Source organism: Glycine soja, chromosome 20 (genome assembly GCF_004193775.1).
Source record: "Glycine soja cultivar W05 chromosome 20, ASM419377v2, whole genome shotgun sequence".
In the NCBI taxonomy this organism is placed as follows: domain Eukaryota; kingdom Viridiplantae; phylum Streptophyta; class Magnoliopsida; order Fabales; family Fabaceae; genus Glycine; species Glycine soja.
This window is the reverse complement of record NC_041021.1, coordinates 9,111,846-9,256,024: the sequence shown is the minus strand read 5'-3', so window position 1 is coordinate 9,256,024 and position 144,179 is coordinate 9,111,846. Positions and strand designations below refer to the sequence as shown.

General features: G+C 37.7%; 3 protein-coding genes, 1 long non-coding RNA gene and 1 other non-coding gene across 6 annotated transcripts; 4 read left to right on the top strand and 1 right to left on the bottom strand.

Moving 5' to 3' along the window:
• Positions 1-29,177: 29,177 nt before the first annotated feature.
• Positions 29,178-33,410, top strand: LOC114401207 (probable serine/threonine-protein kinase PBL2). The gene is made up of 6 exons (XM_028363671.1): positions 29,178-29,400; positions 30,048-30,358; positions 30,452-30,587; positions 31,171-31,307; positions 31,400-31,523; positions 32,790-33,410. Exons 1-6 carry the CDS (start codon positions 29,340-29,342, stop codon positions 33,167-33,169), a joined length of 1,149 nt encoding a protein of 382 aa, XP_028219472.1. The 5' UTR covers positions 29,178-29,339; the 3' UTR covers positions 33,170-33,410.
• A 4,068-nt stretch (positions 33,411-37,478) lies between these two features.
• LOC114401853 lies at positions 37,479-39,973 on the top strand. Its single transcript, XM_028364434.1, has 3 exons — positions 37,479-37,770; positions 38,552-39,000; positions 39,110-39,973. Exons 1-3 carry the CDS (start codon positions 37,479-37,481, stop codon positions 39,971-39,973), a joined length of 1,605 nt encoding a protein of 534 aa, XP_028220235.1.
• A 36,970-nt stretch (positions 39,974-76,943) lies between these two features.
• On the top strand, positions 76,944-79,154 carry LOC114403289. The gene is made up of 4 exons (XR_003664631.1): positions 76,944-77,196; positions 77,305-77,609; positions 77,739-78,743; positions 78,907-79,154. It is a non-coding gene; the product is annotated as an uncharacterized LOC114403289 (long non-coding RNA).
• Positions 79,155-79,576: 422 nt separating this feature from the next.
• On the bottom strand, positions 79,577-92,845 carry LOC114403287 (cyclin-dependent kinase C-2-like). Of its 2 annotated transcripts, XM_028366149.1 has the most exons (13): positions 92,471-92,592; positions 91,530-91,591; positions 90,530-90,611; positions 90,154-90,244; positions 90,039-90,068; positions 89,769-89,878; positions 89,616-89,688; positions 89,397-89,517; positions 89,170-89,287; positions 88,566-88,705; positions 88,357-88,414; positions 80,767-80,837; positions 79,577-80,570 (listed from the first exon to the last, which is right to left on the bottom strand). In XM_028366149.1, the coding sequence occupies exons 3-13, from the start codon at positions 90,599-90,601 to the stop codon at positions 80,012-80,014; spliced, it is 1,443 nt and encodes a 480-aa protein (XP_028221950.1). In that variant the 5' UTR covers positions 90,602-90,611; positions 91,530-91,591; positions 92,471-92,592; the 3' UTR covers positions 79,577-80,011. The 2 variants fall into 2 exon arrangements, with proteins under 2 accessions (XP_028221950.1, XP_028221949.1); XM_028366148.1 differs by lacking the exon at positions 91,530-91,591 and having other exon boundaries at positions 92,471-92,845.
• A 13,041-nt stretch (positions 92,846-105,886) lies between these two features.
• On the top strand, positions 105,887-105,993 carry LOC114403948. The gene has a single exon (XR_003664715.1). It is a non-coding gene; the product is annotated as a small nucleolar RNA R71 (small nucleolar RNA).
• Positions 105,994-144,179: the final 38,186 nt, after the last annotated feature.

Genomic DNA, 144,179 nt, shown 5'->3' with positions numbered 1-144,179 from the left:
CCCTCGTCCCTCAACACTTTAGGAAAACAATTGTTGCAGTTTAAGAACCCTTGTCTCTAGCATCATGGAGGCGACTTTTCCTTCCAATTGGAAGAACTTGACCATCGAGAAGTATGGTGGTACCATAGACCCGAACGAACACCTAGACGTGCTTATCACGCAGGTGAGCTTGTACACCACGGATGATGAAATCCTTTGTCAGGTGTTCGTGATGTCACTAAAGGGATAGACCCTTCATTGGTTCATGTGGCTACCCTCCAACTCAATGGATTTGTTCGACACCCTAGCAACTCATTTTGGCACACAGTTCGCTACTAGTCGGCCTCACCACCTAACCTTTGTGGCCCTCGTCAACATCCAACAGGAAAAGAGGGAACCATTATGGACCTTCATGGAACATTTCAGAAAGGTTGTGATGAATATCTGAAACATTGAACCAGTAGTGGATATGCACCATTTAATAACAACATTATGGCCAAAACCTTTTGTCAATAGCCAATACAAGAAACCAACATTTGACCTCAGCGAACTACAAATGAAAGCGACTAAGTATATGTAGATGGAGGAGTAGGCCGAGTACAAGAACCAGGTGCATGACTCTAACAAAGCTTGCAACGATGGTAGGAGGGATTGACCACCGCGAGAATAGTGTTATGCTTATTACACTCTCCTTACCACCAGTAGATCCCATATCATGGATCAGGCCTTGGCCGTAAACTTTCTAGCCATGCCAAAGAGAGCCAACACCCCACCAAAAGTCGACTACTCAAAATGTGGCCGATATCACCGCAATCATGGTCACTCGACGAAGGAATACACTACCTTAAAAGCCAAAATGGAAGAGCTCATCAAGCTTGGCCACCTAAAGAAGTTAGTCCACAAGCCATAGTCATACAGGCCTAAAGGAAGGATTGGACCGGAGTTTAGCCGAGGAAGGAACTAAGAACATACTAGCTGGTAAAAAAGGCAGAGGAACTGAAGTTTCTTGAGGGAGAGAGAGGAAAGACCCCTAAACCAATTGAGGCAGATCATAAACACCATCGTTGGAGGTTTCATGGGGGAAAGGTTACAACCTTTGCACGAATAAGGCACCTATGACAAGTCCAATTTGTCAATATAGTCTCTCGACACTAAGTACTCAACATGTCGACCATAACCTTCATGACAGATGACTTCAAGGCAATCGACCCAGTGCAGGATGATCCCATGGTTATTAGTGTTGAGATAACTAACTACATAGTTAAGAAGACCCTTGTAGACCAAGGAAGCTCGACTAACATCTTATTTTGGAACACTTTCAAATAGATGTATATATCTGAATCTAAAATCCTCCTACATGATGACCCACAGTTTAGTTTTGTTGGGGAACAAGTAGGGATGAAAAGTTGTATATGGATTTACACCAAGTTCGAGCATGAAGGCTCATTTCAGAAAAGACTAAAAATACGATATGTGATAATGCATGCTCACATGTCGTACAGTATACTCATCGTCCGCCCCTCACTCAATGCCATGGGCGCAATTGTTTCAACCCTTCACCTTGTGATGAAGTTCTCATCAAACATCGGGACCATCATAACTGTGCACACTAACTAAAGAATGACCACCGAATGCTACATGGCTAGCCTTAGGATTCATCCTTATGCAAGGGAGCAAGCCCCAGAAGTCCTCCATTTCATAGAGGCTAGGAAAAAAACTGAAGGGGTGAAGGAACTAGAACTCAATCTAAGAACTAATGACGACAACCGTGTGAAACCAGTAGAGGAGACGTCCATTTTCTAGCTTAGTCCTATGGAAGGACACGTCACTTAGTTGGGAAACCAACTACTTAATGGTGAAATTTTTTTTTCAAGCTATCCCTAATTATTGCATGAGAATTGTTCTTATATCTACAACTCTTAGTGACGAGATCCAAAGGATGATGGACTCATATTGGTGGGGGTTGAGTAGTAGGGAATCTAGAGGAATGAATTGGCTAGCTTGGGACAAATTATGTGTCTCAAAGGAGCTTGAGGGCTTAGGCTTTCAAAATATCTATGCTTTCAGCTTAACCATGTTAGGAAAACAAGAGTGGAGATTTATATCAAAACCCAATGCTTGTCAACAAGAGCATTCAAATCCAAATATTTCCTTAAAGGAGATTTTATGGGTGTTGACTTAGGTAATAACCCAACATATTCTTGGCAAAGCATATTGTTTTCAAAAAGTGACATTGAAGGAGGGTGTGAGGTGGAAGGTATAAAACAAGGAGAATGATAATGTTTGAGGTGAACCGTGGTTGAGCCACAAGGGTCATTCAATGATTCAAACACCACCTATAAATGAGTTAAAATCAATGTTAGAAAGTACCTTTATAACATTGGTTTTTCTCAAAACCAATGTCATGTAACTACTTTCTACATTGGTTTAAGCCAAAACCGATGTTGTAATATCGATACATGTACACATTTGATGAACTTTCTACATTTGTTTTTACCAAAACCAATGTAAAATCTGTTTTCCACATTGGTTTTAAAATTAATGTTGAAAGTGTTCCATTTTCAACATCACTCGATATAACTTCGATTCAAAATTGATTTTAAGACCCTTTTTTTAATCAATGTTAAAGACCTTTTTTTTTGTAGAAGTGTCTTCTTCTTTGTAGTGAAGATTTTGAAGAAGTACTCTTTTGTTATGTTTTTTTATATTGTAATTCCATGAGGGTAAATGTTCTCTAGCGTTGTACTGATGCGAACAGAAACAATGTCCATTGGTTTCAAGCTCATGAAGTTCGGGTTGGGTTTTAATTACATTTTTGCTAATGAAACTAGTTGGCAGAAAAAAAACAAACTTTTGGAAGTAATTATCGAAATGGTCCCCCACATTTGACACTTAATGTCAAAATGGTCCCAAAAAATATAATTAATGTTGGATCGAGTGGCCTCAGAATAATTAAGAAGGGGGGTTGAATTAATTATTCCTAAACCTTTACTAATTAAAAATTACTCTTTTAAGGCCTTTACTAAATTATTAAGAGAATGAGGAGTAGAAGAGAAACTTAACAGAAAGTAAAAGCGGAAATTAAATGCACAGCGGAAAGTAAAAGAGTAGGGAAGAAGGAAACAAGCACACAAGAGTTTTTATACTGGTTTGGCAACAACCTGTGCCTACATCCAGTCCCCAAGCGACCTGCGGTCCTTGAGATTTTTTCAACCTTGTAAAAATCCTTTTACAAGCAAAGATCCACAAGGGATGTACCCTCCCTTGTTCTCTTTGAACCTAGTGGATGTACCCTCCATTAGAACTGATCCACAAGAGATGTACCCTCTCTTGTTCTCAGTCAAACCCAAGTAGATGTACCCTCTACTTGTACCACAAAGGATGTACCCTCCAATGTGTTGAGACAAAGATCTCAGGCTGTTAAACCTTTGATACTTTGTGAATGGGGATACAAAAGAATTCTCAGGCGGTTAGTCCTTTGAACACTTTTGTATTAGGGAATGGGAGGAATCAAAAGAATTCTCAGACTGTGTCGTTTTGAATTCTTTGACAAGGGAGAAGGGAGACACAAAAGAATTCAGGCGGTTAGTCCTTTGTTCTTTTGAAAAAGTGAGAAGAGAGACACAAAAAGAATTCAGGCGGTTAGTCCTTGGCGAATTCTTTTTGGCAAAGGGAGAAGAGAATGAAAAGATGAATAGCACAAGTTTTCAAGGTTTAGAAAACCAGAAAACTTCAGAAAGCTTTTGGTACAAAGAAGAAGAAGAAGTTCAAAGAGATTCAAGGCTTACAAAGGATTGTATGAATATGTGTTCAAGATTATTGAAATGAAAAACAAAGCCTTGCTTTTATAGACTTTCCATGTCTGGTCAAGAAGACCATTCAAAAGAGTTATAACTTTTAGAAAAACTTAAAACCCATTTGAAAAAGTCAAAACCTTTTTTGAAGAGTTACATCATTTGATTTTTTCAGAAACAGTCACTGGTAATCGATTACCAAATTAGTGTAATCGATTACACAAAGCTTTTGAGTGAAAGGATGTGACTCTTCACATTTAAATTTGAATTTCAACGTTCAAGGGCACTGGTAATCGATTACCAAAACATTGTAATCGATTATAGCCTTTTGAAAATAATTGGAACGTTGTAAATTCAGTTTGAAAACTTTTTCAAACTCATTTTGCTACTGGTAATCAATTACACCAATATGGTAATCGATTACCAGAGAGTAAAAACTCTTTGGTAAAGGTTTTGTCAAAAACTCATGTGCTATTCATAGTTTTGAAAAAACTTTTTAATACTTATCTTGATTGAGTCTTTTCTTCATTCTTGAATCTTGAGTCTTGAATCTTGATCTTGATTCTAGACTTTCTTCTTGAGTCTTGAATTCTTCTTGATTCTTGAACTCTTGAATTGTTCTTGATTCACTTGAGTTGTTCTTTGATCTTTGAGCTTTTTGTTCATCACTTTTGTCATCATCTTTTGTTGTCATCATTGTTATCATCAAAACACCTTTTGAATCACATTCACCATGAAGCTTTGCTTCTACAATTAACTGGCCAAATAGTCCACAACATGATTAATAAATGTGTGCATTCAAGAGTCTCTTTGTCTTCAATGCCTTTCCTCTTCATACGATGACCAAAAAGGCACTACAACCGTCTGTCAACACATCGTTGTCATTTGCCATTCACAATGCAAAGTGCTAGAAGAAGGAACGACTAGGGCTTCTCGTACTTGCTAGGAATGGTATCAAATGGTTACAAAATTTCAATGAATGTGGAGATTAATAAGAGGTGAAAAGAAAAGATTTCAGTGACAAATTGGTCCTGGCCTGACTTAGTGCATGTAACTCAGGTTTGTGACATGGATTTGCCCCACTAGCAACAACGTGCCACATCACTAGCATTACTTAACATCTGGACTAATTTGTCACAACACTTACACATTTGTAGAATAAATTGGTGTTTTCAAAAAATGTAGGAATTAAATTGATAATGAATGGATCTTTTAAGGACTAAATCAATCATTTATTCAGTTTTTTCTTCCAAAATGGTATCAATGAATAAAAGTAACAAACATTAACGAGTTATGTTCCTCTCATTGTCATGACATTCTAGAATTAACTTTGATTAAAGATATTTTTATACAAAAATAACTAATATAAAGTACATTTTAAATTGAATCTTATGATAATGTAAGAAACATTTATAATTTGAATAGGAGAGGGTATAAATTATGTAAGAGTAAATTACATTTGCATCCTTTGAGTTTTTTTCAAATTACACCTGACACCTCTCCTTTTTTGAACCCTACAAAAATTTTCTTAATTGTTTAGCTCATATTACACCTAGACCTCATTCCTCCTAAACACTGTTTAATAATTTAACTGAAGGTAGGCACATGTTGGTTACATAATTTTTAATGAAAATTTATATCTATAATACCCTCATCTTTTTCCTTACACTCACACCCCTTGTGTTTTTTTTTCCAAATTACACCCGATGTCTCTCCTTTTTTGCACCCCACAAAAAAATCCCTTAATTGTTTAACTCAAATTACACTCAGACCACTCTCTCCTAAATACTATTTAATAATTTAACAGAAAGTAGACACATGCTGGTCACATGACTTTTAGTGAAAATTTATGTCTAGTTAGACATGAAAATATTGGTGTGTGTTGGTTACCATTTTCAACCTGAAAATATTTTAACACTCTTTCTTCTATTCCTTTTTTCTCTAATCAGATGTGAACTCAATTTTTTGTTGGACGTGAACCCACCTTGTTGGTACGCATGTGATAACACCCTTCTTTATTCTTCTTTTTTTTAGTTCAATTATTTTTGTGTGTTGAGTCATTTGCTTGCTGCATTTTTGTTGGACGTGTTCGCAAAAATGCTTATTGATTGAATATGATCATTTGCTTCAAATTTTAGTGTTTTGCTCTTGCATTTATGCTTTTAACTTTTTTAAAAATATTTATTTTTTATGGTTAGGTGTTTGATTTAATGTCTCTATCAAGAACTGAATCTTCTTCAAGTGTTAGCAACAATGAAGTAAGAGTCAAATATTAAAGGAAAAATTGTTATTACCTTAAGAAAGGTCCATTCACATGGTCAATTGTTAATTTTTTATTTAGTGTTTAACAAAGATGCTAGGATCATTTTGTTTGCTTACATATTTCAATTGACGTTAGTTAACAACGTTAACAGAAGGGGGGGGGGGGTAAAAGTAATATAAAAAAGGGAGGCGTATGAGGTACAATTTGAGAAAAACACTGGGGTGTAAGTGTAACAAAGATGTTAGGGCAATTTTGTCTGCTCATATTTCAATTAACGTTAGTTAATGACTGTCATACCCTAATTTCGTCCAAGGATTATTACTTGATTACATGCAACCTTTGATTGGCCGCTTCGAGATACTTGGCACCCTTTGTTGCACAATATGTCAAGTCCCGAGACACACCGAAAATCAAAAGAAAGCATGGTTACGCGATCCGTGAAGTTCCGTAATGTGGCGGAAACCAAAAGGAGGTGTTGTTACGCAATCCGTGAGTTTCTGTAACTTCTTCGAAAGCTAAAAAAGAGTAAATACATGATCCGTAAGGATTCGTAACCTTACGGAAAGAAAATAAGTATCGTTACAAAATTTGTAAAGTTTCGTAATGTTACGGAAAAAGAATCGCCAAAAAAAGTAAAGGAAGGGTGCATTTAGTAAAAAAAAAGGGTGTAAATAGTAATCAGGCCCACTTGGGCCTTTCAGTTTCTTCCTCCAGAAGGCGGTTGCTTCTGGAGGAAGCAACCTTGCTCGCCTGGGCGAGCTGGGTGGAAAGCTCCTCCCCTATTTTGCTATAAATAGGGGGAGGAGTGAACGGGAAAGGGGTTCAGCCTTCTTGACACTTCGTATTCTCTTGAAATTACTGAGGAAAATTGTTTCCGTGAAGAAAATCCAAGCCGAGGCGCTTCCGTAACGTTTCCGTGGGTAATTACGCGAAGATTTTCAACCGTTCTTCAACATTCATCGTTCGTTCTTCGTTTTCTTCGGTCTTCAACTAGTAAGTACCCCAAAACCGAGCTTTTCAATTCATTCTATGTACCCATGGTGGTCCCCATTTGTTTCATGTACTTTTATTCTCGTTTTCATTTACTTTTCGTACCCCCTTTTGACGTGCTTCAGTCATCTATTTAAGTCATTTCTCGCCTAATAAAAAAATAAAATAAATTTCCACCGATCATTTGATTTGTAATATCCGTTAATTTCTGTTAAAATGAATTCTGACCGTTCGGTCGTGCCGTAACCACGTTGGAAATAAAAAAAGAGGTAAAATAATAATATAATAATCAAAAAATACCTTTTAGTAAATGAAGCGAAAAAATTAATCGGACGTTTTCTCTTTGGGATTTCTCATTCTTAATCGAATTGACTAATAACTAAAGTGAAACTAAGGCTAAAATCAACTCGCCTAGTCAAGCTCGTCCACAAAAAGTCACTAAAAAAGGGTTTGAAAGTTTATCATCTCAGTTTTCCTTATCAAGTAAAATGGATCATTTTTAAGGTCCAACACCTTAAAATGATCACCTTTCAAGTAAAAAGAATCACTTGATTCACTCTTAAGAAAGAACTACGTAGGTCTGATTTCCTCTTCGATGGAGGGTACGTAGGAGCAAAATCCCCGCTTTTGTCGACCTCAAAAAATAAAAATAAATAAAGTTAAGGTAACACAATTTCCACAATTCTAAAAAATAGGCTGTTGTCTTTTGAGACAAACGTGAGAGGTGCTAATACCTTCCTCAAACGTAAATACAACTCCCGAACTTAGAATTTTCGTTTTGACCGATTTCCTTTGGTTTTTCCGACGTTTTCCACAAATAAACGTTGGTGGCGACTCCGCACATCTTTCCTCCTTTGGAAAGCGCACCCGTGAGCCTCGCCTCGCACGCCCGCCAAAGGGCATGTTGCGATAGTTGGCGACTCCACTGGGGAATTTTTGTGAGTTAGGCCTATTTTGAGGAATTGTGGAATTGTGAAACTTTGTGTGTGCACTTGTTGAACCGTGTAAAATGTAAATAACTGTTGTCTATTTCGCATTCTTTACACTGAATTCTAAGCACCCACGGGTTTGAGTAAAAAAGGGGCCCTATACCCGGGTTCATGGGAATCTAAGGAGTGGAGGTGAATCTATCATCATGCTAGGTCTCCGACTTGCTTGATAATAGTGAAACCCCGTCTAGAGCTTTCTCACTTTATAATATGTTGTCGCTGGTATTCCATACCGCCACAATATTATTATTTTGAGTGATGATACCTCAAGAAAACAGTCGTGCGAGTTATGAATTGTTGGAGGTAGTGATTAGAGACCCCTATATATTGTCCTATAGGTTCCCAATTATGGGCATAGAGCAAACACGCTCTGTGCCATTTGTTCTCATGCATTTCTCTGCAAATAGCATTAAATATAGTTTTGCTAGTAATATTTTGTTTCTTTAGTGTAATGCGTAACCTTTTAATACTTACGTTGAGGCGCCATGATGCCTAAAACGTAGCATTAAAAAGGTGGATCTTTGCGGTCTCGTATATGTAAATTACCCCTTTGTTTTGTTTTCTTTCCGTTTCATGCATACGCATTGCATCATTCATATCGGAGTCTTGATCCACCCCTTTTTTAGGTAAATGATGGGGACAAAACAAAACGGAAAAAGATTTTATCAAGTCAAGGTTAAGGGTCTAGATGTCACCAGCCTCAAGGAATTGGTACGATTGATGGGACCTCTCCAAAGGCAAGCCTTCCGCAAAGTGTACGGAAAGATTCTAGATTTGACCGCAGCGGAGGTATTTACGGAAGCTGTTGTATCCCTCGCCCAATACTATGACCAGCCGTTGAGATGCTTCACGTTTTGGGACTTCCAAATAGTACCGACTATTGAAGAGTTTGAGGAGATATTAGGATGCCCTCTTGGGGGAAGAAAACCGTACCTTTTCTCCGGGTTTCTTCCCTCCTTGAGTAAGATTGCAGTTGTGGTCGGAGATTCGGCAAAAGAGTTGGATCACATGAAGCAAACTCGGAACGGCGTAGTGGGCCTGCCGCGGAAATACTTGGAAGGCAAGGCAAGGGATATGGCAAGCCAAGAGAAGTGGGTCCCGTTTGCGGATATACTAGCTTTGCTGATTTTTGGGGTTGTCCTCTTTCCGAACGTGGACGGCTTGGTGGACTTAGCCGCGATCGATGCTTTCCTTGCCTATCTCCACAGCAAGGAGAGCCCAGTGGTGGCTATCTTGGCGGACTTATTTGATACCTTTCACCGAAGGTGCGAGAAAAACAGCGCACGGATTGTCTGTTGCTTGCCCGCTCTCTGTGTGTGGTTGGTTTCGCACCTATTCCAACAAGACATAAGACACCCGTGTCCGCTTCAAAGTTATAGCTCGTGCGTCGAAAAAAGAAGAGTCGATTGGGACCAACACTTGGCTGGGATAGGAGGCAACGCGATCAATTGGTTTCCTCGATGGAAGGAAGGAAAGGAGGGAGTTCTTTTCTCGTGTGGGGACTACCCTAATGTTCCGTTGATAGGGACGAGGGGTTGTATCAACTATAATCCCGCACTTGCCATAAGACAGCTAGGATACCCCATGAGGGGAGCGCCAACAGAAAAGAGTCTCTCGCCTTTCCTTGTGAGAGATTTTGGCGCGCAAAGTATCAAGGTTATACAAAGAGTCCACAAGGCATGGAGAAGTCCGTTGAGGAAAGACAAAGAGCTTAGGGGCATCCGTAATGGCGTCATCGGTGGTTATCATGGATGGCTAAGAGTTCATACGCGAGGGTTAGATTGGCTCCCCAAGTTGAAAGTTATCAATGAGGAGAACTTCGAAGCTCCGGAGGAAGATGAAGAAGTCCAAGCTCTAAAATTAGAGCTAGGGAAGGCAAGACTCGCCAAAGAAAAGTTCAAGTCAGCCGCTACCAACATCCGGAAAGAGTGCACCGAGTTACGAGAGGAAAACGCGACCACTGCAAGAGCCCTTGAACAAGAAACCAAAAGGGCCCGCAAGGAGGAACATGGCCGAGATAAATTCCGAGGAGCTTTGTGGGGTAGCAACAATGAGCTCAAGCTCTGGAGAGAGGAAAGAGACCAGTCATGGGTACATGGCATGATCTTAAAAGAAGAGTTAGCTGCTTGCGCAAGATCTAAGAGGAGTTTCACTCAACACTTGGAAGCCACGGAGCAAAGCATGCTAGCTATCATAGGGCAGTACAAGGAAGAGTTAAACCAGTCTGTGACCCATGAACAAAAGCTAGTAGAGGATTTCGCACAAGTGTACGCCGAAAAGGAAGCAAGAGGGAGGGTGATTGATGCATTGCATCAAGAAGCGACTATGTGGATGGATAGGTTCGCCTTGACCTTGAATGGAAGTCAAGACCTCCCGCGACTACTAGCCAAAGCAAAAGCCATCGCCGAAGTGTGTACAGCCCCCGAGGAAATTCATGGGCTAATCAATTACTATCAACACATGATAGATTTGATGGCCCATATAATTAGAAACCGTTAGGTTCTGTTGTAACACTTTTGTATAATCTTGGCTAGATGAAAGCTTTGTTCTTTTTATAAAACGAGAAGTTTTGAACTCATCACATTATCTAAAAAACCTTGAGGTGGATCCAAGTGCTCCTATCATTCATTGGCATATTCATGTTTTGGTGGCGTACTCACCGTTGTTTGTTTCTTTAGGGAATTCACCATAACTAAGAAAGCACAAAGGCACCCCTATAACACTCGATCTAGAAAAATGGACAATGAAGAGGGCGTGCAAGAACAGATGAAGGCCGACCTATCGGCCTTAAAAGATCAAATGGCTTCTATCACAGAGGCCATGCTAAAACTCCAGAAACTATAGAGGATAATGCCACGGCGACCGCCTCCAATGCAGTTAGGGAAGCGGAACCGGTGCTACAACCCGCAATAAACTTGGGCCGAGATAGAAACACAACGGTGTTTGGTCAGAGGTATAGTCCACAAGCTTACCCTTATGGCTTGCCTCCGGACTTGACTCCCCGTGCCGCTCCGGAAGAGTTGAGCCAAGCCCCTACCTTCGAGGGGCAACTTCCCCCTTATGTCGACTACCCCCTGTAAGAAGATGATGAAGGAGATGCCCATCTAGGCCCTCTGCTTCCCCTCAAGGATCCGCCCCCCCATGAATTACCCCAACCAAACATAGTCCACCATGTCCCGTCTTCACTCGCACCCGTAAAAGAATCTGTTCCCTTCGCAAAAGATAAGGGAAAGATTGATTCACTTGAAGAGAGGCTAAGAGCGGTAGAGGGCCTCGGCAATTACCCGTTCTCGGATTTAGCGGACCTATGTCTGGTACCTGACATCGTCATCCCTCCCAAGTTCAAAGCACCGTATTTTGATAAGTATAAAGGGACGATATGTCCAAAAGGGCATCTTCGGATGTATTGCCGAAAGATGGGGGCGTATTTTGCGGACGAAAAGCTGTTGGTGCATTTCTTTCAAGACAGCTTGGCCAGAGTGGCAGTGGCATGGTATACCAATCTGGAAGATTCTCAGATCCAGTCGTGGAAGGACTTGGCAACTGCCTTCATTAGGCAGTACCAATACAATACGGATATGGCTCCTGATCGGAACCAGCTTCAGAGTATGACCAAGCGAGAACATGAGTCCATCAAAGAATATGCCCAAAGGTGGAGAGATCTCGCAGCCCAAGTCGTCCCGCCCATGACGGAGAGGGAGATGATCACAATTATGGTAGATACGTTGCCTACGTTCTACTATGAAAAGCTGATAGGATACATGCCAGCTAACTTCGCGGATCTCGTCTTCGCTGGAGAAAGAATTGAATCCGGACTAAGAAAAGGCAAGTTCGAATATGCCTCCAACGTGGCCCCCAACAACAACAGAAGAGCCCCAGTGGTGGGCGCGAGGAAAAAGGAAGGAGATACCCACACGGTCACCACCGCCCCAACGTGGATGAAAGCACCCCAAAATATCCAAAGCTTATACCAGCCCAACCCCCCGAATTTTTCAATCCGAGCCGGGAGTTCCCTCCCAACTCAAGTGAAAGGACCACCCACAGCAGAAAGAACATCGGCCCAACACACAGCTCCAGCCACTCCCCGGCCAGTCAATAATACAGCTCCTGGCACGAGCTATAATAATGCACGGCGTCCACCCCCGAAAGATGATTTCTCTCCTATTCCCATGGCGTACTCCGAGTTGTGGCCTTCATTATTGGAGAATCATTTAATGGTGGCCATACCCGGGAAGGTCTTCCAGCCACCATACCCCAAGTGGTACAACCCGGATGCCAAGTGTGTGTACCATAGTGGAGCTCCCAGACACAACATTGACTCCTGCATCCCGTTTAAGTATAAGGTGCAACACTTAATTAATGTCGGCTGGCTATCATTCCAAGAGGAGGGCCCCAATGTTAAAACCAACCCACTAGCCAGTCATGGAGAGGCTAGCATAAATGCCATCAAAGAGGATGGGCCATCGCAGGCAAAGAGGTTAGAAGAGGTGGCTACTTCTAGACGCTTCATCTGCCAATCGCTGCAAGCGGCGTGCATGGTCTCCCGTGGCGGAGACGAAAGGGACGAATGTTTGTTTCACCTCGGGGAGTCACACGATATGGAAACCCGTCCCACGGTGGAAGAATTGCTTCAGCGGCTCATGGACTGGGGGCAGCTCGAAGTGTCCAAAGGAGGGAGGGAAGAACCACAGATTTGCATGCAGTCGGAAGAAAAGAAGGTTCCCCCAACCCCCAAAGCCCTAGTAATATGTTTCACTAGGAAAGGGACCGGCTCCATGCCCATATACCCCCGGACAGTGCCCAAGCCGACGCCGTTTGCATATCAAAGCAATAAGGCCGTTCCGTGGAAGTATACCCCTCCCGCATTTGGAGAAAAAGTTGCAACCGAAGTTGACCCCCTGTCATCCAAGGTGACCAACATCACCGGCCTCAGTGGCGTAACCCGCAGTGGTCGGTTGTTTGCTCCCCCTCACTCGGCGGAATTGCCCTCCAAGGGGAAAGCGCCCATAGACATAGCCACCCCCTCAAAAGAAGTGGATCCTCCAATGGCAAAAGGGGCTGAAAAGAAAGAAGGTCTTCAAGGAAAGACAGTGACTTTGGAAGAGGCTCATGAGTTCCTTCGCCTCATCCAACAAAGTGAGTTTAAGTTAGTCGAGCAACTGAATAAAACTCCAGCAAGGATCTCTTTGCTTGAACTACTCATAAACTCCGAGCCTCATCGTGCGCTGTTGATAAAGGTCCTCAACGATGCCCATGTAGCACATGATATCTCGGTGGAGGGTTTTGAAGGCATCGTTAATCATATAACCACCAATAATTATATCGCGTTTGCGGAAGAAGAGATTCCCGTTGAGGGGAGGGGACACAACAAGGCTCTACATGTGTCGGTGAGATGTATGGACCATGTCGTTGCGAAGGTACTTATCGACAATGGATCGAGTTTAAATGTGATGCCGAAGACCACCTTGGAAAAGCTTCCTTTTAGTGCGTCACGTTTAAAACCAAGTTCGATGGTGGTACGAGCCTTTGATGGTACTCGGTGGGAAGTGATAGGGGAAATCGACATTCCCATTCAGATAGGCCCCCACACTTGCAATGTGGTGTTTCAAGTGATGGACATAAATCCCGCCTATAGCTGTCTCTTGGGGAGACCTTGGATTCATGCGCTGGGAGTGGTCCCTTCGACACTTCACCAAAAATTGAAGTTCGCGGTGGGTGGACTTTTAGTGATAGTGTCGGGTGAAGAGGATATGTTGGTGAGCTGCCCCTCCTCCACACCATACGTAGAAGCGGCGGAAGAATCATTGGAAATGGCTTTCCAATCCTTCAAGGTGGTGAGCTGCACCTCTGTGGAACCAAGTTCGTTGCTACCTTCTCTCTCCAACGCGGCCATAATGGTGGCACGGGTAATGCTCAAGCATGGATATGAGCCCGGAATGGGTCTAGGCAAGGACGGTCTCGGGAATGCCGACGTAGTCGATATTAGGGGATATCCGTACAAGTATGGATTGGGGTATGAACCCGGCATGCCAGGAAGGAGGAATGCACCGTCAAGATTCCGGGCGGATAGGACATGGCCCGGCCGTGTTAGCCAATGTTTCACCAGTGCCGGAATCATGTTCGACGAGGAGGTGGCAGCAATCGGAGAGGAGTGCCCTCAAGACCCGCCAAGTTTCGTGCGGCCATGCCATCCCGATTCCCAAGTGGGGAACTGGCGCGTGATAAGCCAGTCAGAGGTCTATACCGCTGATTCAATGTAATTAGAGGCTATAGTTTCCTTTCTCTCTTGTTTTTTTGAAACCTACCTTATTAAATAAACAAAGAGATATTGTTTCATCTGCTCTTGCGGTCCCACCTTTTCTCATATCATTTTGCATGTTTTTGTTTCTTTTGTCTTGATTGGTATAGATGTGAGGGTCGACTCTTTGAGGATCCTAAAGACGAGGGTTTGACGATCGATTTCGACCGAGATGTAAGCCAAATGATGAACGAAGAAGAGGAAGAGGACGTCCTTTCACCAGAGTTGGAGAGGTTGATCGCTCAGGAAGAATGTGAAATGAAGCCTCACCAAGAAGAAACCGAACTGGTGAACTTAGAGACTGGAGAGGGAAAGAAAGAAGTAAAAGTAGGAACCAATATGACCGCACCTATCCGCCAAGGCTTGATAAACCTTCTTGAAGAGTATCAAGATGTCTTTGCGTGGTCATACCAAGACATGCCCGGTCTGGACTCCGACATTGTGCAGCATAAATTGCCATTGAATCCTGGGTCTTCCCCAGTTAAGCAAAAGTTACGAAGGATGAGGCCCGAGATGTCTTTAAAAATCAAAGAAGAAGTAAGAAAACAGTTCGATGCAGGTTTCTTGGCTGTAGCTCGATACCTGGAGTGGGTGGCCAACATTGTCCCGATCCCGAAAAAGGACGGCAAGGTGCGAATGTGTGTAGACTATCGGGACTTAAACCGAGCCAGTCCTAAAGACAATTTCCCTCTGCCACACATTGATATATTGGTAGATAATACAGCGAAGTTTGCCCTTTTCTTGTTTATGGACGGTTTCTCGGGGTATAATCAAATAAAGATGGCACCCGAAGATGTAGAGAAAACCACTTTTGTCACCCTATGGGGAACGTTCTGCTATAAAGTGATGGCCTTCGGGTTGAAAAATGCTGGGGCAACCTATCAGCGTGCCATGGTGGCGTTGTTCCACGACATGATGCATAAGGAAATAGAGGTCTATGTAGATGACATGATTGCCAAATCTCGGACTGAGGACGAACACCTCGTCAATCTGCGTAAGCTGTTTGGAAGGTTGCGGAAATACCAACTGAAGCTAAACCCAACCAAGTGTACCTTCGGGGTAAAGTCGGGGAAGTTGCTGGGATTTATCGTAAGTCAGAAAAGGATAGAGATAGATCCCGAGAAAGTGAAAGCCATTATTGAGATGCCGGAACCACGCACGGAGAAGCAGGTTCGAGGTTTCTTGGGCAGGTTGAATTATATCGCGAGATTTATCTCGCAACTCACCCCTACATGTGAGCCCATTTTCAAGCTTTTACGTAAGAACCAGGCAGTCCTGTGGAACAGCGACTGCCAAGAGGCCTTCGAGAAGATCAAACAGAGTCTCGCAAACCCCCCGGTGTTCATGCCACCTGTAACAGGAAGACCTCTTTTCCTGTACATGACCGCGTTGGACGAGTCTATGGGGTGCATGTTGGGTCAACACAACGATTCTGGGAAAAAGGAACAAGCCATTTACTATCTAAGCAAGAAGTTTACCGCATGTGAGATGAATTACTCAATGCTAGAAAGGACGTGTTGTGCTCTGGTATGGGCATCACATCGGCTTAGGTAGTACATGCTCAGCCATACCACGTGGCTTATTTCCAAAATGGATCCTGTGAAATACATCTTTGAGAAATCGGCCCTCACGGGACGAATCGCTAAGTGGCAGGTACTACTATCTGAATTCGATATCGAGTACGTCACCCAAAAGGCGGTAAAGGGAAGCGCCTTGGCAGATTATTTGGCCCAGCAACCCCTCCAGGATTATCGGCCGATGCACCCTGAGTTCCCAGATGAAGATATCATGGCCCTGTTCGAAGAGAAGCGGACGCACGAGGACATAGAAAAATGGATTGTTTGCTTTGATGGGGCATCTAATGCTTTGGGTCATGGAGTAGGGGCAATCCTTGTATCCCCGGATGATCAGTGTATTCCTTTCACGGCCAGGCTAGGTTTCGATTGTACCAACAATATGGCCGAATATGAAGCATGCGCTCTTGGGATTCAAGCGGCCATTGATTTTGATGTAAAGCTGCTCAAAGTGTACGGAGACTCGGCTTTGGTGATACGCCAGTTGAAAGGAGAATGGGAAACTAGGGATCCGAAGTTGATACCCTATCAAATTCACATCTTGAAGTTAGCCGAGTTCTTTGACGACATTTCTTTCCACCACGTACCTCGGGAAGAGAATCAAATGGCCGATGCATTAGCCACCCTGGCATCCATGTTTCAACTTGCCCCACATGGGGATCTGCCGTACATCGAATTCAGATCTCAGGGCAGGCCAACGTATTGTTGTGCGATAGAGGAAGAGCGGGATGGGAAACCGTGGTACTTCGATATCAAGCAATATGTTGAGAACAAAGAATATCCACCAGGGATCTCCGACAATGACAAAAGAACGTTAAGGAGATTGGCTACTGGTTTCTTTGTAAGTGGTACCATCCTGTACAAACGAAACCACGACATGACTCTCCTACGATGCGTAGACGCCAAAGAGGCGAACTTCATGATTGAGGAAATCCACGAGGGTTCATTTGGGACACATGCCAATGGGCATGCTATGGCCAGGAAGATCCTCAGGGCCGGTTATTACTGGCTCACTATGGAGAGTGATTGTTGCGCTCATGTAAGGAAATGTCATAAATGTCAGGCATACGCGGACAATGTCAATGTTCCGCCACATCCTCTGAATGTTATGTTCGCCCCTTTGCCCTTTTCCATGTGGGGAATAGATGTCATTGGGGCCACCGAACCGAAAGCGTCGAATGGTCACCGCTTCATTCTTATGGCGATAGATTACTTCACCAAATGGGTTGAAGCGGCTTCTTATACTAATGTCACGAGAAGTGTGGTGGTCAGATTCATAAAGAGGGAGCTGATTTGTCGATACGAACTCCCTAGGAAGATCATTACTGACAATGGCACCAATCTGAACAACAAAATGATGCAAGAAATGTGCGAGGATTTCAAGATCCAACATCATAATTCCACCCCTTATCGGCCAAAGATGAATGGGGCTGTAGAGGCCGCGAATAAGAATATTAAGAAGATTGTTCAGAAGATGACGGTGTCATACAAAGATTGGCATGAGATGTTGCCTTTTGCCCTACACGGATATAGAACCTCGGTACGAACTTCTACTGGGGCAACGCCGTATTCCTTGGTTTATGGGATGGAAGCGGTACTCCCATTTGAGGTAGAGGTTCCTTCTCAGAGGATAATAGCGGAATCAGGCCTAAAAGAGTCAGAATGGGCTCAAGCACGCTACGACCAACTCAACCTTATTGAAGGTAAGCGGTTGACAGCCATGAGCCATGGGCGCCTATATCAACAAAGGGTAAAGAACGCGTTCGATAAGAAGGTGCGCCCGCGCAAGTTCAACGAGGGGGACCTTGTGCTGAAGAAGATGTCCCACGCTGTTAAGGATAATCGAGGCAAGTGGGCCCCGAATTATGAAGGACCTTTTGTTGTGAGAAGGGCTTTTTCTGGGGGTGCTCTGATACTCACCAACATGGATGGCGAGGAGCTACCCTCGCCCGTGAACTCCGATGTCGTTAAGCAATATTACGCTTGAAGTCTGGGGCAATTGAGAGGACCGTTGCATGTTCTTTTACTTCTGAGTTTTTTGTTCTTCTTGGTTTCCTCCAGGGATTCCCTTTTATTGTATTTGTCTCGTTTCTTTAAAAATAAGAGAAGATGGGTGAGGCTTCAGTCCTCCCATTGATTTTAAACCTTGTGTTAATAACTTGAGCCCTCTTCGCTCGGTTCATGGGGTGCCCCAAGCGCTTAGATTAAAATTGAACCTAACCAGCCTTCACTAAGAAAATCATTGCATTAAAAAACATTCATGCATGCACGTACACATGCATATCTTGTGGTAACAGGGACAGAATCGTCTTAGGCCACGGTCAGAAGTCGAGACAAGTTGACGGCAGAAATCAACCAAGGTAAGACGATGACCCGGTCACGATTGGCCGCATATTGTTTGTTTCCTACTTGCAGGTACTTAGGAACAGATGCAAATGGAGGATAGGGTCACGACCGACCGATCGTCGTCCCTTCCCGGCGCTGGGCAAGCATAGAACGTCGCTGCAAGGCAGCCCAGTATCCTTTGAATTCACAGTATTTATTACTATTGTTTGTTTTAAATAAGTAATCGACGCCTGATTCTAACTTAAGTAGGTTCGAGTAGGTAGACGCTAACCCGTAAGGGGGGAGGCATGTTTAATGTTTCCCCTAAAAAATAAAGTACAGGTTAGCTTGCCTGGGCAAGTTGAGCTCGCCTGGGCGAGCAACCCCTGTACGAAAATATAAAGGAGTGGAGGGGGAACGTTTTCTTCACCTAAAACTCTTCCCCCTCACTTCAAAAACTCCCAAGCTCACGGGAACTACAAGAACAGCAGCCCCCAAGCTTCCATTGTTGAGTTTTTGCTTCCCTTTTCACGCTTTAATTCTCTCCCCACAATTAAGTGCAATTTCCCTTGGTTATTTGGCTCTCCATTGATGTGTTTTGGTGCTTTAGTTGCTCATTTTTCGCAATATTCGTGAAGCAATTCACATCTGAATCCATGCTTGTTTTGTTGAGTTGAGGGTTTGTGTGAGAAGGCCTTAGGCCTATGTTGTATTCTGAAGCAACGGGGCATGCCACATTGCCCCCCGTTCTCTTGCAATTTATGTCTAAACATGCGCCCACCGAGTGCTTGGTGAAATGCCCCAATGACATATGAATGTGATTTTGTAAAATTGGGATTGTGGGACTGTTTTATATATATGGGGACAGCATAGGGGATTCGAAATGGGTGCCCAAATGCAATTCCAAGCTTAGAAACCCAAGCTCTTAGCTTCAATGCAAGGCAACATACTTATGACTAAGAACCTAAATTTTGGTTTTGGAAGTAGGAAGGCATGAAAATTAGGACATGATTGTGAGAGTTTTTTTTACTCGAATTTGGTTGCCCCATGAGGAGTACTTTGCACCTAGGTAGCATGGAAAATATCTTTCAATGGTATGTAAATTGTGTGTAAATATAGGTAGCATGGAAAACACCTTTCAATGGTGTGTATATGTGTGAATATATGGCATAAAATTCCTTGCAAAGCGTGAATGAGTAGCAGAAAAATGTCTTTCAACATATGCGTATTTGAGGATAGGTAGCATTAGGAGCCTTTTAGAAAATATACCCATATCAAAAAGGGCCTAGGACGCTTCCTAAATGAATACATGATGGCCTGGAATTTCCTTTTCAAATACAAGTATGTGCGTGACGTAATTAGCTTTACAATGTGCATATAAATAAATATGAGTGAAACAACGAAATTGGTATGATAAATATTTCAAATATGTGTAGGTAGTTTGTGATAGCAAATGTTTAGGATGTGATTAGGTGTAAATTATGACGCAATACCTTGAGCATAAGAATGTGTGTTCTTTTCAAAATGCATATATATATGTATGGCAATTAGAATGTGTTGGATGTCCTTGTACGTTGACATAAATAGTAGGATATTCTACACATACGCATGTGCATAAATATTTTACATTAAAAGTGTGCATGAGTTCATTCTAAATCGGAGGGATTAGCATGTCATTTTTGTGTTAAGATAAGCATTATCTTGTAAAACTAACTTCCCAAAATGTTTGTCTTTTTAGGAAATGGTCCCAACGAAGCTTGCCTCAAAGAGATCCAGGAAAGACAAAGCGGCTGAAGGAACCAGTTTCGCTCCCGAATATGACAGCCATCGTTTTAGGAGCGCTGAGCACCAGCAGTGCTTCGAGGCCATCAAAGGATGGTCATTCCTCCGGGAGAGACACGTCCAGCTCAGAGACGATGAGTATACCGACTTCCAGGAAGAGATAGTTCGCCGGCGGTGGGCATCGCTGGTTACCCCCATGGCCAAGTTCGACCCAGACATAGTCCTCAAGTTTTATGCCAATGCTTGGCCTACAGAGGAGGGTGTGCGAGATATGCGATCTTGGGTGAGGGGTCAGTGGATCCCTTTCGATGCGGATGCCCTCAGCCAGTTCCTGGGATACCCTTTAGTGCTGGAGGAGGGCCAGGAGTGCGAGTATGGCCAGAGGAGGAACCAGGCCGATGGGTTTGATGAGGAGGCCATCGCCCAGTTGTTGTGTATACCGGGGCAGGATTTTGCCCGGACTGCTGCTGGGAGACGGGTGCGGATCATGCGCACCAACATGACCACCCTGACCCAGATATGGATGATGTTGCTGCTCAGCAACATCCAGCCCAACGATCATAATTTCGACCTCCCCCTGCCAAAGTGTCAACTGGTGTACGTCGTCCTGACACGGATGAGCATTCACGTGGCTCAGTTGATCGCTGATACCATTTATCTATTTGCAGGTATGGCGCCGACCAGGCACCCTTTGGACCCGGATAATTCCAATAAGGCCCTGGGATTTCCCGCATTGATCACAGGACTTTGTCAGTCGTTCGGAGTCCCCGTCGCACCTAGCAAGGTGATTCGGCCACCCATCACCCGGGCTTTTATTGAGAAGTATTGCATGCAAAGACCAGCCCAGGGTGATGCACCACAAGCCGCAGGTGCGCCGCCACTTCATCAGGCTGGCCCAGCTGGGTCATTTGATTCGGAGCAGTATTTACGACATGTGGTTCGCCAGCAGGCGGCCAACCACCGGGCGCACGTGCAGACCCATGACTGTCTTTACCAGCTGAGCCTCAGCCTGCAGAGCCAGGGTTTTACTTTTTTTCCATGCCCTACTCCGGATCAGTTTAGGGCAGAGGTCGCATGGCCCGGAGATTGGCCTGAGGCCCAGGCAAGGGAGGCACCCGCAGAGGCTCCCGGCGAGGCAGATGAGGCCCACGAGGACGAGGAGATGACCGATTTGCTTGATTTCTTGGGAGGGAGCGGAGCCACATGATTGGGAGATCCCTAGATCCGTATTCCTTTTTATGTTATGTTTATGTTTCCTCTTTTTCCTATTACCTATCATTTTATTTTTGTTTAACTAAGGGACTAACGTTTGTTTCGTTTTGATTGACTTTTGTTTTGTGCATACATGTCGTTTGAACTGTTACGTTAGTATTTATTTCGTTGTTGTCAATAGTGTTTGTTGAAGTTCCGAAATCGCGTAGAATTTTTCATTTAGGAACGTCGTCCAAAATCAAAAAATGAACCAAAATCATGATAAAAAGAAAGAAGCGTTGTGAATAAATGTCTACGTATATAAAGAAAAAGAAAAATGTTTCTCATATATGAATGTAGAAGGAAAATGTGTATAGAAGGATTTTTTGCATGTGTAAATTATGTGTGAAAAGAAATCCTTGTGTGTGTGAGCGACGAGTGTATATAAAGAAATTTTTGTATGAACCACAGGTGTGTGTTGAAAAAAAAAGGAAGGAAGAGAAAAATCTTTGAACATGAATAGGGTTCGTATATAGACCGTGTGACGTAAAGAGAAAGAGTTCTAATGCGTGTACAGAAAAAGTTCGTCATGTATAAGAATGTAGATATACAAAGAAAAGTTTTCCTCATAAAGGGCCATAGGTGTATAGTTTTGTGAATATAAAAATGAAACAAAAAGGAAAAAGAAAGGAAGACCTCGAAGGTCGACATGTTATAGTTAGGAAGCATAAATCATTCGTAGAGAGCAAACATATCTTCTGGAAACAAGGGACTGACGCTAAGAGTTTATTTTCCTGAATAACCGAGATAAGAATGGATGAATTCATTGAACTGATAAAAGAACATAATTTGGAAACGTTGGGTCTGTTTGTGTAAATTCCCAACCGTAGTATCACAATGCCATAAACAGGATGCTTGGGTGCCCACCTGGCTGTGGCCATGACTAATTTTGCACGTTGTTTCCAAATCATCATTGTCGCGCGTGCCTTGTGGAATAATATGGAAGTTCGGCCCGAGACCGACACCTTGACACCCGAATTTGTTTTGCCCCAGATATCAAGATTGGGCTTCCACGATAAAAGCCCCCGTTGAGACCCAACCTTAGACTATTTTGGACCTTGGCCTATCAAAAGAATCCTCATCCTTTCCCCCGAAGCAAAGGACAACGGAATCTCCTCAAGGGAAAGCAAATAGAATGCTAAAACCCGATATCCCAAAGAAAGGAAAGGAGGAAGTGAAAAGAAAAGGAAGAAATGAAAAGAAAGAAAAAGGAGGAAATGAAAAGAAAAGGAAAAAAATGAAAAGAAAGGAAAAAAAGGATTCCCGATCGAAGATCGAAAGGAAGTAAAAAGGAAAAATCGGAGGAAAACAGAGTAATTCCCGATTAATGCAAGAAAGAGAACAGAGAACCTTCAGACCAGATAAATTTTCAGCAAGGTAAGTGACTGCCAGCAAAGGAAAACCCATTTTTGGTGGTTCTTCCTTTCGGATTGCCATTCAAAGTCATTCTCGACTGGCGATATCCCACCCCACATAAACAAAGAGGAAAAGACCAAAACACCCAGCTTCCTCTCCAAAAACACTACCCTCGAGAAAATCCTATTGATCCGTGATCGTACGTGTGATCTTTGATTCGATAGGAAATCGTGTGCAAAATAAAGTCGTGGTGCAGTTATGGTTTGGGATTAGGGTAAAACACTTGCCTGTGTGAGTTTTTTATACACTATGAGTGATTTATTCCCAGTTTCAGCTTAACCCGATGTTTCCCCTGAATGTTCATTCAAAAGCTAAAAGTTGACATCCTGCCTTTTGTTTTCGGGTACAAGGAAGATTACCCTTGGCATAAGTATATTGTTTCTCTAAGATATGGTGCTCTCGCGAATGATTTATTTTTCTTTGCAAAAAGCATGCTTGCCTTTTTAGGTGGAAAAAACCCGGTGGACCATTCGGTCCTGCCAACTACTTTTCTTCGGAGCCCCATGAATTGATTGTCGTTCATGCATCCTCCACCCACGAGTTTGGAGCCATGCGTAGTAATTGCTTAGTGCAATTCTCTATTCTCTACTTTTTTTTCGGAGCCCCATGAATTGATTGTCGTTCATGCATCCTCCACCCATGAGTTTGGAGTATTGCGTAGTGATTGCTTAGTGCAATTCTCCATTCTCTACCTTTTTTCGGAGCCCCATGAATTGATTGTCGTTCATGCATCCTCCACCCACGAGTTTGGAGCCATGCGTAGTGATTGCTTAGTGCAATTCTCCATTCTCTACTTTTTTTTGGAGCCCCATGAATTGATTGTCGTTCATGCATCCTTCACCCACGAGTTTGGAGCCATGTGTAGTGATTGCTTAGTGCAATTCTCCATTCTCTACCCTTTTTCGGAGCCCCATGAATTGATTGTCGTTCATGCATCCTCCACCCACGAGTTTGGAGCCATGCGTAGTGATTGCTTAGTGCAATTCTCCATTCTTTACTTTTTTTTCGGAGCCCCATGAATTGATTGTCGTTCATGCATCCTCCACCCACAAGTTTGGAGCCATGCGTAGTGATTGCTTAGTGCAATTCTCCATTCTCTACCTTTTTTCGGAGCCCCATGAATTGATTGTCGTTCATGCATCCTCCACCCACGAGTTTGGAGCCATGCATAGTGATTGCTTAGTGCAATTCTCTATTCTCCACATTTTTCGAAGCCCCATGAATTGATTTGTCGTTCATGCATCCTCCACCAACGAGTTTGGAGCCACGCGTAGTGATTGCCTAGTGCAATTCTCCATTTCTCCAATGTGTTCTTCACCGTCAAGCGCGGAGCCTCCGGTGACTGGGAAATGTGATTTGTGTTGTTTTCCGGATCGGTTCTTTCGCCAAACATGTGCATATATGTATATTATGTTATTAGTGTTTGTTGTGGTTTGTGTTTGTTTTATGTTATGCAGAGAAAGAAGAAGGAGAGACGGAGATCGTCATGGACTAATTGCGGAAAGGGCGAAGGCGGACGAAATCAGCGTCTTATCTTTGCTTTCCTCTTATCTCCGATAAAAGGTAAGTAAAGAGGGGCAACTGTCATACCCTAATTTCGTTCGGGGATTATTACTTGATGACATGCAACCTTTGATTGGCCGCTTCGAGATACTTGGCACCCTTTGTTGCACAATATGTGAAGTCCCGAGACACACTGGAAATCAAAAGAAAGCATGGTTACGCGATCCGTGAAGTTTCGTAATGTGGCGGAAACCAAAAGGAGGTGTTGTTACGCAATCCGTGAGTTTTCGTAACTTCTTCGAAAGCTAAAAAAGAGTAAATACATGATCCGTAAGGATTCGTAACCTTACGGAAAGAAAATAAGTATCGTTACGAAATTCGTAAAGTTTCATAACATTACGAAAAAAGAATCGCCAAAAAAGTAAAGAGGGTGCATTTAGTAAAAAAGGGGGTGTAAATAGCAATCAGGCCCACTTGAGCCCTCCAGTTTCTTCCTCCAGAAGGCGGTTGCTTCTGGAGGAAGCAACCTTGCTCGCCTGGGCGAGCTTGGTGGCAAGCTCCTCCCCTATTTTGCTATAAATAGGGGGAGGAGTGAAGGGGAAAGGGGTTCAGCCTTCTTGGCACTTCGTATTCTCTGGAAATTGCTGAGGAAAATTGTTTTCGTGAAGAAAATCCAAGCCGAGGCGCTTCCATAATGTTTCCGTGGGTAATTATGCGAAGATTTTCAACCGTTCTTCAACATTCATCGTTCGTTCTTCGTTTTCTTCGGTCTTCAACTAGTAAGTACCCCAAAACCGAGCTTTTCAATTCATTCTATGTATCCGTGGTGGTCCCCATTTGTTTCATGTACTTTTATTCTCGTTTTCATTTACTTTCCGTACCCCCTTTTAACGTGCTTCAGTCATCTATTTAAGTCATTTCTCGCCTAATCAAAAAATAAAATAAATTTTCACCGATCATTTGATTTGTAATATCCGTTAATTTCTCTTAAAATGAATTCCGATCGTTCGGTCGTGCCGTAACCACGTTGGAAATAAAAAAAAAGAAGTAAAATAATAATATAATAATAAAAAATAACCTTTTAGTAAATGAAGCGAAAAAATCAATCGGACGTTTTCTCTTTGGGATTTCTCATTCTTAATCGAATTGACTAATAACTAAAGTGAAACTAAGGTTAAAATCAACTCGCCTAGTCAAGCTCGTCCACAAAAAGTCACTAAAAAAGGGTTTGAAAGTTTATCATCTCAGTTTTCCTTATCAAGTAAAATGGATCATTTTTAAGGTCCAACGCCTTAAAATGATCACCTTTTAAGTAAAAAGAATCGCTTGATGCACTCTTAAGAAATAACTACGTAGATCTAATTTCCTCTTCGATAGAGGGTACGTAGGAGCAAAAGCCCCGCTTTTGTCGACCTCAAAAAATAAAAAGAAATAAAGTTAAGGTAACACAATTTCCACAATTCTAAAAAATAGGTTGTTGTCTTTTGAGACAAACGTGAGATGTGCTAATACCTTCCTCAAACGTAAATACAACTTCCGAACTTAGAATTTTCGTTTTGACCGGTTTCCTTCGGTTTTTTCGACGTTTTCCACAAATAAACGTTGGTGGCGACTCCGTGCATCTTTCCTCCTTTGGAAAGCGCACCCGTGAGCCTCGCCTCGCACGCCCGCCAAAGGGCATGTTGCGACAATGACGTTCATAGAAAGGAGGTAAAAGTAATGTGAAAAAAGGGAGGCGTATCGGGTATAATTTGAGATAAAACACAGGGGGTTGCGAATGTAACAAAGATGTTAGGATAATTTCGTCTGCTCACATATTTCAATTGATATTAATTAACGACATTAAGAGAAGGATGATAAAAATGATATAAAAAAAAATAAAGATACCAGAAACACAACGAGGATAATTTAGTCATTATATAAACGTCCATACTATTCCTCTAATTAAATTCTCAAGTCCACCTTTTGCTTTAGAAAAAAAATGAATACACTAATTATTGTCTTTTATTTCTACTCGATCGGCAACTAGTATTAACAAGAACTTAGACTTGAGAGCATATTCAATGCAAGACTAGGGCACAGTTAGGACGATTGCATATCTATTCACTATTAAAGAGCAATTAATTATGGCACTCACTATGGTTGGGGGTTGCTTAGATTGCAGACGGTGGTGGACACGGTTGCACATGGGCATTAAATTTTAAATAGAAAAGTATTAATCTGGTGTAGGAGTAAAATTTGACCATGCATTTTTTTATTACAAATTTACAATTAACAAATATCACACTAATAGTTTAGTTGTGTGCAAATGGTTACCTGAATTCATTGTTTTATATTAATTGAAATCATTATTTAAAGATTGACATAAAAAATTATTATATTAAAATTAAGAAGAATAATAAAATATAAAACAACAATATAATAAATTTGTTGGTCAAAATATAATTATCTATATTTATGATTATCATTTCTCACAATAAAAGTACAGTATTCTCTTTTGATATGCTTCTTTCTTCAATAATTATATTAAATTTGACGATTTAACATACTCCTTTAATTATATATCATATGTTATTTAAAAAAAGAAACATAATTTATAAATAAAAAAATTAGATGAGAATTATAATTAAAACACATTGTCAATTTTAATATAATAATTATATATAATAAAATATTCTCGATCTTACAATATTTTCGAATTTTATTTTGATAAGTGAAATGAAATAATTTAGTTTTTGTTAATGTAGTGTTGGAAGAAAATATTTCTGCTAAATAACTTTTTTTTTCTGGTAAGAAATCTAGAAGACAAAATTGAGGATTTAGGAAAGGATAACCTTTGTGATGTGGACACATGGCTGACTATCGTAAACACATTACAGCAGTGCGAAACCGAGTTTCCGGTCAATGGAAAAGACATCGTTGAAATCTGCAACCGAAGAAAGAGAGTAGAAAATCACACTCTATGCTCAACATTAAATATTGTAGAATGACTTGATTATTTATTAAGGTTATATTAAGTAAAATAAGTTAAAAAATAATTGAAAGTTAAAAAATTAATTAAAAACTGAAAAATTAATTTAATAGGTGAAAGTTAGAAGTTGATCATCGGAAAATAAAAATTAGTTTACTAAATTGAAATAACTTGAAAAATATAAAATAATAGTTAAATAATAAAATTATAAATCATGATTTATTTAAAAGAAAATGAATGAATATATTAAAGATAAATTAAAAAAAAATATAAAAATCATGATTTATTTTAGAAAAATAGAAAAAAGGAAATGATTAAATATATTGAAAATAAAAAAATATATAAAATTTAGAAGTTAGAAACTAGTATTATAAAAAATATTAAAAACTACTAAAAAAACTTATTTATCAAATATTTAATTAAACTTTTCAACTATTAAAAAAAACTATAAACTATATGTTCGAGATATCTTACCGAATATAACCTAGCCTCTCACTTTATTTATTTAGTTTAATTCCATCTTACTATTAAAAAATATTTAATTTAATCTTTTCATTTTTTAAAAAATAATATAATTTAATCTCTTAATTTTTAAAAAATATATAATTTGATATTTTTTTCCCATCATAAATTCTAATGATGCTAGGTTCATTAGTAGGAAAATAATTAAATTATGTCATTTTAAAAAATTAAAAAGAATATTTTAAAAATTATGTGATCAAATAGAAATGCCTATTAGTAATAAGTCGAGAATTGAATAAAATAAGTAATAATGAGACCAGATAAATAATTAATTCTATTAGAATACAAGAGTATTACTATAAAGTATAATTAATCGTAAGATATAATGTTGAATATATTGATTTTCAATTGATAAAGAATACAAGAGTATATAGTATAAATTAATCCTAAGATATAATGTTGAATATATTAATTTTTAATTGATAAAATTTATATTCATAGTTTCTAATATATATATTTAGCCAATCCTAGTCGACGTAATTATTACGTTTGAAAGATTACTTTTATAGTCGGATTATTTTTAACTACTCATTTTAAATATAGATTTTTATTGTATGACGTGGATATAAATATATATATATATATATATATATATATATATATATATATATATATTTAAATTGTAATTATTTACATTAAATATAAGCACGCCGCCGCCGCCGCCTGCGACTAGCCGCCATAGTTTATTTTTTATTTGTGCTACTCGTGTTAATGTTATTATGGATTTGTTGCTTTACACTATTCATGGCCAAATACAGTGTCTGTTTATTTTAAAATCTTATATGATTTTTAAATTTAAAGAAAAATGATTATACATTTAATATAATAATTTTTTTATAGAATCATTTAATTATAATTTATATATAATAAATTTATTAATTTTTAAAATAATTATTTTAAATAATTTAAACAATGTTATGTAATTAAATGATAATATCAAATTTAATATACTATCAATACATAAATGATAAAAATTTATGATAATTTTTTCCGGTAACATTTTAAATTGTCTACTTGCATTAATTTATACTACAAATCTTATATTAAAAAAATGTAATATAATATGTGAAGTTAATTTTGTTTGTAAACCATAGTTAATCATAATTAATAAAGCAGTCTTTATCCAAGAGAGTGTATTTCCATCTTTCAATTTTTTCTCTTCACAAACTTTGATATGCATTGCCATGTCCATACGTAGTCAAAATCTGACCCCGGAAATGTTGAATGAGTGCTACGCTTGCATTTGTTTTATTTTTTTGATGGTATAAAGTAGTTTTGATGAAAGTGATGATTAATTTTTGGGGACTTTGAGTGTATTAAATATATTTTTGTGTTAACATCATTTATTCAATAATAAAAAACCAATCAAGATTTAAATTTTAAATTACTTAATTAAAAGACTTAAATTATTATCATCTGTATCAAATGTTGTGGGTGCAACTTGGTCAGCTCATCAAAGGCACTATTCTATTTTTAATTATTTTTTGGTTGAACATAAAATTGAGTAATTGACGACTCTGTCTCTTCTGCTAACTGTGGCATTGCCGTGGACATTTTCTTCTTAGCTAAATAAGATAAACACTTCCAATTTTGAGACTTTTCCTTCGCACCCTTTTGCATCTTTTAGTGTTTTTTCTTTATGAGTTTTGCTGGTTTTGGTCCAACAACATAGTGTTTTCATCATGGGAAACGCTTGTGCAAAAGGAAAACCAGTTGCTCATGTCTCTTCCTCCAATTTTTCTGGTTAGTTTCTCTTCATTTTAATCATCTTTATGGGGGGTCCTTTCTTTTATTTTTCTTTTTATTTTTTATTTTTCATGCCACTATGTGTGTTTCCCTTCAATTGTGCACTAATCATGCAACCTGGTTTAAGTTAGACTTTTTGCTGGCTATGTTATATGATGAGTGTTTTCACTTTTTCTCTTTAGTTTCTGAAGGTTATAACTGTTGCCCATGTATGTGTTGTTTAATCCTTTGTCTGAAAGATGAAGATTCTGAGGCTAATTTGCATTCAGGTTGCAAAGAACGTTGAACAATTTTGCATTTTTGGAGATACTTTTTACCTGGAAATAATTAAACTCACTTCCATTTGCTTTCTTGTCAAGAGTAAGGCATCATCAATGGATATCTGTTTATTAAATGTTTAGATGAAGTCAAGGGAAGTCAAACTTAAGACAAATTAGTGGAGCCATTTGTGTCAAACATTTCTGTGATATTGTTAAAGCTTGCAAATTATAAGCACTAGCATTGCCCCAGAACTTCTAATCATATTTGCCCAAGATTTCTTTGCTGATTTTAAAATTACCAAGTTTCCTAGCACAGTTATGTTACAGGATTTTAGAAAGTTAATCTCAATAGTGGCATTGAACTTGCTTTTCTTCTAATTTCAGGAGGTAAGAAGCATGCAAGTAGGCCAAAGCAGTATTCAAATTCTTCTGAACAACTATCTGCTCCAATAACTTCAGAATTAAATGTTCCCAAATCCTTCTCCAGTAACCTAAAATCCTTCAGCTTGAATGATCTTAAAGAGGCCACTAAGAACTTCCGGCAAGAAAATTTAATTGGAGAGGGAGGATTCGGGCGCGTCTTCAAAGGATGGATCGATGAGAACACATATGGTCCCACCAAACCAGGCACTGGAATTGTAGTGGCCATTAAAAACCTAAAGCCAGAAAGCTTCCAAGGCCACAAGGAATGGCTTGTATGTGTAACAAGAATCATGAGCCAAAGCTTTCAATTTTTGGTCTTGCTTTCTTGCTACTGATGACTGATTTTACTATCTTTTTGCTGGCAGCAAGAAGTGAATTATCTTGGACAGCTTCAGCATGAAAATTTGGTGAAACTTATTGGCTATTGCTTGGAAGGTAAAAACAGGCTTCTGGTTTATGAGTTCATGCAAAAAGGAAGTTTGGAGAATCATTTATTCAGGAGTAAGTACATTTCACTCTAAGCATATTTGTTCTCTCAGATTTGCTTCTTCCCTTCTCTATCAGTTTCTGATATTTGAGTAGTTTTTGTACGGAGGGAAAGAGTATAATAAAGACTTTTTTAATTAATTACATGATTGTGTGTACACATTTCAGGGATAACTGCAAATGTTCTTTATGCTTTTCAAAGGATGAATATTGTGATTATTTATTTGGTTATGTGATTTTTATTCCCAACATTGATTTTGTTTTAAATATTTTAGAAGGCTTAATGTCACTTTCGATCCATTATGTTTCGCAGTTGTTTCTCACTGGTACATTAAGTTTAAAAAGTGTCATTCTGGTCCTTCAAATTTTTACAATGCTGCATTTTAAAAATTTAAAGTACCAAAATGAGGCATTTTAAAAACTTAAAGGACCAGAGTGAACCATTTTAAACTTAATGTACCAGAGTGAAACAACTATGAAACATAATTAACCAAAAGTGACATTAAGCTATTTTAGAATACTAATTTGAACAGAACCATGATTGCTATTTATTCATCATATTCATACCTAAAGTTTTTTTTTTTTTCTGTTTCTGCAGAAGGTGTTCAACCTATGGCTTGGGTTACAAGGGTCAACATTGCAATTGGTGTAGCAAGAGGATTAACACTCTTACATTCCCTGGATCAAAATGTTATCTTTCGTGATTTAAAGGCTTCCAACATCCTACTTGATTCGGTATGTGACATTAAAAGTTTGGTTTGTCATTTTGTAACAACTAGTTCATGTGTGAATTTCCATTCTGAAAGAGTAGCCTAATGTATATGCAGGACTTCAATGCAAAGCTTTCAGATTTCGGCTTGGCAAGAGACGGTCCCACTGGAGATAATACTCACGTTTCAACTAGAGTTTTAGGAACTCAAGGGTATGCTGCACCAGAGTATGTTGCTACAGGTATAGTTCCTTTGTCTTGATCAAAGTGTTGAGATCTAAATTTAGCCCCAACTAGTTGTTTTTTAGTTAAAATTGTTTCCAATATATCTTTCTATTGTTTTGACTTATGTTTTTCTTCTAGATACTAATTCATAAAAAAAATTCCATAATTCACTTGGATGTCATTTATTTATTCTCCTTTTACTTCTAGTTGTTCTGTTCCAGGAAGAAAAAATAATACTAGTAATAAACTAGGTTGTTCCATGCTTCTTGTTAACATTATCACCTAGGTATGCTGGTAGCTTAAAACTGCCACAGAAATCATTTTCAGAATTGCTGGTTATGCAGTTTAACTGAAATATATAGGAACTGGAAGAGCATATTTGCTATACAATTCCAAAATATTCATGAACCAACTATGCTGAAAGCTTAAACTGTTCGGTTTCACACATGAATATTGTTACATATCTAACATGGCCCTTCATGTCCTTGGGCTTAAAATGTGTGTAGGATGTGTTAGAAATGCAAGGGGGTAAAACATCCGAGAGATCTCCATTAATAGGCATGAGTCAACCACATAAATGAATTTGACATTATATCTAACCCAATGCCTTAAAACATTAGGTATGAGTCCTTTGTATTTATATGTTGCTCAAAATGTGTTCATCTCTGTCTAATGTGAGACTTATTCCTCACACTTACATTCCAACAAATGCACAGCCCCACCCACCTTGTGCAGAAATTAAATCTTCTATTAAAAGAATGGCGACAGCAAGTATTGAATTGTTGACCACTTAGTCATAGAGACTTTGATATTATGCCATGAAACAACTACATCAAAAGCTTAACCTGTTAGGTGAAAGACACATGAAAGGTTTTATAGAATAACTCTAGCAAAATTGTTCTGGTATCCTTTTAGTAACTCTAATTGAACCTCTTATCAGTTCAATCACAAGTTTAGTTTCGACTTTTGTAATCCACCAGAGCAGGCAATAGTTTTTTTTATCCATAGGAATTGAACACAGTACCAAGAGGTTTACAACACTCACACACTGCTCAACTAGAATAGGCAATAGTTTTTTTTATCTGTAGGAATTGAACACAGTACCAGGAGGTTTACAACAATCACACAAACTGCTCAATCAGAACAGGCAATAGTAGTTCTATTACTTATAGATTTCCATTTGCAATTATGTCATGTGCATATATATATATATATAATATATTAATAAAAAAAAATTATCATCTATTTGCTTATCTCTAAGTTGGATTTCAAATGAACAACAGGTCATTTGACCCCAAGGAGTGATGTATACAGCTATGGTGTAGTCTTGTTAGAGTTACTAACTGGAAGGCGCGCGGTGGAAGACGATAGACCTGGATTTTCAGAGGAAACCCTGGTGGATTGGGCAAAGCCATTCTTGAGTGATAACAGAAGAGTTTTGAGAATAATGGATACAAAGTTGGGGGGTCAATACTCCAAGAAAGGAGCACAAGCTGCAGCTGCACTTGCATTGCAGTGCCTCAACATAGACCCAAAATTTAGACCACCTATGGTGGAAGTTCTAGCAGCATTGGAAGCACTTAATTCCTCAAATTCATTTACAAGGACACCAAAACATGAGAGTCATGCAACCAAACAATCTGGTGGCCCTTCACAAAAGTAAAATGGAAATGCAAAGTATATATGAGCTACTTACTTGGCTTGTTCTCATTCACTTTTTGGGTGAATACTTCTATATCCATCCATAAAGATAAGAACAAAAGAATACTATATATGTTATACCAACAAATGATTTGTTCTTTCATTTCTTTGCCTATGAAGAATTGCCATCTTTGCAGGTTACTGAATGTACAGTATTATTACATTGTGATAGCAGCTATAGACCCTTATTACATTGTATGATTTTTTTTAGCTTTTAGGATGGCTATTGTTACATATACAAATTTTGAAAAAAAATAATATTAAAAGTTAATAATGGATATGTTTAAGTGGGTATTTATCTTCTTAAGATATATCTGCTTTAGCTAGCTTTACGCTTCAAAGTTTGGACTAATTGTATATCAATCTTTAGGAATACTAATTATTGTGTATGGAAGAGTGACAACTAGCAACTCAAAATCACAACATAACGAGGTTTTTGTATCCATTGTAGTTATTTTAAAACTCTTAATTCAAATTATTTCATCATTTAATTTATTATTGAATATTTTTTTTCTTAAACGGTCTATATCTTGTATACTTTTCTTTTTTTTAGAGAATCTTGCATACTTTTCTTAAATGGTGTATATCTTACACTATTGAAGTATTGTTTACATTAAGCAGGAAATTGGACCTAAACTTAACGGGATTTAAAAAAAAAATCCACGATGGAAGGAGTATAACCCACCCACTATATTAATGAGTTTGGGTCCGAGTATTGACACGAGTGCAGAAGGAATACTTTAAATATCAAACCAGACTCAAACTTGCACATATTTAATATATTACTTTTAAAATAAAAAATTACCCACACACAGATCAAAGAAATTTTCCAAGGAATTAAACTCTTAACAAGTTTAAGTAACTAAACTATCTATCAACTATGTTAAATTGTATTAATAAAAGAAAATAATCTTATACTTATATTCCTACATCTTTACTGTCATAACTAACAAATTTCATTTTAATAACTTAATCTTTTTTTGTTCAAGCATTGACAAATTTCATTTTAATAACTTAATCTTTTGTTGTTCAAGCATTGACACATTTTCTACTTGTGTGTGCTTTTGGAGTGCGAGACACGTATGTTATCACGTTTCACTTGCTATATAATTTCTAATGATCCTTAAGCCATGTGTGGTTAGTGGTAACTACCCTTTCAAGTTATCCTCAACGTCATGCTTTTGTTGATATACAACTTCTGATGTTTGTACATTGACGCAAAAAATATGATTGTCTTTTTGGCTTCTGAATAACTCTCCTTTTAGTAGTCTTGCTTATGATAGTAGAAACTATGTCATAGAAAGCTTCCATTGTAGGCCTAATCTTTCACACATGTGCTATGAATTTGAATATGTCATGTAAGAACACTCCAAGCATCCATTAGTAACTAAGTTTAGTCACTTTGGTTTTGATTCATGGTGGTTTGTCATCATTAAAAGATTTAACTTCTAGAGGACTTTGTCTCAGCATAAATGATTGTAAGGTCATTTGTGTGTTGGTTTAGAGGAGGAGGAGGGATCACTCCATACACCTTTTGTTTTCTAGAGATAGATGGAAAAGAGGGATTCGTCATGGATGTGCATATGGATTGACACTGCCAATGGTGCTTGGTCCCACAACATTTATATGGAGCATGGCATTTTTGTGGGATGGGTTAGAGTTGGTTTCATGATGGTAGTGTATAGATTGTTTCCTCGCCCGATTTATCTTCAATTTTCCATGAATTTATATTAGGATGAGGCACCTAGTTACCATTGTGATATAGACACACCTCCTTCATCACCTAGGAGTTCTTTTGGGGATTATGAGATGATTGAAGCTGAATATGCAAACATATCATGTCCTTCGTATCTTCATCATCATCTGTTTGTTATGTTTGTGTGACACATTAGAGGATGAGGATACTAAAGAGGACCTAATACTGGAAGACTCTAAAGAAGATCCCGAGGAAGATCTAGAAGAAGATCTTAAGCACGACCCCGAGGAGGATCCTTCTAAGGGTTCCCCTTAGGATAACCTTAGGGTTTAGATGTACAATATTAGTCTATGACGTAAACTGTACTTGGATAGCTACTTTAACACTACTGAAAAAATGACATTTAAGATCTTTTAACGACAATAGACATGGGAACAAAACCCGTAGTTGTGGGTATCAACCCGAACCCAACTCGACTTTGATGGGGAATACCCGAGTTGACTGGATACGGGTTCAGGTTCGGGTTTTACTCGATAAACAAAAGCAGGAACGGGTACGGGTTTGGGATTACTGATATTTGCCTCTACCTCGACCCCAAACCCGATCAGCCACTTAAGAAATAACATAAAAAAAAGTAAAAACCCTACATATATATATTAGAAACATAATTCTTAAAACCTAAACCTTCCTCACTCTAAAATTTGCGGCATTGTGCTTCCTGAGGCTAAGCCTTCCTCACTCGTCTCTCTACCTCTCTCACTCTAAAATCGTTGTCCCTTCCATCACTGGTGCGTCAAAGGTCGAAGCCTCCCTTCTGTTCTCAGTCACCATCACGACGAAGTCCTCCTTTCTGTCACCGGTGCGACTGATATGTGCCAAATTTGAGTTGTTTTTGGGATTAAATTGTTAGCACTTATCCTTTGATTGTAATAGTTTTGTTCCAAACTACCATTGAATCTAGATGTTTATATATATTGTATAGTTACTAATATTGTTGCTTGAATATGAAAGATTCATCGATGATTCTATAGGTTTTTCATGGTTTTTTGATGAATCCAGAAACAAAGCTTTAAGGAAGGTCAAAACGGTCATTTCATGGAGATTTTTGGCCTTAAATTCGCCTAGGCTAGCATCTAGCTCGCCTGGGCTAAAGAGGAAACTTCACCTATAAGCGAGCCACTCGCCTGGGCGAACTGATTACTTCAGGCTTAAGTCACAAACTCGCCTGGGCGAGTTTCCCCTGCACTAGATGGATTTTCTTATAAATAGCCATGTAGGGGAAGAGAAATAATTCATTCAGCAACAACAAAATCAATAGAAAAATGTAGAAGAAGAGGAAAAGTGGAGCTGAGGCTGGAGAGTTGTGATCGTGGATCACTTCTTTCATCATTTCTCTTGTTAGGCTTGTGCTCTGGACAATGATCGGTTAGTTTTTCTTAACGATTAGATATAATCTTTATACCCTTATCTATCCCTTTTGATATTGTATATGTATTAATCTTTTCTACTCATTATTGGTAATTTCATTATACTTGTAATGTTTGATTCTATTTGATCACTAGTGTCATGAAATTGGATTCTAAGTGAGACTAGAAAGTAATCTTAGATTTTGAACTGAATGATTTTACTCTTTATGTTACGTTGCTAAGAATAGAGCATAACATTTTGATTCCAAAAACATGAGAATATAATTGTAATGTTGGGATATTTACTGCATATGCGAGGGATCAATATTTAGTAAATATTCTTAGGTTCTAAGTGCGATGAATCGATTTGGGATAACTATGTGTGCATTAGTAATGTTAGAAAGTGATTTATACATGTTAATCTTATTAGGCTACTAAGGGTATGAATGATGAAATCCAATCCTATGTTTTCTTGAATTAATTTAAATTGTTTTCGCAATTTCCATATTTTCGACGCACTAAATTTCGTATTCCGTATTTCCGTTATTTCCATAAATTCATTATTTTCACTATTCTTTTACTTTCAGTTATCTTTAGTTAGTTAAAACAAAACCAATTGACTTTCGATTGAATTTAGACATAACTATTAAACTGATAATCTTTATTTGAATGAATTAAGTAACTCAAGTCCCTGTGGAGATGAACTCTTTTATAAATGTGAAACCTACAACGACAATTGGTACGCTTGCCAAAAGTCTTAACAAGTTTCTGGCACCGTTGCTGGGGACCTGAGTCATCCATTTAGTTCTTTCGGATTTAAACGTTCAGTTTGATATGCTAATTTCCTTTGTAAATTTCTTTTGATTTTTGCATAAATTTCCTATCTTATTTTTTCTTTCCTTTGTACTTATTGCTTTCATTTTAAAAAACTTGAATAAATTTTCTCTTACTTTTATTTTTCACTAACCTTGGTGCTTACGGGTTATTGTAGTATGTTCTTTTTTCCTTTAGCGAGGTAAAGCGCCAGTGGATTCAACGATGTTTGATCTAGAAATTATCAAGACTGAAAGGAGAATAGGAAGAAAAAGAAACAAGCAACTCCTAAAACACTGGGTTTGTCTTTTTCTTCTGATTATCTTTCAACTGATAAGCCACTTGTAGAAAATAACATGGCTAAAAGAGGAGAAGGAAATATACCACCAAGGAGGACGTTGGGTGACTATGCTTATCAACAAGGACCAAAACATTACAATAGCATAGTCATTCCTTCTTTCAACAATAAGGTCATGGAATTAAAGCCAGCACTACTTAGTCTAATTGGCTTACATCCCTTTGGTGGAATGGATCATAAGGATCCATACACACATTTGTCTACCTTCATGGAACTATGCAGTACTATGGGAGCTTCTGATAAAGATGCTAAAGCTGCCTACCTCAGAGCGTTTCCATTTTCATTAGCAGGTAAGGTAAAAACATGGCTCCAATCACATCCAAATAAAAGCGTCAACACTTGGGAAGAGGTGGAGGAGAAATTCATAGCAATGTTCTTTCCTCCTTCAAGATTTATCAGTGCAAAATCCGCCATCGTGACTTTCTCCCAAGGATCTAATGAACCTTTCTATGAGACATGGGAAAGATTCAAAGCTTTGTTGCAAACGTGCCCAAACCATAACTTTAATGATGCTGCATAGCTGCATATCTTCTATAGTGATTTGAAACCTCAAACCAAGATGATCCTTGATGCCTCAGCTGGAGGCACTATGCTGTCCAAGAGTCCAGAGGAAGGCATAGTAATCATTGACTCCATAGCAGCCAATGATTATCAAAGTCATTCACGATGGAGCTCCGACTCAAAGAAAAGGTATAATGGAACTGGACACTCAAAATGCAATTCTAGCACAAAATAAACTCTTGACTCAACAATTAAGGCCTTAACAAAGCATATTGGCCAACTTCCTCAGCAATATTACCAAGGTGGACCACCGAAAACACAACAAACTCACCAAGTTCAACAAATTTTGAGATGTGATTTTTTGGAGGTAACCATCAAAATGGCCGTTGTTTAGCATCCGGTGATGGACAACAAGAAGAGGAGATCCATTATTTGTAGAACCAACCATACCTCAACAAAACTTTGAAGGAAGCTACCAAGGCTATAGGGATGGCTCTGGTTCAAATCAGCCTTATGGATGGAGACCACATAATAATGCATACTCTGGTCTAAATAACACTTCTTCTTCAGGTCCTTCTAACAACTCTTATGGAGGTTCTTCAAATAAGGTTCCACAACAACAACAAGCTCAACTAGACAGATTGTCCAAGATGGAAGATACCTTAAACCAATTTATGCAGGTATCCATCTCAAACCAAAAGAACATTGATGCTTCTATTAAAAATCTAGAGGTTCAGGTGGGACAACTGGAGAAACAAATGTATGAGCACGAAAGTGGATCCTTCTCAGCAACCATAGAGGTCAACCCAAGAGAACAGTGTAAGGCAGTTACAACTAGGAGGGGGACAGTGGTTGGTTTGAAGGAAAAAAATGAGTTTAGTGAGAACAAGACAAATGAAGGAGTTGAGAAAACAAGTGATGAAAAAGAAGTAGTTGAAAAAAAGCAAAAAAATGAATTATTAGCTAAAGAGAAGGAAGTAGAGAAGCAGGAATTGCCAGCATCTAACAAAGGAAAATTTGTACTTGATCATCTGCCAATTGAACATCTTCCTTATCCAAACACACCATCAAAAAAGGATAAGGAAAAGCAGTACTCACATTTTTTAGATATCTTTAAAAAAACTATAGATTAACATTCCCTTTTCAGAAGCATTAAAGCAAATGCCAACATATGCCAAATTCATGAAAGAATTGATTACAAAGAAAAGGAGAATCACAGATGATGAAACAATAGAGCTGGAAGCAGGATGCAGTGCAATCATCCAAAAATCTATTTCGGAAAAATCACGAGATCCCGGTAGTTTCACAATTCTTGTGACTATTGGGAAATTATCGGTGGGCAGGGTACTTATTGATTTAGGTGCAAGAATCAACCTCATGCTCTTATCCATGATCAAATGCATCAGAGAAGTTGAAATTAGACCCACAAGGATGGCATTGCAACTAGCTGACAGAACTATCAAGCATCCTTATGGTATTATTGAAGATGTGTTAGTAAAAGTCAACAAATTTCTCTTTCCAGCCGACTTCGTGGTGATGGACATGGATGAAGACAATGAATTTCCATTAATTCTTGGCAGACCTTTTATGAAGACTGTCAAAATAATGATTGATGTAGATGATGAAAAACTCACTGTTAGAGTCCAAAGTGAGGAAGTCCAATTTAATGTCTTCAAGGCCATGAAGCACCCAAAAGATAAAGGGGAGTGTTTTCGAATGGATGTCTTGGATGAGATAATTTTTTACTCTAAAAAGTATACTCAAAGAAAAGATGGGTTAGAAAAAACATTGACTGAAGCGTTTAAGGAGATAAGTGAAGTTGAAGCAAAGAAAAATTTAGAATGTCTCCAACATCTAGATGCCTTCAGAGAAAGTCCTTACAACCAATCTCTCTTTGAAGAAATAAAAGGAGAGAAGCCAAAGAAAGAATCAAAAGAATTGAAAGCCTTACCTCCACACTTGAAATATGTTTTTCTTGCAGATAATTCATAGAAACCAGTCATCCTCAATTCAAATCTCTCTGAAAAAGAAGGAGAAAGATTGGTGGAAATTTTGCAAGACAACATAGGAGCAATTGGCTGGACCTTATCATACCTCACATGTATTAGTCCTTCTTATTGTATGCATAGAATTTCTATGGAAGAGGATTATAAACCTGTAGCTTAGCCACAAAGACGCCTCAACCCAACAATGAAAGAAGTGGTAAGAAAAGAGGTAGTCAAACTATTAGAAGCAGGAATGATATATCCTATATTTGATAGCCAGTGGGTAAGTCCAGTACAAGTAGTTCCTAAAAAGAGGGGAATGACTGTTATAAAAATGAAAAAAAAATGAGCTGATACCAAACTCATACTATTACGAGTTGGAGAATGTGTACTGGTTACAGGAAGCTCAACAAAGCCACCAGAAAAGATCATTTTCCATTACCATTTATGGATTAGATGCTGGAGAAGCTAGCAGGGCAACAATATTATTGCTTTCTTGACAAATGTTCAGGATATAATCAAATCATTGTTGATCTTGAACATCAAGAAAAGACAACCTTTACCTGCCCCTTCGATGTTTTTGCTTACAGAAAGATGTCCTTCGGTCTGTGTAACGCTTTTGCAACATTCCAACGGTGCGTGCTTTCTATTTTTTCTGATCTCATAGAAAAAAGTATTAAAGTATTTATGGACGACTTTTCTATTTTTGGCTCTTCTTTTGATAAATGTCTGTCTAATCTTAACATTGTACTAAAGTGCTGTGTTGAAATAAACCTGGTAGTCAACTGGGAGAAATGTCACTTCATGGTGACTGAAGGCATTGTGCTAGGTCATAAAATCTCAGTGCATGGCATTAAGGTCAACAAAGCTAAAGTGGAAGTCATTGAAAAATTATCACCACCAACAAATGCCAAAGGCATCAGAAGTTTTCTGGGACAAGCCAGATTCTATAGGCGTTTTATCAAAGATTTTAAAAAATTGCCAAACCTTTGAGCAATCTTCTAAATAAAGAAGTTTTATTTCATTTTGATAAATCATGTCATGAAGTTTTTCATACTTTGAAACAGAAACTAACCTTTGCTCCCATAATCATTGCTCCAAATTGGGCACTAGATTTTGAAATAATGTGTGATGCAAGTGATTATGCAGTTGAAGTAGTTCTGGGTCAAAGAAAAAATAAATTTTTTCATGTCATACACTATGCAAGCAAGGTTTTAAATGAAGCTCAAATAAATTATGCCATAACTGAGAAAGAATTGCTTGCAATAGTATATGCTTTGGAAAAATTTAGATTTTATTTGATAGGATCTAAAATTATGGTTTTTACTGATCATGTTGCTATAAGATATCTATTAGTTAAAGCTGATTCTAAACCCTGACTTATCCGATGGATTCTATTGTTGTAGGAGTTTGACTTAGAGATCAAGGATAAAAAAGGAAGTCAAAATTATGTAGCTGATCATTTGTCTAGACTGACCATTGATGAGGTGACCACACAAGAATCGAAGATTCAAGAAGAGTTTCCTGACGAAAAGATATTCAACATTTCAATGAGGCCACGGTTTGCTGAGATGGCTAATTTTAAAGCAGTTGGTGCACTCCTTGATGATCTAACCTGGCACTAAAAGAAGAAGTTTTTTAGGGATGCTAAACATTTTGTGTGGGATGATCCTTATCTGTTTAAAGTTGAAGCGGGAAATCTCTTGCGAAGGTGTGTAACTTAGAAGGAGGTAAGAAACATACTGTGGCATTGCCATAGTTCACTTTATGGAGGCTATTATAATGGAGAGAGGACTGTTGTCAAGGTTCTCCAATCAGGTTTTTATTGGCCTACCTTGTGCAAAGATGCTCATAATTATGTCCAAAGGTGTGACAAATGTCAAATAATAGGTGGACTCTCTAGAAGGAATGAAATGCCACTACAAAGTATTCTAGAAGTCAAAGCTTTTGACTGTTGGGGGATAGATTTCATAGGTCCATTTCCTTCATCTTACTCATATGAATATATTTTATTGGTTGTGGACTATGTAATAAAATGGGTGGAAGCACTAGCGGTACAACATGCAGATGCAAAAACTATTATTCACTTCCTAAAAAATAATATCTTCTCAAGGTTTGGCACAACCAGGGTACTAATAAGTGACGGAGGATCTCATTTTTGTAATACACAACTAACAAAAGTCCTCCAACACTACAGTGTCAAACACAAGGTAGCCTCACCTTACCACCCTCAGACCAATGGGAAAGCTGAAGTTTCTAATAGGGAAGTTAAGAAAATTCTAGAAAAAATAGTTGCTCAATCAAGGAAGGATTGGTCCCTGAAACTAGATTAAGATTTGTGGCCATACAGAATAGCCTATAAAGCCCCCACAGGACTTATGTCTTTCCAGTTGGTCTATGGAAAATCTTGTCACCTACCTGTCGAGTTGGAACATAAAGCTTTTTGGGCATTAAAATTTCATAACTTCAACTCAGATACAACTGGTGAACATAGGAAGCTCCAACTCCATGAATTGGAGGAACTGAGGGTTCAAGCTTATGAGAATTCCAAGCTTTATAAGCAAAAAGTAAAAATTTATCATGACAAAAAGCTATCAAAAAGGAATTTTCCGCCTGGTCAATAGGTATTGTTATTTAATTCTCGATTAAGATTGTTTCCAGGTAAGATGAAATCCAAGTGGTTTGGACCATTCATCATCAAAGAATTTATGCCACATGAAGCAGTGATACTAGAGGATCCAACCACCAAAAGGACATGGACTATGAATGGTAGTAGGATCAAACACTACCTAGGTGGAGATTTTGAGAGGATAATCATTGTTGTCCATCTACAAGAGACTTGAACCACAACAAAGATGTTCAGCTAGAAAGACGTTAAAGAAGCGCTCCTAGGAGGCAACCTAGTATTTCTAAACCTTACTTTTTAATTTTCTTTTTGTTAAATTTCATATTTGTGTTATTTAAATATTTTTTGTTTAAAATTATGTCTAAATTTATTTTAGGATTACTTTTTCATAAAAGAAAACACTTATTAAAAAAAAATCAGACCCTTTAACTCGCCTGGGCGAGGGAACCACTCGCCTAGGCGAGTAAACATCTGTGAGAAACAATAAGAAGGGGGTGAAATCAGATTTCACCCCCCAATTCACAAGCTCACAACTTCTTCATTTTAAAAACATGAAACCTAACTCTTCAACAGCCAACAATTCATCTAAAGTGCCATCATTTCTTCAAATGTTTTTGCATTTCACTCTGTTTCACCCAAGTAAGAATCATCTCCTGTTTAAAATTTCGTAAATTCTTTTTGTGTGTTGATGATTTGTGCTTTCCTTTTTCAACAAAAATGAAATTTCAATGTTGGATGATTGGCTGATTAAATTGTTTAAAATTGTGTTGTTTTGAATCATAATAGACACACCCTTGTTGTTCTACTTGTTGCGTTTTTTTATTATGCTCAAACCTTCATTTAGACATGCCTCAACATGTGTATACCAAGTGTTTGATAAAATGCCACAATGGCTGGACTATGTTTTCTTTTAAAAATTTTGAATGTTAAACATGTTTAGTCATTAATTTAGGTGTGATATAAACTCAAATTGATAACTTAGATAGGGCTATGAATTGAATTGAGAAAAAAATTATCCTATGTCATTACATGAGTTGTTAGTGGGCAAATAAACTTGTTGGGTATAAATGACCACCATTTTCTTGATTAAAGTGGAGCATTTGGGTGAATTGAATTTGTGTTTAATGTTGTTTTGGATTGAACTAGTACACAAATTAACTTCTTGGTTGCTAACAGAAATTGACCAATGGCTAGCTATTCTTTGAAAAATAAAATTTTGCTAAAATTCTAGTTCAATTTGTGTCTTTGTCACAAATGGCCCCAAAGAAACTCCCTTCTAAGAGAGCTAGGAAGACCGCTACAGGAGAAGGATCTAGTACAGCTCCACCTGTAGAAATCGAATTTAATGGATGCCGCTTTCGAAGTGAGGAACACTAGTGCCACTTTGAAGTGATTAAAGATTGGTCTTTTCTCAAAGAAAGACGGGTCCAATTAGCTAAGGGTAAGTATATGTAATTTCAAACAAAAATTGCTAGGAGGCACTGGACATAACTGGCACGACCCATGACTAAATATGATCCTGAAATTGTCATGGAGTTTTATGAAAATGCCAGGCCTACTGAGGAAGGAATTATGGATAAGCGCTCCAAAGTGCGGGGCCAATGGATTCCTTATGAGGAAGGACAACAATGCGAATACACTGAGAGAAGAAGTCAATTTACAGGTTTGGATGAAGAGGCTATAGGTCAGCTACTTTGCTTCCTAGGACATGATTTTGTATGAAGCATAGCAAGGAAGCGGTTTCAAATCTTGCGCACGAACATGACAACTCTGACTCAAATCTAGATGACTCTTCTTCTCAGTAACATCCTTCCAAGTGACCACAACTCTGATCTTTCACTACCTAAATGTCAGCTGGTCTACAACATTATGACGCATATTAGTGTTTATGTGGCACAACTCATTTCAGTTTCTATCCATCAATTTGTTGGTATTGACCTCCTAGGCACCCAGTGGACCCAGAAAAGTCCAACTGGGCACTGGGATTTACAGCCTTAATCATAGGCCTCTACCAGTTCTACGGAGTAACAAGACATTTATTGAAAAATATTGCATGCCAAGACAGGTACAACAACCAGGACACGATCAGCAACATCAGCAAGCAGCAGATGCACCACCACCACCTCCGCACTAGCCACCATCCTTGGAGTCCATCTCAGCCCACTTGCAGAAGATGGAGCTCCAAATGCACACATACATGCGTCATTTGGCTAATCAGTAGGCAACAAATCATTGAGGCCAGATGCAGTTGAATGACAGTTTCTACCATTATACACTGCATTAGCATCGCCAGGATCCTAACCCTTACCCTTGGCCTACTTCTAAGTAGTTTAGAGCCACTATTGCATGGCCTGGAGACAGACCTAATTTTCAAGAGGAGGCAGGACCTGCAAATGCTCAAGGAGCTGCCCAAGGAGATGGAGGAAGAGCTGAGGATGATGAAGACATGGCAGACTTAGTTGATTATTTAATTGGAGGAGGAGACTGAGCGCCTCAGCCATGATTTTCAAAAACTCGTGAACTTGTCTTTATTTATTTATCATTTCGTATTAAAATTCTGCACTTTATTACCTTATTTTATTTACGCGAGTTATTTTGATTTATTTACGCGTACTTTGATATTCTTTTAGTATAGTTATAGATTATAAATTTTTGGGATTTAAATAGATAGTTTTTCTTGAATATAACATGCTTTGGAAAGAATCAACAACCGGTATTTTTGAAACTTATTTTTGGATCAAAACACAACAAATGAATTTCATTTGAAAGCATTTGAGAATGAAAAACAATGAAGGTCTTTCCCAAAAACCAAATGAACTCAGATATTTTTGCATAGACTTGATAAAAGAACAAATTTCGAAACACTGATTTGATTTGAATGTGGAAACATGCCTTAAGCTTTAGTGACTGTGTGCAACCACAGATTTTATATTGAGTGTCCTCATTGATATGTTCTATAATCAACTTTGCATGAATTTCTAATTGTCATAACATATGATTTATGAATATGATCTAGGCATTCTTTCTTTCTTTACATCTTAAGCCGCTGGCCAAGCAACTATCCCAATGTATATTATTTATCATTTGCAAGCCCTTTGAGCCAAACACTTGATATTTTGTTGGAACACTAACCTAAGATAAAAATTTCCTGCCTTACCTTAGGTTAGGAGAGCAGCGGTGTTTTGTTGGGGATTCTATCATTTGGTGGCTAATGTAATGTAAATACTCTGTTCTTAATATGGGTATTAAGGGAAAACAGAAAAGAAAAGAAAAATAGAAAAGAAAAGAAAAGAAGAATAAAAAGGAAAAGGAAAAGGAAAAACAAGTTTTGTATGAATAAATAAAAAGTCTGAACCATATACATTTTATCAGAGTTGTTGTAAATATTTGAATAAAAAGAAGTGATAACTTGGTTTAAATGAAAAAGAATAGGAACTGATCATTCATTTAAGTTACCAACTAGATTTCTATATCTGCCCTCCAATTCTCAAAGTGTGTTGAATATCTAGGAAAACCAAGATTCCTTTAAGGCCAGACTCAACCTTAAAAAGACCTATTGATCCATGATGATTATGCACATTATCTTTGATTTGATGGGAAATGACTTGCAAAAATTGATTTATGACATATCAGTGATTGGAATTGAGATGAAACGCTTGTCTATGTGAGAATTATACAACTTTGACGAGGTTTTCCTCTGTTTGAATGAATCTAGTGTTTCCTCTGATGCTCTGTAGAAAAAAAATGCAAAATTATATCTTAATCTCATTTTTGGTTTTGTGATTCCATCTTTGTGCTTTCCTTTCTCATTGTTGCATTTTGAAAAATATTGTTCTGATCAGTTTCTAGATTGATTCTTTACAATAATTTAATAAGCATACTTATACTATTTTTATTTACCATTGCTTGAGGACAAGCAAGATTCTAGGTTGGAGGGAGTTGATAAGTGCCAAATTTGAGATGTTTTTGGGATTAAATTGTTAGCACTTATCCTTTGATTGTAATAGTTTTCTTCCAAACTACCATTGAATCTAGATGTTTATATATATATATATATATATATATATATATATATATTATAGTTACTAATATTGTTGCTTAAATATGAAATATTCATCCATGATTTTGTAAGTTTTTTATGGTTGTTTGTTGAATCCAGAAACAAATCTTTAAGGAAGGGCAAAACAGTCATTTCAAGGAGATTTATTGCCTTAAGGGTATGAACAATGAAATTCAATCCTATGTTTTCTTGAATTAATTTAAATTGTTTTCATAATTTCCGTATTTTCGACACACTAAATTTCGTATTTCATATTTTCGTTATTTCTGTAAATTCGTTATTTTTACTATTCTTTTACTTTCAGTTATCTTTAGTTGGTTAAAACAAAACCAAATGACATTCGACTAAATTTGTACATAACTATTAAATTGATAACCTTTATCCAAATGAATTAAGTAACTCAAGTTCCTATAGAGACAGACTCTTTTATAAATGTGAAACCTACAACAACAATTTGAACGTTTGCCAAAAGTCTTAACAGGGACAATGTTCTCTCAGTCGAAGGTCATTCTCAAAGCTATTATGTTCCTTTCAAGTTTTCTTACTTTATTTTATTTTCTTCTCATATCTCAACCAATTACATTCATATAATATATCAGATTCTTCATTTTACTAAAAAAGGAAAATAAGAAGTATATAAATATGAATTTTTTTCCAAACAGGGATAACAGGGACAAGCAATAGTCACAAGTAAAAGAGTACTGCAAGTTGTAGATCAAGTTGCACAATGATTTAATGGGGGTAATAGATTCTTATGAAGAGTCACTAGTAAGGAATTTTTATTTGGGGGGTGGGGGGACAAAATCTTCACACCCTCTTTGCTTAACTTTGTTGCTTTCATTATTAATTGACAACAATAATAATAAGGATGACACTATTTTTATTGGAAATCAATGTAGAGTCTGGGAAATGGGGAATCAAATTTTCTCCTTTTTTATAAAGAAAAATACTCTTTATTAATTTTAGAAAGCAAGATAACATAAACAAGGTTGTGAAGTAAACATTTTACAATATAAAACTATACAAAAAGAAAAAGATCAAACTTTAAAACTTGAAACCAAGGGATTATTTGGATGATGTTCTAAAAGTCAGCGAGCATTTAAGGAAGATTAAGAAACATTTTAAAGAATATTAGTTGATTAGTTAAGTTTATTTGAGTATTGAAGCTACTAATTAAAATGTGCTGTGAGATGAAAAGTTGGTGAAATTTGAAGTATTAAGACTGTTAACTATTGACAAAGAATAGATAATATTGATGTTATCCCAAGATGCATCCGAGATACAATTTTTTTTTTTTGAACAAAACAAACTAAACCAATAAATATGTGTTTGTTCTATTTTATTATACTTCCCTAGCAACATTTGAACATAAATATACAACCAGTTGGAGAGAAAGAAATGTCCATGATCTGTTCAAATGCACAGATAAATATACAACCAACTTATTGATTATGTATCACACTATTATCATACATATATATTTTATTTCTTTATTCTAATATCATAACATGAATTAACATACTTTGTTTTTTAGAAACACATGGCATAAAATATGTAAACTAGAAAACCTAGTTCACACCAACCAACTCACACAGTCTTCATACCATCCTATTGCATAGTCTTCACATCAGTCAACTCCAGTAGAAAGTTCTACCGATATAGCTGAAGGTCCTAATAATGAACCTATGAAACAACCACCTAACATGGAGGCGGATGATCATGTTGCATCATCAACAAAAATTGGAGGAGGAAGGCTCAAAAGTATTGTGTGAAACCATTTTGAAAAGATTAAAACTATTGATGGGCAAGACAATGCCCAATGTAAATACTACAAAAAGCTTCTTGGGGGGAGCATCAAAGAATGGAACAAAGCATTTGCATGCCCACATGGAGAAAAGCATTCAGAAAAGGTTACATGACAAAGGGAAGGGGGCAAACATTTCTTATTCCTAAGGTTACACAAGGTAGACAAGAATTGACTGCTAGAAGTTATAATGAAGAAAATGTGAGGAAGGATCTTGCATGTGCTATATCATGCATGAATATCCACTTTGAATAGTGAATCATGTTAGGTTTAGAAGTTTTTAGTTACACTCCAACAACAATTTCAATGTCCTTCACCAAACACTATATAGAGATATTAAATGTTTATGACATTGAAAAATCAATTGTTATGAAGCTGTTGGATACAAATGACGGAAGGGTAACAATTACATTAGATATGTAGACTGCAAGCAACCAAAAGAAAGGGTATATGGGTGTAGGTTCTAGAGCAATTGAAGAATCAACTTTTACTCATGAGATTGAATATGATGATGAAGGTATATTCACTTTTAGTTGTTCTAAAAAACTTTAATATCATTTTTCATATCTAATTTTTCAAAATTTTTAAAATTTAGACGGATCTTTGGTCAGTAGCATTACTCAACATTTGCAAGATTAGTAGATACTATTGTTGATTGGTAAAGTAATAACTATACTTATTTGCTAATGTGATGTTTGATTTTAAGATATGAAACAAGATCTAAAATATGATGTTTGATTTTATAAATACCAAGTTGAGGAAGAAATGTTGATGACATCTTTGGTGAAGTTGGTGATTATTTTAATGATGAACATTGTTTTCATTTTCTATTTATTTCTAATTTGGTTTAATTTGAATTGATTAACATTGGGTTAGTGTCTATGACTTTGAGTTATGTTGTTTAATATTAGGTGTATATTTTTTTACCTTAAAAAACAATGGAATCACAGGAGACAGATGTGTTAGTCTCAATTTTATTTTAGAATTTTTACATAATTTAATATTTTTTGCTTGACGATTTTTGTACACAAATGCGATGCAATGAATTTATTGATATTTTTTTTACTAATTTGAATCAGGTATTGGACGGGGATGGGGATACCCGATACCAAACGGGTACTATAGGGATATGTTGGGGAGTTGGAGTCGGGGTTGGGGACTGGAGAGGCAATACCCGTCCACACCCTGCCCTATTGCCATGTCAAAAAATGACGATTTACGACCGTCGTTGTAGTAGCTGGCGTTGTAGATTGACTTTCCACACAATTTCCAAACCGTCTTAGAAGGGTACAATTTCTAAGACGATTTTGTCTCAGAATCGTCTTAGAAATTGTTATTTTTTTAAAAAAAATGGATGTTCCTAAGATGGTTCCTGGGCAAAACTGTCATAGAAGCATAACTTTCTAAAACAATTTTTACATAAAAATCGTCTTAAAATGTATTTTTTTAAAATAAAATTAAAAAAAATTGAGGATTCTAAGACAATTTTTATGCGAAAATCTTCTTTGAATGTATTTAAAAAAAATTAAAAATTGAGGATTCTAGGACGGTTTTTCTAAAAACTGTCTTAGAAATTTCACTTTCTAAGATGATTTTTGTGAAAATCATTTTAGAATGTCTATTTTTTAAAAAAAATTTAAAAAAACATTAAGGATTTTAAGACAATTTTATGAATCCGTCTTAGAAGATAGACTTTCTAAGATAGTTTTTCAGATAAATGTATTATAATATTTTTTTTTAAAAATAAAAAATAAAAAATGCCAAAACCTCAATTACATTATACACGAGTACACAACCCAAATTCTAATAGTCTTATTCCAAAAAGGATTAATCCTAGGAGTTTATACATTTTTAATTATATTTGAATTATGATTTGATAGCAATTGTATCATGTAATGCAATCTTTAATTTATCTCCTAAGTCAACTCCACGGTCCATATAAATAAACAAATAATATTAAACAAATAACAGGCACCATGCACTTTACATGATGCTGGCCATCCTTAATGGTCAAGGAGATAATAAGCTCCATTCACTTAAATTATATATAGAGATAATGAGCTCCATTAAAAAAAAGATGCACAAGGAGAATGAAGATACAAACAAAATCTAACCACCCAAATGTTCTTGCCAAATCAAAACTATTTCCCAAGGGGATGAACTATGTCAGCATCATATTCTTTAGTTGGCTCTTCCTTCTTTTCCTCTTCCTTGGTTGCAGCAAGAGCACCAGACTCAGCATCGGAATGAATTTCAACCAAAAGCTGTTACAAGTGTTTGGAACTAGAAGGAATTTCAGAAACCTCCTGAAACATGGAACCAAAACATGGGGGTGAGGAAAGAATCATGTGGGCATTTCTATTTAAAATTAATCCCATCCCTTAATTTTTATCTAAGGGTGATTAGAAAATGTTCTCATTTCTCACAATCATCAAGAATTCTCACTTGATATGCCCCATATATGTAAATAATTAGGGGAAATGTATTATTTACTTGAATCAAATAGAACAAAAAATCCTAAAGTTACATCTATCTCTGAATGTTCCTCCCTGAAGTATTTCAGAAAGCATATTGAGCAATTGAGCCAAATGAATCCCAACAATATAACCCACCCCCTTAAATGCCAGAAAATTGGATCAACAGCTTCAATAGCAATAAATTAGTTCAAACTTCAAAATTTATATTGATTAACTATATAATAGGAATACATATAGCTACAACTGAAATAACACGAATGGCAAACCATATATATCGAACGAGTATATGCTTTGGCCAATGTCGAGAATCCCAGAACTGTTTACTAATCTTAGGATGAACTTCAACACCTATAAAGCAAAAACTGAATCTGCAAGCACAATCAAAGGCTTAAGGCCCTCAGAAATCGGTTACAAAGGCATCACTTATGTAATCATATTGCCCATTGTTTCTCTTATACCAAACAAATGGCATACAGGAATTCATCAACGTGCAAGGTATCGATGTATTTATAATTCAATATGAAAATAAATGTCTACAAAATATTCAGCTTCCATATAATCGGTTTACTGTAAAGTATATTCATCAACACTAAGTCACTAAATGCTTATTTCCCAACATTAATCAATTACAAAGAATGGAATGCCTTCAGACATCTGTAAGAAAAAGAAAAAAGCCTTCACTAATAAAATTTAAATACAGTCAAGTGGAATAAGAGAATTTACCGACAAAGACGGGTACATTTGTACACGAGTATGCCAAATGACAACTGAAATTGTACATGTTAGGTAAAATTTCTAAGTAGAATGATCACCTCATAAAAAGAGAAAAAGAAAAGTTTGATAAACATAAAATTAGAAGGAAATGAAGATTTAAAGAGCCAAATGCATACAAATTTCAAATAAACTTTAGGAACATTGAATTAAAAAGATTTTGGATCCATAAACATTTTACAAGAACACTCCCTGACATGTCTAACACATTTTAGAAGAGTCTTGACAAAAGGTCACATGCATAAGCTAAGAATAATGTGAATGTATGTATACATGATTTTGATGATGTCAAAGAAGAATCTAACAAGGCTACTTCAAATGATAAGCATTTGCTTCAAGAATAATTCAAGATTGCTTCAACAAACAAAGCCTTGTTTCAAGATTCACTAAAGACCAAGTCTTGCCTTAAAACAAAGTGCTTTCAAGACATGCAAGGCTCTGGTAATCAATTACCAGGAAGTGTAATCGATTACCAGAAGACAGGGTTGAGAAATAGTTGTTGAAAAAGGTTTTGAATTTGAATTTTCAACATGTAATCGATTACCATATGTTTGTAATCGATTACCAGCAACGGAACTTTGGAAATTCAAATTCAAAAGTCATAACCCTTCAAATTATAATTGTGTAATCGATTACACAAACATTGTAATCGATTACCAGTGGAAAGTTTTTAGAAAATCTGCCAACAGTCACATCTTTTCATTAGATTTGTGAATGGTCATCAAAGGCCTATAAATAGGTGACTTGGGCATGAATTTTATGTAGAGAGTTTTGCTTGGCAAAAATGTCTTATCCTCTCAAAAGACAATGAGAGAGATTCCAAAAGAACTTCATTGTCAAATGCTCTCTCAAGAAATCCTTGATCAAACACTTGCAAAATCTATAAGGATTCTTACATGATCTTCATTGTAATATTCTTCTCTTGAAGAGAGAATTCTTCTTCCATTCTTCTTATTCAATGAGATTGGTTAAGAGACAGTGAGTCTCTTGTTGTAAAGGATTCCTGAACACAAGGGATGGGTTGTCCCTGTGTGGTTCAGACTTTGTAATGGATTTTACAAAGATAGTGGAAATCTCAAGTGGGTTGCTTGAGTACTGGACGTAGGCACGGGTTGTGGCCGAACCAGTATAAAACTGTGTTTGCATTCTTTCTTCTCTTATCTCATTTATGTTATTGCAATCAATTTTGCCTTGCATGTTTATAGAACATTATTAAATTGATTGTTGTTGCTTCTTTTGCATTCTAAGCCTATCCCTCTTAAGATTATTGAGGCCACAAGGTCCAACAAATAATACTTTCATTTTGAAAAGGTCACAACCCAGTTACCAACTTCTATGTATAGAACTTAATGTTTTTAAAAATATGACTAGAGAAGAACAACATATAGTGATGAGGCATATCCACAACTTTAGTTGTGACACCATGCAAATCATTTCCTGAATACCTTTGCATGACATTAAAATTCCAATCAATTCATGAATTAGCAACAAATTTTGAACTCATATAATCCAATACAAAAATCAAATTAATTGAACAACATCATGTACATGACCTAAGTACTTTTTTTTATTCACCATAAGAAGCCACAGGGTTAAAAAATTTTCCCCTTCCAACTTGAAACAATCTGCAGATAAATTAAAAATAAAGAAAACTATAACCATATTTTCTCTCATAGTTTAAGAGTCAGGGTCAACCAGATAGAATCAGATAACAACAATGCAATCATCCCATATGGTATATCCGATACAATAGCACAAAGTTTAATCTCATCATGTTCAGAAAAGGATACATTATTCCTTTAATCTCTTGTATCAAGCATTTCAACTTCACTTCCCTCACCAATGCAATATATAAGAAGATCGTCATCTTTTGGCAGCACATTGTTCATTTTAATTATTTGGTACAAACTGCACAAACATAGATTTATTGTGTCTTCAAATTTTCATTGCATCCATTTTTTTAGATTTTCATTTTATCTATTTTTCCCAGAATAGTGAAACCAATCAGGCACAAGCACCATTCACAAATTCACTACACAAAGAACAACTATAACTACAATTATAAAATCAAGGTTTTAGAAAATGGTCTGAATTGCAATTTCAGTTGATTCTACTACCTTGCATATCTAGCATGCCCTTACAGGTAAGGACGTAGTGACATAATTGGCTAATAGCACAAAGACATGCATCAACATTGTTAGACCCTAATTTCATCCGGGTATGATGTTTTATTATTCACCTATGATGTTTTGATCATTTCTAGTCAAATTACGGTGTTTGGCACCGGTTACAGCGCGAAGCCAGGGATCACTCCGGGTTTTGATCAAGGAAACAAAAGGATACAAGGAAAAGGGTGCAAAAGGGTCATTTTCGGGATTTTTCTGGACCCAAGCTCGCCCAGGCTAGCATCTGACTCGCCTGGGCCATGAAATGCCTTCAAGCCTAAGCAACCAGCTCGCCTGGGCAAGCTAATTCCTTCTGCCATAAGTAACTGGCTTGCCTAGGCAAGCTCCAGCTCGCCTGGGTGAGTTGCCCCTGCCCCAAATGGCCTTTTCCTATAAATAGCCATGCTGGGGGAAGGGCTTAGGGGTTCAGAAAATTGGTGGAGGAAGGAAAAACGAAGGAAGAAGAAAAAAGTAAAAAGCGAAGTTGAGGCGCTACCGAATCGCAATCGTGGATCATTCCCTACACTGTTTCTCTTGCTAGCCTTGTATCCTGTGCAACAGTCGATTAGTTTTTTCTTCTCTTCTTTTCTTTTCTTTTCTTTTCTTAAGAGTTGAATATAATCCATGTGCCCTTATGGGTCCTCTCTGGCATTATGTATGTATTCATCTTCTCTTCTTCGTTGGTTTCATTTTGTTTGTAAGGCTTAATTCTAGCCGATCATTGCCGTGAAATTGTTTTCTTTTCTTTTGTGAGACTAGAAACTAATAAACACAAATAAATGAAAAGGAAATCAATTCACAAACCAAATTTCGTTTTTTTATCAAGTATCACTTGAGATCGTTTCAAGATCCAATATCTTAACGATTCTCTCTGCTTTTCAAAATTTAAAACGTCGTTTCAAAGTCAAATGCCTTAACGATTCTTTGCTCACAATTAAAATAAATCTTTCAAAAATATAAAATCAATTTAGCACACAAACATTCAGACTTAAAGAACTACATAGGTCTGATTTCCTCATCGTACCTAGTGATACGTAGGAGCAAGGGCAACACCTTTGTCGACTCAAAAAAATAATATATATATATATATAATAAAATAACGTCATAAAATTAATTCACTGCTTTTTTGGGAAAATAAATAATTTTGAAGTCATATTGTGCACACTCGATTAAAGACTGTCATCCTTTGTGACGGGCGCATAAGATGTTAATATATTCCCTATGCGTAAACAACTCTTGAACCCTTATTATCAAAATTCGTAAACCTCTTTTTGATTTTTCTAACGTTTTCCTTAAATAAACGTTGGTAGCGACTCCCACTTGTTTTCTTTTTTAGCAGACACCCTCTTTTATTTTCCTTCGCCGTCCCATCACGAGGTAAGTTGTGACAAACATTATAATAAGAAGCATGACTTAAGGACTTACCAATATAGCCACACCAATTATGAGAAGAGCAGTTGGAATTAAGGACTATGCATACTCAAAAGATTTTGGAACAGAAAATTTTGGTAGGCCTTGAGGTATATCTCCACCTAATTAAAACCCGTATTATTTGTTAATTCTATCAGCTTCATGTTAGTAAATTACTGACCTTAGTCATACATAGTTCTCATTTACAAAAGAACATTCATATATTACAATAACAAGAGAAGTAAACCAAAAATAGTAACATGAGTGTAAGGCATTCAAATGAGAGAAGACCTTCTCCAATAATATAAACAAAAAAAATTAACATGATTATTATATATCATGATTCCATTCATAACCAAGAGTGTTTAATTAAGCCAACATGATCAACTACTTTTTTTTGGTTCATGTTTCTCGTAGAATACAAACGTCGGAAATTCAGAATATCCTTTTTTACCAGTTTTCTCAAAATTTTATACACGACAATTTTAGGGGTATAAGAACAAAATGTTTTAATAATAGTACATAATAGTTAAATCTAGTTAATGATGGTATCCAAATGGGACTTCATTCCTTGTTTATTACTTTTGTAGCTTTACCCAGATTCATATTAGAATTACCATGCTATATATATATATATATATATATATATATATATATATATATATATATATATATATTTGATACTCGCCAAAGAAATTGATGATGGATGAAATATTTTTGTAAAAGTTGTTCCCAAAACTACTGTTGTAAGAGGACCTGCAGCTTTCAAGAATCGCAAGTACTTCCTCGATTTTCGCTGGTTGTATAACATCAATACAATGAGTAGGATGCTGATACCTAAGATAAGTATTTTGTCAAACATCAGAGATAGATTCATACCAGGTGTTTCATGACAAGAAGTATTGCAAGCATAATGGATCCCATCACAAAAGGAGGCCATGAAAATTATAAGAAGGAAAACTCTTGTAAAGATGAGATTTGACAAGTGAAAACACCAGAAGGACTTTGAAAAAAAAAATAGAAAATTGAACAAATATGATAATTCTGAAGTATTAATAAATGACAGGTTCATTGGAGCTAAAGTTCAAAATGAAACGTTGATCCCAAATAACATATTATGGACATAAAAGGGTAGTCTAATTTGATGAATTGAAATTAAACATATAATAATGACACATTACTTTAAACAATGGGTTCTTCATAACTAGGTCCTTATATTAAGGACACCCATTAGAAAATTATTTTAAACAATGAGGTCCCAATAAAAAAAATAAACTATAGGAACCTATTTGAAAACTCTAGAAAATTAAAGGGACATACAAATTAATTTAATATAGTTTATATTGTTTAGATATTAGTGGAAATTGTCTTAGCATTCATTTTTTTTTGTGTGTGTTTTATGATTAATGGTAGCAAAGTCTCAATCCTAATCCTCAGGGATGAGTTGCATACATGATACATGAGATCTTTTTGAATGTTCATAATGCATTCATTCAGTTTCAATGTTCAATTCTGGATTTTTCATAAAATTGCTATCTTCTCGGTTGTATGCTACAACCAAATTCTTGGTGTGACCTTGATGCTAAAGGAATCTCAAATGTTAAGTTGAAGTTATTTTTCGTCTTCTCAAACTTATTTTCAATTATTTAATTTTTTACCATCCCGGACCTAATTTACTTGGAAAGAATTGAACATCTAGTCCTTAAAAACCACCATCCTTCCTTGTGCAGGCAGGCTGTAGAATCATATAACTGCTAGAGGAGTCCAATGATCCAATCTCTCCCCTTGCTATAAAGCAGTCATTTTACAACATAAGCCATTACAATTATCATGGCATTACTACAACCATGTCTATTGGTATATCAAAATAATCATGTAATATCGACGCATGAATACATAAGAGAAAGTAGAATTATATATTTAGTAGAATTATACATAATAGAAAGAACAAAGAAAGAAAACTTCATGCATGGATTCCTTATTGATAAAAATGAGGAATGATGAAAATACCTCAAGAGTCCCATTATACACTCCATTATCCCAACCACAAGGGACAGTAATATTGCCAGCTCTGTGTATAATTCAGTGAATGAATCAGCTATGCTACCCAGCACAAATATGGCATATACAAATAGGGGGCACAAAACTAGAGTCTTCCTTGCAAAGAGAAATAACATCAATAAGCGGGCATTATACAAAATTTCAGGACGTAAAACATTGATGATGCATATAAATAACATGAAAATGCAGAAAAACACAATTTGAAACTAACAGACATCTGGTGAGAACAAAAGAATAGAATTCCATCAATACTCATCATGGCAAGAGCAGCACTGTTGCTTAGAACAATGAGAGATAAGACTCTCAAGAAAAAAAGAAAAAAAAATGCTAGAATTTTTCGAGCTGTTACTCAAAAAAAATGTTACACCAAACCTTGCTCTTCAAAATTTTTAGCACTACAGTACGAAAATTTGCTTTTATCAGAAAAATCAAAAGCTAATTCAAATCATATTAGGAAAAAAAAAGGACAGAACTATAACACTATATTCAGAAGACAATTATACACGAAACTGAGCTTAACTACATAAACACAATCTAAAAAATTCTTTAAGCGCACGGTATTTTAGCAATCTTACAAAGTCCATATATTGGTAGTCCAACCAATTTTGCATATGATATCGATTGCATCAACAATTAACAGAAAACAAGCATCGATTATCTAAAAACTAAACACAATAACTAGCAATTCAAGACCTCAGAATTCGAAAATTCATTCAACAAAAACCAAGCATCATCATCCATTACCTAAGGAACGAGCATGATGACGACGGTGATTCCGACCATGAGATCGACCTGGAAATACTTGCACCATATGTAGATGCAAATCTAGCGGAGGCAAGGGAAGAAGAACTCGATCCAGTCCAGCCACGTCACTCATCGGAGCTTCGCCATCCACTGTTACTAGCGGAGGACCTTGCAGACTTGGCCGAGGAGGGCACAAAGAAGCACTCCCCTATTTTCCTCTCCCTCGTGGGCCTCTCACTCGGCACCGGCATAACTTGATCCTTCTTACCCTTCTTATCCTTATCCTTCTCTTTCTCTTTCTCTTCCACTTCGTCTTAATCCTCTTTTCTTCTTCCTCTTTCTCCTCTTCGTCTTCGTCAATCTCTTCTTTTTTCTCCTCAACCTGATAGCCAGATGTTTCATCTTTATCGCCGGCATTCGCATCCTTAAGTTTTATAGCGGCATCGCCCGAGGAAGTGTCATTCTTGGGAATCTCCGATTTCACACAGTCGTCGTCCTGGAGGGTAGGCTTGGTGTCTTCTAGGGTTTTGGTGGCCATGCTTTTGGTGGGAAGCGGGAGGGAAATTGGGAACCCTAGCGGAGAGCAAAACGACATTGTTGAGGATTTGAGAGACTGAGTGGAGGAGGTGGATGGAGAGAGGGTTCGTTGTGGAGGAGGTGGGTGAGAGAAGGAAGAACTGAAAGAGGTAGAGGGGGACTCGGAGACTGAGAGGGAGAGGGAAGTGAAAGACAATAGACGGAAACATTTAAAAATTAAAAATACATTTACTTGTGAGACTGTTTAATTTGTACCCAACAACTAAAATAATCATAATAATTGGTCACTTATCATAAAAACCAAATATATATATATATATATATATATATATATATATATATATATATATATATATATATAAATTAAACCAAAGATACAAAACTATAAAATTGTAGTTGGAGGAAAGACATTTATGGTAAGTGACCAACAATTTTTTTTATTTTGTATTAGTTCCTTTGAAAAAAAACTTGATAGGGACTACCAATAGCTACACAAAATTTATTAGGGACAGAAAATAAAATTTATTAATTTATAAAGGACTAAAATCAAACATAAAAGACAAAAAATTATTTTATTAGGGACTCCACACAAAAAAATATTAGAAACCCAAAACGAAATTGGTTAATTTATCTTACACCAAAAACATATTTTATGTTCTTTTTTTTCTTTTGTTGTTAGACTTGTAAGTTGTAACACATATTTTATTTCTTTGTTTCCTTTTTCATATGCTAGCATTGAATCTGAACTCCTTGAGGGCATTGTTGGAGACGTTTTACAAAAAATGAGTCCTAGATTCCGAAACCAACTTGATGGAATGGTTGAAATTGAGGAAAATTATGAACATATTGAATCATTACTAAATATTGGGTCAAGTGAATTTAGAACACTTGGAATATGGGTGATGGATGGCATAGGAAAGACTATCCTTGCTTCATCTTTTTATGCATAATTGTCTCGTGAGTTTGATGTTAGTTGCTTCCTGCAAAATGTAAGGGAAAATTCAAGTAGGTGTGGCGGACTTGAAGCTTTACATAGTAAAAAACTTTTCTCAAACTTGTTAGAGAATGACTGTTTAGGGTTTAATGCTGATGCAATCCTTCCCCGTAAGGGCATTGGATAGAATCCAAGTAGATTGGGCCAGAGATGCAAGAGAAGGCCCTAGGATTCTCATTAGCCTTAGGATAGATTTTGGACTCATGGGCTAAGTATGAGCCAACTTATCTTTGTACATATTAGATTAAGGTTTCATTATTTTTGGACCTTGTATTTAGGGCTCCATAATGTAGGTAGGGTATCCTAGAAATGTAGGATTTTTCAGCCCTTGTATTTTAGGGCACCTAAACTAGTTTTTGTATTAGGGGTAATTTTGTAATTTCACATGCATTAAGTGAATATTTGATGTGTGTGTTGGAAAATAAATTTAATTGAATTGGGAGAAGCCCAATCCAATTAAATTTTAGAGGGGGAGGTGAGCATTTGCTTGCTACACCCCAATGCCACATCATATAGTCACACTTTGTGCATATCCTTCATGCTTGACATGCCTCATGACACCTAAGCACACTTAATGGAGAATCTTGGACTTGATCTTGGATTAGTGGGCTGAACTATAACTAAAATTCACTAATCATAATTAGTGAAATTTTGGCTCCAAAATTTGGCTTCACAAATTCAAGTTCAAATCCAAGTGAAATTTGAATAGAAATTCAAATTTCCCTCTAATTTTGTTTGACACTTAGGCTATAAATAGAGGTCATGTGTGTGCATTTTTTTCAACTTTGATCATTTGAAAATTAAACTTCAGATTTCAGAGCTCTTTTAGAGCACAAAATTTCGTGCTCTTCTCTTCCTCTCCCTTCATTCATCTCCTTCTTCCTTCAAGTTCTTATCCATGGCCTCCTGTGGTGGTGAGCTTCTTCTAAACTCATCTTCTCCTTGAAGTGGTGTCTCCTCTCTCTCTTCCTTCTTCATTCCGCTGCCATTCATCTTCCAAGAAGCAAAGAAATCCATTGATGAAGAAGATCCTAGGCCTACAAGCTCCAATGGAGCTTACATCATGTGGTATCAAGAGCATCTTCATCTAGGCGATGTTCTTTTGCTTTCTCTATCTTTTTGTTTGGTGAATTCTCTTTAATCCCTTGTTCTTCATCTTATTCTCCATGTATATCCTCCATTGTCTTGTGGTTTGGTGCTGTTTAGAGTAGATTAAAAAAAACCGATTAAATCTTAGATCCACATTTGTTCTTGCATTTCTATGGTTCAAATTTTGTAGATCTACTAATCTTGTTTTTGTGTTGATTTTAGGTTCTATCAATTTTCATTCATAATATTCTTGTGCTAAACCTTTAGATCTAAATTTTCTTCCAAAATATTGATCAGAAAAAAAAAACACAAAATCTAAGTGTAAATCACTTAATCCATGTTGTCTCAGAGTCATGTTAAGTCATAGTAATTGTCACATTATGTTCTAAGTTTGTGTTGAATTTTTATTTTGTTTATTGAATTCTAGATACTTTTGTTCATGTATTCTTGTCATTCTTAGCCTATCTTTTGAATTTTGAGTCTAATTCATGCATGTTATTTAGTTCATAACATGTTCTAAATCAATTCCTAGAAGTAGTCTTGTTGTTGAACTCTTTTTTTTTCTAAGTTTCCTACATAATGCCTATGATGAAGTTGAGTTGTGGCTGTATTTGTGAATCAAATAAGTCTTAAGCTCTCTTGAATTGTGCTATTCAAGATAATTGAGCATAAGCAAAGATAAATTGTAACTATCCAAGCATTAAGCAACATAAACACTACCCTTGATTTCTAGGTTGAAATCGTTGGTGCTGGCAGCTTGAACATACGAACTTGTATAAATTATTGGGAATTGTTCACTACGTGTTTTGAGTTGAAATTTTTACTGAATTTTCTAGACATTTGGAACCAAATTATAAAAAAAAGAACCAAGCGATTTGGATTAAAGGAAAAAATAATAAAAATCACACAAGTTGGCAGAAAAATCAGTGTCCAGGAAAAAAAAGTGAAAGGGAAGTGTGCTTGTTGTTTTGGCTCGAAATTTATTCTATAATTGGTGCCTATTTTATATCAATCTTAGTTCTGAAATTTCAATTGAAAATTAGTGTGAAAACAAGTGCCAAAACTAGAGGTTTCTTGAGTCTTTTTTTTAGTTTTTTTTACTCTACTCTAGAGCCATTCTATGTTTCTCTTTGAGTGCTAGCTTGCTTTTATGTGCTTTTCATTGCTTTAATTGTTGAATAATCTTTGGAAATTTGTCTTGTTAAAACTCTATTGGTTTAGCTTTCATTTCATTTTTTTTGTCTTTGGTTATTGTTTGCCACTTTGTTTCCTTGTTTGTAAGTTGTCGTATAGGGAATTGAAAAGGAGGATTGGTGTCATCCCTTGAAGAATTTGAGTCAAGAAGCAAGGGAAAAACCACCTTAAGAGCTATTGGACTAAGCAGCACTCAAAATTGAGTGAATCACCAAAGAGAGAACAACCACCAAAATTGAGGACCTTTTTGTAATTTTGTAATTGACAATTTACTTACTTTCATTGCTTTCAAATTTTGTAACAAAAAGGTCTTTCATTGGAAGTAAGTTGGGAGCCTCCAATAGGTCACCCTACTTCCATTTGTGTGTAATAATTTTAGGCAATTTTCCCTTAGGATAGTGAGTTTTTTGTTGGGAACCTTAAATAAGGTCATCCAAACACTCTTAGGATCCGCCTTGTTTGCATTTCTTGCACTTTAATTTCTTGCTTACTTTCATAGCTTATTTCTTTTACCCTCCATTGTTAAACCGCCTAGATAGCTTACCTTTTACCAATTAGTTTTTACCTTATGTTTTCAAACCCCCAACAAGAAAGAATCATAACATAGAAACCAACAGGAGTCTTCATTCTTCATCTAGTGTTAATGGTGAGGGTTCTACTCCTAAGGACTCCTTGTATAAGATATTAGATGAGTTGAGATCCCTTAAGTTGTGGAAAGAAAAACAAGAGAGAAAAGAAAAAGGTAAAAAAAAAAAGAGTGGAAGAAATAAGTCGAGATGAAAGAGAGAAAATAAGAGAGGAAGAAAGAAGAAAAATAATGAAAGAAATGAAAAGAGAAAAACATGTCTCCAATAGTAGTCATGACTCTTGCAAGAGTTTAAGTGAAGAAGTTAGACACTATTATAGAGGGCGCCATAGTTCACATACTAAACATCACTCCCAAAGAAGAGAAAAGGATAGAAGGCCTCAAAAGGTTAACATTAGCCTACCATATTTCTATGGAAAACATAATGTTGAGGCCTACTTAGATTGGGAAATGAAGGTTGAACAACTCTTTGCTTGCTATCATATTAGCGAAGAGAGAAAAGTTCCATTGGCTACCCTTAGCTTTCAAGGGTATGCCCTCTATTGGTGGACTTCCCTTGTTAGGGAACGAATGACTCATGGGGATCCTCTAGTAGAGTATTGGAATGATCTTAAGAGTGCCCTTAGGAAGAGGCATATTCCCTCCTACTATGAAAGAGAGCTTATGGACAAGCTCCAAAGGCTTAGACAAGGGAGTATGAGTGTTGAAGAATATAGACAACAAATGGAACTACTCTTTTTAAGAGATGGACTTAGGGAGGAGGAAAGAACAAGCATAACTAGGTTCCTTAGTGGGCTTAATATAGAAGTGAGGGACAAGGTTGAACTCCTTCCATATAGGACCTAGATGAGCTAGTCCAACTTTGTATAAGAGTGGAGCAATAACTTAAAAGAAAGCCTTTTTCAAAATCTTATGGTTTTCACTCTTATCCAAGGAAGGACCCAGCCCATGGAATTTTGGGGACTGCACCTTCAAAATCCAAGGAAGATAAGGGTAAGACCATAGAAAAGCAACCCTCTAAGGCTAGTATGCAAGAAATGACTAGCTCTATAAAGTGCTTTAAATGTCTTGGAAGGGGACACATTACTTCTCAATGCCCCACCAAGAAAACTATGATTATGAGGAGTCAAGACATTTATAGTAGCTAAGATGAGGTTACTACTTCACCTTCCTTTAGTGAAAGTGAAGAATCAAAAGGGGAAGAATCTAGTGAAGAAATCTACCCCCAAGAAGAAGGACAACCTTTAATGGTAAAAGAGGTAAGTGTCTCCTCCAAGAGGTTAGCTAAGAAGGAAAGACATTTTGAAATAAAGACAAATATTAAAGAAATTTCCCCTCTTAGACAACCTCCACATTTTCTCCTTTGTAAAAAGACACTTGTTAGCATTGCCACACCTCTTGGGCTTGAGTTTATTCCTCAAGTAAAGGAGTTGTTGGATGAGGGTTTGGTTCGCAAGAACTTAAATCCTTGTGCTTGGTTGATGCTCAAAATATGTATTATTAGGCACCAAATCCCTAAAATAGGTGGTATGATGAATGTTTTGAGTGGTGCAACCCTCTTTTGTAAAATCACTCGTGCACCCAACATATTCATGATTTGTGTACATAGGGACTCATTAGGTACGTTTGTTCTTATTTTTAGTTTCAATACAAACTTAGGTACTCATATGGGACACCTTAGGTTTGTCATACTTTTTGGTAGGAATAATCAACATGAAAATACAGAAAAAGGTATGTTTTATTGCATTACTTTTCTTATTTTTTTTTTAAATAGTGATCAAGGGGTTCCCATGAAACCTAAGAGAATAAAGGTCATTCTTAAGTGACTCACTCCACCAAGTATAAGGAAAATTTGGGTCTTCCATGACTTAATAAACTGTTACAAAAGGCTTGTCCTATATTTTTCTATACTTGTAGCACCACTCATTGAGTTGGTGAGGAACCACGTTCCTTCATGGGAAGATGCCCAGGAAATGGATTTTCAGATCTTACCTTACTTCAACATACCAAACACCACTAATATATATGTTTTTGTTCTTTTTACAGGTATTGAGGAAAAAAGCCCAGAGTTTCAAGAATCTCGGGATTTGAGGTCAAATCCTTTTTAAGGGGGAGGGATTGATGCAATCCTGCCCCGCAAGGACATTGGATAGACTCCAAGTAGATTGGGCCAGAGATGCAAGAGAAGATCCTAGGGTTCTCATGAGCCTTAGGGTAGATTTTGGGTCCATGGGCTAAGTATGAGTCCACTTATCTTTGTACATATTAGATTAAGGTTTCATTATTTTTGGACCCTGTATTTAGGGCTCCATAATGTAGATAGGATACCCTAGAAATGTAGGATTTTTCAGCCCTTGTATTTTAGGGCACCTAGACTAGTTTTTGTATTAGGGGTAGTTTTGTAATTTCATGTGCATTAAGTGAATATTTGATGTGTGTTGGAAAATAAATTTAATTGAATTGGGAGAAGCTCAATCCAATTAAATTTTAGAGGAGGAGGTGAACATTTGTCTGCTACACCCCATTGCCACATCATATAGTCACTTTGTGAATGTCCTTCATGCTTTACATGTCTCATGACACCTAAGTACACTTAGTGGAAAATCTTGGATTAGTGGGTTGAATCATAACTAAAATTCACTAATCATAATTAGTGAAATTTTGGCTTCAAAATTCGGCTCCACAAATTCAATTTCAAATCCAAGTGAAATTTGAATAAATATTCAAATTTCCTTCCAATTTCGTGTGATACTTAGACTATAAATAGAGGTCATGTGTGCATTTTTTTTAACTTTGATCATTTGAAAATTAAACTTCAAATTTCAGAGCTCTTTTGGAGCACAAAATTTCGTGCTCTTCTCTTCCTCTCCCTTCATTCATCTCCTTCTTCTTTCAAGCTCTTATCCATGGCCTCCTATGGTGGTGAGCTTTTTTTAAACTCATTTTTTCCTTGAAATGGCGTCTCCTCTCTCTCTTTCTTCTCCATTTCATTGTCATTCATCTTCCAAAAAGCAAAGGAATCCATTGATGAATAAGATCTTAGGCCTACAAGTTCCAATGGAGCTTACATCAAATGCACCCTTTTTAGTACCTAGTTTTGGCATGCATACATAGTCTTGAACATAAAAAAGTTTTGATTGTGTTGGATGATGTTGATACCATAGAGCAGTTAGATTCTCTAACTAAAGGATTGTGGCTTCTTGGGACTACGAAGTAGAATTATTGTTACAACTAGAAATAAACAAATATTCACGAAGTTGTTGAAGTATATTAGGTCAAGGAATTGGGTTTTCATCACTCTCTTCAGCTTTTCTGTTTGACAGCTTTTGGAAAAGAACAACCTATGCTTGGATACGAATTTCTATCAAGAAGTGCAATATTCTATTGCAAAGGTAGTCCTTTGGCTTTAAAAGTTATGGGTGCTAGTCTTCAACTTAGAAGTAAAGAGGCATGGGAAAATCAATTTGAAAAATTCCAGAAGACTCAAAATATGAAAATTCATCGCATATTAAAATCAAGTTATGATGACTTAGAACCATCTGAAAAAGAAATATTTTTTGACATCGCATGCTTCTTCAAAGGAGAAGAGATTTCATAACAAATTTACTGGAAGCTTCGAATTTTTTTGCTGCATCTGGGATAGAAGTCATTTTGGATATGATAAAGCTCTCATAACAATTTCAGATTGCAATATGATCGAAATGCATGACTTGATGTAGCAAATAGGTCAGGAAATTGTTTGTGAAAAGACCCGGGCAAATTAGGTATAAAATATAATTGTGTAACTTTATATAGTCTTGCACAATAGTTCTTAAAATTGCATATTTCCTTGTGAAAGAGATTGAAAGCCTTAATGTTCATTCAGAATTTTTCGATTTACTGTACCTCAAGGGTGGTTCATCTCTCAAGCAATTGCCACTGACAACAAAAGAAATGGAGAGCTTGAACTTATCTAACACCTCTATATATGCATTGCCGGCATCAATTTGGGGAAGTACGAATCTTTCAGAACTTTGCCTACAAGGTTGGGACTTTATTGACGAATTATCGGATGATTAGGCAGCGGGATCCATTACAGCACCATACCATTATGGGTGCATATGCAACACAATGCATTGAAATTGTCATCCTTACAAGAACTTTTTCGCCACATTGACCACTTTTTGGCTTTATGATATTTAGACATAAGTGAATCTAATGCTGAGAACTTGCTTGCAAACATCAAAAGCCTTTCTTTGTTGAAATCGTTTACATTAGATGGCTGCAGGAAACTCGTATCTCTGCCAGCAGGGAGTTCAATAACTATTCCCTATCTCCCAGTCCCACCATCATCTCACTCGCTTGGTTTCATTTATTGCGTCGTTCTTTCTAAGGGACCATAACATCACTGTCAGTTTATTGGTTCTATCCATCAAGATAGCAAAATGGTTGGCAAGGACTACTACACTAAGGTTATAAAAAAATTCATTTCAAATCACATGTTATTTTCGTATATTCGAAGAATGGATATTTTCAGGAATGACTTACCATTTGATTAGAATTTTATTTTAAAGGTTTGTCTATCACAGACAAACGCTACCAGGGGAGCATAAAAGAGTGTGGTGTCTTCCCAGTATATGCTTCGGAATCAGGGGCCAAGCTGTTTGGTAGTAGTAGCAAGGAAGTTTTTGAATCCCAATCCATTACTTAAATCTCTTATAATGAGTCACACCTAAGAGGAATTGGAGTTTGAGGCTTTAATAATGAAACTGAATGGGAATCCATTACTCAAATTTCTAATAATGAGTCGCAGCCAATAGAAATTGGAGTTGGACGCTCTAATAATGAAAATGAATTGGAGTCCATTACTCAAATTGCCGATAATGAGTCACAGCACACAGAAACTAGAGTTGGTGTTAATAATCAGAATGAAAAAAAAAATAGAACAACTTTCATGTGATTGCATCATCGGTATGAAACTTCACGTACCATTCCCTGATTGTAGGCTCCTTATTTTTTTGTTACTTTTTTCTTAAAATAAGTCTTTCAAATATTATGCCTAGTATATAGGGGTGGGAATAGCCTAGGTCAGGTTTTGAAAGGCCTAAGCCTAGTCTATGATGAATCTTTGAGGCCTGAGCCTGGTCTATAGCCTATCAAAGACTTTTATTTTGGCTCGGCCTGGCCTTTTTAAAAGTCTGATCTGGCTTGATAGCTTTTTTAAAAGTCTTCTTCACAATAAATATTTAATATTTTATGAAGTAAAAACGTAATAAGAAAGATAAAGAAAAATAAAAGTCAATCAAAATAATGAGGAATATAAAAGGACACATGATTCACACCTAAATTGTAATTAAAGTCCTTAATTATAGGAATAAAAGTTATGGAACAGTAATGTGTAATCAAAGTCTGATAGTTTCAAAAAAAATTAATTGTATCCAAAAAATAATATTATATATTGATACCCAAAAAATAATATATATATATATATATATATATATATATATATATATATAGGCCGGCCTATCAGGCTTATAAGACTTTTTAATAAGCCTAAGCCTGATCTATTTAATTTAATAGGCTTTTAAAAAAGTCTGAGCCTAACCTTTTAATTAAATAGGTCAGTTCAGGTCAGGCTTTATGTAGGCCAGGTCGTAAGCCCCTATTGTTGGGAATTTTCCATAAACCATATATAATACCAAATGAGCACCAAAACACATTACGTCAGATTATCAAGAGGTTTTAAGGAATACCTGGATCCATAGAACTTGATTAACACGCTGCAGAATCTGACAGTGGTCATGAACAATTGGTTTAATGACCTTCCTCAACCAAATCACCTTCTTCCTTATGGGACCTTCGTTTTCTCTTCAGATGGGGAAAGGAGAAACTGTTTGTTGATTTGGTGTATTGGAGACCATAATCATGTCTTATGATTTAAACCTATTAGGGTTCCCATTATCCCCTAATGGGCCAAACTGGTTTCCGCTCATTAAGCCCATATCAATTATCTGTTGACAGTCTAATGGGCTCACTCAAATAGATCACTTTATATTGAACCCATTCAAATGTAAATAACTAATATAAATGTTATAATATAATATGTAGCCCATATTAATTAATTAGGAATTATAAAATTTCTAACAATCTTCCACTTGGGCTTCATATTAACCTTAGACATTTATATCACAAAATTCTTTTGGCGCGCAACTGTATGTTATTTACTTTTAGACTTCTTTTATACAATCTGGTCCATCTCATATAGCAATAGGAAACCACTGTAGTTTTCATCATAATTTAGCTTGACTAAGCCACAATGATCACCACTGTTACTCATACTCGATGATATAAATCAAATATGGATAAGCGGCATGAAAATTACATACAATGTGATCTTAATCATGTCTATTTCCAACTAGTCCAAACTTTATTCTTTATAGAGATCAATCCAAAATGCAATACAAATATTGCACATAAACAAACTTATAATGAAATGATAAACTTCAACTTTATTTCTGCAGAAAATCCAAATAACAAAATGTTTGCAAACCGTAATATATAGAACATGAGTAAGACTCCCACTAAACTAAGGTACTATCAGGAATTACACCCATATGAGCAATGTGCTCGTAAAAAAAAAAAAAACTTTAGTATCATACCTTTAGTAAGTGGATCAGCTAGTATGAAATGAGTTCCTATATGTTCTATACAAATTTATATTTTTTGGATTCTTTATTTAAAAACCAAATACTTTATGTCAACAAACTTTTATTTGGTTGAATCCTTAATAAGACTGCTAAGATATTGTCTCAATAAATACCTGATGGCTACTTAATGTTGGTGACAACAAGTAAGCCAGTAACAATAATTTAGCAATCATAAATTCTAGTATAATGTCTCAGCAAAATATTAACTCCACCAACATGGTCAAATGTGAATCCTTATGTGAAGTGATTGCTATTAAAACATTCTGAAATAATCGAAGTCATAATACTCAATGATCTCTAAACTTCTAGACTTTCGATATGAAAACACGTAGTTTCTTGTTCTCTTCAATTAACGCATAATGTGCTTTACTACTTCTAGTGTTACATACAAAGATTACTCATATATCACCTTAGGATTCCCACAAAATAATTTCAAACTCTAAATTTTACACATGCAGATTTGGGATTCACATAATATGAGTAATTTAAACCATAGTAGTAATAACAACAACAATAAAAAAATAGAACAACAAACATGCAATGCACAAATAATCTTTATAATAAATTTCAAGACCCAAACAAGATATCTAGCGCACCATTAATCCTCAATCTTTGGATTGAAAAAGACTAACTGCAAGTGGTGCTCTCAATGCATTGATCAAACATTGGTGATAAGTCCCGTCAAACAAAGGTTGTCTTTGGACACTCCATTGCTCACATGGACAACTTATATGATGATTATTCGGGTCAAATAATGATTGTCTTTGAACATTTCATTATTCACATGGAAAATCACACTATTTATAATCACCACATGTTTACCATTGCAAGCATGTAATTATTCTGTCAAATTGTGTCTTCCTTTGGGCCGAGCACAATTCACATGAATAATTTCATGCAACATCTATGTAAATTCAATCAAATAAATTTACGCAACAGAGGTTACTTTGACAACATGTTGTTTCAATCAATTTAAGCAAAAATACAAGATAATTTAATACAATAAATGGGAGGTCTTAAAATTACACAAATTTTCTTAAAATTACACAATTTAACCAAAAGAATCCTTTAAAGATACTAGAGAAAAGGTTTCTTTATAATCAATGCATTCCTTCTTAGTAAAGCCTTTAGCAACTAGACAAGCCTTATATATCTCGATATTACCCTTTGAATCCTTCTTGGTTTTAAATATCCATTTACAACCAATAGGTTTCACACCTTCAGGCAATTCGACTGGATTCCAAAATTCATTGTCATTCATAGACTTCATCTCATCCTTCATGGCATCAATCCAATTTTGAGAGTTAGAACTATGCATAGCTTGACAGAAGTTAATTGGATCATCCTCTGTGATCGAGGCCGTACCCGAATCAAATAAACATGAAAATGCAGTAACTAGGAAGTGATCCTAGGTCGTTTCCCAACGAGCAGTGACAAGCCAAATGTTCATAATATACTTGCAGTAACAGTAACGATGGGGGGTTTGGTTGTTTGGTAATTAAAGAGCAGAACAAATAAAATGGAATACGAAACTACTAATATTAAAAATGGGTTGTTTTCTCTGATTCAGAAGCCACTCTCTTATCCTGGGTTATGGAGAATTCGTCCCTAACAGTCAACCACTTAATCCAACCCTATTTCAATTTACTAAGCAAAAATCAACTTAGGGTTTTCAATACGTGATTAGGCACCACATACACCAGTTAGCCCTTCGTCCATTAAGCATGAACGCAAGTTAGGCTCAGAGGCAATTAATCGAACATGAAGCGTGCACTGATTAATATTCACGAAATTGGGATAACTGATGAAGGGAAAACTGCCAGGAAACCACATTACAAACGAAACCTCAAAGAGAGTTGGGCTTCGTCCTCAAAAGGAAACAACACCAGAAAATCTAGCCTTCCATGGATTCAAACAGAAAACGCAAATGAAGCATGAAGCAGAAACGTAAATGAACAAGAACGTAAATGAACAGAAACGTAAATGAAAGTAGAAGAAGAAGCACGAATGAACCCGTAATTAGAAGCAGAAAACGAAAATTTGCATTAAGAATGAAAACTGTAACAAGGGAACAGAAAAACGTGAAAACCTAAAACCAAAGCTCTGAATAATGAAAATAGCATAGCAGAATAGAATGCACTGCACGAATCCCAAGGCAGCTATTTAAAAAGAGTCACTCAAAGTCACTGGGCCCTATTACAATACTCTGGCCCAAAACGAAATAAACACTGAACAACATAAAATAAAATTGCGAAATTTCCTAATTAGAAATTAACTAAGGTAAGCGCTGCTTTATTTGCCCTCTTCAAGTCCACAACCAAAATCCGGATTAAGCCCAATGTTTCATTAATTCCTGAAATTAGATTAAAAACATCAAATTAGCTAAATGAGCCCAAATAATAAAACTGCCTAATTAATTGACAATTAAGACCAATCAATAATTAAAATGGTGCAAAAAGGGTTTAGAAAATAGAAGAAAATGATGGCACATCACTTTGTTAAACCAACACCATCCTTATGTTCTTGGAGAAATATAATATAATCATTTGAGATTGCATTTCTCCTCTCTCTAATTGATCTCCTTAATGGCACTTCTTGAGGTTGTTGAGGTTGCTCTAAAGGTATTTGAGGGGGAACCTCATTGTTGTCTTGTTCCGGAACAATGTCAATAGTTTGAACATTGTCTTCTATTACTGGAGTTGTGTCTTGAACAATAATAGGTATAAGGACTTGATCACTGTAAATAATAGGTTCTTCCTCAAAGGCAACATTCTTTATGTTCTCTTCCTTCCCAAACTCAACTTCCTCAAGAAATCTCGCATTTCCCATCTCGAAAAAAGATCTTAAGGTGGGATTGTAAAATTTATAGCCTTGAGAACGTTCAGCATAGCCAACAAAATAGCAGCTAATTATTCTTGAGTCCAACTTTCTTTCATATGGCCTATAAGGTCGTGCCTCAGTAGGACAACCCCAAATGTGCAAATGTTTAATGTTTGGCCTTTCCAAGAAGTTGTAGGAAAAGGACCACAAATGTCTGTATGCACTAGTTCCAAGACGTCTTTAGCTTTTTCGGCACCTAATTTTCTTATGTTTGTTCGTTTTCCCTTTATGCATTCAATACAGACCTCAAAGTCTGATAAATACAAAGGGTCAAGAATTTCATCCAACACAAGTCTTTGAATTCTTTGTTTAGAGATATGGCCCAAACGCTTATGCCATAAGGTGGTTGAATTCTCATTCAATTTTTCATTTTGTACCATGTGAACTTATTTGCAGTATTTCATTATAGGAACTAACAACATCAAACATGTAAAGATTATCAATTAAAGAACCAGAACTAACCATATTTGAATTTTGGTAGAGACTAACTTTATTATTTCCAAATGAACAAGAAAATCCAAATTTGTCCAAACTAGAAATAGAAATCATATTCCGTCTAAAAGACGGTACAACAAAAGTCTCAAACAAATCCAAATAAAATCCAGTTTTTAAATGTAATCTAAAAGTTCCAATAGGTTCCACTGCAACCTTCTTGCCATCACCCACAAAGATAAATCTTTCATCATCACTTGGTAGTCGGCTCCACAGGCAACCCTGCATAGTCATACTTATGTGAGTCGTAGCACCAGAATCTACCCACCAAGTATCTTTAGGTACAAAAGCCAAATTAACTTCTGAACAAACTAGAATAAGAATTTACCTTTCTTCACACGCCATGCGGCATACTTGGGGCACTCTTTCTTCATGTGTCCCGACTTCTTGCAGAAGTAATAGGTAAATTCCTCATCTTTATTTTATTTTTTTGCTAAGAAGTCCCTTCTGCAGTACCCTTAGTCTTCTTCCTTCTCTTATTCTGAGAGGTCGAAGTCAAGTGAGCACTTTCAGTCTTATCTCTTTACAGTCTCTCCTCCTATTGCACACAGTGAGATATAAACTCATTGAGGGACCACTTGTCCTTCTGAGTGTTATAAATCACTTTGAATTGCCCAAAGTGTGCAGGAAGCGAGATCAAAACCAAGTGCACGAGCAGGTCTTCACCAAGCTCTAACTTAAGTGACTTGAGTTTTGATGCGAGATTGGACATCTCCATAATGTACTCCCTTATGTTCCCTTTTCCTTTATACTTCATGGAGATGAGTTTAGCCAAAAGGTTACTCGTCTCCGCCTTTTCATTTTTTGCAAAGTATTGCTCAATTTCCTCAAGGAATTTCTTTGCACTTTACCCTCAGAAATAGAGCCTCGAAACGCCTCTGGAATAGAGCGCTTCATGATCATAAGGCACATTCGGTTGAACCGATCCCACTTCTCAATTTTTTACCTCATTAGAGGTTTCTGGAGTGGAAATGGGTCATTCCGTCCTCATTGCCAAGTCCAAATCCTTACAGCCAAGAATAATTTATACGACTTCCTTCCAGACCTTAAAATTTGTCTCATTCAGCATTAGGATAGAATGCACTTGGCAAGTAACATTTGCAGCACTGGTAATATTAACTAAAGAGAGAACAAAATAATAAAAAGTTCACAAATAATCAAGCAAGTCATATAAAGTATATATAACAAGACATGCAAATATTTCCCATAACAGATTCATCACAAGATACCTAGCACAACATTAATTCTAGTCTTTGGACAGAGAAATTAATTTGTAATTGGTACTCTCAACGCAATAATCAAATATTGACAATTAGTTCTGACAAATAATAGCCTTTCTTTGGACCGACTATTAATCTCATGAAAAAAAACTTAATAATTGTCACATATTTATCATCGCAGGTATGTTATTATTTGGTCAAATTGCGTCTTCCTTTGGGACAAACACAATTCGCATAAATAATTTCATACTAACATCCATGCAATTTAATTAAATCAATTTACACAATAGAGGTTACTTTGGCAACATAATGGTTCAATCAATTTAATTAAAATTACTAAACACACAATCAAATGGAAAAGATCTGTAATGATTAAATTTGCACAAATTTGCACCCAATTGTGATAACAATAAATGTTTGAAAAACTACATCATGGTAAACTAATTACGCACCTGAAACAAACATATCACGATACTATCACAAATTTATACCAACCACGTGAATAACATAAATTATCAGCTTATCACCGTTTCATAAAAAAATAGTTGGCCCAAATATATATATATATATATATATATATATATATATATATATATATATATATATATATATATATATATATGAAATTCTGTCACGTACTAAATGCCAACACCAGATACATAGAACATTTATCCCAAATAGCATAATATGCCAGCAGATGCAACACAAACAAAACAAAAAATTGTACAATCTCGTAAATCAAATGTAGAGGCCTTTTATTAATTCTAAAGAGTAGAAAAACTTTATGGCCATAACACATGAATTTAGGGGTTTTACAATTTTATTGATCAAAATAGTTTCTCTCCAAAATAAAATTAGGGTTCATATAACTAAAATGATCCAGATATAATACATATCAAATAGAGCTTTAAATCTCAATAATCTAATAGTAATGGTGGCTCTGATACCACTTGTTGGGAATTTTCAATAAACCATATACAATACCAAATGAGCACCAAAACACATTACGTCAGATTACCAAGAGGTTTTAAGGAATACCTGGATCCATAGAACTTGATTAACACGCAGCGGAATCTGACAGTGGTCACGAACAATTGGTTTAATGACCTTCCTCAACCAAATCACCTTCTTCTTTATGGGACCTTCGTTTTCTCTTCAGATGGGGAGAGGAGAAACTGTTTGTTGATTTGGTGTATTGGGGACCATAACCATGTCTTATGTTTTAAACCTATTAGGGTTCCCATTATCCCCTAATGGGCCAATCTGGTTTCCGTTCATTAAGTCCATATCAATTATCTGTTGACAGTCTAATGGGCTCACTCAAATAGATCACTTTATATTGAACCCATTTAAATATAAATAACTAATATAAATGTTATAATATAATATGTAGCTCATATTAATTAATTAGGAATTATAAAATTCCTAACACCTGTAGGTCGGTCTCGCCTATTCCCACCCCTACTAGTATATTACAATAACATTGTGCTGTACGTGCATCTTGAGCAGGCTTTCTCTTGAAAAAATTGTGGAGAACATTTGGTGGCAAATTAATGAGCACTAGCCTGGTGGGAAGTCAGTCAATCTCTTCATTTCGTGATATGAAAAGGTGATGGTAATGGATTAATGATTGAAAATTTAGATGTAAAAGTGCTTGCATGCACTTCTTGTTGCTTATGACTTTTAGCTTTCTAGCTATTCAACAGTTGGAACTTGGAATTATATTTCATCTTTCGTCAACCTCATTTTTTTCCGCTTTTCCTGTCACATCACGTAATATATTTCATCTTTTATTTTTTTCCTCTTATCTCTCACCAGGAGTATAAATCTAAAAGTGTATGAGTATCATTTTTAATCACAAAAAGTAGTACGAAGGCAAATTAATACTTTCCGCCTTTACATAACCATAGAAAGTACAAACAGTAAGTTACAAAGCATATGGTAGTTTGAAAATAAGGACAAAACTTGGTACAAGATTCTAGAGAAACAAAATATATATCAGCTAGCTAGAAAAGTAATATGTTATATACATCTTAAAGCATACTTTTTTGAATCTTAGTTCGACGGACTTGATTTATTTAAGTAAAGTTAAAAGTTATAGATTTAAGTCTTATAAATAAATAAAAAAATAATCATTATGTGTTAACTAAAACATATTTCTAATGTGTTCGAAAATCAATATATGCAAATTACTTTTTTTCTTTCAATACTAATATATGCAATTCGATCTCACTGCCACGCGAGATTTAATGTCAAATATCTGACCCTTCTACATATATACTTCCATATCGTCACCTATTTAATTAGTTGTGATTAAAGACACAGCCTATTAAAACAAGAATATATTATTATCATATACTATAGCATAATTACAAGATCCCAAATCCTACGCTAAAATAATGAACTCGTCATGTGTACATGGCCCAAAGACGACTTTTCTATCTCAAGCAAAGTGTTCGATTCAACCAATTTTTTTGGTGTTTGGATGAAAAGAACAGCCAAATTCTAAATAGGATATAATTATCGGGTCATATATGAACTTAAAATATTATATAATACAATAAAATAAATTGTGAAAGATTAAGATAAATTAAAAGTTGCTGAAATATAAATGAACTTAAAATGCATCTAGACTTACAAAAGAATTTAAATTTAACCATCTAGGAAATAATTAGCGCACAAAGAATAAATTTTCATTTTTCCATAACTTCAATTTCGTAACGTTTTTAAATATGTTTCTCACTCAATATTCATTTTAATTGTTGTGATTGTCGATAAGAAGATTCAATTTTATTATTCATTTATTATCATGTCCAATATTTACAATTTAGTATATCACTATATTTAGAAGAACAATAGTTGAGCATATTTATACAATTTAACTAAAATAAAATTTATAAGATAGAAAACTATTATAAATTATTGTATTATATCAATATTTTTTAATTATACACAATATGAATTTATTGAAAAATTCAAATTTAATTTTTGTTAACATTTTTATCTCAATAATATTAGTTATTTCAAAATTAAAACACCAAAAAAAAAAAACTATCTAACTGGTGAAACTATAATTTGAATAATTATTTTCTAACTAATGAACGATCATGATAATAATAAATAAAAAGTTACCATAATTTAAAAAAAAAATCCATTATTTTCTAACTAAGGGGAACAACTTCTTCAAGGGATTGCTTCATCGGTATGAAATTTCACCCACTCCCTGGTTAAAGCTTCGAATTAATGGGAAGCTTCAAATTTCTTTGCAACATCTGGGATAAAAGTCCTTTCGGATAAAGCTCTCATAACAGTTTTACTTTATAATCGGATAGAAGATACAGGAAATTGTTCTTCAAGAATCCACAAAAGACCCTGGAAAACGAAGTCGAATATGGAAACCTAAGGAAGCGCTTGAAATATTGAAATATAAAAGGGTAAGTGGTATATTCAATTGTTTATTTTTTAACACGTGAGTCTTTTTAGAATTTAGCTAATATGATATGATAGTCTTGCTAACTATTATTCTAAATTTTGTTTGTCAGGGAATTCATGTTGTTGAAGACATAATTTTAGATTTGGATACATTAACTAAGAATCTAAGTTTGAGCTCTGATTCCCTAGCAAGGATGACTCATGTGAGATTTCTTAAAATCCATAGAGGGTATCGGCGCAAGTGCAAATTTAATGTGTACTTTCTTAATGGTCTTGAGTCACTGTCGTATAAATGAGGTACCTTCATTGGGAAGATTTATGTCTTGAGTCTTTGCCGTCTAACTTTTGTGTTGAACAACTTGTAGAGTTTCACATGCCTCACAACAAGCTTACAAAGCTTTGGGATGGGATTCAGGTATTACATACTACATCTTTTTGTTCAATTTATAAAGATAAGAGAGAGTCCTGTTGTGTTGCCTCATGTGAACCTCATGATTATGAATTTAACAATATCTGATCTATTTATGCATATTTCTTGTTACAGAATCTTGTAAATTTAAAGAGCTTTGTTTTTCGGGGCTCTATCCCAGGCTTATCCAAGGCAGAAAAACTTGAATTTGTTTGGTTTGATGATTGTGAAAGCTTGCGTGAGCTCCACCCATCCATGTCATCTCTCCCCAACCTTATAACTTTGTCTATAACTAGATGTAGAGGGATTGAAAGCCTTAATGTTCATTCAAAATCTCTCCAAAGGTTGTATGTCAATGGTTGTTCATATCTGTCAAGGAATTCTCAGTGGCATCAAAGGAAATGACAATCTTGAACTTATCTACCACCTCCATAGTGCAATTCCATCATCAATTTGGCCTAATAGGAAACTTAGCTTTCTTTCTTTAAGTAGTTATAACAAGGTTGACAAGTTATCAAATGATTTGGGAATGGGATCCATAACAGCACCAGATCATTATGGGAGCATGCAGCGCAATGCACCGGAACTGTCATCCTTACAAGCACTTACATATTCACAACATTGGACACTTTTCATCATTAGAACTTTTGGAGCTATATAATGTCAAGAGCTTGCCTGCTAACATCAATAACTATTCCTTATCTCCAACTTTCATCCGACTTGTGCGGTTTCATTTATTGTTGTGTTGTTCTTTCTAAAGGAACATCGGTTTCATGTTCTGTGTATCAAGATGGTAAAACGGTTGGTCATGACAACAACGTTTTTTATCACATTATATCAGTTGCAGATCTCGTGTTGGTTTCGTATGTCAAAATGTCGAACAACTTACCATTTAAACTTCAATTTTATTTCAAAGATAAAAACTATCTATTTCAAGAGAGCATAGAAGGGTGTGGGGTTTTCCCAGTATATGCCTCAGAATCTGGGTTGAAGTTGTTAGGTAGTAGTAGCAAGGAAATTTTTTAATCGGAATCCATTTCTCAAATCTCTGATGATAAGTCACACCCCAGAGGAATTCAAGCTGGAGGCTCTAATAATGAAAATGAATGGGAACAACTTCTCAATGTGATTACATCATCGGTATGAAACTTGATCCATCCCTTGATTAATAATTGTAGGCTCCTTATCTGTTACTATTTTTTTTCTTTAATGAATTTAGTCTTTCAAATACAGAAATTATTAGTTGAATATGCCTAGTACTATATATTGCAATAACATTTTGTTGTACTTGCATGTTGAGCAGGTTTTCTTTTTAAAAAAATTGTGGAGAACATTTGATGGGAAATCAACATTAGCTTTGAGCAAGTCAATCTCTTCATTTGGTCGTCTGAAACGGTGATGGTAATCGATTTGTGATTTAAAATTTAGATGTAAAAGTGCACTCTTGTTGCTTATGACTTTTACCTTTGTTGTAGCTATCCAACAGTTGGAACTTGAAATTAATGGTAATTTTTGTTTTATTCTCTGGAGCATATACATCATGATAGAGTGGAATAGGTTTCAATTTTGGCCATTCATTTCTTTTATATTAATTATAAATCAGATTAGTATTAATTAACATTCTATTTAACAATATTTTAACACAATTAAAAGAATTTCTCACCTCAAGTAGAACGTAAAAAATTATTAGATCGGTCCCTATACGTGTAAATTATTGGATTGGTCTCTGTATGTGTAAAGGTTTCATATAGCAACACTAATGATATTTATGTCCTTACAGTGCACAGCACTTCCACCTTTCTTTCAACCTCATTTTTACTCTCTTCCTATCATATCACATAATATTTATCATTTCTCTCTCTTCTCTTCTTATTTCTCACTAGATATATATATACAGCTAAGTGTATCATTTTTCATAACAAAAATCCTCTTTTAACTCTTACAGAGGCAAGTAAATATTTTATACCTTCACGTTACCAGAAACAGTACAAGATTCCCATAAAAACAAATAGATCAGCTAGAAAAGTAACCTGTTATACATCTTAAAGCATACTGTTTTCTTTAATACATGCCACAGAGGAATCAGAGGTATAAAATATTAAAAGTGAACAACTACAAAGGCATTAAGAGGCTCTCTCTTCACTTTCGTGGTCTCTGCAGTGACTCAAGGACAAAAACATTATGTTAGGTGCTTGACAAACACTTCTATGCAGTTCAACTAATCATAATATAATATCAATAATCAATGAAGAGGGGTTATATCTTTTTCTCAATAACTCAATCCATCAATATATAATGATCTTTCTAAACCACTGTTCATCAACTCCCATATCATCAGCGCGTCACCAAATCATATGATAAGAAAAGGTTTTACTGCTGTCAACCATTCATATGATAAGAAAAGGGTTTTACTGCTGCCAACCATACTGTTGGTTGCGGTTACCACCCATCATGTTTGATCCACGCCCAGCTGCCGATCCACCATAAGGAGCACCTTGAGGATAATTTGGAGCTCCAACTCCATAGCCGCTTCCACCCCCACCACGAGGACCACCACTGGGCCCACCGGGCATACCACTTGACCCATAAGGTGCACCCCGCCCTTGAGGAGGATATGGCCCACTTCCATAACCACTTCCTCCTCCTTGACCTGCACGATTCGGGTGATTGTATCCCCCACCAGAGTTCCCACCAGAAGGATATCTTCCTGGCCCACCAGAAGGACCTCGAGGCTTTCCATAATGATGGCTAGGTCCTGCAGCAACTGCTGGTTGAGACCCATGAATAGGGTGGTTAGGACCTTGCCGCATTTGGGGGTGTTGTTGCCCAGCCTGCTGAATGGGGGGCAAACGTGTATGCTGCTGAGGATGCTGCATTTTAAGACGCTTGGCATTTTCTTCATTTTGTCGTTGCTGCTGACGTTTTTTCTTGGTCTGAAACTCATGCGATGACTCGTATTTGGGTAAACTAAGCCAAACATAGGAGTAATAGTGACTTGGTGAGTTCAAAAATAAAAAATAGTAAATGATAGTTGATTGAAGCAACAAACATATGGGGAAAGAACAAATGAGATAAGCAATTAATCCTATGAAGATCACATATTTCCTCGAAGGAAAATCAATATTTAGTAAATATTCAATATCATGGGATTGGGAGGTCATACCTCTTAGGATCACATGGTAATGGATCCGTCCAGAAATACTCAGCATCAAGTGCATCCTTGGCAGTAATTCTCTGTCGAGAAATCAATTTGGCAAACAAATATTAGAATACAGATCAAGAACAGAATGATTCATCATAAAAGGACATCTCCCAGTAGTGAGTAATATTATTGTTGGATTACATTGAAAAGGAACACATTGTATTCATCTTTTAAAAGACTTCCTCTGGTTCCACTACTACATATAACACATTTCGCAACATTTATCTGGTAACATCTGTAAAAATGATGCAATTGTTAATTAACAAACGTTACCAAATGCAACGAATTACCACAACACAAGTCCACAACTAAAATAAAAAAAAATAACCAAAAAAAGAAATAAAAGAACAGAATGATTCATCATAAAAGGACCAGTAATGAATAATATTAGGCGAATTTGTTTAAACTTCAAAAAAAAACTTTAAAATAAGTTATTTTTTAAGAAACCGTGCCTAGGACTGAATATCTGGAGTGTGCACAAATGTGGGTGACCCATACTTAATGTTAGAGAGAGAGAATGAGTAGAGAGAGAAACACTAGGGGGGAGAGAGATAGGTTTAGATGTCATTCATCCGAGAGAGCTAGAGTGACTTCAGGGAGGATTTCCGATGGGACCATGCCGGAAACAAGGAAAGACACCAGCAACACTATGGTCATTTGAATTGGAGGGATCACAAGGACATTTCATCATTTTACTTCACATGGTTTTTAGATGAAATCACCGAGAAAGAGTTGTGGCATCATTTCAAAAGATGGGGCGACGTGAGGGAGATCTTCATCCCCAAACGAAGAAACAACAATGGACAAAGGTATGGATTCGCTAGATTCAAAGGGGTGAAAGATGTTCACTACCTAGCGAGACAACTGGACAACATTGTCATTGGTGGGCTGAAAATGTTTGTTAACATTCCAAAGTATGGGAGGGAGACGCAACGAAAGGTAGCGTTAGGAACCAAACCACAGGGGCGTGAGGAGAGGTATGCAACTAATGCTGGCTGGGCTAGACCACCACATCACCAAAAAACTCAAGATTCATATGCGGAGGTCTTGACGAGGAATACCAGGAATCCAGGTCAAACGCCAGCACACAACAACCAACCTCGAGGACGTGAAACCTTGTTCTCCTCAATTTACCTTGATGTAGGACTAGAAGACACGAAATGGTTGAATGAGGCGTGAGTCGGGCGTCTGAAAAATCCTGCTATGTTCGAAAGATTGGAGGATGACCTTCTGTGGGAGACAAGTCTGGACATCATACCCAAATATATTGGAGATGATTTAGTCTTGCTACTTGGCCTCAATGATGCCAGAGCAGAACAGCTGATGAGTGGTGAAGAAGACGGAGGAACTTCGATGTTTTATTCAATGGAGAAATGGAGTCCGGGTATATGCCCTGGATGCAGACTAACCTGGGTTCAGTGCTGGGTATCCCACTCCAAGCCTGGGATGCAAAACATATAAAGCAAATTTTGGTCGGCATGGGAGAAGTGATTGAAGTGGACGAGGATGTCGAAGAAAAACAGAGGCTAGACAAAGCAAGAGTGCTCGTTAAGACTCCATGGAGGCCCAAAATCCAGCACTTCGTGGACGTTCACATGGGCGGTGAAGTGTTCAAAGTGGATGTAGTGGAGGAATGCGGTTGTGGTATCCACGACCGCCACATAGGTCAACGCAGCTTTATGGGATCGTCCGACGAGGTCCATTCCGAGGACAACTACCTCGAAAGCCTTAGCCTGAGGTCGATGGACATGCCGGAGCTCGAAGGGGACCTACCCAAAGGGATAGCACCGGACCGGCGAACCAAACTGCGCGGAACTACAGGATCTACTATCGCCAGCAGCAACGACCTTGGGACCCATGCTTTACCCTGCGGTCAGACCAAACGCGATGACCCATTGGGTAAAGGATTTATCCCGCGGCCGTACGATGGAAGACAGAGCAGTACGAATGGTGATCAGCCGGCGCGTCAAAGGGATGAGACAACGGCTACCAACCCAGTTGACGTTATGCCCAAACAAGGCAAAGCTCAAAACCTCAGGAAAATCACCTATGCAACAGAGGAGAAGCTTATTCATGAGAAAGGCAACCAAGAAAGGGGAGTAGGTAGTGACGAGGCAATGTCACTACTTTTATTTGAAAATGCAGAACGTGTAAACGGGATGGGGAAAGGTTGCTCGAATAAAGGGGTGGGCCTTTCTATCCAAAGCCCAATAAAGCAAATGGAAAACATGGGCCAAGAAACGGTAGTAGGTAGTGACGAGGCAATGTCACTACCTTTACTTGAGAATGCAGAATGTGTCAACGGGATGGGGGAAGGATGTTTGAATAAAGGGGTGGGCCTTTCTATCCACAGCCCAGTAAAGCAAATGGATCACATGGGCCACAGTCCTAAACATATAAGTGGCTCTAATAGTAAATGGCAGGTCTATTCAAGAAACTGGAGGTGCAAAAAGAAGTTACAAACAGGCTTTGCTCAGATTGATACAGCCTCAACAACAAACACGAGCAGCCCACATATTCAGTACCCAAGGGACATGGAACAAGCTGGGAATGGTCTTAATGAAAATAGTGGCTCGGCAACAGAACCAATAACACGGATTGAAGGTGACAATGTAAACCATCAGATTCAAGAGGCAGCTGAAATTTGGAGTATGGCTAAGCAGTTGAGGTTACAAGAGGGTCTGATCAGGACAAATTCATTGAAAAAATAAAATTCATGGAAGAAAGAGACAAAAAGGTAGCAGAAATTTGGAGTACTCCATGAATATAGTCTCCTACAACATCAGAGGTTTGGGAAGGGGGGTTAAGTGGGCAGCAGTTAGAAGATTGATCAAGAAGGAGCATGTAGACATGATTTGCTTATAGGAGACAAAGAAAGAAAATATAAATAAGTCCATGTGTCAAGCTAAGTCCATGTGTCAAGCTTTGTGGGGGGATCTAGAGGTCAGCTGGGAGATGCAACCTGCTATCAATACAGCAGGTGGCATTCTATGCCTATGGAGCGAAAAAACTTTCAAGTTGCAGAGGAAAGTCATTGGCAATGGATTTATTTTCTTAGCAGGGGAATGGCTCAAGGAGGCTCGACAAGTCAACATAGTTTCAATCTACTCTCCATGCGACATCCAAAACAAAATAATACTATGGGATAATGTAAAGCAGTTGAAAGATCCACTCCTTGGAGGATTATGGTGCATTCTAGGTGATTTTAACAGCATTAGAGATCCAAAAGAAAGGTTTGGCACATGCCATAGGGGATTATTGGACAGTAGTATCAAAGAGTTCAATGATTGGATAGATGAACTAGAAGTGGTTGAGGTACCTTGGCTAGGAAGAAGATTCACTTGGTTTAGACCCAATGGGGCATCTAGAAGTAAACTGGACAGAGTCTTAGTATCCCATGAATGGCTCGGTGTGTGGCCTGGAAGCACTCAAATTACATTAGAGAGGAATTTTTCAGATCAATGCCCAATCCTACTTCGATCTAAGAACATAGACTGGGGTCCTAAACCTTTTAGGATTCTTGACAGTTGGTTCTCAGATAATTCCTTCAAAGAAATCGTTCATCATTGTTGGACTTCCAATCAGCAAGCGGGGTGGGGAGGATTTGTACTCAAAGAAAAAATAAAGAGACTCAAACAAAGGTTGAAGATATGGAACAGGGAGCAATTTGGAGACACTTTTAAGAAGGTTAAGAGGATCAAGGCTGACTTAAACAAATTGGAGGAGGACACAATCCATAGACAGCTTTCGCCCCAAGAAGTGGCAACAAAGAAACAATTACAAGAAGATCTATGGGTAACGGCTCAATCCCATGAATCATTGTTGAGGCAGAAGGCGAGATCAAGGTGGATCAAGGAAGGTGACTGCAACTCTCGTTACTTTCACTTGATGATAAACGCTAACCGGAGGAACAACTTCCTAAAAGGAGTCATGGTTGACGGAATATGGACTGATGAGCCACACAAAGTGAAGGAGGAAGTCAGACTATTCTTCTCACAAAGATTCCAAGAGCCAGACTATCACAGACCCCAGCATGATGGAATAAGCTTTCGGCCTATTTCTCAGTTGCAAAATGATAGACTTCTGGATCGCTTTCAGGCGAACGAAGTAAAACAAGCTGTTTGGGATTGTGGGAGCGACAAAAGTCCAGGCCCGAACGGACTGAACTTCAAATTCATCAAGAAATTTTGGCAGATTCTTAAACCGGACGTTCTCCGCTTCCTAGATGAATTTCATGCAAATGGTACCTTTCCAAAAGGTTGTAATGCATCCTTCATAGAACTAATTCCTAAGGTAGCTGACCTTCTTGAACGATTACAGACCTATTTCATTAATAGGATGTATGTACAAGATAGTGGCGAAACTATTGGCTAAAAGAATGAACATGATGTCATTCATCATAGATGAAGCCCAATCAACATTCATAGAGGGTCGTCATCTACTTCACAATGCATCAATAGCAAATGAGGTCATTGAAGAAGCTAAAAGAAGTCAGAAATCATGTCTTGTATTCAAAGTAGATTATCAGAAGGCATATGACTCAGTCTCATGGGATTTTCTGTTGTACATGCTGAGGAGAATAGGTTTCAGCCTCAAATGGATCAATTGGATTGAGGGGTGTTTAAGATCAGCGTCCATATCGGTCCTTGTAAATGGTAGCCCTACGGCTGAGTTCTCTCCTCAAAGGGGACTTAGGCAAAGGGATCCATTAGCACCATTCCTATTTAATGTAGTTGTTGAAGCTTTGAATGGGCTGTTGAAGAGCGCTACGGAAAAAAATATGTATACAGGTTTTCCAGTAGGTTCCAACAATGTGAGAATAAGTATTTTACAGTATGCGGATGACACAATCTTTTTTGGGGAGGCAAACATGGAGAACGTCAGGGTAATCAAAGTTGTCCTAAGGACGTTCGAATTAGCATCAGGCCTACAAATCAACTTTGCAAAGAGTAGTTGTGGAGCAATTGGAGCATCAGATCATTGGAAACAACTTGCAACGAATTATCTGAACTGTAGATTGCTGGACTTTCCTTTGGTTTACTTGGGCATACCTGTTGGGGCCAACCCGAGGCGAAGTTAGATGTGGGATTCTATTATCCACAAATGTGTGAGAAAACTAACAAAGTGGAGGCAAAGACATATACCTTTTAGGGAGAGAGTGACACTCATACGGTCAGTGCTAACATCAATTCCTATTTATCTCTTTTCATTTTTCAGGGTGCCTAATGGTGTGGTGGACAAGCTGGTGAAATTACAACATAGATTCCTATGGGGAGGCGGTCCTAACCACAACAAAATCGCATGGATAAGGTGGGAGACAGTGTGCTTACCAAAAGAGAAAAGGGGTTTGGGTCTCAAGGACATCAAGACTTTCAACCTTGCACTGCTGGGCAAATGGAAGTGGAACTTACTCCAACACCAAGGAGAATTATGGGCTAGAGTTTTGGAGTCAAAATACGGAGGGTGGCGGAACTTGGATGTAGAAGGTAGAGCATCCCATGAATCAATATGGTGGAGGGATTTAAAATCAGTTGTTATTCATTCACATCAGGGATGGATACTTCAAAGTGGATTGAAATGGAAGGTTGGTTGCGGAGATAGAATCAAATTTTGGGAGGACACATGGATCAATGAAGAAGAAACATTAACAAGAAAGTTCCCTAGGCTATACTTGATATCCTGCCAGCAAAATCAGCTCCTACAACAAATGGGAACTCACAAGGAGACTGGATGGGAGTGGAATTTTAGTTGGAGAAGGCCGCTGTTTGACAATGAGATTGACTCGGCTGTCAATTTCCTCAGAGTAGTGGAAGGACAAAGGATTCAGCAACTGGGTACTGATGTTTGGGAGTGAAAAGGAGACCCAACCGGCAAATATTCGACTCAAAGCGCATACAAAATGATATGGGAGGAATCAGCAGAGGGAAGCCAGATAGAGTGCTTTAAGGAGTTGTGGAAAATACAGATACCAGCCAAAGTTGCGGTGTTTGCTTGGAGGTTACTTCGGGACATATTGCCTACAAGAAAGAACCTACAGAGGCAACAGGTGCAGATCCATAATTTGTCTTGCCCTTTCTGCAGCAGTCATGAAGAAGATGCAGCACACTTATTCATCCATTGCAGTAGAATCCAACCTATTTGGTGGGAATCCATGTCATGGCTGAATATTCAAGGTGCCTTCCCGCAAACTCCACAGCAACATTTCCTTCAACACTCATGTGTATTGTCCGAAGGCATAACGATCAAAAGATGGCAGTTATGGTGGCTGGCCTTAACTTGGGCTATATGGCAGCTTAGAAATAAAATATTGCTCTCAAATGAAAGTTTTAATGGCAACAAATTGTTTGAAGATGCAACTTTCCTACTTTGGATGTGGCTTAGGGGCTTTGAGAAAGATTTCACAATACACTTTAATCAATGGTCAAGTAACATTAGATATGGTTTTCTTTATCAGCAGAGGACAGAACAAATACAATAGCAGTAGGGGTAGATTCTAAATTGTAGCCATAGTTTGGTTCCTTCTCAGACTATGTTCAGTCTGTTTTCAGGCACCATTCGTATGGTCTTTCCTATTTCTGTAATTCAGTACCTCTGGTACTCCTTTATATATATATATATATATATATTAGTTTTGCTGATAAAAAAAAAGAAACTGATAGAACTTGCTTCTTAAAATAAGCAGAAAACTGTTTTTTTTTAAGCATAAGCAGTTTAGACAAACATTTTAAAAAAACATAAAATTGCTTATTTTATCAAAATAAGTGTTTTTTTTTTAAAACAAATAAGTTTAAACAAGCCAGCCCATTATCATTGGATTACACTGAAAGGGAACATAGCGTATTTCATCTTTTAAAAGATTTCCTCTGGTCCTTCTATAAGAGAAAAAAAAAAAACTAATTCATCAAGGCTAATCAAAATAATCAATTTAAAATTGTTAATAAGGTCATAAATTTTAATTTTATTCCTGAAATACCCATAAAATTAAATGCTTTAAGTGGTAATTATAGTTAATGACACTACTCATAATTTAAGTGGTAATTAATGTTAATACCCGAATGATTGCATCCACTTACATGCAGAATGAGTGTCTCATTGATAGACTTCACACTAAATTAAAGGTATAAATGAAATTAGCAATTAATCAATCCAAAAATGGATCTATTTTTCTTATAATTAGGACCAATAGAATGCATTCATTTGTTTATTATAAAAAGGATCGGAGGTAGCAACATGCATAAGTATATTACTTCTTCAGTTGTCTCAAACCAGCACTATGCCATTGTAGTTTTTTCTATATTTTATTTTCACCATTTTGATCACAAAACACAAGCCACTCAAAACCAAAACAGATGATACCATTTCTGTCATTAGCTCAAAAGGCAATTTGTCAATATAAGTTAGATAGCTATAAAAATAGTATATAAAGAATATAATTAACAATATTAAATTAAAAGAGACAGGGTAGGGTAAGAAAAAGAGGAATACAAGTTATTTGAAAGTTGAAACACAAAATGAACTAACTCGAAATTTATTTAGCAATTAAAATAATACCTGAGCGGGATCAAGAGTCAGCATCTTCTCCAACAATTCCAGGGCATGACGATCAAAACTATAATTCAGTCACAGGGAGAAAAGCTAATCAGATGGAACAGGCGCAAATATTAAATGTGTATGCAACATATAATTATTGTCTTATTTTCAATTTTTGACGATGGTGGGTAAAAAGCATGTAGATTTTATACTCATACTCCAACACTTACTGTCTGAAAACTTCCCGGAGACGTCTTTTCATTGGTCTTGTAGGCTTAAATTGATTATACCAAGGAGTCTTAGAAACACCGGGCCAGTTCACCTCATCTGGTGCTCCACACAGCTCAAAAATCTTATTTAATTGTTCTGGCTACAATAATTACAAAGAAAACATGCATTACCTTCAAACTGTACTAGAAACAATTACCATGAGTATATACACTATAGGCCACACATGGTAAAAGCAAGAAATGGAATGAAAGTAAAAACATTGGGTAACTAAATTCTTGAAAAATATTATGGTTAGATCCAGAAATAAACCAGACACCACCATTAGCATTCGATTTAGCCCTGATGAGTAATATAAAAACCACATTATAATGCAAACATCTTCAGATAAAAATCATTATTTAGATTGGCAGAAAATATTTGAAGTCTGTATGACAAGAACAGAAAGGCAAGTATGAAGAATCTCTTCATCTGGCTATTAAGACATCTTGTATACTGAGTAGTGATAACATACTGGATAAAAGCATGCCTCGCCACAATACAATTTCACAACCACTTTTACTTTACCCCTAATTTCAGACAAGAATTATACATATTATCACTAACCTCATCTTTTCCAGGAAAGATAGGCTTCCCATGAAGAAGCTCTGCAAAAATGCACCCTACAGACCACATATCTACAGCTGGCCCATACCTTGTTGTCCCAAGCAGCAGCTCAGGGGGTCTAATAATATAATGAAATAAATCAATAATGTGTATGGGCATAAGTTCATGATGCAACCCTCCCAAAAGAACTTAGGTCAAAATTAAAACCTATTATGGACATAAATTACCTGTACCATAATGTGATGACACGATTTGTAAGATTTGCATTGTGCTCGTTAGAAAATGACCGTGCCAGTCCAAAATCAGCAAGCTTCAGATTACCTTCATTGTCTATGAGAAGATTCGAACCTGCAACAGAAAATACATCAAATAGGAGTAATAGATTTGACAAGATCTAAAACCAAAATTTGTACATGTATCTTTGGAAGGCATTAGCAAAAGGACACCTTTGATATCACGGTGAAGTACTTGATTTACGTGACAGTAATGTAGCCCAGTCAGAAGCTGTCTCATGTAACACTTTAGAAGGAAAAAACAACTCAGGCATGACTAAAAAACTATTAATATACCAATTAACACTGAATGTTAACAGTAAATACCTTAATTTGGGGAACTGTGAATCTCATCCCAGGTCGGTCAGCAAGACCTGTCAAATCATGGTCCATGTATTCAAAGACCATATAGATGCCACCTTTATATTTGTTACCATCTGCTCAGTTCCAAAAAACAAAAACAAAAGAAGATATAATAGGAAATATAAAAAATAACAGGATCAAAAGGGAGATTATGGATATGTTCATATAGTCAAAACAGTACTGTCTAATTGAAAATGAAGTGATTGACTATTATCATGAAAATGAATAACTTGCCTGGCCTCCCTTGTTCATCTTTCTCAGGGCCTGTAAAAAAACAAATTTTAGAAATGCATAAATTGAAGCCTACATTATATTGGTAACAGCACATTTAGATCATTGAAAAATATACCTGGAGAAGTCACAATTTCTTTCAAGTTGATTACATTTTCATGGTGCAATTTCTTCAGAATTTTGATTTCACGTATAGCAGTTATAGGAAACTGCAATGACAAAATTTACAGTACGATTCAGAAGGGAGACTCATATCACAGACACAGCAACATATAGCTACTGCAACTTCAGATTTTAATAAACTGAAATGCACAATCAAATGTTTGAAAATGAAGCGAAGACACACAAAGGATATCACAGATGAAGTATAAAACCAGGAGCATTAACTTATGAGTTATGCTTACAAATATATCTATCTATCAATAAATAAATAAGTATATATATATACATATATATATATCAAGAAACATTCAACAACAAGGTCAAAGATATACCCCTTCTCTCTCATTGTCCATTCGTATTTTCTTCAGAGCAACAATTTCTCCAGTTTTAATCTCTCTAGCCATATAAACCTGACTGCAAGCATAAACATTTAAAAGTATTACTTCCCTTCAGGAAATATCAGCAATGAGGTAGAAACAATTAGTGAAACATAAAGCAGCCAAAGCATTCCAATCCAAAGGTAAAATTTTAAATCATTTCATGGAAGTCTGATGCCCTATAAACAAATATCCAAACCAAAAAGGTGCAAATAAGCTAAAAAAAGTTGTTACTTAGGAATAAAATAGAAATGGAAACAACGTCACTCCAGAGAAGAAAAGTAGGTGTGTGACATGAGACGGAAGAGTTTACAAGATAAAAGAATTTGCAGAAGAAAAGAAATACAGCATCAAAATAAGAAAATGAGTGAAGAGAACACAACATCTCGATTCTTGAGCATGTTATGTTGGGAGAGGAGATTAGGTGACAGTTGAAAGAGCTGCTTGAAAGCTTGACGAACGAAAAAAGCCCAAGGAGATTTTACAAGCAACCAAAGAAGCCCTAAATAAAATGGACTTTGAATGTAATTTTACCAACATCATAAAATTAGAAAACTCAAATTGTTGTGATCAGGTGCTCCATAGCACAAAAGTACAAGATTTCTATCTCTAACAACTAAATTGGCTTCTGCAATCTTCATCTTTCTATTCCAAACACTGAATTTTAGGCAGTTACTGAATGGATCTAACTAGAAGTGTTTGAAAAAAAAAGAGATGGGGAAGACACCTTTCAAAATATTAAGTGATTCGAGCAATGTGTTCCAAACAACTTGAAAAAGAAAGATATGTTAAGAGTGTTGTGCAATTTGTCAAAAGTAAACTCACAAAATCACAATACAAGAACAATAGAATAATCAATTTTAACAAGCATCCAATTTTATTGTGAACAGTACAAAGAGACTTTTTAACATAAATAGATGTGTTCTGAAAATATTATAAAGTGAAGGAATATTACACAAAAGAAGTACTATTCTGTCTCTCTTGGCCTCATCCCCCCTCCCATTCATTACATGGAAGCTGCCAGAAATTTTACAAGCAAAACACAATGTAGATGGTACAACATATGAAACATTTCAAAAGTAAATTACTTGTAAACACCACAGGCAATTAAAAAAAAAAAGAAACAGATAACCCCCAAGATTGTTAAAGGATAACGGGAACCATATTGTCATTTATGTTCCTGATAAGACGTTAAACTTTTGAACATCACTTTGCTTACAAATAAGGCCAGTTTCTTTTACTCTACCAATCAAATTCATTGTTTCACGTTTCAAGAAGTTCCAATCACTGGCTAACAATCTAATCGCCGCTTCTCCATAAGCCAAAAGGCAAAAGCTTAGGCCCTATTTTCATAAACTTATCCATGAACACTTATAAGAGAGGAAATTAAAAGGTTAAAATGAAATACACTTCTCCCGTAAATTAAAATCAAGTTATGCCCTTCTGCTTTGGAAGAAATTAGATGAAAGAGCTTTTATAAAATTTAAAGTGCATATAAGATAATTTTAACTTATCTGAGACACTCAGCTCATTTTCCCTTCTTATTTTCTTGTCCTATAAGTACTTATGAAGAAACTAATCCAAACAGGACATAATTTCCCTCCCTTCCATAAACTTCTCTCTCACTCAAAACTTAATTGGTATACTCAAATTGTTTGCCAATCCAATAACACCCCCCGCCCAAAAAATATAGACTATGATAACATGATCAAAATAAGTTCATGCCAAAACCATAAACCACATCACACCAACACAAACAAAGAAAAAAAGCAAGAAAATAAATAATAATAATAACAATAATAATAATAACAACAACAACAACAACAACAACAATAAAATAGAAACAAACAATGAAAGAAGTGGGTATGGTGAGAAATGAGAGAAAAGAAAACTGACCCATATGTGCCCTCGCCAATTTGCTCCAACTTCTCAAAGCAATCGACGCTTCTGGAACCCCACGAAGGTGACTCGTTCACGTTGAGTTGCCCGGGGGCTGCCATAGCCATTACTACTCCTCGCAAAACCCTAGAGGCTCTTCTTCTGCCCCCCGCCAAAAAAAAAAAGAAAAGAAAAGAAAAGAAAAGAAAGAACCGAAAGAGAATCGAAAGAGGGGGTCTGTTGGAGCGAGTGAGGAGAAAGGGACAGAATTTTCCCGGAAAATGTCGGAGAACGGTGGTGGGAAAATCGGAATTGGAGTGGAAAATCTAAGTGTGCCGACAAAGGCTGCAAATGTAGTTTGTTTGTTTGAGGATGGATGTTCAAATATTTTCGGCTTAGTTACTCTTTAAATCGCTGGGTATGTATTTTTTAATCCTGAAATTTAAAAATATTTTTTTTAATTCCCAAATTTTGATAATTTGTTTTTTTTAAAGGCCGTTCAGGTGGTTATCAGTTTGAGGTTTATAATTTTGAAATGTTAATTTAAAACAGAAACGTGTTTGGCAAGATCTGTCGTGAATTTTGATTTTTACTAGATTTTAAAACTGTTTCTTTTTTCATAAAAAGACCAAAAAAAAATAGGTTTTAGAATTTTGGAGTTAGTTTTTATCATTGTCTTCTATCTATCAAATGTGGTCATCTCTCTAACGGGTATTGTTATTGCTCTGTCTCTTTGGTGTCGTTCTAGTTTGTCCGTCTCTTCTGTTCATGTCGGTGCTCTTTCTCCCTCTTTTGTGTTGCTGCTTTGTCCTCCGTTCACACCCATACCACCATCGCACCACCATCAATCTCTCCATATTCGCTCCCAAAAACCACCACCGCACTCACGAAAACCATCATTGTGCCACCCCTTCACATACCCAAATAGCGCGGAAGTGGGTGGCGATCATGGAATTGTAGAGGAAGGTCTCACGGGTGCGGGTGAGATTGAAGATGCGACACGCCTAGCACTGTACGGGATCGAAACCACACTATTATGCACTTGTTGAATTGCACTCGAAACTCCCACTCTCCCTTTCTCTTCTTCAAACCCATTCCTTTTCTGATGTCGCGCTTCCTCTATCACAATTCCTCTTCCTCCATCTTTGCCACCGTCGCTGCAGATACCCTATCCTCCGTCAACCACCCTTGGTCGGAATGGATCTCCTTCGTCGATCACTTTAACACAAAAGGCTACCTTTCCACCACTTTGATTTTTGAGTTCTTTTTCTAGTTTGCAACAAGGTCTCAAATCAAAGTTGAAATTTCAAAATTAAAAGGCTTTCAAAACTAAAACTGGGTTTGATTTTCAAATATTTTGAAACTAAAAACAAAAACTACTCCGGACTCAAGGCCTAAGTTTTTGAGATAACAAATTAATACAATTTTTAGTATTTTGTGATGATATTTTAGTTCTATCATAGTTTTAAAATATAAATTTAAATGATTAAAAAATAAAAATCAATTTATGACACTTAAAAAATATCATAAAATATCAATTTATCATGTTAGACACTACAAAAATAATTTGTGAAAATTAAAAAAAAAGGAACTAAAAAGAAACATACACCTCCAATTCAAATACTAAAACAATAATTAAATCTTATTTTAAACTAATTTTGATACCAAGAATCAATTTTCATACTTATTTCAAGAGTCGTTGAAACCAAATTGTCAAAATTTATTATGTGAAACACTAAAAAAACAATTTATCAAAATTTAAAGACTAAAAAATATCCTCCCTAAATTCAGGGGCTAAAAAATAATTAAGCCAATATTTTCTTATTAAAAAAGACTTTGTAGTTGTAAAAAAAAGAAGTCCCTCTCCTTATACAAATTTTGTATAATAGATAATTTGTGTCTTATACAAGTTCGGTAAAAAAAGGGCATAATTTGTTCGGTAAAAAAGGACATAATTTGTGTCTTATACAATTTTTGTATAATAGATAACAAAGAAGTCCCTTTCCTTACAAAAGTCTCTCCTTCTGGGAAAAGCTTTTGTCCTATTATCAGGATCACATAAAGGTGTTTACACCAATTTCAAAGACCCTTGCTTGACAAATGAGGGTATTCAAAGCTCAATCTATAAAGGATTTTATTCAAGGGAAGAAGCAGAAAAAGCCTTTGAATTAAATACCACAAGAAGGCCCTTGAGCTAGAAACCACAACCATAATCATAAATGTTGACCAATCCAAAACCTCCCCCAAAACCTACAGAGAATCAGCCCAAATCTCCCCAGACCAACAAACAGCTTGAACTAGACAATTTTAAGAAAATACAAAAATTATTGTTTAGGGTACACAGCAACCAAGCCTAGATTCCTGGCCTATACATAGGTGTGCATGCCTATTTTAATAAAAAAATTGTATGCACCAACAAAACTCCGTTCTGTGTAGATAAAATAAATTGTATGTGTAAAATAAAATTTATTTTCAGGAAAGCCAGACTAGACCTAGACCAATTCAAGTTTCTCAGATACGAAGACTTGGCAATCTCCACAAAAAGTCTTCTGGACTATGAATGTCTAGAATCAATCCTGATCCCTCCCTCGGACAAATTTGAAGGGTTTAGCCTTTCTATAAATAAAGCTATAAATCTAATACATACATAAATGATGGATTATATGTTACGAATGACTCGAGGGGTCTGCAATTAGCAAAGGAACAACAGGAGGAGAGTGAAGTTAGGCCCAAGAGGAGGAAGAAGATACCCATTTACTTGGAAGACTACGTACGAAATGGATAGTAGTCATGCATGGCGCGTAAAGCTTGAACCAATTATGTTAGGATCTGTAGAATATTCTAGATGCTGTTAGGATATTCGATGTAAGAGAACTAATTATGTTAGGAATGTTGGATCTGATTCTCAGTTCTTATAAAAGCTTTGTAATAATTCGTTGAAGGCAATGAAAAAGTTCACTAGTTTCATCTCTCTCTCTCTCTCTCTGCGTTCTGGAGGCTTCTTGGTCCTCGAATACCAAGAGTAACATTGGTGCTTTCATTGCACAACAATGGCGGACGCGACTCGTTCCAAGGTGTCCGCAGATCGCCTCGAAGACGCAATCGCGAAACTTACAGCGTCTCAACTCGCCATGAATATGAAAATTGACGATCTTCTTCAGCGTATGTCGCAACTTGAAGCAAACCAACAACCACTGCAAACGCCACCATCTTCTTCGGTAGGACAGACGCCGCCGGTGTACAGTCCAATGCATCGTATGAAACTCGATGTTCCAAGGTTTGACGGCTTCGATCCAACTGGTTGGACCTTCAAGATCACGCAATTTTTTGAGTATCATTCCACGCCGGATCAGGAACGCTTGACAATTGCTTTGTTCTACATGGAAAGGCTAGCGCTCGCATGGTTCTAGTGGATGCACCGTAACGCGTAGCTTTCTTCATGGTCACCGTTTCTCCATGCTTTGCACTCTCATTTTGCTTCATCCACATATGAGGATCCTACAAGTTTGTTGTGCAAGCTTCAACAACGTTCGTCGATAAGCACTTATCTAACAAAATTTGAGTCCCTGGCAAATTGCATAGTAGGAATACCAGCTCAGTTTATGTTGAGTTGCTTTATCTTGGGGTTGAGTCCCGCCATTCGCCAGGAGGTGCAAGTTCTACAACCAGTCTCCTTGGCTCAAGCAGTGGCGTATGCACGCTTATAGGAGGAGAAACTCCTCGATGCACGTAGGTCACCCACGCAACATTTTCAATCGGCCACCGTTACAACCACGGCCACGTGATCAACCTCAGTCAACCCCACACCACCATTGTTGCCTACTCCTCAAAGAACCTCAACTCCTTCCATTCCTTTTAAGTGTCTCACATCGGAAGAGCTTGCGATTCGCCGCGAGAAAAGGTTATGTTTTCACTGTGATGAGAAGTTTTCTCGAGGTCACAAGTGTTCACCCTTGTTATTTCTTTTGGTAGGAGAGGATGAAGAACTCACATCAGAGGCGGCCACACCATGATCTCCACCTCCAACTTTGGATTTACTCCTTGAACCTCCTCCGGCACATCTCAGCTTGCATGCCTTGTCTGGCCACTCAGCACCTGAAACTTTACGTATAAAGGGACTCATTGATGAGCTTCACGTCAGCATCTTGATTGATGGAGGTAGTACACATAACTTCCTCCATCACTGTGTCATAACAACGTTAGGCCTCTCACCGCAGGAGATAGCTCCGCTTAGAGTCACGGTGGGTAACGGAGAGGAGATTCATTGTCATCAATTTTGTAGGGCCATTGCAGTACACATTCAAAGGCACTCCTTCACTGTTGACTTCCACATCCTACCCTTGTGTGGTGTTGATGTCGTGCTAGGGGTGCAATGGCTGAAAACGCTGGGACCAGTACTCACGGATTATACTTCATTGAACATGAAGTTCATTGCAGGGGGTAAGCTAGTCGAGTTGCATGGTGACCGCGAGAAAGACATGGAACTTGTTTCCCCATCCCAATTACGTTGTCTGCTTCATACGAATCCCTCCAGCACTTTCTTTCATATTCACATGGAAACTTGCCCTCAATCGTCTCCCACGACACAAGTATTACCAGAAATCACCTCCTTAATCACCAAATATTCTTCATTATTCCAACCACCCACTTCCCTACCACCATCACGACCGACAGACCACTCCATTACCCTTCTACCAAACACAACCCTAGTGAATGTAAAACCTTATAGGTATCCCTACTATCAGAAACAAGAGATCGAAGATCAGGTGACTGCCATGCTTGTGAAAGGTTTCATTCAACCAAGTTCAAACCTGCTTTCTTCGCCAGTTTTGTTAGTAAAAAAGAAGGATGGAGCATGGAGATTCTGTGTAGATTATCGGGCTTTTAATGCAATCACAGTGTGAGACCGCTTTCCGATTCCCACGATGGTTGAGCTGCTAGATGAATTTGGAGGGGCACGTTGGTTCTCTAAGCTAGATTTGATGTAGGGATACCATCAAATATTGATGCGCGAGGTTGATATTAGTAAGACTACGTTTCAAACTCATCACATGCATTATGAGTTTCGAGTAATGCCTTTCGGCCTGTGCAATGCGCCCTCTTCCTTCCAAGCTACGATGAATAAACTGTTTCAACCACATTTACGCAAATATATCATCATTTTCTTTGATGATATTCTGATATATAGCAAAATGATAGTTGATCATCTCTTTCACTTAAAAAGCACTTTCTAGATTCTGGTAGTAGGTCAATTCTTGTTAAAGCTTTCTAAATGTATGTTTGCGCAACGATAGTTGGAATATTTAGGTCATGTTATGGCGGGTGAGGGAGTACGACCAGTACCAGAAAAGGTTCAGGCTATTCAGACGTGGCCAACTCTGCGTTCGCCTCGGGCTCTAAGAGGTTTTCTCGGCCTCGCCGGGTTTTACCGGCAGTTTATCAGAGGGTATGCAGATCTAGCACCACCTCTTACCAAGCTCTTGTGCAATGCTCAGTTTTAGTGGTCTCCCAAAGCTAACGAGGCCTTTCAGAACCTCAAGGACGCTATCACGGCAACCCCTGTTCTCGCCTTACCTAATTTCAAAGTTCCCTTTGTTGTGGAGACGAACGCGTCGGGGTCCGGCATGGGGGCAGTGTTGACGCGGGGAGGCCACCCCATCTCCTTCTTTAGCAAATAGTTTTGCCCCAAGTTAATGGATTCGCCAACATATGTTTGTGAGCTAGCAGCCATCACCGCCGCCGTCAAGAAGTGGCGGCAGTACCTACTAGGGCACCACTTCACCATCCTAACCGATCATCGAAGCTTGAGAGAACTCATTAACCAGGCGGTGCAGACACCGGAACAACACTGATTGAGGTCGTACTCGAATCAAATAAACATTAAAAATGCAGTATCTAGGAAGTGATCCTAGGTCGTCTCCTAACAAGCAATGGTCAACCAACGTTCATAATAGATAGTGATAAAATAGTAACAAATTGAGGGGGGTTGTTTGTTTTTGTAATTTAAACAACGAGCAAATTTTAATTAGAAAATAACAGAATTAAAACATGTTGTTTCCCCTTGATTCACAAGCAAGTCTCTTATCCTAGGTTACGAGGATTTATCCCTAACCAGTTCAACCACTTAATCCAACCCTAAATTAAATTACTAAGCGAAAATTAACATAAGGCTGTCATTATGTGATTAAGAAATACATACACCAATTAATCATGAACGAAACTGATCGTTAAGCATGAACGTAAATTAAGCGCAGAGACAATTAATCAAGCACTAAGCATGCATGGATTAATAGCAACAAATACAGAGTAATTGGTGAAGAGGAAAAACTGATCAGAATTCAATAGTAATAACAAAACCTCAAAGAGAGTTGTGCTTGATCCTCAAGAGAAAACAACGCTGAAGACTTAGTCTTTCATTAATCAACAGAAAACGAAATTGTAGATTGAAGCATAAACGAAATTGCAAAAAACGAATTTTATTCTACGTGAACAGTGTGCATGAACAGTAAAAACTGGAATTCTAAAACCCTAGAATTATTCTGCTCTCAAAAACTCCCTAAACTACAACCCTGGTGCTGTTATATAGGTCCTCAGCCCCAATGCTTACAAATCTATTTTAAGTCAAAGCCCATATACGAAATAAAATAAAATCTTGACAAGATAAGATAAGATTGGATGAAATAAAATCTGGACGAAATAAAATCTAGATGAAATAAAATCTGGATAAGATAAGATTTGATAAAATAAAATTGTCTACTTTCTTCAAGTCCAAGCCCAATTCCGGATTCAAGCTCAATTGTTTATAATTCTCCTAAAATTAAATTAAAAACACAAAATTAGTCAAGTAGGCCCAAATGATAAAACTGCATAATTAATTTGACAATTAAGGCTAATCAGTAATTAAAATGGTGACAAAAAAGGTTAAGAAATAGGAGAAAATAATGACACATCAAATCCCCCCACTCTTAGCCTTTTTTCACTCTTGGGAAAAATCAAAAAGCAAAGCAAGGAACAAATCCATAGACATTAAAGAGAAAAAAAAACACAAAAAACAATTACATATTTCTCAATGAATCTCAAGGAATGAAAGGAATGGGCAATATCCAACATGTAGAGAGTTAAAGAATCAAGACAATCATGAAAATCATCCAAGCATCTCAAACATGGCAAGATAGTCAATCAGCTCAAGAATGAAAAGTGATAAAGCCTCATAAGATATACACTTTATCTCTCAAGTGTCTAGACTACTGTTTACTCTCAGAGCACCCATGAAAACAAACACCACATAGACTTGGCAAGACTCTAAAATTGATAACCACACCACAAACACATGCATATGAGGATCAAAAGGTCTTTTAAGGTTGTAATGGGGCCAAGGGCAAGGTAGAGGAAAGTATGGGATAAGTAGCTAAAACCCAAAGGAATAGAGGAGTAATGGGGAATAAGTGAGAACTAAGAAAAAGTAGTAAACCCCAAAACCAAAATTAAAAATTAAGCATAAAAAGTAAACCCAAAACAAAGTCAACCAAGTTCTCAAACCAGTCCAAGTCTTCAAACCAAGACCTCATGTATTCAACTTCATTCTTTTTCTATTTTTTTTAACGTGAACAGTAACAATTGAAAGCAATTGAAAAATAAAGCAACAATTAGGCAATATATGTATATACATCAAGCATAGCCAAAATACATCATCAAGCATGGTCAACAAAAACATATCATCCAATGAAACATACCCCCCCACACTTATTCCCAAAACAATTCCAAAGCTCCAAAATTCCTTAAGGGTAGGGTGAGATCATGGTTTTTCACTTAAGACTTGTAATGAGCTTCAAAGCAAAGAAAGGGGAACATATGCTCAAAGGGGCTATCAAAGGAATTAATTCAAGGTAGGCTCATTTGGCTAGAGGCTTATAAGAACAAAATGCCTAAATCATCTCCCAACATGCATGTGAAGCAAGAAGTATCAACAAGAGTCAAGCCAAGGCTATTATGCAAGCAATCAATGGGGCAAAACACACCGAATAAAATAGATGATGATGGCTCAAATTCTCACCAAGGGTAAATCTATCACTTCCAATTTGAACTTTCAAAACTAACTTGACATGCAGAGAAAAACAAGGATTTCAATTCACAAAATGCCAAGAAACTCCTATTTCAAAAACAATTACCCATTACCTGTACATAATCAATAATTCAAAGAGAAACATGCAATGTTGTACACAAAACATAAAACCAAAATAACAAAATTAACCTAGAAACTTAAAAAAATTGAACTAGAAAACCCAACAAAATTAATCTAGAATACCCAACAAAATCAACAAAATTAAAGAACAATCTCCCCCGCCCCCCACACTTAAACCACACATTATCCTCAATGTAGCACAATCACAAGATCAAGAGCAATCAAAACAATCAATAAAATTGGACAACTGCAATAAAAGTAAAGAAGGAGACAAAAAAAAAGAAGAAAACTCCCTAAGTCATGGCGAAAGAGAAGTAGGGTGAAGTAAGGAGGTCTCCTCCACCACTACATCCACTAAGGAGGGATTTGTGAGGAATGGTTTCAGCTGGTGTCCATTGACCTTGAAGCTTTTATCTGTGGATTCACTTTTGATCTCAACTGTAACATAAGGAAAAACATTAGTCACCACAAAAGGACCAATCCACTTTGACCTCAACTTACCACTCATGAGTCTGAGCCTAGAGTTATACAATAAAACTTTCTATCCAACCATGAAGTCCTTCTTAGCTATCAAGCTGTCATGGAACTTCTTGGTCTTCTCCTTGTCAAATTTGGAATTCTCATAGGCTTCTAAACGGATCTCATCTTGCTCACTTAGTTGCAACTTCCTTTCCTCTCCAGCCTGATCAATAGAGAAGTTGCAAGTCTTTACAGCCTAGTAGGCTTTGTGCTCTATCTCTACAGGAAGATGGCATGCCTTGCCAAAGACAACCCGATAAGGCAACATTCCTATGGGTGCTTTGTAGGCAGTCCTATACGCCCAAAGAGTATCATCCAGCCTGGTGCTCCAATCCTTTTTGTTCGGCTGCACAATCTTCTCTAAGATCCTTTTTATCTCCCTGTTTGAAATCTCAGTCTGCCCATTAGTTTGGGGGTGGTAAGGTGTGGAAATTCTGTGCACAACCCCATACTTTTTGAGCAAGGCATACATGAATCTGTTACAAAAATGGGTACCTTGATCACTAACGATGGCTCTAGGGACTCCAAACCTGCAAAACAGATTAGGTCTAACAAAATCCACAACAACCTTAGCATTGTTAGTTCTGGTGGGTTTGGCTTCCACCCATTTTGAAACATAATCAACAACAAGGAGAATATAAAAAAAACAAAAGAGACAAGGAAAGGCCCCATAAAATCTATACCCCAAACATCAAAAACCTCATAGAATAACATGGGTTGTTGAGGCATTTGCTGTCTCCATGAAAGTGAGCCGCCTGCTCTCTGACAAGGCTCACAAGTGCTACAGATTCTCCATGCATCCTTGAAGATTGTGGGCCAATAAAAACCGCAATCAAGCACCTTGTGAGCTATCCTCTGTATGCCAAGATGGCCACCTGGTGTGGAAGAATGACAGAATTGTAGGACTGAGTCAATCTCATGGTCTGGAATGCATCTCCTAATAACTTGGTCACTGCATAACTTCCACAAATAGGGGTCATCCCAAATATAATGGTTAGCATCGCTCTTAATTTTATCATTTTGAGCTTTAGATGCTAAGGGAGGAAAAATAGAAGCAACCAAATAATTCACAATATTAGCAAACCAGGGAGTGGGGAAGGAATCAGAAATACTATACAGAATGTACAAATGGTCATCCAGAAAATCATCCCGAATGGGTGAGTCCTTAGACACACGCTCAATCCTACTCAGATGGTCAGCCACGAGGTTTTGTGCACCACTCTGATCACGGGTCTCCAAATTAAACTCTTGGAGCCAAAGTATCCACCTGATCAATCTAGGCTTTGATTCAGCCTTCTTCAACAGGTACTTCAGAGTTGCATGGTCAGTATAAACAATAACACAAGTACCAAGTAAATATGAATGAAATTTCTCAAGAGTAAAAACTATCACTAATAGCTCATTCTCTGTGGTAGTGTAATTTGCTTGAGCAGCATCCAAAGTTCTGGAAGTGTAGTAGATCACCCGAGGCAGCTTATCAATCTTTTGAGCAAGGACAACCCCCAATGCGTAATTGGATGCATCACACATTAGCTCAAATGGGGCTATCCAATCAGGTGTCTGAATGATAGGGGTGATAGTCACCGCACGCTTGAGGCAATCAAAATCCTCTTTGCATCAGTCATCAAAATCAAACTCCACCTCCTTTTGCAGCAGATTGGATAGTGGAAGGGCCACTTTGCTAAAATCCTTGATAAAGCGCCTATAAAACCCTGCATGACCAAGAAAAGAACGAACCTATCTCATGCAAGAGGGGTAAGGAAATTGTGAAATAACATCTTTTTTTGCAGGGTCTACCTCTATGCCCCTACTGGAAATGATATGCCCTAAAACTATACCTTGTTCTACCATGAAGTGGCATTTTTCAAAATTCAGCACAAGGTTAGTTTCAATGCATCTACTAAGAACTCTATCCAGACTATCCAAACATGTATCAAAAGAGGATCCATAAACAGTAAAATCATCCATAAACACCTCTATGCAACTCTCGAAAAATTCACTGAAAATGCTAAGCATACACCGCTGGAAGGTACCAGGGGCGTTGCATAGGCCAAAGGGCATCCTCCTATAGGCAAAAGTGCCAAAGGGACAGGTGAATGTGGTCTTTTCTTGATCCTCAAGAGCAATATGAATTTGTAAATAACCAGAAAAACCATCAAGAAAACAGTAATGAGATTTACCTGCCAAGCGCTCAAGCATTTAGTCAATGAATGACAGGGGAAAATGATCTTTTCTGGTTACCTGGTTCAACCTCCTATAATCAATGCAGACTCGCCAGTTGTTCTGCATTCTTGTGGGGATAAGCTCATCCCTCTCATTCTTGATCACTGTGAGGCATGTCTTCTTAGGAACCACTTGGACTGGACTCACCCACTGGCTGTCAAAAATGGGGTAGATGATTGTAGCTTGTAAGAGCTTGGTCACTTCCTTTTTCACCACATCTAGAATGACGGGGTTGAGTCGTCGTTGTGGCTACCTCACTGGCTTAGCTCCATCCTCTAAAAGTATCCTATGCATGCAGGTAGATGGGCTAATACTAGAAATGTCTGCTAAAGTCCACCCAATGGCTTTCTTGTGCTTCTTGAGAACTAGCAACAACTTCCCCTCTTGCTCAGCAGCAAGGGAGGCATAGATGATCATTGGAAATTTTTCCTTGTCCTCCAAGTAAGCATATTTGAGGGTTGCTGGTAAGGGCTTCAACTCTGGTGTGGGTGGTGGCTGAACAATGGGAGGAACCAGGGTAGGAGAAGAAGAAGGTTCCTCAGCCTGTACCTTATAAAGCAAATCAGAAGTATATGTACTTCCTGCCACATGGTTAGTGCATTCTGACTCTAAAAAATCAACATCAAGAGGTACAACACCCAGAAAATCAGAACCAAACTCAAATTCAAATTCATTCTCAGCATAAAAATCAGATATAGGATCAAATTCAAACTCAGATTCAGATTCAATGCATAAGGAATGACAAGTATGCAGATCATATAAAAATGGATGTTTCCTACCATGAAGAACAAAATCAAAATCAAACATATAATCATCAACAATATGATCAATTATCTCAGCACGAAAAACAAAATGATCCTCAGATGGATGTTTCATGGCATCAAGAATGTTAAAATGAACAATAATATCACCAAATTCCATAGACAATGTGCCAGCATAAACATCTATCTTGGTTTGGGCTGTTTCATAAATGGTCTGCCTAAAATAATTGGAACTGAACCATGGGAAAATCCCTCTTCCATATTAAGAACATAAAAATCAACAGGAAAAATAAGGATTGCAAGGGTAAGCAACACTTCTATTTGCCAAATGAATCACCACATCTGTAGATTGCAAGGGTCCAAGAGATAAAGAATTGAAAATGGACAGAGGCATGACACTAACTGATGCTCCTAGATCTAGCATGACATTCTCAAATTTATTGTTCCTAATAATGCAAGGTATATAGAAAGTACCTGGGTCCTTACATTTCTCAGGAATGTGAGGAACAAATTTACCTATCAATGTTGGCACATTTCTACCCATGCTAATCCTTTCATTGCCTTTGAGCTTCCTTTTGTGGGTGCACAACTCCTTTAGAAACTTGGCATATCTTGGAATCTGCTTGATGACATCTAGCATAGGTATGTTCACCTCTACTTTCTTGAAGGTCTCCAAGATCTCCTTTTCTGATTCTTCCATTTTTTTGTTTGGAATTGCTCTAGGTGGGAATGGAAGAGGGATAGGAGGCTGTGGTAAGCCAGAATTACTAGAAGAAGGTCCACCTGCATGAAAACTTTTGTTAGGAAGCATTCTGTTTTGTGCAACTATCTCATCCTCTTTTTTTGGTGTAGAATGAAGCTTGAAAGGTTCAGGTGCAGGTGCTACTACTGGTGGAGGCACTTGAATTTGGTTGCCAGACCTCAAGGTGATGACACTCACATTTTTCGGATTTTGCATAGTTTGTGAAGGCAATTTGTCAGAATTTTGGGACTGAGCTTGGTTCAACTGAGTAGCCATATGCCCCATCTGATTTGTCAGACTTTGAATGGAGGCTCTTGTCTCTTGTTGAAATTGCATATTCTGGATGGTCATTTGCCTCACTAACTCTTCTAAGGAAGGTTGAGGAGGAGCCTTAGTTGCTTGGTGTCTTTGTTGTGACTATTGCTGTATTGGAGGAGGAACATATGGCTTGCTTGGACTAGCAGCATTCTGGAAAGGAGGGACAGGCTGTTGTTGTTATGGAGGACTTGCTCATCTTAGATTTGGATGATTTCTCCAACATGGATTGTATCTGTTGCTTGAAAGATCATAATTATTCTGCTGTTGTTGGTTTTGCTGCTGATGGGGTCTATTATAAATGTTTGCAGCATAAGCTTCAGGTTGCTCATTGACTCCAGATTGCTGCAAAGAAGGACAAAGATCTGTATGGTGATCTGTAGAAGAACATAGACCACAGACTCTTGCAACAGGTGCAGATTTCTGATTCATGGCAAGCTGAGTTACTTGGTTGACCAAGGCATCAAGTTTTCCCTCAAGCTTTTTATTTTCAATAGATGAAGATGAATCTGTGGCCACCTCATGGACTCCTCTAAGGACAATAGCATCATTTCTTGCACTGAATTGTTGGGAGTTGGAAGCCATCTTCTCAATCAAATTCCTAGCCTCAACAGGGGTCATATCACCAAGAGCTCCACCACTGGCAGCATCAATCATACTCCTCTCCATATTGAAGAAGGAGTTGCTCAGAAATCTGGTGGTGAGGACAACTTGCACACAATTTCTTGAATCTTTCCCAGTACTCATACAAGCTCTCTCCACTAAGTTGTCTGATGCTTGAAATGTCTTTTCTGATGGCAGTGGTCCTAGATGTAGGGAATAATTTCTCCAAGAACACCCTCTTAAGGTCATCCCAGCTGAAAATGGACCTAGGAGCAAGGTAGTATAGCCAATCTTTTGCCACTCCCTCCAAAGAATGAGGAAAAACCTTTAAGAATATATGATCTTCTTGGACATCAGGAGGCTTCATGGTGGAACAAACAATATGGAACTCCTTAAGATGCTTATGAGGATCTTCACCTGCAAGACCATGAAACTTAGGCAGCAAATGTATTAGTCCAGTCTTGAGAACATATGGAACACCCTCATCAGGATATTGAATGCATAAGCTTTCATAAGTGAAATCTGGTGCAACCATCTCCCTAAGAGTCCTCTCACAAGGTGGAGGTTGAGCCATATTCTTAGTATGAAAATTAGTAGTTGAATGCTCAAAATCAGAATATTCAGAATCACCAGCAACAGAATACTCAGAATGCTCAAAATGCACAGAATGATCAGGATGCACACTATGCCTAACTAATCTATGAAAGGTTCTATCTATTTCAGGATCAAAGGGTTATAAATCACCTGGATTGCCCCTAGTCATGCACTATATGCAGCTAATAATGAGTTCTCAAACAAGCACCAGGGGAGGGTTAAAACTACAACTATAGTCAAATGATATCCAAATGAGCTGAAATTTTGTGAGCAACACCCTAAAATCATGAAAAGATAGCACAAAAAATTTCAAACAAAAATTCAAAGTCTAACTATGAAAACTGCTTAAGCAAAGTTTAGAAAAATAGGACAATAATACTTGAAAAATAAAAAAAACTTAGTAAACAGCTGATTTTTTGAGTTTGGGAGACCCCAACCGGTTGCCACAATATGGGAAATTTTTTTCTACCCCAAATGCATACATAATAATAGTCATTCTGATACCCGGAGCAAAAGTTATGGTCGTTTTAAGTTTTGCTAAAAACAAGTTCCCAAAATTTTTTGTCTCTCTCAAATTCAACCACACCAAGTGCTCCTGGTATTTTTCACACAAAATATGGATCAAAAGAAACTACCACACAAAAAATCAGCCAAAAATAACAATTCTAACTATCAAAACAAAAATCGCTAATTAAATTTCAAAATCAGTCACTAATTCCCAATCGCTAATCACTGTTCACAGCAAAACACCAACTGAATCAGTTGCTAAACAGTCACTAAACAAGAGACGCGACCGAAATGCAAAACAGAACGCTACACAAAACAAAACAACTAAACACTATTATGAACCTTTGGCCCACTGCTCCTCGGCAACGGCGCCAAATTTGATCGAGGCCGTACCCGAATCAAATAAACATTAAAAATGCAATATCAAGGAAGTGATCCTAGGTCATCTCCCAATGAGCAATGGTCAACCGACGTTCATAATAGATAGTGATAAAACAGTAACGAATTGGGGGAGGGGGGTTGTTTGTTTTTGTAATTTAAACAGCGAGCAAATTTTAATTAGAAAATAACAAAATTAAAACATGTTGTTTCCCCTTGATTCACAAGCAAGTCTCTTATCCTAGGTTACGAGGATTTATCCCTAACCAGTTCAACCACTTAATCCAACCTTAAATTAAATTACTAAGCGAAAATTAACATACGGCTGTCATTATGTGATTAAGAAACACATACACCAATTAATCATGAACGAAACTGATCATTAAGCATGAACTTAAATTAAGCGCAGAGACAATTAATCAGCAGAAAACGAAATTGTAGATTGAAGCAGAAACGAAATATCAGAAAACGAATTTTATTCTACGTGAACAGTGTGCATGAACAGTAAAAACTGGAATTCTAAAACCCTAGAATTATTCTCCTCTCAAAAACTCCCTAAACTAAAACCCTAATGCTGTTATATAGGTCCTCAGCCCCAAAGCTTACAAATCTATTTTAAGTCAAAGCCCATAAACGAAATAAAATAAAATCTGGACAAGATAAGATAAGATTGGATGAAATAAAATCTAGATGAAATAAAATCTGGATAAGATAAGATTTGATAAAATAAAATTGTTTGTTCTCTTCAAGTCTAAATCCAATTCCAGATTCAAGCCCAATTGCTTATAATTCTCCTGAAATTAAATTAAAAACACAAAATTAGTCAAGTAGGCCCAAATGATAAAATTGCGTAATTAATTTGACAATTAAGGCTAATCAGTGATTAAAATGGTGACAAAAAGGGTTAACAAATAGGAGAAAATAATGACACATCAAGCACTGTTAATTAGCTCGATTGTTGGGTTTTGATTATACAATTCAGTGTTGGATCGAGTGGTCTCAGAATAATTAAAAAAGGGGGGTTGAATTAATTATTCCTAAACCTTTACTAATTAAAAAATTACTCTTTTTAAGGCTTTTACTAATTTGTTAAGAGAATGAGGAGTAGAAGAGAAACTTAACAGAAAGTAAAAGTGGAAATTAAATGCACAGCGGGAAGTAAAAGAGTACGGAAGAAGGAAACAAGCACACAAGAGTTTTTATACTGGTTCGGCAACAACCCGTGCCTACATCCAGTCCCCAAACGATCTGCGGTCCTTGAGATTTCTTTCAACCTTGTAAAAATCCATTTACAAGCAAAGATCCACAAGGGATGTACCCTCCCTTGTTCTCTTTGAACCTAGTGGATGTACCCTCCACTAGAACTGATCCACAAGAGATGTACCCTCTCTTATTCTCAATCAAACCCAAGTAGATGTACCCTCTACTTGTACCATAAAGGATGTACCCTCCAATGTGTTAAGACAAAGATCTCAGGCTGTTAAACTTTTGATACTTTGTGAATGGGGATACAAAAGAATTCTTAGGCGGTTAGTCCTTTGAACACTTTTGTATTAGGGAAAGGGAAGAATCAAAAGAATTCTCAGACTGTGTCGTTTTGAATTCTTTGACAAGGGAGAAGGGAGACACAAAAGAATTCAGGCGGTTAGTCCTTTGTTCTTTTGGAAAAGGGAGAAGAGAGACACAAAAAGAATTCAGGCGGTTAGTCCTTGGCGAATTCTTTTTGGCAAAGGGAGAAGGGAATGAAAAAGATGAATAGCACAAGTTTTCAAGGTTTGGAAAACCAGAAAACTTCAGAAAGCTTTTGGTACAAAGAAGAAGAAGAAGTTCAAAGAGATTCAAGGCTTGTATGGAAAAGTAAAGTGTTCAAGATTATTGAAATGCAAAACAAAGCCTTGCTTTTATAGACTCTCCATGTCTGGTCAAGAAGACCATTCAGAAGAGTTATAACTTTTAGAAAAACATAAAACCCATTTGAAAAAGTCAAAACCTTTTTGAAGAGTTACACCTTTTGATTTTTTCAGAAATAGTCACTGGTAATCGATTACCAAATAAGTGTAATCGATTACACAAAGCTTTTGAGTGAAAGGATGTGACTCTTCACATTTAAATTTGAATTTCAACGTTCAAGGGCACTGTAATCGATTACCAAAACATTGCAATCGATTACAGCCTTTTGAAAATAATTGGAACGTTGTAAATTCAGTTTGAAAACTTTTTCAAACTCATTTTGCTACTGGTAATCGATTACAACAATATGGTAATCGATTACCAGAGAGTAAAAACTCTTTGGTAAAGGTTTTTTCAAAAACTCATGTGTTATTCATAGTTTTGAAAAAACTTTTTAATACTTATCTTGATTGAGTCTTTTCTTCATTCTTGAATCTTGAGTCTTGAATATTCTTGAGATCTTGAATCTTGATTCTAGGCTTTCTTCTTGAGTCTTGAATTCTTCTTGATTCTTGAACTCTTGACTTGTTCTTGATTCACTTGAGATGTTCTTTGATTTACTTGAGTTGTTCTTTGATCTTTGAGCTTTTTGTTCATTACCTTTGTCATCATCTTTTATTATCATCATTGTTATCATCAAAACACATTTGAATCACTTTTGATTCACCATGAAGCTTTGCTTCTACATTCAGTATCGTTCAGGTCGAGCCAACATGGTGGCTGATACATTATCGCGAGTGATGGAAGATTCACCTGCATCTCTTTACTTGTTATCAATGCCTCAGTTTGATTTTTTAGAAAACCTCCGCAAGGAACTGGCGTCTCTACTGACATTCGTGGAGTTGTGCGACCAAATTCAAATTGATCCCACGGCCTACCCAGAATGTACACTGACTTCGAACCTCATCTTGCACAAGGGGCGCACATGGCTCATTTCTAACTCGTCCATCATCAAGTTGCTACTAGAAGAATTTCACCAATCACCTACAGGTGGCCATATGGGGGTTCAGAAGACGTTACATCATTTGCAGGAGAACTTCACTTGGAGTTTAATTTGAGAGGACACCCGCGCTTTTATCACAAGTTGCTTGACTTGCCAGCACACAAAATATGACAACCGGAAACCGGCGGGCCTACTTTGTCCTCTTCTGGTGCCGACGCAACCATGGGAAGATTTGTCAATGGGTTTCATCATAGGGTTGCCTGCTTGTCGGGGAAACACCTGCATTTTTGTAGTGGTTGATCGCTTTTCTAAAGGGTTACGTTTGGGCATGCTACCCACTCATCATACTGCTCACACAGTGGCTATCCTGTTCATGGACATGGTAGGGCGCCTTCACGGCATGACGCGAAGCATTGTTTTAGATCACGATCCGCTATTCATCAGTAAGTTTTGGAGGGAACTTTTCTCTTTAAGTGGTACTAAGCTTCATCTGATTTCAGCGTACCACCCATAATCGATTGGGCAGACCGAAGTCGCTAACCGCATCATTGAACAATATTTGAGGGCCTTCGTTCACCAAAAACCTTCAGCATGGGGTCACTATTTGCTATGGGATGAATGGTCCTACAACACTTCGTGCCACTCTACTACTGGCATCACCCCGTTTGAAGTGACCTTTGGCCGGAAACCTCCTAACTTCCCGCACTATATCACAGACACTTCCAAGGTTGACGTCGTTGATGATATCCTTAGTCAAAGGGAGGCAATGTTCGTGTTGCTTTGCCGCAAGTTAAGTAAAGCTCAAACTCAAATGAAGAAAATGGCAGATAGACTTTTTTGCGAGTAATAATATCCAGTGTTCTTCAAATCTGCCCCTCTCCCCCTTTGTTTTTCCCTCTATTTGTAAGTATGTTATCTACTATGACCGACTAAAGTTTTTTGAAGGCACCCTCAAAGGGCCTTAGTTATCTTCATTTAGAAAATGCGAATATGATTTAGAGCCCAGACATTTTACTTTATTTTCTTCTTTTTTAAGAAAACTTGGGATTTGTAAGCCCGCAAAGGTGTGCCCTTGATATCTGTTTTCGAAAACAATATAAGTCCCTTATGGTTAGGCTGGTGCTTGGAGGAAAATAAGATCTTCATAAGACCCAAAGAGTGTGGGTTGTTAGTGATCTTTAGTACTCGGCTTAATATCCATAAAACCTAAAAGGTTTTTCTATTATGTTTTTTTTTTAAAAAAAAAGAGTTTGGGATCATCATATTCTAGATTTTTCTTAAATGAAATAACTTACAGTGTCCACTTGAGGAGTGTCCTCTATCCATCTAAATCGATCTTTCCTTCCGCTTATCGCTTACTCTTATAATTGTGTATTTCTTTAATTGCCTTTTTATTTCAGATATAATTTAATATAATCTAACTAGGAAGCTCTGCCACCTTTGTTGATCTATATTGTATTATTTAGTTGTTTGTTTTTATTTCTAGCTTGTTTAATTATTTCCTTATTTTTATTACAATCGACTCGATACCTGCTTGGTATATTATTTATCAAAAGAAAAGAAAATAAAAACTAACAGACTTATCTACACTCTAAAGCCTGGATTAGTCTCCAAGGTAAATTGGTTTTTATCTCAAATTAAAAAAATTAGGTTTAAATGTAATTTGGGTCCTCTATTTTGTTTGATTAGTAAATTTTGATCATTTTATTTTAAAATTAACATATTTAATCTTCCTATTTAAAAAAAATATTATTATAATTCTCTCATCTTGAAATAAAGATATTTATTCCTCTTACTTAAGAAAATTGACCATTTTTGTCAAATTCTCAATTTTGTTTACCTTTTATTTCTTTACTTTTGATTCAATTTAACCTTAAACTTAATATATTCATTTAAGTTATCATCAAGAAATGATTTAATTAATTACTAAGTAAGAAATAAAAAAATATAGACAAAATTAAAGATTAAAATAAAATTTTAAATTTTAAAAAATACAGGAACAAAATTATTTTTTTTACTAAAAAATTATAGATTTTTTAAAATATGAGATAGGAGATATGTAGTAAATATAGTAGATAGTAGATGAGATATTATATATTTTAAAATTGTTATTTTTTGTATGATATATAAAAAAATCAGACTATATTAATTTCACTATATGGATTCTATTCGATTTTGTTCAATTCTAGGCCATTCTAGGCCAGTTTTTTTCTTTAGCATATCCTTAGGTTATTTAGACGAGTGATTTGATTGATTCTCAATTTAAATAAACCCATTAATTTGGTCTAATGTTTAAAATTATAGTTTAAAAGTCAAATGATTTTTATCTGGCCAATGAAAACCTACTAATGGAACTTCACTTGAAAGACAATAGAATAAACATATTTTATATTTGGATTTTTGTTGGTCTTATCATTTTGTATTGGAGTTATAAGTCTGCTTGACTTTTTAGGTCTATAGTATAATAGGAAAATGTTGACCTTGTAATAAGTTTTTAGCTCATTTTGAAATAAAATTTTCAAGTTTTGAGAGAAAAATTATCTCTAGGTTCTTATATTTAAATTTTTCAATTGTGATAAATTTTTCTCAACTTATTAATCTTTAGGCATTAATTGTGTGGTTATTCCATCATTTCTTACCGCAATCCACTTTTCCTTTTTTATTTGAACTTTTTTTTTAAAAACTATGTATAGAAATTGAAGTATGAGATACTGAATTTGTGATCCATGGAGGTGTTTGTATCATTTGGTTATCAAGGCTAATTTTCAGCGTCAAAGTCGTATGAATTGTGCTTCATAACTATATTAATTTTGCTCATTCTGTTGAATAACCGAAATCAGTTTGCGTTAGATTGGTACTTCGAGTGTGTAATAGAAAGTAATGCAGAATCAAAAAATATTTATGTGTCTATTGATTATCAAATATGCAAATATATACGGGATTACAGGTACCTAATTTACATAAATACAACTAATTATGTATCTACAGTAATATCTAATACAAAATAATCTCCTAATCCTGAAATATAGTTTCTTAATTTCCTAAAATATCCTATTATCCCCCTTACCATCCCCTCAAGTTGGAGCATACAGATGTCCAACTTGCGATGAAAATAATCAAACTGTCTCTTTCCCAAAGCTTTGGTGAAGATATATGCTAGTTGAGCATGAGATGGCACATTAGTTGTTTTAATATTACCCTTCAAAATTTCATCAGAAAAAAATGACAATTAACTTCAATGCCTTTTATTTATCAGTAAATGCTAATTGTCAGTGTTAGCGGTGGCTTCCACGAATGGCCCTAGCTATGCGAAGGAGAAGAAGTAAGGGAGAGAGAGGAAGAGATTGAGGGAAAGGAAGATACGTATTATTCATTCTGCTTTCATAAGCTCGTTCCTAGCTTTTTATACATTCAGTTAGTTGCGTAACAACCCTAACGGCCTAACAGCTTTATTACACAAGTACCCCTAAGCTTCTAGAATAACCCAGGCGCCATCCTTGCTTCTGCAAACCCTGCGAGAGCTTTTTCAGACTTGAAGCTCGTAATCCCTCAAGTAACTAGGGATGTTGCTCCCCTCCTGGGCCTTCCTGAAGCCATTCTCGGGCTTCCTTCTTCATTGGGCCTTGAAGCTTGCGGTTCAGGGTTGTTGTTCGTAACATTCCCGTGGTCTTCAAACAACACCTTGTCCTCAAGGTGATGCAGCTCCTTAAGACATGCCCAGTCTTCCCACGACGTTTCATCCGGGTGCAGGCCCTGCCACTGCACCAGAACCATTTGTTTGGACCCCTAGTCCGTCGGAACTGTCTTCTGACCCAGAATAGCTAATGGTGTGGCGATAGGCTGATTATCCATAGCCCCGGAAGGAAGGTTCTCAACTGCTATTGGATTGGGCGAGCCCACGAAAGGTTTCAGGAGGGAACAATGAAACACGGGATGAATGCGCAAATGCTCCGCGAGTTCAAGCTTGTAAGCTACGGGACCCATCCTCTCGATGATTCTAAAGGGTCCATAGAAACACCTCAAAAGCTTTGATTGATCCGCACCTGCCACCGTGGTTTGCCGATATGGTCTCAGCTTGACCAGAACCCACTTGTTCACCTGAAACTCATGGTCTCTGCGATGCCCATCTGCGATTTCTTTCATGCGAGTCCGAGCTTTCTGCAGTTTTCGTCGAAGTAGGGTGAACATGTCCTCCCTCTGACTGAGCAATTCGTCCACTGTTGCCACTGTAGAGGTGCCCATCAAGTACTGTGGAAAGTTTGGAGGTTTGCGGCCAAACGTAACCTTGAAGGGTGTCAGTCTCGTGGCCGAGTGGGTCGACGTATTATACGACCACTCAGCCCACAACAGGAAGTGCCCCCATGTACTAGGTCTTCGATGCACGAACGCTCGCAAGTATTGCTCCACAACTCGATTCGCGACTTCAGTCTGCCCATCCGTTTGAGGATGATACGCAGAACTTATTCTGAGTTTTGTACCACTCAGGGAGAACAACGATTGCCAGAATTTGCTCATGAAAAGCGGATCGCGATCAGACGTTATGCTTCGAGGCATGCCATGTAACTTGCCCACCATCTCCATGAACAACTGAGCTACGGTCTGCGACGTGTGGTGCGGGGGAAGCATGCCCAGATGCACACCCTTGGAAAAACGATCCACAATAATCAGGATGCATATGTTACCCTGATACGCAGGGAGTCCTACGATGAAATCCATCGAAAGGTCCTCCTATGGCTGCGACGACACTGGTAGAGGGCATAGCAGGCCCTTGGGTTTCACTGGCTCGTACTTCACAAGTTGACACTCCAAGCAGTTGGCAACGAAGTTACGCGTGTCACTTGCCGTCGTATCCAACGTGAAGTTCTCAGCTACTCGGTTTAGGGTTTTGCGGAAACCCATGTGTCCCCCTGTTGGAGATTGATGGAATTCTGAGAGTAGGATCTTAATAAAGGAACAACTTGGTGGTAGCCATATGCGACCACGATAGAGAATGAGGTGCTGAGCTAGTGAATGATCAGGATATGCTTGAGCCTCGGTGAGTATCTTCTCTCTTAATGTAATAAAATCTTGGTTTGTCTGCAACTCCCTTCGCAAGTCTTCAAGAAAAACGAAGTGGGGCACCGAGATAATGAAGAGTGAAGCAGATGTTGATCCTCCTGACCGAGATAGCGCGTCTGCAACCACGTTGCTCTTGCCTACTCTATATTGAATAACATAATCAAAGCCTAGTAGTCGTGCTAGATACTTGTGTTGTTCCGGGGTCTGAACGGCTTGATTCATTAGTTCCTTCAGGCTCCTATGGTCGGTTAGTATTACGAAATGATGGCCCAGTAGATACTGCCGCCATTTCTTAACTGCAGTGGTGATGGCGGCTAGTTCCCAGACGTAGGTGGAAGATCTCAGCAACTTTGGGCAGAATTGTTTGCTGAAGAAGGAAATTGGGTGCCCTTCCTGCGAGAGCACATCGCCCATTCCTAAGCCTGAAGCATCTGTTTCCATCGTAAAGGGCTTAGTGAAGTCTGGGAGAGCAAGCACCAGCGCTGTCGTGACTGCATTCTTAAGCATCTGAAACGCGTTTTCTACTTCCGGAGACCATACCAGCTCCGCCTTGGTTAATAGTTGAGAGAGTGGGCTAGCTATCGTCGCGTACCCCTTTATAAACCTGCGATAGAATCCTACTAACCCCAGGAAGCCACGCAAAGCTCGCGTTGTCCGTGGTTGAGGCCATGTTTGAATAACTTGTATCTTCTCAGGCACAGGTTGAACGCCATCGCTGGACACGACGTGACCCAAGTAGTCTATTTGTTTCTGCGCAAATGAACACTTGGTGAATTTAAGAGTAAACTTGCCTTTCTTCAATACCTGAAACGCGATTTCCAAGTGGTTTAGATGCTCATCCAAGCTGCGGCTGTAGATCAGTATATCATCGAAGAAGACGATGATATACTTTCATAAATGAGGCTGAAACATCCTGTTCATTGTTGCTTGGAACGATGATGGTGCATTACAAAGGCCGAAGAGCATTATGCGGAATTCGTAATGCCCATGATGTGTGCGAAACGCCGTTTTGCTTATATTGGACTCTCTCATAAGGATCTGATGATATCCTTGCATCAGGTCGAGCTTCGAAAACCAAACAGCACCGCCTAGCTCGTCTAGAAGCTCATCCACCGTCGGGATGGGGAAACGATCACGGACTGTGATCGCATTAAGCGCCCTGTAATCCACACAGAAACACCAAGTTCCATCATGTTTCTTAACCAATAGTACTGGGGATGAAAACGGGCTCGAACTGTGTTGTATATGGCCTTGTCTGAGCATAGCTGCGACCTGGGTTTCTATTTCTTGCTTTTGAAAATGTGGGTAATGATAGGGTTTCACGTTAACCGGAGCTGAGTGAGGAAGAAGGGTAATAGCGTGGTTTGTTGGTCTCGACGGGGGTAAGGTTGATAATGGTTGGAAGAGAAAGGAATGTTTGGTGAGGAGTCTTTGTATTGCTGGTATCGGGTGGGTAATAGGTAGTGGCATCTCCACGAGAGGTTCCATCTTAATAAGAAAGAAGGTGCTGGTGTTACCTATGTCAACCAGTCATCGTAACTAAGAGGGTGAGATCATATATAGGGACGTGTCACGATCTCCTACGAGTTTAATCAACTGCCCATTGTAGATGAACTTCATTGTAAGCGCAGTGTAGTCCGTGAGGACTGGTCCTAACGCCTTGAGCCATTGGACTCCCAGTACAACATCGGCCCCTCGAATTGGCAGGACATGGAAGTCTACCTGAAACTCATGCTTCTGTATTTTCACAGAAATATTTGTGCATACTTGGTTGCACTGCAATTCTTCACCATTACCAACTGTGACTCATAGCGTGGAGGTCTCATGTGGCCGTAATTGAAGAGAAGACACCAACTCCTGTTGTAAGAAGTTGTGTGTACTTCCTCCATCTATCAGAATTTGAACGCGATGATCATGGATCAGACCGGTGAGGCGCAAAGTTTCCGGTTCTCCTTGACCTGATAAAGCATGTAAACTAATCTGTGCCGGAGATGTTTCCTGCGGGGAAGGAGGTAACAGAGATGGTCCGGGATCCATATCACGGTTATCATCATCTTCTTCTATGACAAACAAGAATAAAGAGGATGCACATTCATGTCCTCTCGAATATTTTTCGTCGCAATTGAAACATAAACCTTGTTCACGACGGAGGGCGAGCTCAGATGGTGTTAATCTTTTGAAAGGGATGGTGGCGGCGTGAGGTCTGCTCGCAGAGGGCAGTAGTGGTGATTCTTGTGGAGGTCCATTCAAGGAAGGTGAAGGGCGCGTGGTACTCGTCCCCGGAGTTGTCGAGGACGAAGGTTTACTCCCCTAACGGTGACTGTCGAGAAGCTTTTCTTCATGGAGACGTGCAAATGAAACTGCCTGGGTCACTAAGTGCGGTTGCATCACTTGTACGTCCCTCCGAATCGTAGGGCTAAGTCCAGATATAAAGCAACTCAAGACAAACGGCGCAGGAAGTCCGATAACTCTGTTAGCGAGAGCTTCAAATTCCGATAGGTATGCCGATACCGTGGATCTCTGTGTTAGCTTGCACAAGACTCCTGTAGGATCTTCATAAGCTGAAGATGAGAACCTGGCGTGGATGGCATGAAGAAAGGCTGACCACGAGGAGAGCTGACCACTTCGATACATCCATTGGAACCATGCCAAAGCCGGGCCCTCCATATAGAAGGATGCTATCGTCAGGCGATCATGCTCCGGCGTCGCGTGAACTCAAAGAACTGTGTCACCTTGAATATCCATCCTTCAGGATCTGTTCCATCAAATCGCGGAACCTCCAGCTTCAATCTATAGGCTGCGTTGGAGGTGGCCGCCGTTGAAGCAGCAACAAATGACGGAGGAGCGTGGGAGTTGGCGTGAGAGGTTTCTAACTGGTTCATGCGACTGAGAAGTTCATCGAACTTCGAAGTCATGGACGTAGAGAGCTTTGCGAACGCGTCTTCCCAGCGCTCCATGCTGGTTTTCGAACATGTAGCTTCAGCCATGGCAGAGAGGATTCAATGAAAGCACCAATGTTAGCGGTGACTTCCACGAATGGCCCTAGCTACGCGAAGGAGAAGAAGTAAGGGAGAGAGAGGAAGAGATTGAGGGAAAGGAAGATACGTATTATTCATTCTGCTTTCATAAGCTCATTCCTAGCTTTTTATACATTCAGTTAGTTGTGTAACAACCCTAACGGCCTAACAACTTTATGACACAAGTACCCCTAAGCTTCTAGAATAACCCAGGCGCCATCCTTGCTTCTGCAAACCCTGCGAGAGCTTTTTCAGACTTGAAGCTCGTAATCCCTCAAGTAACTAGAGATGTTGCTCCCTCTCCTGGGCCTTCTTGAAGCCATTCTCGGGCTTCCTTCTTCATTGGGCCTTGAAGCTTGCGGTTCAGGGTTGTTGTTCGTAACAGTCAGTTTGTTAATTTTTATTAGTTGGGGGATCAAATCTGTGACCTTCCCCCATTCTCTTCTTTCTTAACCATCCAATCAATCTTATATATCTACAGTCAAGTTCAATGTGTTTAGTACGCTCATGAAAAGAATGGCAGCTATATGCAAAGCAACTTATTTTCACAGGTCGAGGATGATGAACACCAAAACACAATATTAATTCATTTAACCATTTTAGCCCATAGGTAGCTGTGGCCATGGATCGATACTTTGCCTTTGTAGAAGAACAAGCAAGAAATTGTATGTTGTTTCTTAGTTTTCCAATAAATAGGAGTTACCTAGCAAAAAAAAAAACCAATTGGTAAAAGATGTTTGTGCCAAGGGACAAAACAAATCACAGTCAGTACACAACAAAATTCCTTGCCTTGGATTACCTCTCAAATAGCACACAACAAGAAGGCTAGCATCCCAATGCCATTGCTAGAGTTCTTGGATGAATTGTGCAAGCATATGCACACAATAGGAAAGTCCAGGCCTAATGACAAAGATATAAATTAGTCATCAAACCAACCAACGATAATGCCTGGGTCTAGAAGAGGCTTCACATTAGCTAAGGGAAGGTGATGGTTCTAATTTAATGGAAAACCAAAGGGTTTGGCTCCCAACAAACCCACTTCATCAATGATGTACAATGCATATTTTCTTTGACATAAGAAAATGCCAATAGGACTTCAAGCTATCTCAATCCCCAAAAAATATTTTAGAGCTCCCTGATCTTTCATATGAAAGCATGCATTCAAATATGTTTTAAAGGTCTTAATGACAACTCCATTACCACCCGAAATAATAAGATCATCAACATAGACCCACGAATGGATGCTAGTTATGATCTATGGGGGCAATTTCTCCCACAAGATATTTATTTCTTATATGTATTTGATAAAAAAAAGATTTTACCCCATACAAAAATAGGTATTATCCCCATAAATAATCTTTTTTTAAAATGAATGTAGAAAGTTATAATTAAGAGATAAAAAAGATAATAAATTGGTACTAATTTTACCGTTTTAACTTTATAATTTTTACAGTTTGCTCTTATATATAATACTAAACACATACATGAAGTTGGTGAGAAACACACACCTTGACCTAATTGTAATTTTTGAAAGATTGTAAGTAATTTGGATTTTTTATCAGGAATTTATAAATTTTTCTTCTCATAAAAAGATATTGTTTTCTTGCCCCATTAAACGAATTTTCTGGATCCATCCCTACATAGACCAATAAATAAGTTGAATAGTGTCTTGTTAGATAGTAAAAAAAGAGTAATCAAAGTAAGTTTGATTGAAACCGTACCATTTCAAAGCATTGACCAACTTAGCAAACCAAAATCATGGTGCTTATTTTAACCCATATGATAACTTATGGATATGACAAACATTACTAGGAATAGGAGAATGAAATCCCATATGTATCTTTATATGCATTCCTCCTTTAGATCATTGTGTAAGAAAGCATAATAAAAGTTCATTTGATGGAGTTCCCATTTTTTAGTAGTTGTAACAGCAAGCAAAGTACGTAAAGTCACCATTTTTACTACTGGAGAAAATGTTTCATGATAACCAATTCCTTCAAAGTGATTATTTCCAAAAATCACAGGCCTGGGTTTGAACCGCTCAATACAACCATTAGAATGATATTTAATTTTGTAGACCCACTTGCACCCAATAGCCTTCTTTATTGGAGGAAGTGATTCCATGGTCCAAGTACCATTCTTTTCCAATGTGCTGTATTTAGTGTTTCATGCATGTCTGTACCTTTCATCCTTCATACCTTCATCAAAGGTTTGAGGTTCAACTATTGCAGTATTCGCTGCCAAAAAATATCCATATTGTATAGAAAAATTATTACAATCCACATAATGTGCTATAGGAAAGGGCATACCTAAGGATGGAGTAGATGAACTCGTAGAAGGACTCAATTTAAAGATAATGTTTGTCACAAAACCTCACAAGTGAGTGGATGGCATTTTGGTTACATGCCCTAACGCAAAAGTTTCTCATTCGCAACATTTTATGGACCTTCTTATGTTAGCATCATCACATCTCATAACCTTTGGTGCAATGTCTTTTATACTAATAACTTCAATCTCCCCCAAGGATACCTTACTGCCAAGCAATTGGTGATTGGAGGTGATTATGCCTTTCATTATCCACCTCATCCTCATGTATAGCACTTCAACCTATCAAATTACTTAATCCAAAATTATCATGTGTAGACATATGACTCCTAACTCAATGTTCAAATAAGGAAATTCACCCTCAGAAAACACAACATCCTTTGATAATAGGGACACACCCAACTCTAGGTCATATATTAAATCATTCATTTTTATTTTAGATTATAAGAACCCAGACATTTTGATGTAGCTCCCATGTGGAGGATGTAGGCCTGGGATCTTCTTCATCAATGGAGTCTTTTGATTCTTGAAGTTCAATGGCAGCAGAATGGAGAAGGAAGAAAGATGATTGGAGATGCCACTTCAAAGAGAAGATGAGTCAAGCACAAGCTCACAATTGTAGGAAGTCATGGATAAGAGCTTGAAGGAGGAGAAGATGAGGGGAGGGAGAAGTAGAGAAGGAGCACAAAATTTTGTGCCTCAAATGAGGTATGAAATTTGAAGTGTAATTCTCAAATGATCAAAGTTGAAAAAAATGCACACACATGGCCTCTATTTATAGCCTAAGCGTCACACAAAATTGAAGGGAAATTTGAATTTCTATTCAAATTTCACTTGAATTTGAAATTGAATTTGTGGAGCCAAAATTTTACTAATTATGATTAGTGAATTTTAGCTATGGTTCAGTCCACTAATCCAAGATCAAGTCCAAGATTCTCCACTAAGTGTACTTAGGTGTCATGAGGCATGTAAAGTATGAAGGACATGCACAAAGTATAACTATATGATGTGACAATGGGGTGTAGCAAGAAAATGCTCACCTCTCTCTTTAAAATTTAATTGGATTGGGCTTCTCCCAAGTCAATTAAATTTATTTCCCAACACCCACATCAAATATTCACTTAACGCATGTGAAATTACAAAACTACCACTAATACAAAAACTAGTCTATGTGCCCTAAAATACAAGGGCTGAAAAATCCTACATTTCTAGGGTACCCTACCTACATTATGGAGCCCTAAATACAAGGCCCAAAAATAATGAAACCTTAATCTAATATGTACGTAGATAAGTGAGCTCATACTTAGCCCATGGGCCTAAAATCTACCCTAAGGTTCATAAGAACCCTAGGACCTTCTCTTGCATCTCTGGCCCAATCTTCTTGGAGTCTTCTATCCAATGCCATTGGGGGGGTAGGATTGCATCACATTTTGAGTACAATGTCGAGTGATCTTAAGCATCTAGCTTAAGGTCCAACATCACATGCTAGAAGATTTCCTACCTTCAATGTAAATGGGTTCAAATTTTGAACTGTAACTCAAGAGCATGGATTGAAAACCCAAGATGGTGGAGTTTTTCTAACTTTTGTAGCATCTTGTGTTGCTATTAGTGTTAATGGAAATATTAAAGAAGCAAATTTGTCATATTATGAAAACTTAGAAGATACCATTAAGCTTAACTATTATGGTCCTTTTAAGATTACTCTATTCAAATGTAAATGGGCTGACACCACTAGAGTTAGGGGGCTTAACAAAGGATGCATGGCATTTGTCTTAAATTAATTTTTCACGATTGATTCACGTCGGTGATCATGAAGAACATGATCCATACATTGAAGTTTCGCCAACTGAAATGGTCTATTATGTGAATGATGAGGTGAATAAAGATTGGAATGTTGTTGTCCATTTGAAGCCAAAAGACTTGTATGATATGGGAGAACAAGGAGATACTGAAGTTTATGAAGATCATTTCCAGATCAAAACTTCAAACAATTTTTTAGGGACATTGATGAACTATCATTGTTAAGGGATGCTGTAGATGATGAATTGCTACGTGAGGATAATCCAAATGATGAAGTTAATGAAAATGATCTTATGTTAGAGTAAAATTATTTTTATGGTATGATTTTAGGTTTTAATTTGGTATCAATAAAGTGTTATTAAATCAATTTTTTAGGTTTTAATTATTATGGCAATGCTCAAAACGTGTCAATCTTGAAGTTTTTCTAACGGACAAAAACCCGTCAGCAAAAGTTTTCATATGTAACAGTTTCAAACATAATTTATTGTTTGTCGGTAATTTTTTATGGACTTTTGTGCAGGTAATGTAACACCCTAAAATTTCCTTCTCAACTTATTTTTTACACGTGTAAAATTACATTGTTAAGGACTAGGTAGTGGAAATTTTGCACTATGTAATTTTATTATATGCTTGTCTGATTTAACTTATCCTCCATATAATGTTAATTGTATAAGTGTAATGTTATTTATATTTATTTTTTTTGGCACAAATAATTTTTTTATTTAGTTGGCAGAAATTTGGAAACTGTTTGAACAAAAATTTCATTTGTAGCGAAATTGCACTGTGCACTGAGCGACCAATGTAATTTAATTCTGTGTGAGAGTGTTCTTTGTGTGAAGCTCACTCTTAGTACATATATTCCTAGGAAGATTAGCGCAATAATCTAGGCGATTAAGATAAGACTGATTAGTTTTGGTAAAAAACGAAAATACTCATTTTTGGCAAATTCTATCCCTTCCATTTTTGGTAGTTTTGCAAAAAGAAAAACTACCCATTTGTGGCACGTTCAAAGTGGCATGAAGTGTCAAAAAGCCTTGTCACCTTGAAGCCTATGCCTTATCTTCTTCGTCATTGTGAGAAAGAAAAAGATTAAACCCTTCATTCACCATTTTTGCACGAGTTCTACCTTGAGGTAGGAGAGTTCAGTTTTGTTTCTTATTCTTCCTAGTTTGTTCCTTGTATTCTTAAGCCATTGATCCATCAAGCTTAGGTAAAGGAGTTCCATTCTTCATCCTAAACTTGATTCCTCTTTATTCTCTTGTTCTAGTTTCTCTAATAACTTGAAATTGTCATTTTGTTTTACTTATGAAGGGAAACCTTGACAATTGAACATTCTTCATTCTTCCTTCAAGATTTTGTGAGTTCATCAAGAGGTAAGGGGGATCTCTCTAATTCTTGAACCATATGCTTATTGTTAAACTTCCTTTAACATGTTATTTTGAAATTTTTGTGCTTTTTGTCATGTTCTAAATTTGTGTACTAAGCTATCTTCCTTGAGTTTTGTCATACCCTAATTTCGTTTGGGGACGATCGTTTGCCAACATTTGGATTCTTGCCGGCTAAATTGAGCTGCTTAACACTAATTGTCGCACAATCCGTAGGGTTTTGTGACGTTTCAGAAGAAAATGTGCAAAATATTCAAAAGAAGGGCAAAATAGTCACTTTTGGGACATTTTTCAGCCCTCATGCCCACTAGAAAGCTTAGGGATGAAGTAACCAGTTCGCCTGGGCGAACTGCTGTGCAACCTCCATCCCTCATTTCCTATAAATAGGCGTGAGGGGGCCTGAAGGAAGGGTTCAGCATCTAAAATCAAGAGGATTTGAGAGAAATTAGTGAGAAGAAGGAAAATCAAGGCCGAGGCGCTTTCGTAACGTTTCCGTAATGTTTCCGTGATCGATTTTGTGATCGTTCTTCGTCTGTTCTTCATCGTTCTTCATTCTTCGACCGGTTAGTTTCTATTTTTCAGGCTTTGAATTCATTCTATGCACCCTTAGGGGTCCATCCTTTCTTTACATGTCTTCATCTTCATTCTTCTACCATCGGTGATCTTTTTCTTTGTTTAAAGCGAGTTTTGACCAATTAATTGTGTCATAATCTCATTTAATCACTGTTAAAATGAATTCCAACCGATCATTTGTGTTGTAACATCGGTTAGTCATTGAAAAAATATGTTTCAACCGGTCACTTGCTTCGTAAGTCCTCTTTTAATGAGTTGGAAAATAACCAAGTGAAACCAAAGCTAAAATCAACTCATAATCAAGCTTTTGTCCACAAGAAAATCGCTTGAATCCGTCCAAAGGTCCAATGCCTTAACGGTCTTTTTTTACTTTTATCGGTTAAAACTAACCATTTAAAAGTCTAAAATCAACACTCCGCATAACTTCTTGCTTTTAAAGAACTACGTAGGTCTGAGTTCCTCATCGCAATTGAGGATACGTAGGAGCAAGAGCCCTACTCTTGTCGACCCCAAAAAGATGAAAAACGTAAAAAGGGAAAATAAAATAAAATTTGAAGTCATGATTTGGCATATTTGATTAAAGGCTGCCGTCCCTTGTGATAGACGTGTGGGGTACTAATACCTTCCCCGCACGTAAACAACTCCTGAACCTTTGTTCTTAAAATTCGTAGACCCACTTTTGGTTTTTCTAACATTTTCCTCAAATAAACGTTGATGGCGACTCCACACGTTTTTTCTTCCTTGGAAGACACACCCGTGAGTCTCGCATCACCCTCCCGCCGAAGGGTTGGTTGCGACAGTTGGCGACTCCACTGGGGATTGTTTTTAGAGTGTTAGGCCCTTTAATTTGTGTGCTTTCTTTATCATGACTCATTCTTTTGTTTGTTTCCCTTTCTTTCTCTTATGTTCTTGTATGCATATATCTCCTTTGGTGCTTTTGTATTTTGTGTAGTTGTTCATTTAATATATGCATTGATAAATATTTGTTCATTTGATGCACGCACGACACCTACACTTTTTGCACACACTGTGAGTTGTTAAGGGCCCTATACCTGGGTCCATGGGAACATAGGAAGTGGAAGTGAATCTGTGGTCATGCTAAGTCTCCGACTTGCTTGATGACAGTGAAACCTCATCTAGAGTTTTTCTCTTTGATGATATGTTGTTGCTGCTAGTCCCTACCACCCCAATGTTTGATATCAAAGGGGATGATATCTCTAGAAACCTTTGAAAGCTAGATGCAACCACCTTGGGAATTATCACTAAATAGCGAGCTTTTTTAGTTCCCCCCATTAGGTTCCTGAAATAGGGGCACGGAGCAAACATGCTATGTGTTGTTTCCTTGATATTGCCATGCATATCTTTGTACAGTCCTGTTTGTGTGCGTCTTTCTTGTGTTGTTATGTCATTTCAACATTATTTGATGGCGTTACCATGCCTGTTCATCTATTATGTTTATTTTCATGCTTGTTCGTCTAGTATGTTTCTGTTTTATGCTACCAACCACGTGCTCTCATGCATGTATATTTGTATTGCATCGTCACTCATGTATTGCATTTGCCTCGTCATTTTGTCACGGGAAGTTGGAAGGTCCGCATCACCTTCTTAAATGCATGCATGTGGCACCATGGTAATGACTGTAAATGAACCATGATGCTCAATGCCTTATGGGTAAGAAGAGGTAATCTTTCGGGCTCTTGTGTCTGTAAAATGCATTTGTGTCATGCATAACATAAGCATTCATCATATTTCCTCCATGATAGGGTGTCGAAGTATTGGTCAAACTGAATTTTTCATTATAGCAAAACATGGGATCAAATCAAACACCCTTATTTAAGAAAAGGTTCTATCATGTCAAAATTAAGAGCCTAGAGGTTGCCAGTTTGCAAGAATTGGGGCAATTGATGGATCAACTCCAACGTCAAGCTTTTTGCAAGACCTATGGAAAGATCTGGGATATAGCTATGATAGAAGTCTCTGTTGAAGCCATTGCATCCCTCACTCAGTATTACGATCAGCCGCTAAGGTGCTTCACATTTGGGGACTTTCAGTTAATACCGACCGTAGAAGAGTTTGAAGAGATCTTGGGGAGCCCGCTAGGAGGAAGAAAGCCATATCTTTTTTCTATGTTCTACCCCTCCATGGTGAGATTAGCCAAGGTAGTCAAAATTTCAATGCAAGAATTGGACCAAGTAAAACAAAATAGAAACGGGGTGGTCGGGATACCGAGGAAGCACTTGGAGGAGAAAGTGAAGGCTTTGGCGGATCAAGGTGAATGGGTTCGTTCATTGATGTCTTGGAGCTATTGGTATTTGGAGTCGTCCTTTTTCCAAATGTGGATGGGACAAGGTGGGACAAGGAGGAGAGGTGTTGGGCAACATCGGTCTGCCACAAACTAAGCGAACCAACCCATCCCGGACATGGTGGGACAAGGAGGAGAGGTGTTGGGCAACATCGGTGGACCACACATGGGGCATAATAGGAATGCTTACCCCTATGTCTTACCCCCCAATTATATGCCACCCACCATGCACATGCCCAACGAGAACGCTAATCATGTCGTTCCCGTTACATTTGAGGGTCAGCAACCTTGGGAGCATGCTCAATGTGACTTTGACCCATATCCCACATTCACCGCCGAGGGATTGGCATTTAATGCTATGCCTCAACCCAATACCACGAAAGCTCCTCAACCCCACCCTCTGCAACAACTGTGTTTCTTAGTAGGTGGGCCGCCTTCGGCAGTGGAAGGGATAGAGAAACTTGATCTCATCGAGGAGAGATTAAGGGCTGTCGAAGGGTTTGGTGATTACCTTTTCGCTAACATGGCAAAATTGTGTTTGGTACCTGATGTTGTCATCCCCCCAAAGTTCAAGGTACCAAATTTTGATAAATAAAAGGGGACCACTTGCCCCAATAATCACCTGAAGATGTACTGCCAAAAAATGGGGTCATACTCCAGGGATGAGAAACTATTAATGCATTTTTTCCAAGAAAGTTTGGCCGGGGCGGTAGTCATCTTGTATACCAATTTGGAGGCTTCTCATATCTGCTCGTGGAAGGACTTGATTACTGCTTTCATTAGGCAGTACCAATACAATACAATACTTACATGGCTCCTAACAGAACTCAGCTGCAAAATATTAGCAAGAGGGAGCATGAGTCCTTTAAGGAGTACGCCCAACGGTGGAGGAACTTGGAAGCACAAGTGGCACCCCCCATGGTAGAGAGAGATGATCACTATAATAGTGGACACGTTACCAGTGTTCTACTGCAAAAAGTTGGTGGGATACATGCCCAGTAGCTTCGTAGATTTAGTATTTGCGGGCAAAAGGATCGAAGTAGGCATGAAAAGAGGGAAGTTCGATTATCTCGCCTCTGCCGACACGAGCAATAGGAGATTCGAGGCAAGTAGGGCAATAAAGAAGGAAGGAGAAGCCCACCCCGTGACTTCAGCTCCTACTTGGTCGAAGCCCCAACAAACCCCTCACAACACTTACCAATATGCCCAACATCAACCAAGCTTTTCAGCCCGCGTCGGAAACCCCTCCAGTCTAGTGCCCGTTTAGCAAAGGGCACCCGCTCAATCACAAAGGGCCCCCACTCAAAACTCGACTCCTACACAACCTTGCCCCACTGGCAGCTCCAATTCGAGCACAAGCGCTAATCCGGGAGGGAATTTTCCGGTAAAGAAACTTGCAAAATTCACTCCCATCCCGATGTCGTACGCAGACTTGCTACCATCTTTGATCACCAACCAAATGGCGGTGGTGATCCCCAGGAAGATTTTCCAGTCTCCTTTCCCTTGATGGTACAACCCCAACACAACCTACGCTTATCATGGGGGTGTCCCGGGGCACTCAATAGAACAATGTGTGGCCTTCAAACATAAGGTCCAAAGTTTGATCAACGCAGGTTTGCTGATGTTCCAAGAGGATGGTCCAAACATAAATACAAACCCTCTTGCCAGTCATGGGGGACTAGCGGTTAATGCAGTGGAGGAGTGCGGACCTCAGAGGCCTAAGCAAATGAAAGATATGGTAACCTCTAGGAGGTTTATATTGAAGGCGCTGCGCGAGGCGGGCATCATTTGCTTTGACGGGGGCGAGGGGGATACCTACTTGATACACCGGGGGTAGCGCAAGATGTAGAGGCATGCCCTGTGGTAGAGGATTTGCTGCAAGGGATAATGGATCAAGGCCGGTTTGAAGTTGGTGGCGCAAGCAAGGGGGAGCAACATGTGTGCATGCAATCAGCTGATAAAAGCCCGAGTAAGCCCAAACCATTGGTGATCCACTTCACCAGAGATGTTGCCACCCAAAAGCCCCGAGGCTTCCAGCCTATCCTGGGTAAGAAGCCTGTCCCTTTCCCTTACAAGAGTGACAAGGTGGTCCTATGGAGGTACACCCCTCAAAAGCCTGGCGAAAGGAAGGACGAGTCTGTCGGAGATGACCTATCCTCTGCCAGAGTTACTAACATCTCTGGCTTGAGTGGTATGACCCATAGTGGGTGAATCTTCGTGGCACCCGACCCATTGGTGCGGTCCAAGGACACAAAGGGAAAGACGAAGGTGGGCACGAAAGAAAGCAATAAGGCAAGCCCAATTCTGCATGAGGAGATCCCGGTTGAGAGATTTGCTAAAGGAGAGGAAGACTTCGGCAGAAAGAAAATATTTGCTGAAGAAGCAAATGAGGTCCTTCGAATCATCTAGCAAAGTGAGTTCAAGGTAATTGAACAGCTCAATAAAACCCTAGCTAGGGTCTCCTTGTTGGAACTACTCATGAACTCCAAGCCGCATCGGGCATTTTTGGTCAAAATCTTGAATGAAGCCCATGTAGCCCAAGACATCTCTGTGGAGGGCTTCAGAGGCATCATCAACAATATCACTACCAACAATTACCTCAGATTCACCGATGAGGAGATACTCATCGAAGGCCGGGGACATAATAGGGCCTTACATGTATTCGTCAAGTGTTTGGACCACATCGTGGCCAAGGTGCTTATCGACAATGACTCGTCGCTTAATTTCATGCCTAAGAGTACATTGGACAAACTGCCTTTCAATGCATCACACCTGAGGTCGAGCTCCATAGTGGTGAGATCTTTTGATGGCAACTGTCGGGACGTAAGGGGGGAGATTGATCTCCAAATTCAGATTGGACCTCACATCTGTCAGATCACTTTCCAAGTGATGGATATCAACCCGGCCTATAGCTGCCTTTTAGGCTGACCTTGGATTCACTCAGTTTGGATAGTACCTTCAACGCTCCACCAAAGGTTGAAATTTGTGGTGGAAGGGCAGTTAGTCATAGTCTCAGGGGAGGAAGACATTCTGGTAAGTTGTCCTTCTTCTATGCCATATGTAGAAGCCACAGAGGAGTCCTTGGAGATGGCTTTTCAAGCATTGGAGGTGGTGAGCAACGCTTATGTCGAGTCTCCCCCAGTGCAACCCCGCTCATCCGGTGCTGCATTGATGGTAGCCCGTGTAATGTTGGGACATAGGTACGAGCCCGAAATGGGTTTGGGTCGAAACGGAAATGGTGTGGAGAGCTTGGTGAAGTTCAAGGAGAATCGCGGAAGGTTCGGGTTAGGATATAAGCCTACACACACCAACGTAAGGAGAAGTGCCCAAGAAAGAAGGGGTGGAAGCATGGGCTACCAGCAAGGACCGCAAGTGAAAGGGACTCCCTTATGTCACATCAACGAGAGCTTTGTCTGCTCGGGCTGGATGTGTGAATGACGGGTTGCCATGATCCATGATGAAGTCTTTCAAGAGCAATCAAACCGGGTGCGGCCATACCCTCCTGAGTTTGAGTTGGGAAACTGGAAAATTAACGAACAACCCAAAATTTTCGTGGCAAACATAATGTAATTTGTTAGTCTTAACCCTATAGATGGGCCTAGGCTTTAGGGTTTTCATTTGTTCTTGCACTTTCATCCATTCTCATTCATCTACATGTTTATTTTTGTTGCGATTAAATGGTACAAATCCAACAATGAGTCTTGTGAAGGTACTAATACCGAGGACCCATACATCAATTTTGAGCAGCTAGTAAACCAAGCTAAGGATGAAGAAGATGAAGAGTGGGGGCTTCCCCTAGAGCTAAAAAGAATGGTCGAATAGGAAGACCGAGAAATGAAGCGACACCAAGAAGAGACGGAAATTGTAAACTTGGGTGTTGGCGAGGAAAAGAAAGAGGTAAAGGTTGGCATGTGCATGACCACACCTATTCGAGATGAATTGGTGGCTCTGTTATGAGACTACCAAGACATCTTCGCTTGGTGGTACCAATATATGCCCAGCTTAAACCTCGACATTGTGCAGCATAGGTTGCCTTTGAATCTCGGTTGTTCCCTGGTGAAACAAAAACTAAGAAGGATGAAGCCTGAGATGTCCTTAAAGATAAAAGAAGAGGTGGAAAAGCAGTTTGACGCTGGCTTTTTGGCTGTGGCTCGATACCCTGAATGGGTTGCCAACATTGTGCCAGTCCCCAAGAAGGATGGGAAAAAGCAAATATGCATGGACTATCGGGTTTGGACTGCATGAACAACATGGCCGAGTATGAGGCATACGCCCTCGGGATCCAAGCGACAATCAACTTCAAAGTCAAATTACTCAAAGTATATGGAGACTCAGCCTTGGTAATCCATCAATTGAGAGGAGAATGGGAGACTAGGGATCATAAATTGATACCCTACCAGGCTTACATCATGAAGCTGACAGAGGTCTTCGATGACATATCCTTCCACCACATTCCTAGAGAGGAGAATCAAATGGCCGATGCACTTGCCACTCTAGCATCCATGTTTCAACTAACCCCGCATGGGGACTTGCTATACATCAAATTCAGATGTCGCGGCAAGTCGCGCATTGCTGCTTGATAGAAGAAGAGCAACATGGTAAGCCCTAGTACTTCGATATCAAGCGATACATTGAAGACAAGGAGTGATGCAATCCTACCCTCCAAGGGCATTGGATAAAAGACTCCAAGAAGATTGGGCTAGAGATGCAAGAGAAGGCCCTAAGGTTCTCATGAGCCTTAGGGTAGATTTTAGGCCCATGGACTAAGTATGAGCCCACTTATCTTTGTACATATTAGATTAGGATTTCATTATTTTTGGGTCTTGTATTTAGGGCTCCATAATGTAGGTAGGGTACCCTAGAAATGTAGGATTTTTCAGCCCTTGTATTTTAGGGAACCTAGACTAGTTTTTGTATTAGGGGTAGTTTTGTAATTTCATATGCATTAAGTGAATATTTGATGTGTGTGTTGAGAAATAAATTTAATTGAATTGGGAGAAGCCCAATCCAATTAAATTTTAGAGGGGGAGGTGAGCATTTGCTTGCTACACCCTATTGCCACATCATATAGTCACACTTTATGCATGTCCTTCATGCTTTACATGCCTCATGACACCTAAGCCCACTTAGTGGAGAATCTTTGACTTGATATTGGATTAGTGGGCTGAACCATAGCTAAAATTCACTAATCATAATTAGTGAAATTTTAGCTCCAAAGTTTGGCTCCATAAATTCAATTTCAAATTCAAATGAAATTTGAATAGAAATTCAAATTTCCCTCCAATTTTGTGTGACACTTAGGCTATAAATAAAGGTCATGTGTGTGAATTTTTCAAATTTGATCATTTGAGAATTAAACTTCAAAGTTCAGACTTCTTTAGAGGCACTAAATTTCATGCTCTTCTCTTCCTCTCCCTTCATTCATCTTCTTCTACCTTCAAGCTCTTATCCATGGCTTCCTATGGTGGTGAGCTTCTTCTAGACTCATCTTCTACTTGAAGTGGCGTCTCCAATCATCCTTCTCCTTCTCCATTCGGCTGCTATCAAACTTTAAGAAGCAAAGACTCCATTGATGAAGAAGATCCAAGGCCTACAAGCTCCACATGGAGCTACATCATGTGGTATCAAGAGCATCTTCATCTAGGTGTTGTTCTTTTGCTTTCTCTATCTTTTTGTTCAGTGAATTCTCTCTAATTCCTTGTTCTTCATCTTATTCTCCATGTATATCCTCCATTGTCTTGTGGTTTGGTGCTGTTTAGAGTAGATTAAAAAAAAAATAAACCGATTAAATCTTAGATCTACACTTGTTCTTGCATTTTTATGGTTCAAATTTTGTAGATCTACTCTTGAATCATGTTTTTATGTTGATTTTAGGTTCTATCATTTTTCATTCATAATATTCTTGTGCTGAACCTTAGATCTAAATTTTCTTCCAAAATATTGATTAGAAAAAAAAACACAAAAATCTAAGTGTAAATCACTTAATCCATGTTGTCTTAGAGTCATGTTTAGTCATAGTAATTGTCACATTATGTTCTAAGTTTGTGTTGAATTTTTATTTTGTTGATTGAATTCTAGATACATTTGTTCATGTATTCTTGTTATTCTTAGCCTATCTTTTGAATTTTGAGTCTAATTCATGCATCTTATTTAGTTCATAACATGTTCTAAATCAATTCCTAGAAGTAGTCTTGTTGTTGAACTCTTTTTTTGTTTTTTTTTTGTTTTCTAAGTTTCCTACATGATGCCTATGATGAAGTTGAGTCGTGGTGCTGAGTTGTGGCTGGATTTGTGTAAGTATTAAGCTCTCTTTAATTGTGTTATTCAAGATAATTGAGCATAAGCAAACACAAATTGTAACTATCGAAGCCTTAAGCAACATAAACACTACTCTTGATTTCTAGGTTGAAATCGCTGGTGCTGGCAGCTTGAACATATGAACTTGTATAAATTACTGGGAATTGGTCACTATGTGTTTTGAGCTGAAACTTTTACTGAATTTTCTAGATATCGGGAGCAAAATTATGAAAAAAGAACCAAGAGATTTGGATTAAAGGAAAAAAATAAGAAAAATCACACAAGTTGGCAGAAAAATCAGTGTCCAAGAAAGAAAAAAAAAGTGAAAGGGAAGTGTGCTTGTTGTTTTGGCTCCAAATTTGTTCTATAATTGGTGCCTATTTTATACCAATCCTAGTTTTGAAATTTCAATTGAAAATTAGTGTGAAAAAAGTTCCAAAACTAGAGGTTTCTTGAGTCTTTTTATATTAGTTTTTTTACTCTACTCTAGAGCCATTCTAAGTTTCTCTTTGGATCCTAGATTGCTTTTATGTGCTTTTCATTGCTTTAATTGTTGAAAAATCCCTGAAAACTTGTCTTTTTAAAACTCTATTGGTTTAGCTTTCATTTCATTTTTTGGGTCTTTGGTTATTGCTTGTCTCTTTGTTTCCTTGTTTGTGAGTTGCCATATAGGGAATTGGAAAGGAGGATTGGTGCCATCCCTTGAAGAATTTGAGTCAAGAAGTAAGGGGAAAACCACCTTAAGAGCTATTGGACTAAGAAACACTCCAAAATGAGTGAATCACCAAAGAGAGAACAACCACCAAAATTGAGGACCTTGTTGTAATTTTGTAATTGACAATTTACTTACTTTCATTGCTTTCAAATTTTGTAACAAAAAGGCATTTCATTGGAAGTAAGTTGGGAGCCTCCAATAGGTTACCCTACTTCCATTTGTGTGTAATAATTTTAGGCAATTTTACCTTAGGATTGTGGGTGTTTTGTTGGGAACTTTAAATGTGGTCATCCAAACACTCTTAGGATTCGCCTAGTTTAATTTCTTGCTTACTTTCATAGTTTATTTTCTTTACTAGCCACACCTAGTTTATCTAGTTTATCTTGAGTTCTTTTGGAACCTTAGCTTTTACCTTTTTTACAAACCCCCAACAAGAAAGAACCACAACTTAGGAACCAACATGAGTCATCATTCATCTAATGTTAATGGCGAGGGTACTAGTCATAAGGACCCTCTATCTAGAATCTTAGATGAGTTGAGTTCCCTCAAGTTATGGAAAGAAAAACTAGAAAGAAAAGAAAAAGTAAAAGAGAGGGTAAAAATAAATCAAGATGAGAGGGAACAAATAAGGGAAGAAGAAAGAAGAAAAATAATGAAAGAAATGGAAAGAGAAAAACATACCTCCTATAGTAGTCATGACTCTTGCAAGAGTTTAAGTGAAGAACTTAGCGACTATTATAGAGGGCGCCATAGTTCACATACTAAACATCACTCCCAAAGAAGAGAAAAGGATAGAAGGCCTCAAGAGGTTAACATTAGCCTCCCATATTTCCATGGAAAAGATAATGTTGAGGCTTACTTAGATTGGGAAATGAAGGTTGAAGAACTCTTTGCTTGCCATCATATTAGCGAAGAGAGAAAAGTTCCATTGGCTACCCTTAGCTTTCAAGGGTATGCCCTCTATTGGTGGACTTCCCTTGCTAGGGAATGAAGGATTCATAGGGATCCTCCAGTAGTGTATTGGAATGATCTTAAGAGTGGCCTTAGGAAGAGGCACATCCCTCCTACTATGAAAGGGAGCTTATGGACAAGCTCCAAAGGCTTAGACAAGGGAGTATGAGTGTTGAAGAATATAGACAACAAATGGAACTACTCCTTTTAAGAGCTGGACTTAGGGAGGAGGAAAGAACAAGCATAACTAGGTTCCTTAGTGGGCTTAATATGGAAGTGAGGGATAAGGTTGAACTCCTTCCATATAGGGACCTAGATGAGCTAGTCCAACTTTATATAAGAGTGGAGCAACAATTTAAAAGAAAGCTTTCTTCAAAATCTTATGGCTTTCACTCTTATCCAAGGAAGGACCAAGCCCAAGGAATTTTGGGGGCTGCACCTTCAAAACCCAAGGAAGATAAGGGTAAGACCATAGATAAATTCACCCCTAAGACTAGTTCCCAAGAAAGGACTAGCAACAGTAAATGCTTTAAATGTCTTTGGAGGGGTCACATTGCCTTTCAATTCCCCACAAAGAAAACCATGATTATGAGGGGTCAAGACATTTATAGTAGTCAAGAGGAGACTACTTCTTCCCCTTCCTCTAGTGGAAGTGAAGATGAAGTAAGGGGTGAAGAGTCTAGTGAGGAAGTCTACCCCCATGAAGAAGGTGACCTCTTAATGGTTAGAAGGCTCCTTGGAGGTCAATCTTGTGATCTATCTCAATCCCAAAGAGAGAACATCTTTCATACAAGATGCAAAATTTTAGATAAAACTTGTTCTCTCATTGTGGATAGTGGATCTTGTTGCAATAGTTGTAGCACAAGATTAGTTTCCAAGTTGAACCTCACTATCATTCCTCGCCCAAAACCTTATAAACTTCAATGGCTCAATGAACAATGGGAAATGATAGTTAACCAACAAGTGAAGGTACCTTTCTCCATTGGGACATATAAGGATGAAGTTAATTGTGATATAGTTTCCATGGAGGCAAGGCATATTCTTTTAGGAAGGCCATGGCAATTTGATAGGAAGATCATTTACAATGGCCTAACTAATGAGATTACCCTCACCCATCTTGGCACTAAATTTGTGTTGCATCCTCAAACACCTTCACAGGTGGCCAAGGATCAACTAACTATGTATGATAAGAGGGATGAGGAAGAAAAACTAGAAAACCAAAAGAAAAAGAAGGATAGTAAGGCCTTGTCTTCAAAGGCCAAGGGGAAGGAAAAAGAGGAAAAGGATTCCTCCAAGAAGATTGTTAAGAAGGAAAATCATTTTGCAACAAAATGTGATATCAAAAGAGCAATCCTTCTTAAACAATCTTTCTACCTTCTCCTATCAAGGGAAACATCCCTTAGCACCGCCATACCTCTTGAGCTTTAGGTTATTCCTCAAGTAAAGGAGTTGTTGGATGATGGTTTGGTTTGTAAGAGCTTAAATCCTTGTGCTTTGTTGGTGCCCAAAATAAGTATTATGAGGCACCAAATCCCTATGATAGGTGGTATGATGAATGTGTTAAGTGGTGCAACCCTCTTTTGTAAAATCACTCATGCACCCAACATCTTCATGATTTGTGTACATAGGGACTCATTAGGTAGGTTTGTTCTTATTTTTTTGTTTCAATACAAACTTAGGTGCTCATATGGGACACCTTAGGTTTGTCATAATTTTTTGTAGGAATAATCAACATGAAAATAAAGAAAAAGGTATGTTTTATTCCATTATTTTCCTTAACTTTTTAAATAGTGATCAAGGGCTTCCCGTGGACCCTAAGAGAATAAAGGTCATTCATGAGTAAGAAGGAGTGCTCTTTTGATATCACAAACTTTTGCAAAAGGTTTGTCCCATATTTGGGGCTTCAATGACTTAACAAACTTTTGCTAAAGGTTTGTCCCATATTTTTCTATACTTGTAGCACCACTCATTGAGTTGGTGAGGAATTATGTTCTCTCATGGGAAGATGGTCAGGAAATGGGTTTTCAGTCCTTACCCTACTCTAACATACCCAACATCACTTATACATACATTTTTATTCTTTTTATAGGTATTGAGGAAAGAATCCCTAAGTTTCAAGAACCTATGGATTTGAGGTCAAATCCTTTTCAAGGGGGATGGAATGATGCAATCCTACCCCCCAAGGGCATTGGATAGAAGACTCCAAGAAGATTGAGCCAGAGATACAAGAGAAGGCCCTAAGGTTCTCATGAGCCTTAGGGTAGATTTTGGGTCCATGGGCTAAGTATGAGCCCACTTATCTTTGTACATATTAGATTAGGATTTCATTATTTTTGGGTCTTCTATTTAGGGCTCCATAATGTAGGTAGGGTATCCTAGAAATGTAGGATTTTTTAGCCCTTGTATTTTAGGGCACCTAGACTAGTCTTTGTATTAAGGGTAGTTTTGTAATTTCACATGCATTAAGTGAATATTTGATGTGTGTGTTGAGAAATAAATTTAATTGAATTGGGAGAAGCCAAATCCAATTAAATTTTAGAGGGGGAGGTGAGCATTTGCTTGCTACACCCCATTGCCACATCATATAGTCACACTTTGTGCATGTCCTTCATGCTTTACATGCCTCATGACACCTAAGCACACTTAATGGAGAATCTTTGACTTGATCTTGGATTAGTGGGCTGAACCATAGCTAAAATTCACTAATCATAATTAGTGAAATTTTGGCTCCACAAATTCAATTTCAAATTCAAGTGAAATTTGAATAGAAATTCAAATTTTCCTCCAATTTTGTGTGACACTTAGGCTATAAATAGAGGTCATGTGTGTGCATTTTTTCAACTTTGATCATTTGAGAATTAAACTTCAAAGTTCTGACTTCTTTAGAGGCACTAAATTTCGTGCTCTTCTCTTCCTCTCCCTTCATTCATCTTCTTCTACCTTCAAGCTCTTATCCATGACTTCCTATGGTGGTGAGCTTCTTCTGGACTCATCTTCTACTTGAAGTGGCGTCTCCAATCATCCTTCTCCTTCTCCATTCCACTACCATCAAACTTTAAGAAGCAAAGGGATCCATTGATGAAGAAGATCCAAGGCCTACAAGCTCCACATGGAGTTACCTCAAGGAGTACCCATAGGAGGCTTTCGACAATAATAAGAGGATGTTACAAAGGTTGGTAGCCGGTTTCTTCCTGAGTGGAAATATCCTGTACAAAAGGAACCATGATATGGTTTTGCTCCGATGTGTGGATGCCAGAGAGGCTGAGCATATGCTAGTGGAAGTGCATGAGGGATCCTTTGGAACACATGCCAATGGACATGTCATGGCCCGGAAGATTCTAAGGCCAGGATATTACTGGCTCATCATGGAAAACGATTGTTGTATCCATGTGAGAAAATGACACAAGTGCCAGGCATTCGCGGATAATGTCAATGCTCCGTCCGTGCCTTTGAACGTCTTAGGAGTGCCTTGGCCATTCTCCATGTGGGGAATAGACGTGGTTGGAGCTATTGAGCCCAAGACTTCGAACGGACATCGCTTCATTTTGGTTGCGATCGACTACTTCACCAAATGGTTTGAAGTTGCTTCATACGCCAGTGTGACGTGGAGTGTGGTGGTCAGGTTCATCAAGAAAGAGATAATCTGTCGGTATGGGTTGCCCAGGAAGATTATCACTGACAATGCCACCAATCTGAACAACAAAATGATGAAGGAAATGTGTGAGGATTTCAAGATCCAACACCATAATTCCACGCCTTACAGGCCCAAGATGAATGGGGCAGTTGAGGCTGCTAATAAGAACATCAAGAAGATAGTTCAGAAAATGATCGTGTCATACAAGGATTGGCACGAGATGCTCTCTTTCGCGATACATGGTTATTGAAACTCGATGCGCACATCAATTGGGGCAACTCCGTTCTCTTTGGTGTATAGGATAGAGGCTATGCTTCCGTTTGAAGTAGAGGTTCCCTCTTTGAGAATTCTAGCCGAGTCAAGGTTGGAAGAGTCGGAAGGGGCCCAAGCACGCTTTGATTAGCTGAATCTTATAGAAGGTAAGAGATTGGCCACCGTGAGCCATGAACGTTTACATCAAGGCTGGGTGAAGAATGCTTTCAACAAGAAGGTACGCTCACACAAGTTCAACGAAGGGGATCTGGTCTTGAAGAAAGTATCCCAAGCTCAGAAAGACCATAAGGGAAAATGGGCTCCGAATTATAAAGGACCTTTTGTCGTGAAGAAGGAATTTTCGGGAGGAGCATTGGTGCTTGCCAGCATGGACGATGAGGAATTGCCTTCACTCGTAAATTCTGATATCGTCAAACGATATGATGCTTAGTACTTGGGGCAACTAGAGGGGTCAATATATGATTGTTCTCCAAAGACTCACTGGGATTTCCAAGGTCTTCAAATCTTTTGTAAACCATGATCGCAACATTGATAAATATTGGATTGGTGATTTGCATTTTAACTTCCTGTGTTGTGTCTTTTACTTTAGAGTACACATTCTTGATCTTGAATCCTGAGCCATTTGGCTCAATCTATGGGGTGTCGTAAAGCGTTTAAGTAAAATTGAACATGATAAACACTTGTTTAGTTGTTGCACTTAACATCCAAATCATAAGCATGCATGCATTTGTAAAATTGCATGCATCCAAATCATCCGGCATATTAGAGGATAAATAAAAGTCCTTTTAAGTGATGGTCAATACCACACCAAAGTCAAGACAAGGGTAAGTGAAAGGTAATATTGGAATTTTGTGGTGTTGTTTCACATTTACTGCATAATGTCATTTTCCTTTATTCAAAAGCTTAGGGGCAAGTACGAGTAGGTGCTAGGCCCATGATAAATCAACCATCATCTTGCGTCTGGCTCAAGACATTAAAGAAGCGCTTATATGAGACAACCTAGTATCTCTACTTCTGTTCTTTAAAATTCATGCTTTTATTTATCTATTTTCTTGAATTTTATTTGAAGGTGCCTAGTTTATTTGTGACCATAGGAGTTAACGAAATGATAAACATGGCTAGGAATAGCTTAAAGTTTTGCAAAAAAAAAAAAAGAGAAAATAAATTTGCTTAAAAGAAATTAATTGAAAGAAAAAGCTAAAAGAAAAAAAATAAAAAGCCAACATGCTTTTGAAAGAAAATGACCACCAGTTTTCTTTGGAAAATTCACAGGTCAGGACATAGAAAGATTTTTGAAAAAAAAATGTGTGCGCCTGAAGGGTGGATTGTTAGTCGATGAATACGACTAACTTTTGTGTAAGAAATCTGTGCAAATTGTATCTAACTCCTCCCATTTATGGTTAGTTTGTAGTGTTGTAATTACTTTTTGTTAAATATAGGTAATAAGTACTTAGTACTCCCATTTTGTGTGTTTAATAATCATTTCCTTTCAATTTTAGGTTAATTAGGCAAGTTTGTGAAGTGCTGATTTTTAGCTTCTCGCTAAGCCAATCTTCCGACTTAGCGAGTCATCCGCTGAGCGCACCACTCTTGCGACTGAGCGTGAGGAAGAATCGGGAAAAAGGATGAGCTAGACACATGCGCTAAGCGAGAGCTCATCTTGCTAAGCGCACCGCTTGCATGCATCCGCTAAGCGAGAAGACGAGCACTAAGCCGAAATTCACTTATGCACTCTAAGCGAGCCAGAGTTGCGCTAAGCATGCAAGCACCAACAAGGCCACCTATTTAAGCCTGAAATCAGATATGGAGAGGGAGTTTGGGCTTTTCCTTGAGCTTCTGCATTTTTAGAGATTTCTAGAGAGAGAAAGGTCCAAGTTCCAGAGAGTTTTGAGAGCTTTTGCAGTGCGAAGACTGGCAGAGAACTGAGCTTGAAGAGGAAACCATCCTGAGAGCATGAGATGAGTTTGTGAGTGATTGTGAGGTTCTAGAGGTGGAGGAGACATCCCCACTACTTGTATTTCTTCAATCCTTCATTTTTCTCTTGTCTTTGTTGTAAAGGAAGCTTCCCAGATATGGAGAGCTAAATCCTCTGTTGGTTCTTCCTTGTAGGTACTTGATGTAAATACCTGTATATCTATTTAATGATGTTTTAAGTGTTCTCTATGCTATCAGTACATCATTTTAGTGTGCTTTTGCTTTGATCATGTAGATGCATGCTTTGTTAGAATCATTCAACAGTGGAAACTGGTCTGATTCTTAGAACTTGATAGGACAGGGCTAGTTTATCGTATTATCACGAGGGATCGGGGTATGGTAACCTAGTTGTTTGTATGTTTGTCTTAATGCGGTTCTGGTCGAGTTTAGTCCAACAAGAGGGATCTGAGGATGATGCTTGATCAGGATTAGGCTAGACTATCACGAGGGATTGGGGTTTAGCATTTTAGGAGACACTATAGAACACATGAGCATTGTGAAATAAAGAATATCCTTATAACATCAAGCACCTAATAGGAAGACCAACACGTTGTCTACTTGTCTTTACACATCATTACTCACGTGATTTTCCTTTTTAATAGTTAGTTTACATACTTGTTCATAGTCCACACATATCTTTTCATACTAGACACCTATTCACTGAATATAGCTTTACCAAGTAACACAAGTTTCCCAAGAGTTCGACACTCGGTTCTTACCGTTTTATACTACTTGCACGATCCGGTGCACTTACCGGCTTCGACCACGAATGCAATGAAAGATTTTTCCCGAAGGCCTAAATGGACTCGGATGTGTGCATAACTTGATGAAAGTGCATTGTTTGGAAACACTGGGTTGATTGAACGGGGGAAAACAAACCCTAAGCCTTAGTGTTTACATGGCCACAAAGCTTTATGTTTGAGTGTCCACATGGATGTGTGCTATGATCAGTTTTGCATGAATTTCTAATCATCATTATCATATGCGTGTCATGGAAATGATTTGGGGCATTCCCTTATTCCTGAACCACTTGCTAAACAAATATCCCGACATAGGTCATGTCCCGCCATCTGTAGGCCTTTTGAGCCAAACCTCAACTTTTTGGCCATAACCTTGACCTAGGATGAAAATTTCCAACCTTATCCTTGGAAGAAAGAATAGAAGGATCTTCCCAAAAGAAGCTTCTTTTTCCTTTGGGTTATAAGTGTGTGTCAAAAGAAAAGAAAAGAAAAGAAGAAAATCGACCAATCAAAGATTGGAGAAAAGCAGAAAAGAAAAATAGAAAAGAAATAAAAAAAAAATACGGAGAGGTTTCTTTGTACCAGACAATGTCTAAACAATGTGCAGAATTATCAAAAGCAAAAAGAAAGGAAATATTAACAATAACTTGGTTAAAACCCGAGGGATGCATGAAGCAATCACCTTCATAGTTACCAACCAAATCTTTGTGTCCGCTCTTACTCCGCGTCGAACCAAAGAGAAAAAAGAAACAAAAAAGGAAAAGGCCAAAACACCCAAAAGCCAAAGTTCCCACCAAAATCCAGCTTTCTAAAATGTCCTATTGATCGATGATTATGCATATTATCTTTTTGATTTGATAGGAAATGACTTACAAAGTCAAATCACGACATGTCTAGGGTTTGGAATTAGGATGAAACACTTGCCTGTGGGAGATTTTATACACTTTGAGCGGTTTTTCTCTATTTCAATCGGACGCAATGCTTTCTTTTAATGCTCTTTTAGAAATGAAATGCAAATGTCCTAAATCTCATTTGTGGTTATGAGAAATTCTATCAGCATGGTTTCCTTCCCCAGTAGTCACATTGTTTTTCTTCAAAAATATATGTTGTTCTGATCAGTATGGAGGTTTGTTTCTTTGCTAAGCGTATTTGCGTTTTAGTGAAAGATTTCCAGAGACAATTACAGTCTTCTTTGCCTTCCAGAGACAATCAAGTCCATTGGCACGTAGAGACAAACATGGTCATCTGCCTCTTTTTGAAGACTTCAATGTCTTTCGACCGAGACTATTACAGTCTCATTTGCCTTCCAGAGACAATCAAGTCCGTTGGCACGCAGAGACAAACATGGTCATCTGCCTCTTTTCAAAGACTTCAATGTCTTTTGACCGTGACTATTATAGTCTCATTTGCCTTCCAGAGACAATCAAGTCCGTTGGCACACAAAGACAAACATGGTCATCTGCCTCTTTTTGAAGACTTCAATGTCTTTCGACCGTGACTATTATAGTCTCCTTTGCCTTCCAGAGACAATTGAGTTCGTTGGTATACAGAGACAAACAAGGTCATCTGCCCCTTGTTGAAGACTTCAATGTCTTTCGATGAAGACTATTTCAGTCTCCTTTGCCTTCTAGAGACAATTGAGTTCGTTGGCATACAGAGACAAACAAGGTCATCTGCCCTTTGTCGAAGACTTCAATGTCTTTTGATGAAGACTATTACAATTTTCTTTGCCTTCCAGAGACATTCAAGTCCGTTGGCATGCAGAGACAATCAATGTCTTTTGCTCTTTATCTTATCTAAGACTATTAGAGTCTTTTGTCGAGACTTCAATGTCTCCCTTAATTTGCAAGACTTCAAGGTCTTTTGTTGATATACCTGATGCCTCTTGTGCTCTTTCTTTTGACAGGTTTTGCTGATTGGGCTTTCGCTAGTGGTCGATCGGATGGTGAGATCACTCGAATGAAATTAGTGTCTTTATCTTTACTTCCCTTTTATCTCCAATAAAAGATAAGTAAAGAGGGGCAACTGTCATACCCTAATTTTGTACGGGGACGATCGTTTGCCAACATTTGGATTCTTGCCGGCCGAATTGGGCTTCTTAACACTAATTGTTGAGCAATTCATAGGGTTTTGTGATGTTTCGGAAGAAAATGTGCAAAATATTCAAAAGAAGGGCAAAATGGTCACTTTTGGGACATTTTTTTAGCCCATGGGCCCACTAGAAAGCTTAGGGATGAAGTAACCAACTTGCCTAGGCGAGCAAGTTACTTCAGGAGGAAGCAAGCAGCTCACCTGGGTGAGCTGCTGTGCAACCTCCACCCTTCATTTCCTATAAATAGGCGAGAGGAGGGCTAAAGGAAGGGTCCAACATCTAAAATCAAGAGGATTTGAGAGAAATTAGTGAGAAGAAGGAAAATCAAGGCCGAGGCGCTTCCGTAACATTTCCATGATTGATTTCATGATCATTCTTCATCGTTCTTCATCTTTCTTCGTCCGTTCTTCATCGTTCTTTGTTCTTCGACCGGTTAGTTTCTATTTTTGAAGCTTTGAATTCATTCTACGCACCCTTAGGGGTCCATCCTTGCTTTACATGTCTTCATCTTCATTCTTCTACCATCGGTGATCTTTTTCTTTGTTTAAAGCGAGTTTCGATTGATTAATTGTGCCGTAATCTTGTTTAATCACTATTAAAATGAATTCCAACCGATCGTTTGAGTTGTAATCTCATTTAATCACTGTTAAAATGAATTCCAATCGATTGTTTGTGTTGTAACCTCAATTAGTCATTGAAAAAATAAGTTTCAACTGGTCATTTGCTTCGTAAGTCTTTTTTTAATGAGTTGGAAAATAACCAAGTGAAACCAAAGCTAAAATCAACTCATAATCAAGCTTTTGTCCACAAGAAAATCGCTTGAATCCGTTCAAAGGTCCAACGTCTTAACGGTCTTTTTTACTTTATCGGTTAA

What these genes read in the sequence shown, in the direction of transcription:
- LOC114401207 (XM_028363671.1), top strand. Translation starts at nt 29,340, where the DNA reads ATGGGAAACGCTTGTGCAAAAGGAAAACCAGTTGCTCATGTCTCTTCC. An exon ending in CTCTTCCTCCAATTTTTCTG is followed by an intron (nt 29,401 to 30,047) that starts GTTAGTTTCTCT and finishes TTCTAATTTCAG; the next exon opens with GAGGTAAGAAGCATGCAAGT. An exon ending in GGAGAATCATTTATTCAGGA is followed by an intron (nt 30,588 to 31,170) that starts GTAAGTACATTT and finishes CTGTTTCTGCAG; the next exon opens with AAGGTGTTCAACCTATGGCT.
- LOC114401853 (XM_028364434.1), top strand. Translation starts at nt 37,479, where the DNA reads ATGGCTAAAAGAGGAGAAGGAAATATACCACCAAGGAGGACGTTGGGT. An exon ending in GTTTCCATTTTCATTAGCAG is followed by an intron (nt 37,771 to 38,551) that starts GTAAGGTAAAAA and finishes CTTCTTCTTCAG; the next exon opens with GTCCTTCTAACAACTCTTAT. An exon ending in CATCTAACAAAGGAAAATTT is followed by an intron (nt 39,001 to 39,109) that starts GTACTTGATCAT and finishes AAAAAACTATAG; the next exon opens with ATTAACATTCCCTTTTCAGA.
- LOC114403287 (XM_028366148.1), bottom strand. Translation starts at nt 92,580, where the DNA reads ATGGCTATGGCAGCCCCCGGGCAACTCAACGTGAACGAGTCACCTTCG. An exon ending in ACTTCACCGTGATATCAAAG is followed by an intron (nt 89,518 to 89,615) that starts GTGTCCTTTTGC and finishes TTTCTGTTGCAG; the next exon opens with GTTCGAATCTTCTCATAGAC. An exon ending in GTCATCACATTATGGTACAG is followed by an intron (nt 89,288 to 89,396) that starts GTAATTTATGTC and finishes TTATATTATTAG; the next exon opens with ACCCCCTGAGCTGCTGCTTG.